This window comes from Oncorhynchus nerka, linkage group LG9b (genome assembly GCF_034236695.1).
Source record: "Oncorhynchus nerka isolate Pitt River linkage group LG9b, Oner_Uvic_2.0, whole genome shotgun sequence".
Classification (NCBI taxonomy): domain Eukaryota; kingdom Metazoa; phylum Chordata; class Actinopteri; order Salmoniformes; family Salmonidae; genus Oncorhynchus; species Oncorhynchus nerka.
This window is the reverse complement of record NC_088424.1, coordinates 45,747,845-45,892,023: the sequence shown is the minus strand read 5'-3', so window position 1 is coordinate 45,892,023 and position 144,179 is coordinate 45,747,845. Positions and strand designations below refer to the sequence as shown.

The 144,179-nt window shown below is 44.2% G+C and overlaps 3 protein-coding genes across 5 annotated transcripts in view; all 3 read right to left on the bottom strand.

Annotated features, from left to right (window-relative positions):
• Nucleotides 1–37,106, bottom strand: part of LOC115114794 (WD repeat-containing protein 48-like) — a 45,639-nt gene extending 8,533 nt beyond the window's left edge. Inside the window, exons 1-14 of one of the 3 annotated variants that reach the window (XM_029643297.2) lie at nucleotides 37,024–37,106; nucleotides 36,041–36,181; nucleotides 35,764–35,842; nucleotides 33,240–33,322; nucleotides 32,445–32,574; nucleotides 32,019–32,107; nucleotides 31,681–31,782; nucleotides 31,233–31,457; nucleotides 30,043–30,117; nucleotides 29,799–29,901; nucleotides 24,835–25,040; nucleotides 24,604–24,700; nucleotides 24,401–24,496; nucleotides 24,146–24,257 (exon numbers count right to left, since the gene is read on the bottom strand). In XM_029643297.2, coding sequence (XP_029499157.2) covers nucleotides 24,146–24,257; nucleotides 24,401–24,496; nucleotides 24,604–24,700; nucleotides 24,835–25,040; nucleotides 29,799–29,901; nucleotides 30,043–30,117; nucleotides 31,233–31,457; nucleotides 31,681–31,782; nucleotides 32,019–32,107; nucleotides 32,445–32,574; nucleotides 33,240–33,322; nucleotides 35,764–35,842; nucleotides 36,041–36,181; nucleotides 37,024–37,098 — 1,613 coding nt within the window. In that variant the 5' untranslated portion in view covers nucleotides 37,099–37,106. The remainder of the gene's footprint in view (nucleotides 1–24,145; nucleotides 24,258–24,400; nucleotides 24,497–24,603; nucleotides 24,701–24,834; nucleotides 25,041–29,798; nucleotides 29,902–30,042; nucleotides 30,118–31,232; nucleotides 31,458–31,680; nucleotides 31,783–32,018; nucleotides 32,108–32,444; nucleotides 32,575–33,239; nucleotides 33,323–35,763; nucleotides 35,843–36,040; nucleotides 36,182–37,023) is intronic. The other 2 variants (XM_029643299.2, XM_029643298.2) reach the window with 2 other exon arrangements.
• A 25,315-nt stretch (nucleotides 37,107–62,421) lies between these two features.
• On the bottom strand, nucleotides 62,422–113,690 carry LOC115114040 (sodium channel protein type 2 subunit alpha-like). The gene is made up of 18 exons (XM_029641965.2): nucleotides 113,514–113,690; nucleotides 111,625–112,017; nucleotides 111,304–111,445; nucleotides 110,265–110,503; nucleotides 105,351–105,524; nucleotides 100,837–101,193; nucleotides 92,264–92,704; nucleotides 84,348–84,465; nucleotides 79,768–79,922; nucleotides 78,943–79,116; nucleotides 72,912–73,034; nucleotides 72,313–72,585; nucleotides 72,100–72,153; nucleotides 71,853–71,994; nucleotides 70,052–70,152; nucleotides 69,422–69,574; nucleotides 65,984–66,101; nucleotides 62,422–65,802 (listed from the first exon to the last, which is right to left on the bottom strand). Exons 1-18 carry the CDS (start codon nucleotides 113,652–113,654, stop codon nucleotides 64,289–64,291), a joined length of 4,812 nt encoding a protein of 1,603 aa, XP_029497825.2. The 5' UTR covers nucleotides 113,655–113,690; the 3' UTR covers nucleotides 62,422–64,288.
• Nucleotides 113,691–113,795: 105 nt separating this feature from the next.
• Nucleotides 113,796–130,679, bottom strand: LOC135565724 (sodium channel protein type 3 subunit alpha-like). Its single transcript, XM_065013634.1, has 7 exons — nucleotides 130,557–130,679; nucleotides 127,057–127,148; nucleotides 125,842–126,084; nucleotides 125,088–125,151; nucleotides 115,951–116,092; nucleotides 115,361–115,558; nucleotides 113,796–113,807 (listed from the first exon to the last, which is right to left on the bottom strand). The coding sequence occupies exons 1-7, from the start codon at nucleotides 130,649–130,651 to the stop codon at nucleotides 113,796–113,798; spliced, it is 846 nt and encodes a 281-aa protein (XP_064869706.1). The 5' UTR covers nucleotides 130,652–130,679.
• Nucleotides 130,680–144,179: the final 13,500 nt, after the last annotated feature.

The following is a 144,179-nucleotide window of genomic DNA, read 5'->3' as shown; positions in this document are numbered from 1 at the left end:
TGTAGCTAGGACCCCTAGACAGTCAGGTTACAGACCATGTAGCTAGGACCCCTAGACAGTCAGGTTACAGACCATGTAACTAGGACCCCTAGACAGTCAGGTTACAGGCCATGTAGCTAGGACCCCTAGACAGTCAGGTTACAGGCCATGTAGCTAGGACCCCTAGACAGTCAGGTTACAGACCATGTAGCTAGGACCCCTTAGCGAGTCAGGTTACAGACCATGTAGCTAGGACCCTTAGACTTAGCGAGTCAGGTTACAGACCATGTAGCTAGGACCCCTAGACAGTCAGGTTACAGACCATGTAGCTAGGACCCCTAGACAGTCAGGTTACAGACCATGTAGCTAGGACCCCTAGACAGTCAGGTTACAGACCATGTAGCTAGGACCCCTAGACAGTCAGGTTACAGACCATGTAGCTAGGACCCCTAGACAGTCAGGTTACAGACCATGTAGCTAGGACCCCTAGACAGTCAGGTTACAGACCATGTAGCTAGGACCCTAGATATAATGAGTCAGGTTACAGACCATGTAGCTAGGACCCCTAGACAGAATGAGTCAGGTTACAGACCATGTAGCTAGGACCCCTAGACAGTCAGGTTACAGACCATGTAGCTAGGACCACTAGACATAATGAGTCAGGTTACAGACCATGTAGCTAAGACCCCTAGACAGTCAGGTTACAGACCATGTAGCTAAGACCCCTAGACAGTCAGGTTACAGACCATGTAGCTAAGACCCCTAGACAGTCAGGTTACAGACCATGTAGCTAGGAGCCCTAGACAGTCAGGTTATAGACCATGTAGCTAGGACCCCTAGACAGTCAGGTTACAGACCATGTAGCTAGGACCCCTAGACAGTCAGGTTACAGACCATGTAGCTAGGACCCCTAGACAGTCAGGTTACAGACCATGTAGCTAGGAGCCCTAGACAGTCAGGTTACAGACCATGTAGCTAGGAGCCCTAGACAGTCAGGTTACAGACCATGTAGCTAGGACCCCTAGACAGTCAGGTTACAGACCATGTAGCTAGGACCCCTAGACAGTCAGGTTACAGACCATGTAGCTAGGCCCCTAGACAGTCAGGTTACAGACCATGTAGCTAGGGCCCCTAGATATAATGAGTCAGGTTACAGACCATGTAGCTAGGACCCCTAGATATAATGAGTCAGGTTACAGACCATGTAGCTAGGGCCCCTAGATATAATGAGTCAGGTTACAGACCATGTAGCTAGGACCCCTAGATATAACGAGTCAGGTTACAGACCATGTAGCTAGGACCCCTAGACATAATGAGTCAGGTTACAGACCATGTAGCTAGGTGCCCTAGACAGTCAGGTTACAGACCATGTAGCTAGGACCCCTAGACAGTCAGGTTACAGACCATTTAGCTAGGACCCCTAGACAGTCAGGTTACAGACCATGTAGCTAGGACCCCTAGACAGTCAGGTTACAGACCATGTAGCTAGGACCCCTAGACAGTCAGGTTACAGACCATGTAGCTAGGACCCCTAGACAGTCAGGTTACAGACCATGTAGCTAGGACCCCTAGATATAATGAGTCAGGTTACAGACCATGTAGCTAGGACCCCTAGACAGAATGAGTCAGGTTACAGACCATGTAGCTAGGACCCCTAGACAGTCAGGTTACAGACCATGTAGCTAGGACCACTAGACATAATGAGTCAGGTTACAGACCATGTAGCTAAGACCCCTAGACAGTCAGGTTACAGACCATGTAGCTAAGACCCCTAGACAGTCAGGTTACAGACCATGTAGCTAAGACCCCTAGACAGTCAGGTTACAGACCATGTAGCTAGGAGCCCTAGACAGTCAGGTTATAGACCATGTAGCTAGGACCCCTAGACAGTCAGGTTACAGACCATGTAGCTAGGACCCCTAGACAGTCAGGTTACAGACCATGTAGCTAGGACCCCTAGACAGTCAGGTTACAGACCATGTAGCTAGGACCCCTAGACAGTCAGGTTACAGACCATGTAGCTAGGAGCCCTAGACAGTCAGGTTACAGACCATGTAGCTAGGAGCCCTAGACAGTCAGGTTACAGACCATGTAGCTAGGACCCCTAGACAGTCAGGTTACAGACCATGTAGCTAGGACCCCTAGACAGTCAGGTTACAGACCATGTAGCTAGGCCCCTAGACAGTCAGGTTACAGACCATGTAGCTAGGGCCCCTAGATATAATGAGTCAGGTTACAGACCATGTAGCTAGGACCCCTAGATATAATGAGTCAGGTTACAGACCATGTAGCTAGGGCCCCTAGATATAATGAGTCAGGTTACAGACCATGTAGCTAGGACCCTAGATATAATGAGTCAGGTTACAGACCATGTAGCTAGGACCCCTAGACATAATGAGTCAGGTTACAGACCATGTAGCTAGGACCCCTAGACAGTCAGGTTACAGACCATGTAGCTAGGACCCCTAGACAGTCAGGTTACAGACCATGTAGCTAGGACCCCTAGATATAATGAGTCAGGTTACAGACCCTAGGACCCCTAGATATAATGAGTCAGGTTACAGACCATGTAGCTAGGACCCCTAGACAGTCAGGTTACAGACCATGTAGCTAGGACCACTAGACATAATGAGTCAGGTTACAGACCATGTAGCTAGGACCCCTAGACAGTCAGGTTACAGACCATGTAGCTAGGACCACTAGACATAATGAGTCAGGTTACAGACCATGTAGCTAAGACCCCTAGACAGTCAGGTTACAGACCATGTAGCTAAGACCCCTAGACAGTCAGGTTACAGACCATGTAGCTAAGACCCTAGACAGTCAGGTTACAGACCATGTAGCTAGGAGCCCTAGACAGTCAGGTTATAGACCATGTAGCTAGGACCCCTAGACAGTCAGGTTACAGACCATGTAGCTAGGACCCCTAGACAGTCAGGTTACAGACCATGTAGCTAGGACCCCTAGACAGTCAGGTTACAGACCATGTAGCTAGGACCCCTAGACAGTCAGGTTACAGACCATGTAGCTAGGAGCCCTAGACAGTCAGGTTACAGACCATGTAGCTAGGAGCCCTAGACAGTCAGGTTACAGACCATGTAGCTAGGACCCCTAGACAGTCAGGTTACAGACCATGTAGCTAGGACCCCTAGACAGTCAGGTTACAGACCATGTAGCTAGGCCCCTAGACAGTCAGGTTACAGACCATGTAGCTAGGGCCCCTAGATATAATGAGTCAGGTTACAGACCATGTAGCTAGGACCCCTAGATATAATGAGTCAGGTTACAGACCATGTAGCTAGGCCCCTAGATATAATGAGTCAGGTTACAGACCATGTAGCTAGGACCCCTAGATATAATGAGTCAGGTTACAGACCATGTAGCTAGGACCCCTAGACATAATGAGTCAGGTTACAGACCATGTAGCTAGGACCCCTAGACAGTCAGGTTACAGACCATGTAGCTAGGACCCCTAGACAGTCAGGTTACAGACCATGTAGCTAGGACCCCTAGATATAATGAGTCAGGTTACAGACCATGTAGCTAGGACCCCTAGATATAATGAGTCAGGTTACAGACCATGTAGCTAGGACCCCTAGACAGTCAGGTTACAGACCATGTAGCTAGGACCACTAGACATAATGAGTCAGGTTACAGACCATGTAGCTAAGATCCCTAGACAGTCAGGTTACAGACCATGTAGCTAAGACCCCTAGACAGTCAGGTTACAGACCATGTAGCTAGGAGCCCTAGACAGTCAGGTTACAGACCATGTAGCTAGGACCCCTAGACAGTCAGGTTACAGACCATGTAGCTAGGACCCCTAGACAGTCAGGTTACAGACCATGTAGCTAGGACCCTAGACAGTCAGGTTACAGACCATGTAGCTAGGAGCCCTAGACAGTCAGGTTACAGACCATGTAGCTAGGAGCCCTAGACAGTCAGGTTACAGACCATGTAGCTAGGACCCCTAGACAGTCAGGTTACAGACCATGTAGCTAGGCCCCTAGACAGTCAGGTTACAGACCATGTAGCTAGGACCCCTAGACAGTCAGGTTACAGACCATGTAGCTAGGACCCCTAGATATAATGAGTCAGGTTACAGACCATGTAGCTAGGACCCCTAGATATAATGAGTCAGGTTACAGACCATGTAGCTAGGACCCCTAGACAGTCAGGTTACAGACCATGTAGCTAGGACCCCTAGACAGTCAGGTTACAGACCATGTAGCTAGGACCCCTAGACAGTCAGGTTACAGACCATGTAGCTAGGACCCCTAGACAGTCAGGTTACAGACCATGTAGCTAGGACCCCTAGACAGTCAGGTTACAGACCATGTAGCTAGGACCACTAGACATAATGAGTCAGGTTACAGACCATGTAGCTAAGACCCCTAGACAGTCAGGTTACAGACCATGTAGCTAAGACCCCTAGACAGTCAGGTTACAGACCATGTAGCTAAGACCCCTAGACAGTCAGGTTACAGACCATGTAGCTAGGAGCCCTAGACAGTCAGGTTATATACCATGTAGCTAGGACCCCTAGACAGTCAGGTTACAGACCATGTAGCTAGGACCCCTAGACAGTCAGGTTACAGACCATGTAGCTAGGACCCCTAGACAGTCAGGTTACAGACCATGTAGCTAGGTGCCCTAGACAGTCAGGTTACAGACCATGTAGCTAGGAGCCCTAGACAGTCAGGTTACAGACCATGTAGCTAGGACCCCTAGACAGTCAGGTTACAGACCATGTAGCTAGGACCCCTAGACAGTCAGGTTACAGACCATGTAGCTAGGCCCCTAGATAGTCAGGTTACAGACCATGTAGCTAGGGCCCCTAGATATAATGAGTCAGGTTACAGACCATGTAGCTAGGACCCCTAGATATAATGAGTCAGGTTACAGACCATGTAGCTAGGGCCCCTAGATATAACGAGTCAGGTTACAGACCATGTAGCTAGGACCCCTAGATATAACGAGTCAGGTTACAGACCATGTAGCTAGGACCCCTAGACATAATGAGTCAGGTTACAGACCATGTAGCTAGGACCCCTAGACAGTCAGGTTACAGACCATGTAGCTAGGACCCCTAGACAGTCAGGTTACAGACCATTTAGCTAGGACCCCTAGACAGTCAGGTTACAGACCATGTAGCTAGGACCCCTAGACAGTCAGGTTACAGACCATGTAGCTAGGACCCCTAGACAGTCAGGTTACAGACCATGTAGCTAGGACCCCTAGACAGTCAGGTTACAGACCATGTAGCTAGGACCCCTAGATATAATGAGTCAGGTTACAGACCATGTAGCTAGGACCCCTAGACAGAATGAATCAGGTTACAGACCATGTAGCTAGGACCCCTAGACAGTCAGGTTACAGACCATGTAGCTAGGACCACTAGACATAATGAGTCAGGTTACAGACCATGTAGCTAAGACACCTAGACAGTCAGGTTACAGACCATGTAGCTAAGACCCCTAGACAGTCAGGTTACAGACCATGTAGCTAGGAGCCCTAGACAGTCAGGTTATAGACCATGTAGCTAGGACCCCTAGACAGTCAGGTTACAGACCATGTAGCTAGGACCACTAGACATAATGAGTCAGGTTACAGACCATGTAGCTAAGACCCTAGACAGTCAGGTTACAGACCATGTAGCTAAGACCCCTAGACAGTCAGGTTACAGACCATGTAGCTAAGACCCCTAGACAGTCAGGTTATAGAACATGTAGCTAGGAGCCCTAGACAGTCAGGTTATAGACCATGTAGCTAGGACCCCTAGACAGTCAGGTTACAGACCATGTAGCTAGGACCCCTAGACAGTCAGGTTACAGACCATGTAGCTAGGACCCCTAGACAGTCAGGTTACAGACCATGTAGCTAAGACCCCTAGACAGTCAGGTTACAGACCATGTAGCTAGGACCCCTAGACAGTCAGGTTACAGACCATGTAGCTAAGACCCCTAGACAGTCAGGTTACAGACCATGTAGCTAGGACCCCTAGACAGTCAGGTTACAGACCATGTAGCTAGGACCCCTAGACAGTCAGGTTACAGACCATGTAGCTAGGACCCCTAGACAGTCAGGTTACAGACCATGTAGCTAGGACCCCTAGACAGTCAGGTTACAGACCATGTAGCTAGGCCCCTAGACAGTCAGGTTACAGACCATGTAGCTAGGACCCCTAGATATAATGAGTCAGGTTACAGACCATGTAGCTAGGACCCCTAGATATAATGAGTCAGGTTACAGACCATGTAGCTAGGACCCCTAGACAGTCAGGTTACAGACCATGTAGCTAGGACCCCTAGACAGTCAGGTTACAGGCCATGTAGCTAGGACCCCTAGACAGTCAGGTTACAGACCATGTAGCTAGGACCCCTAGACAGTCAGGTTACAGACCATGTAGCTAGGACCCCTAGACAGTCAGGTTACAGACCATGTAACTAGGACCCCTAGACAGTCAGGTTACAGGCCATGTAGCTAGGACCCCTAGACAGTCAGGTTACAGGCCATGTAGCTAGGACCCCTAGACAGTCAGGTTACAGACCATGTAGCTAGGACCCTTAGACTTAGCGAGTCAGGTTACAGACCATGTAGCTAGGACCCTTAGACTTAGCGAGTCAGGTTACAGACCATGTAGCTAGGACCCCTAGACAGTCAGGTTACAGACCATGTAGCTAGGACCCCTAGACAGTCAGGTTACAGACCATGTAGCTAGGACCCCTAGACAGTCAGGTTACAGACCATGTAGCTAGGACCCCTAGACAGTCAGGTTACAGACCATGTAGCTAGGACCCCTAGACAGTCAGGTTACAGACCATGTAGCTAGGACCCCTAGACAGTCAGGTTACAGACCATGTAGCTAGGACCCTAGATATAATGAGTCAGGTTACAGACCATGTAGCTAGGACCCCTAGACAGAATGAGTCAGGTTACAGACCATGTAGCTAGGACCCCTAGACAGTCAGGTTACAGACCATGTAGCTAGGACCACTAGACATAATGAGTCAGGTTACAGACCATGTAGCTAAGACCCCTAGACAGTCAGGTTACAGACCATGTAGCTAAGACCCCTAGACAGTCAGGTTACAGACCATGTAGCTAAGACCCCTAGACAGTCAGGTTACAGACCATGTAGCTAGGAGCCCTAGACAGTCAGGTTATATACCATGTAGCTAGGACCCCTAGACAGTCAGGTTACAGACCATGTAGCTAGGACCCCTAGACAGTCAGGTTACAGACCATGTAGCTAGGACCCCTAGACAGTCAGGTTACAGACCATGTAGCTAGGAGCCCTAGACAGTCAGGTTACAGACCATGTAGCTAGGAGCCCTAGACAGTCAGGTTACAGACCATGTAGCTAGGACCCCTAGACAGTCAGGTTACAGACCATGTAGCTAGGACCCCTAGACAGTCAGGTTACAGACCATGTAGCTAGGCCCCTAGACAGTCAGGTTACAGACCAGCTAGGGCCCCTAGATATAATGAGTCAGGTTACAGACCATGTAGCTAGGACCCCTAGATATAATGAGTCAGGTTACAGACCATGTAGCTAGGGCCCCTAGATATAATGAGTCAGGTTACAGACCATGTAGCTAGGACCCCTAGATATAACGAGTCAGGTTACAGACCATGTAGCTAGGACCCCTAGACATAATGAGTCAGGTTACAGACCATGTAGCTAGGTGCCCTAGACAGTCAGGTTACAGACCATGTAGCTAGGACCCCTAGACAGTCAGGTTACAGACCATTTAGCTAGGACCCCTAGACAGTCAGGTTACAGACCATGTAGCTAGGACCCCTAGACAGTCAGGTTACAGACCATGTAGCTAGGACCCCTAGACAGTCAGGTTACAGACCATGTAGCTAGGACCCCTAGACAGTCAGGTTACAGACCATGTAGCTAGGACCCCTAGATATAATGAGTCAGGTTACAGACCATGTAGGACCCCTAGACAGAATGAGTCAGGTTACAGACCATGTAGCTAGGACCCCTAGACAGTCAGGTTACAGACCATGTAGCTAGGACCACTAGACATAATGAGTCAGGTTACAGACCATGTAGCTAAGACCCTAGACAGTCAGGTTACAGACCATGTAGCTAAGACCCCTAGACAGTCAGGTTACAGACCATGTAGCTAAGACCCCTAGACAGTCAGGTTACAGACCATGTAGCTAGGAGCCCTAGACAGTCAGGTTATAGACCATGTAGCTAGGACCCCTAGACAGTCAGGTTACAGACCATGTAGCTAGGACCCCTAGACAGTCAGGTTACAGACCATGTAGCTAGGACCCCTAGACAGTCAGGTTACAGACCATGTAGCTAGGACCCCTAGACAGTCAGGTTACAGACCATGTAGCTAGGAGCCCTAGACAGTCAGGTTACAGACCATGTAGCTAGGAGCCCTAGACAGTCAGGTTACAGACCATGTAGCTAGGACCCCTAGACAGTCAGGTTACAGACCATGTAGCTAGGACCCCTAGACAGTCAGGTTACAGACCATGTAGCTAGGCCCCTAGACAGTCAGGTTACAGACCATGTAGCTAGGGCCCCTAGATATAATGAGTCAGGTTACAGACCATGTAGCTAGGACCCCTAGATATAATGAGTCAGGTTACAGACCATGTAGCTAGGGCCCCTAGATATAATGAGTCAGGTTACAGACCATGTAGCTAGGACCCCTAGATATAATGAGTCAGGTTACAGACCATGTAGCTAGGACCCCTAGACATAATGAGTCAGGTTACAGACCATGTAGCTAGGACCCCTAGACAGTCAGGTTACAGACCATGTAGCTAGGACCCCTAGACAGTCAGGTTACAGACCATGTAGCTAGGACCCCTAGATATAATGAGTCAGGTTACAGACCATGTAGCTAGGACCCCTAGATATAATGAGTCAGGTTACAGACCATGTAGCTAGGACCCCTAGACAGTCAGGTTACAGACCATGTAGCTAGGACCACTAGACATAATGAGTCAGGTTACAGACCATGTAGCTAGGACCCCTAGACAGTCAGGTTACAGACCATGTAGCTAGGACCACTAGACATAATGAGTCAGGTTACAGACCATGTAGCTAAGACCCCTAGACAGTCAGGTTACAGACCATGTAGCTAAGACCCCTAGACAGTCAGGTTACAGACCATGTAGCTAAGACCCCTAGACAGTCAGGTTACAGACCATGTAGCTAGGAGCCCTAGACAGTCAGGTTATAGACCATGTAGCTAGGACCCTAGACAGTCAGGTTACAGACCATGTAGCTAGGACCCCTAGACAGTCAGGTTACAGACCATGTAGCTAGGACCCCTAGACAGTCAGGTTACAGACCATGTAGCTAGGACCCCTAGACAGTCAGGTTACAGACCATGTAGCTAGGAGCCCTAGACAGTCAGGTTACAGACCATGTAGCTAGGAGCCCTAGACAGTCAGGTTACAGACCATGTAGCTAGGACCCCTAGACAGTCAGGTTACAGACCATGTAGCTAGGACCCCTAGACAGTCAGGTTACAGACCATGTAGCTAGGCCCCTAGACAGTCAGGTTACAGACCATGTAGCTAGGGCCCCTAGATATAATGAGTCAGGTTACAGACCATGTAGCTAGGACCCCTAGATATAATGAGTCAGGTTACAGACCATGTAGCTAGGGCCCCTAGATATAATGAGTCAGGTTACAGACCATGTAGCTAGGACCCCTAGATATAATGAGTCAGGTTACAGACCATGTAGCTAGGACCCCTAGACATAATGAGTCAGGTTACAGACCATGTAGCTAGGACCCCTAGACAGTCAGGTTACAGACCATGTAGCTAGGACCCCTAGACAGTCAGGTTACAGACCATGTAGCTAGGACCCCTAGATATAATGAGTCAGGTTACAGACCATGTAGCTAGGACCCCTAGATATAATGAGTCAGGTTACAGACCATGTAGCTAGGACCCCTAGACAGTCAGGTTACAGACCATGTAGCTAGGACCACTAGACATAATGAGTCAGGTTACAGACCATGTAGCTAAGATCCCTAGACAGTCAGGTTACAGACCATGTAGCTAAGACCCTAGACAGTCAGGTTACAGACCATGTAGCTAGGAGCCCTAGACAGTCAGGTTACAGACCATGTAGCTAGGACCCCTAGACAGTCAGGTTACAGACCATGTAGCTAGGACCCCTAGACAGTCAGGTTACAGACCATGTAGCTAGGACCCCTAGACAGTCAGGTTACAGACCATGTAGCTAGGAGCCCTAGACAGTCAGGTTACAGACCATGTAGCTAGGAGCCCTAGACAGTCAGGTTACAGACCATGTAGCTAGGACCCTAGACAGTCAGGTTACAGACCATGTAGCTAGGCCCCTAGACAGTCAGGTTACAGACCATGTAGCTAGGACCCCTAGACAGTCAGGTTACAGACCATGTAGCTAGGACCCTAGATATAATGAGTCAGGTTACAGACCATGTAGCTAGGACCCCTAGATATAATGAGTCAGGTTACAGACCATGTAGCTAGGACCCTAGGTTACAGACCATGTAGCTAGGACCCCTAGACAGTCAGGTTACAGACCATGTAGCTAGGACCCCTAGACAGTCAGGTTACAGACCATGTAGCTAGGACCCCTAGACAGTCAGGTTACAGACCATGTAGCTAGGACCCCTAGACAGTCAGGTTACAGACCATGTAGCTAGGACCACTAGACATAATGAGTCAGGTTACAGACCATGTAGCTAAGACCCTAGACAGTCAGGTTACAGACCATGTAGCTAAGACCCCTAGACAGTCAGGTTACAGACCATGTAGCTAAGACCCCTAGACAGTCAGGTTACAGACCATGTAGCTAGGAGCCCTAGACAGTCAGGTTATAGACCATGTAGCTAGGACCCCTAGACAGTCAGGTTACAGACCATGTAGCTAGGACCCTAGACAGTCAGGTTACAGACCATGTAGCTAGGACCCCTAGACAGTCAGGTTACAGACCATGTAGCTAGGTGCCCTAGACAGTCAGGTTACAGACCATGTAGCTAGGAGCCCCTAGACAGTCAGGTTACAGACCATGTAGCTAGGACCCCTAGACAGTCAGGTTACAGACCATGTAGCTAGGACCCCTAGACAGTCAGGTTACAGACCATGTAGCTAGGACCCCTAGACAGTCAGGTTACAGACCATGTAGCTAGGACCCCTAGACAGTCAGGTTACCCATGTAGCTAGGGCCCCTAGATATAATGAGTCAGGTTACAGACCATGTAGCTAGGACCCCTAGATATAATGAGTCAGGTTACAGACCATGTAGCTAGGGCCCCTAGATATAATGAGTCAGGTTACAGACCATGTAGCTAGGACCCCTAGATATAATGAGTCAGGTTACAGACCATGTAGCTAGGACCCCTAGACATAATGAGTCAGGTTACAGACCATGTAGCTAGGACCCCTAGACAGTCAGGTTACAGTTAGCAGGACCCCTAGACAGTCAGGTTACAGACCATGTAGCTAGGACCCCTAGATATAATGAGTCAGGTTACAGACCATGTAGCTAGGACCCCTAGATATAATGAGTCAGGTTACAGACCATGTAGCTAGGACCCCTAGACAGTCAGGTTACAGACCATGTAGCTAGGACCACTAGACATAATGAGTCAGGTTACAGACCATGTAGCTAGGACCCCTAGACAGTCAGGTTACAGACCATGTAGCTAGGACCACTAGACATAATGAGTCAGGTTACAGACCATGTAGCTAAGACCCCTAGACAGTCAGGTTACAGACCATGTAGCTAAGACCCCTAGACAGTCAGGTTACAGACCATGTAGCTAAGACCCCTAGACAGTCAGGTTACAGACCATGTAGCTAGGAGCCCTAGACAGTCAGGTTATAGACCATGTAGCTAGGACCCCTAGACAGTCAGGTTACAGACCATGTAGCTAGGACCCCTAGACAGTCAGGTTACAGACCATGTAGCTAGGACCCCTAGACAGTCAGGTTACAGACCATGTAGCTAGGACCCCTAGACAGTCAGGTTACAGACCATGTAGCTAGGAGCCCTAGACAGTCAGGTTACAGACCATGTAGCTAGGAGCCCTAGACAGTCAGGTTACAGACCATGTAGCTAGGACCCCTAGACAGTCAGGTTACAGACCATGTAGCTAGGACCCCTAGACAGTCAGGTTACAGACCATGTAGCTAGGCCCCTAGACAGTCAGGTTACAGACCATGTAGCTAGGGCCCCTAGATATAATGAGTCAGGTTACAGACCATGTAGCTAGGACCCCTAGATATAATGAGTCAGGTTACAGACCATGTAGCTAGGGCCCCTAGATATAATGAGTCAGGTTACAGACCATGTAGCTAGGACCCCTAGATATAATGAGTCAGGTTACAGACCATGTAGCTAGGACCCTAGACATAATGAGTCAGGTTACAGACCATGTAGCTAGGACCCCTAGACAGTCAGGTTACAGACCATGTAGCTAGGACCCCTAGACAGTCAGGTTACAGACCATGTAGCTAGGACCCTAGATATAATGAGTCAGGTTACAGACCATGTAGCTAGGACCCTAGATATAATGAGTCAGGTTACAGACCATGTAGCTAGGACCCCTAGACAGTCAGGTTACAGACCATGTAGCTAGGACCACTAGACATAATGAGTCAGGTTACAGACCATGTAGCTAAGATCCCTAGACAGTCAGGTTACAGACCATGTAGCTAAGACCCCTAGACAGTCAGGTTACAGACCATGTAGCTAGGAGCCCTAGACAGTCAGGTTACAGACCATGTAGCTAGGACCCCTAGACAGTCAGGTTACAGACCATGTAGCTAGGACCCCTAGACAGTCAGGTTACAGACCATGTAGCTAGGACCCCTAGACAGTCAGGTTACAGACCATGTAGCTAGGAGCCCTAGACAGTCAGGTTACAGACCATGTAGCTAGGAGCCCTAGACAGTCAGGTTACAGACCATGTAGCTAGGACCCCTAGACAGTCAGGTTACAGACCATGTAGCTAGGCCCCTAGACAGTCAGGTTACAGACCATGTAGCTAGGACCCCTAGACAGTCAGGTTACAGACCATGTAGCTAGGACCCCTAGATATAATGAGTCAGGTTACAGACCATGTAGCTAGGACCCCTAGATATAATGAGTCAGGTTACAGACCATGTAGCTAGGACCCCTAGACAGTCAGGTTACAGACCATGTAGCTAGGACCCCTAGACAGTCAGGTTACAGACCATGTAGCTAGGACCCCTAGACAGTCAGGTTACAGACCATGTAGCTAGGACCCCTAGACAGTCAGGTTACAGACCATGTAGCTAGGACCCTAGACAGTCAGGTTACAGACCATGTAGCTAGGACCACTAGACATAATGAGTCAGGTTACAGACCATGTAGCTAAGACCCTAGACAGTCAGGTTACAGACCATGTAGCTAAGACCCCTAGACAGTCAGGTTACAGACCATGTAGCTAAGACCCCTAGACAGTCAGGTTACAGACCATGTAGCTAGGAGCCCTAGACAGTCAGGTTATATACCATGTAGCTAGGACCCCTAGACAGTCAGGTTACAGACCATGTAGCTAGGACCCCTAGACAGTCAGGTTACAGACCATGTAGCTAGGACCCCTAGACAGTCAGGTTACAGACCATGTAGCTAGGTGCCCTAGACAGTCAGGTTACAGACCATGTAGCTAGGAGCCCTAGACAGTCAGGTTACAGACCATGTAGCTAGGACCCCTAGACAGTCAGGTTACAGACCATGTAGCTAGGACCCCTAGACAGTCAGGTTACAGACCATGTAGCTAGGCCCCTAGATAGTCAGGTTACAGACCATGTAGCTAGGGCCCCTAGATATAATGAGTCAGGTTACAGACCATGTAGCTAGGACCCCTAGATATAATGAGTCAGGTTACAGACCATGTAGCTAGGGCCCCTAGATATAACGAGTCAGGTTACAGACCATGTAGCTAGGACCCCTAGATATAACGAGTCAGGTTACAGACCATGTAGCTAGGACCCCTAGACATAATGAGTCAGGTTACAGACCATGTAGCTAGGACCCCTAGACAGTCAGGTTACAGACCATGTAGCTAGGACCCCTAGACAGTCAGGTTACAGACCATTTAGCTAGGACCCCTAGACAGTCAGGTTACAGACCATGTAGCTAGGACCCCTAGACAGTCAGGTTACAGACCATGTAGCTAGGACCCCTAGACAGTCAGGTTACAGACCATGTAGCTAGGACCCCTAGACAGTCAGGTTACAGACCATGTAGCTAGGACCCCTAGATATAATGAGTCAGGTTACAGACCATGTAGCTAGGACCCCTAGACAGAATGAATCAGGTTACAGACCATGTAGCTAGGACCCCTAGACAGTCAGGTTACAGACCATGTAGCTAGGACCACTAGACATAATGAGTCAGGTTACAGACCATGTAGCTAAGACACCTAGACAGTCAGGTTACAGACCATGTAGCTAAGACCCCTAGACAGTCAGGTTACAGACCATGTAGCTAGGAGCCCTAGACAGTCAGGTTATAGACCATGTAGCTAGGACCCCTAGACAGTCAGGTTACAGACCATGTAGCTAGGACCACTAGACATAATGAGTCAGGTTACAGACCATGTAGCTAAGACCCCTAGACAGTCAGGTTACAGACCATGTAGCTAAGACCCCTAGACAGTCAGGTTACAGACCATGTAGCTAAGACCCCTAGACAGTCAGGTTATAGAACATGTAGCTAGGAGCCCTAGACAGTCAGGTTATAGACCATGTAGCTAGGACCCCTAGACAGTCAGGTTACAGACCATGTAGCTAGGACCCCTAGACAGTCAGGTTACAGACCATGTAGCTAGGACCCCTAGACAGTCAGGTTACAGACCATGTAGCTAAGACCCCTAGACAGTCAGGTTACAGACCATGTAGCTAAGACCCCTAGACAGTCAGGTTACAGACCATGTAGCTAGGAGCCCTAGACAGTCAGGTTATATACCATGTAGCTAGGAGCCCTAGACAGTCAGGTTACAGACCATGTAGCTAGGACCCCTAGACAGTCAGGTTACAGACCATGTAGCTAGGACCCCTAGACAGTCAGGTTACAGACCATGTAGCTAGGAGCCCTAGACAGTCAGGTTACAGACCATGTAGCTAGGAGCCCTAGACAGTCAGGTTACAGACCATGTAGCTAGGACCCCTAGACAGTCAGGTTACAGACCATGTAGCTAGGACCCCTAGACAGTCAGGTTACAGACCATGTAGCTAGGCCCCTAGACAGTCAGGTTACAGACCATGTAGCTAGGGCCCCTAGATATAATGAGTCAGGTTACAGACCATGTAGCTAGGACCCCTAGATATAATGAGTCAGGTTACAGACCATGTAGCTAGGGCCCCTAGATATAACGAGTCAGGTTACAGACCATGTAGCTAGGACCCCTAGATATAACGAGTCAGGTTACAGACCATGTAGCTAAGACCCCTAGACAGTCAGGTTACAGACCATGTAGCTAAGACCCCTAGACAGTCAGGTTACAGACCATGTAGCTAGGAGCCCTAGACAGTCAGGTTATATACCATGTAGCTAGGAGCCCTAGACAGTCAGGTTACAGACCATGTAGCTAGGACCCCTAGACAGTCAGGTTACAGACCATGTAGCTAGGACCCCTAGACAGTCAGGTTACAGACCATGTAGCTAGGAGCCCTAGACAGTCAGGTTACAGACCATGTAGCTAGGAGCCCTAGACAGTCAGGTTACAGACCATGTAGCTAGGACCCCTAGACAGTCAGGTTACAGACCATGTAGCTAGGAACCCTAGATATAATGAGTCAGGTTACAGACCATGTAGCTAGGACCCCTAGACAGAATGAGTCAGGTTACAGACCATGTAGCTAGGACCCCTAGACAGTCAGGTTACAGACCATGTAGCTAGGACCACTAGACATAATGAGTCAGGTTACAGACCATGTAGCTAAGACACCTAGACAGTCAGGTTACAGACCATGTAGCTAAGACCCCTAGACAGTCAGGTTACAGACCATGTAGCTAGGACCCCTAGACAGTCAGGTTATAGACCATGTAGCTAGGACCCCTAGACAGTCAGGTTACAGACCATGTAGCTAGGACCACTAGACATAATGAGTCAGGTTACAGACCATGTAGCTAAGACCCCTAGACAGTCAGGTTACAGACCATGTAGCTAAGACCCCTAGACAGTCAGGTTACAGACCATGTAGCTAAGACCCCTAGACAGTCAGGTTACAGACCATGTAGCTAGGAGCCCTAGACAGTCAGGTTATAGACCATGTAGCTAGGACCCCTAGACAGTCAGGTTACAGACCATGTAGCTAGGACCCCTAGACAGTCAGGTTACAGACCATGTAGCTAGGACCCCTAGACAGTCAGGTTACAGACCATGTAGCTAAGACCCCTAGACAGTCAGGTTACAGACCATGTAGCTAAGACCCCTAGACAGTCAGGTTACAGACCATGTAGCTAGGAGCCCTAGACAGTCAGGTTATATACCATGTAGCTAGGAGCCCTAGACAGTCAGGTTACAGACCATGTAGCTAGGACCCCTAGACAGTCAGGTTACAGACCATGTAGCTAGGACCCCTAGACAGTCAGGTTACAGACCATGTAGCTAGGAGCCCTAGACAGTCAGGTTACAGACCATGTAGCTAGGAGCCCTAGACAGTCAGGTTACAGACCATGTAGCTAGGACCCCTAGACAGTCAGGTTACAGACCATGTAGCTAGGACCCCTAGACAGTCAGGTTACAGACCATGTAGCTAGGCCCCTAGACAGTCAGGTTACAGACCATGTAGCTAGGGCCCCTAGATATAATGAGTCAGGTTACAGACCATGTAGCTAGGACCCCTAGATATAATGAGTCAGGTTACAGACCATGTAGCTAGGGCCCCTAGATATAACGAGTCAGGTTACAGACCATGTAGCTAGGACCCCTAGATATAACGAGTCAGGTTACAGACCATGTAGCTAGGACCCCTAGACAGTCAGGTTACAGACCATTTAGCTAGGACCCCTAGACAGTCAGGTTACAGACCATGTAGCTAGGACCCCTAGACAGTCAGGTTACAGACCATGTAGCTAGGACCCCTAGACAGTCAGGTTACAGACCATGTAGCTAGGACCCCTAGATATAATGAGTCAGGTTACAGACCATGTAGCTAGGACCCCTAGACAGAATGAGTCAGGTTACAGACCATGTAGCTAGGACCCCTAGACAGTCAGGTTACAGACCATGTAGCTAGGACCACTAGACATAATGAGTCAGGTTACAGACCATGTAGCTAAGACCCCTAGACAGTCAGGTTACAGACCATGTAGCTAAGACCCCTAGACAGTCAGGTTACAGACCATGTAGCTAGGAGCCCTAGACAGTCAGGTTATAGACCATGTAGCTAGGACCCCTAGACAGTCAGGTTACAGACCATGTAGCTAGGACCACTAGACATAATGAGTCAGGTTACAGACCATGTAGCTAAGACCCCTAGACAGTCAGGTTACAGACCATGTAGCTAAGACCCTAGACAGTCAGGTTACAGACCATGTAGCTAAGACCCCTAGACAGTCAGGTTACAGACCATGTAGCTAGGAGCCCTAGACAGTCAGGTTATAGACCATGTAGCTAGGACCCCTAGACAGTCAGGTTACAGACCATGTAGCTAGGACCCCTAGACAGTCAGGTTACAGACCATGTAGCTAGGACCCCTAGACAGTCAGGTTACAGACCATGTAGCTAGGAGCCCTAGACAGTCAGGTTACAGACCATGTAGCTAGGAGCCCTAGACAGTCAGGTTACAGACCATGTAGCTAGGACCCCTAGACAGTCAGGTTACAGACCATGTAGCTAGGACCCCTAGACAGTCAGGTTACAGACCATGTAGCTAGGCCCCTAGACAGTCAGGTTACAGACCATGTAGCTAGGGCCCCTAGATATAATGAGTCAGGTTACAGACCATGTAGCTAGGACCCCTAGATATAATGAGTCAGGTTACAGACCATGTAGCTAGGGCCCCTAGATATAATGAGTCAGGTTACAGACCATGTAGCTAGGACCCCTAGATATAATGAGTCAGGTTACAGACCATGTAGCTAGGACCCCTAGACATAATGAGTCAGGTTACAGACCATGTAGCTAGGACCCCTAGACAGTCAGGTTACAGACCATGTAGCTAGGACCCCTAGACAGTCAGGTTACAGACCATGTAGCTAGGACCCCTAGACAGTCAGGTTACAGACCATGTAGCTAGGACCCTAGATATAATGAGTCAGGTTACAGACCATGTAGCTAGGACCCCTAGACAGAATGAGTCAGGTTACAGACCATGTAGCTAGGACCCCTAAACAGTCAGGTTACAGACCATGTAGCTAGGACCACTAGACATAATGAGTCAGGTTACAGACCATGTAGCTAAGATCCCTAGACAGTCAGGTTACAGACCATGTAGCTAAGACCCCTAGACAGTCAGGTTACAGACCATGTAGCTAGGAGCCCTAGACAGTCAGGTTACAGACCATGTAGCTAGGACCCCTAGACAGTCAGGTTACAGACCATGTAGCTAGGACCCCTAGACAGTCAGGTTACAGACCATGTAGCTAGGACCCCTAGACAGTCAGGTTACAGACCATGTAGCTAGGAGCCCTAGACAGTCAGGTTACAGACCATGTAGCTAGGACCCCTAGACAGTCAGGTTACAGACCATGTAGCTAGGCCCCTAGACAGTCAGGTTACAGACCATGTAGCTAGGACCCCTAGACAGTCAGGTTACAGACCATGTAGCTAGGACCCCTAGACAGTCAGGTTACAGACCATTTAGCTAGGACCCCTAGACAGTCAGGTTACAGACCATGTAGCTAGGACCCTAGACAGTCAGGTTACAGACCATGTAGCTAGGACCCTAGACAGTCAGGTTACAGACCATGTAGCTAGGACCCTAGACAGTCAGGTTACAGACCATGTAGCTAGGACCCCTAGACAGTCAGGTTACAGACCATGTAGCTAGGACCCTAGATATAATGAGTCAGGTTACAGACCATGTAGCTAGGACCCTAGACAGAATGAGTCAGGTTACAGACCATGTAGCTAGGACCCTAGACAGTCAGGTTACAGACCATGTAGCTAGGACCACTAGACATAATGAGTCAGGTTACAGACCATGTAGCTAAGACCCCTAGACAGTCAGGTTACAGACCATGTAGCTAAGACCCCTAGACAGTCAGGTTACAGACCATGTAGCTAGGAGCCCTAGACAGTCAGGTTATAGACCATGTAGCTAGGACCCCTAGACAGTCAGGTTACAGACCATGTAGCTAGGACCCCTAGACAGTCAGGTTACAGACCATGTAGCTAGGACCCCTAGACAGTCAGGTTACAGACCATGTAGCTAGGAGCCCTAGACAGTCAGGTTACAGACCATGTAGCTAGGAGCCCTAGACAGTCAGGTTACAGACCATGTAGCTAGGACCCCTAGACAGTCAGGTTACAGACCATGTAGCTAGGACCCCTAGACAGTCAGGTTACAGACCATGTAGCTAGGCCCCTAGACAGTCAGGTTACAGACCATGTAGCTAGGGCCCCTAGATATAATGAGTCAGGTTACAGACCATGTAGCTAGGACCCCTAGATATAATGAGTCAGGTTACAGACCATGTAGCTAGGACCCCTAGACATAATGAGTCAGGTTACAGACCATGTAGCTAGGACCCCTAGACAGTCAGGTTACAGACCATGTAGCTAGGACCCCTAGACAGTCAGGTTACAGACCATGTAGCTAGGACCCCTAGACAGTCAGGTTACAGACCATGTAGCTAGGACCCCTAGATATAATGAGTCAGGTTACAGACCATGTAGCTAGGACCCCTAGACAGAATGAGTCAGGTGACAGACCATGTAGCTAGGACCCCTAGACAGTCAGGTTACAGACCATGTAGCTAGGACCACTAGACATAATGAGTCAGGTTACAGACCATGTAGCTAAGATCCCTAGACAGTCAGGTTACAGACCATGTAGCTAAGACCCCTAGACAGTCAGGTTACAGACCAGGTAGCTAGGAGCCCTAGACAGTCAGGTTACAGACCATGTAGCTAGGACCCCTAGACAGTCAGGTTACAGACCATGTAGCTAGGACCCCTAGACAGTCAGGTTACAGACCATGTAGCTAGGACCCCTAGATAGTCAGGTTACAGACCATGTAGCTAGGACCCCTAGATATAATGAGTCAGGTTACAGACCATGTAGCTAGGACCCCTAGACAGAATGAGTCAGGTGACAGACCATGTAGCTAGGACCCCTAGACAGTCAGGTTACAGACCATGTAGCTAGGACCACTAGACATAATGAGTCAGGTTACAGACCATGTAGCTAAGATCCCTAGACAGTCAGGTTACAGACCATGTAGCTAAGACCCCTAGACAGTCAGGTTACAGACCAGGTAGCTAGGAGCCCTAGACAGTCAGGTTACAGACCATGTAGCTAGGACCCCTAGACAGTCAGGTTACAGACCATGTAGCTAGGACCCCTAGACAGTCAGGTTACAGACCATGTAGCTAGGACCCCTAGACAGTCAGGTTACAGACCATGTAGCTAGGAGCCCTAGACAGTCAGGTTACAGACCATGTAGCTAGGACCCCTAGACAGTCAGGTTACAGACCATGTAGCTAGGCCCCTAGACAGTCAGGTTACAGACCATGTAGCTAGGACCCCTAGACAGTCAGGTTACAGACCATGTAGCTAGGACCCCTAGATATAATGAGTCAGGTTACAGACCATGTAGCTAGGACCCCTAGATATAATGAGTCAGGTTACAGACCATGTAGCTAGGAGCCCTAGACAGTCAGGTTACAGACCATGTAGCTAGGAGCCCTAGACAGTCAGGTTACAGACCATGTAGCTAGGACCCCTAGACAGTCAGGTTACAGACCATGTAGCTAGGACCCCTAGACAGTCAGGTTACAGACCATGTAGCTAGGCCCCTAGACAGTCAGGTTACAGACCATGTAGCTAGGGCCCCTAGATATAATGAGTCAGGTTACAGACCATGTAGCTAGGACCCCTAGATATAATGAGTCAGGTTACAGACCATGTAGCTAGGGCCCCTAGATATAATGAGTCAGGTTACAGACCATGTAGCTAGGACCCCTAGATATAATGAGTCAGGTTACAGACCATGTAGCTAGGACCCCTAGACATAATGAGTCAGGTTACAGACCATGTAGCTAGGACCCCTAGACAGTCAGGTTACAGACCATGTAGCTAGGACCCCTAGACAGTCAGGTTACAGACCATGTAGCTAGGACCCCTAGACAGTCAGGTTACAGACCATGTAGCTAGGACCCCTAGATATAATGAGTCAGGTTACAGACCATGTAGCTAGGACCCCTAGACAGAATGAGTCAGGTTACAGACCATGTAGCTAGGACCCCTAAACAGTCAGGTTACAGACCATGTAGCTAGGACCACTAGACATAATGAGTCAGGTTACAGACCATGTAGCTAAGATCCCTAGACAGTCAGGTTACAGACCATGTAGCTAAGACCCCTAGACAGTCAGGTTACAGACCATGTAGCTAGGAGCCCTAGACAGTCAGGTTACAGACCATGTAGCTAGGACCCCTAGACAGTCAGGTTACAGACCATGTAGCTAGGACCCCTAGACAGTCAGGTTACAGACCATGTAGCTAGGACCCCTAGACAGTCAGGTTACAGACCATGTAGCTAGGAGCCCTAGACAGTCAGGTTACAGACCATGTAGCTAGGACCCCTAGACAGTCAGGTTACAGACCATGTAGCTAGGCCCCTAGACAGTCAGGTTACAGACCGTGTAGCTAGGACCCCTAGACAGTCAGGTTACAGACCATGTAGCTAGGACCCCTAGACAGTCAGGTTACAGACCATGTAGCTAGGACCCCTAGACAGTCAGGTTACAGACCATGTAGCTAGGACCCCTAGACAGTCAGGTTACAGACCATGTAGCTAGGACCCCTAGACAGTCAGGTTACAGACCATGTAGCTAGGACCCCTAGACAGTCAGGTTACAGACCATGTAGCTAGGACCCCTAGACAGTCAGGTTACAGACCATGTAGCTAGGACCCCTAGATATAATGAGTCAGGTTACAGACCATGTAGCTAGGACCCCTAGACAGAATGAGTCAGGTTACAGACCATGTAGCTAGGACCCCTAGACAGTCAGGTTACAGACCATGTAGCTAGGACCACTAGACATAATGAGTCAGGTTACAGACCATGTAGCTAAGACCCCTAGACAGTCAGGTTACAGACCATGTAGCTAAGACCCCTAGACAGTCAGGTTACAGACCATGTAGCTAGGAGCCCTAGACAGTCAGGTTATAGACCATGTAGCTAGGACCCCTAGACAGTCAGGTTACAGACCATGTAGCTAGGACCACTAGACATAATGAGTCAGGTTACAGACCATGTAGCTAAGACCCCTAGACAGTCAGGTTACAGACCATGTAGCTAAGACCCCTAGACAGTCAGGTTACAGACCATGTAGCTAAGACCCCTAGACAGTCAGGTTACAGACCATGTAGCTAGGAGCCCTAGACAGTCAGGTTATAGACCATGTAGCTAGGACCCCTAGACAGTCAGGTTACAGACCATGTAGCTAGGACCCCTAGACAGTCAGGTTACAGACCATGTAGCTAGGACCCCTAGACAGTCAGGTTACAGACCATGTAGCTAGGAGCCCTAGACAGTCAGGTTACAGACCATGTAGCTAGGAGCCCTAGACAGTCAGGTTACAGACCATGTAGCTAGGCCCCTAGACAGTCAGGTTACAGACCATGTAGCTAGGGCCCCTAGATATAATGAGTCAGGTTACAGACCATGTAGCTAGGACCCCTAGATATAATGAGTCAGGTTACAGACCATGTAGCTAGGGCCCCTAGATATAATGAGTCAGGTTACAGACCATGTAGCTAGGACCCCTAGATATAATGAGTCAGGTTACAGACCATGTAGCTAGGACCCCTAGACATAATGAGTCAGGTTACAGACCATGTAGCTAGGACCCCTAGACAGTCAGGTTACAGACCATGTAGCTAGGACCCCTAGACAGTCAGGTTACAGACCATGACAGCAGGTTACAGACCCCTAGACAGAATGAGTCAGGTTACAGACCATGTAGCTAGGACCCCTAGACAGTCAGGTTACAGTTACAGGACCATGTAGCTAGGACCACTAGACATAATGAGTCAGGTTACAGACCATGTAGCTAAGATCCCTAGACAGTCAGGTTACAGACCATGTAGCTAAGACCCCTAGACAGTCAGGTTACAGACCATGTAGCTAGGAGCCCTAGACAGTCAGGTTACAGACCATGTAGCTAGGACCCCTAGACAGTCAGGTTACAGACCATGTAGCTAGGACCCCTAGACAGTCAGGTTACAGACCATGTAGCTAGGCCCCTAGACAGTCAGGTTACAGACCATGTAGCTAGGAGCCCTAGACAGTCAGGTTACAGACCATGTAGCTAGGACCCCTAGACAGTCAGGTTACAGACCATGTAGCTAGGCCCCTAGACAGTCAGGTTACAGACCATGTAGCTAGGACCCCTAGATATAATGAGTCAGGTTACAGACCATGTAGCTAGGACCCCTAGATATAATGAGTCAGGTTACAGACCATGTAGCTAGGACCCCTAGATATAATGAGTCAGGTTACAGACCATGTAGCTAGGACCCCTAGACAGTCAGGTTACAGACCATGTAGCTAGGACCCCTAGACAGTCAGGTTACAGACCATGTAGCTAGGACCCCTAGACAGTCAGGTTACAGACCATGTAGCTAGGACCCCTAGACAGTCAGGTTACAGACCATGTAGCTAGGACCCCTAGACAGTCAGGTTACAGACCATGTAGCTAGGACCCCTAGACAGTCAGGTTACAGACCATGTAGCTAGGACCCCTAGACAGTCAGGTTACAGACCATGTAGCTAGGACCCCTAGACATAATGAATCAGGTTACATACCATGTAGCTAGGACCCCTAGACAGTCAGGTTACAGACCATGTAGCTAGGACCCCTAGATATAATGAGTCAGGTTACAGACCATGTAGCTTGGCCTAAGACCCCTAGACTTAGCGAGTCTAACAATATTAGCAGGCTAGCTATGGGTTTCGTAAAATTGAAATATGTACCGGAACAGAGTCCTCCCTCCTGCCTCTCCGAAGATGACTGGAGTGTGTGGAGGCACCTGGAAGTACCCATTCCCCTTCTGCACCCGCGTCTCCTGCTCCCCATTCACTGCTGCTGGGGTTTGGACAAGGTCAAAAGTCATTAGAATCTTATTTTTTACTGCTCCTATACATGGGATGTCTAACACTATAGCCGTCTACAGCCAATATCTCAGGTGAACACTGTTTTTGACAACAACAACAACAAGGCCCGTTTACCATGGTTGACCTCGTTCTCCTCCTCATCCATGGGGTTGATGTGCGTCCTGGGCCAGAACTCTAGCAGGGCCTGAAGTAGCAGTCCACCAAGGTTCACTATACACACACACACACACACACACATTGTAAAGCTAAAGGATAAAAAAAAAAATGCAGTATGAATAAGTTATATTAAAAATGAAAACCTAAAAAAGAAATCGTACACTTTGGGTCCGATCCATCGGAGCTTGAGAAGCCAGCATCCTTAGCAGACACCCAGGCAGCGAAGCAGTCACTCTCATCCAGCGTGATGGTCAGCATCTATCCAGCAACACACAGGAGGGAGAGAGAGAGAGAGAGAAACAACATCAACCAATCTCATCTAGCTAGCTTCACCTTTTCAAAAAACACATGAATAAGTATAGTATTACTAAGTTATAAAACGAGAAACTTACCCCTGTCTTGAGGTCGACAGAGAACCAGTTTGGGACGTAGACCTGCTTGAATCTCTTCTTGATCTCTTCATCAAACTCTACTTTCCCCAGGTCCTCTCCCTTACAGGCTTTCAGCACGTCCCAGAATGCAACATTGTTGTTGGTGTCTTTGGTGACGATGTGCCTCTTGTCGTTCAGAATGTGACACTGAATTATACTGGCCCCTCCTACAACAGCAAATATGTACAGTAGTTATCGTTTGACCACAGCAAGACTAGGTTTGGGCGGTATTAAGATTTTCATACCATTTCTGTACCATAACGGGATACACGATATTACCAAATGTGCACACAAGGGGCACTATTTTTTAAATTTTAAATACAGTGCCATTGGAAAGCTCTCAGACCCCTTGACATTATCCATGGTTTTTTAGGTTTTAATTTTTCAGAGTAAATAACTCACGGACACTAGAGAAGCTAAACCAAGTTTAATTCTTCCCAAAGGGTCGTTACAGTTGTATTCAGAGAACAAAACATTTCTCACCATCACAGGTATATATCTCCACTCTGGACACTCCTCCTCTCCAATCCTTACATCTTATGGTTCGACAGGAAGAGGGTAACAGGATACTAAATCCTTATTACTCCCTTCAGGGGATCTGACCTGCCCTCCTCCTCTCCAATCCTTACATCTTATAGTTCCACAGGAACCTTATAACTCCCTTCAGGGGATCTGACCTCAACCACCTGACCTCCTCCCCTCCTTCGCCTAATCCACAGATGTCCATCTGCCTCCCCTATAGCAATCCTTTGATCTCCTCCTGTCCACCCAGCACATTCCACAGCCACTCTTGTCTTTCTACAGATCTCACTCCTTTATATACTATGCATCTCATCTATCATGTCTTTAATATCTGAATGTTCAAAATGTAGAATCCAACAGGTTACAGCCTTATTCTAAAACAGATTAAATATTTTCAGGTTTCTCCAGATACGTTCAGTCGGGTTCAATTCCGGGCTCTGGCTGGGCCACTCAAGGATATTCAGAGACTTGTCCCGAAGCCACTCCTGCGTTGTCTTGGCTGTGTGCCTAGGGTCATTGTCCTGTTGGAAGGTGAACCTTCACCCCAGTCTCAGTCTCCTGAGCGCTCTGGAGCAGGTTTTCATCAAGGATATCTCTGTACTCAGACGAGTCTTCCAGTCCCTGCCACTGAAAAATATCCCCACAGCATGATGCCGCCGCCAACACCTCATGACGTGACGCTTGGACAAGTAATTCAATCTTGGTTTCATTAGACCAGAGATTCTTATTTCTCATGGTCGGAGTGTCTTTAGGTGCCTTTTGGCAAATTCCAAGTGGGCCGTCATGTGATGTTTACTGAGGAGTGGCTTCCGTCTGGCCACTCTACCATAAAGGCCCAATTGGACTAGTGCTGCAGAGATGGGAGAACCTTCCAGAAGGACAATTACCTCCACAGAGGAACTCTGGAGGTCTGTCAGATGACCACGAACCCGATGGTCACCTCCCTGACCAAGGTCATTCTCCCCTGATTGCTCAGTTTGGCCGTGCGGCCAGCTCTAGGAAGAGTCTTGGTGGCTCCAAACTTCTTTCATTTAAGAATGATGGAGGCCACTGTGTTCTTGGGGAGCTTCAATGCTGCAGAAATGTTTGGGTACCTTTCCCCAGATAGGATTGTGTCGAGGCACAGATCTGTCTCTTGAGCTCTACGGATAATTATTTTGACCTCATGACTTGTTTTTGCTCTGACATTCTCTGTCAACTGTGGGACCTTATAGACAGGTGTGTGCCTTTCCAAATCATGTCCAATCAATTTACCACAGGTGAACTCCAATTAAGTTGTAGAAACAAGGATAATCAATGGAAACAGGATGCACCTGAGCTCAATTTTTAGTCTCATATCAAAGGGTCTGAATACTTATGTAAATATGGTATTTGTTTTTAATATATTTGCCCATTTTTTTTGCAAATAATAATAATTTTTGCTTTGTCATTATGGGGTATCGCGTGTAGATTAATGAGGGAAAAATTATAATTTAATCAATTTTAGAATAAGGCTTTGACGTAAATTATTTTTTGTAAAGGGTCAAGTGATATTTAAGCAATAAAGCCCGAGGTGTGATATATGGCCAATATACCATGGCTAAGAGCATTTTTTATGTACGACGCAACGCGGAGTGCCTGGACACAGCCCTTAGCTGTGGTATATTGTCCATACATCAAATCCCCAAGGCGCCTTATTGCCATTATAAACTGGTTACCAAAGTAATTACAGCAGTACAAATACATGTTTTGTCATACAACTGAGCAAGAGGACAAGTACATTAAGAGTGTCTAGTTTGAGAAACAGACGCCACAAGTCCTCAACTGGCAGTTTCATTAAATAGTACCTGCAAAACACCAGTCTCAACGTCAACAGTGAAGAGGCGACTCCGGGATGCTGGCCTTCTAGGCAGAGTTCCTCTGTCCAGTGTCTGTGTTCTCTTGCCCATCTTTTCTTTTTATTGGCCAGTCTGAAACATGGCTTTTTCTTTGCAACTCTGCCTAGAAGGCCAGCATCCCGGAGTCGCCTCTTCAGTGTTGACGTTGAGACTGGTGTCAGCAGAGGGAACACCCCCTTATCCACATCGATGGAACAGTAGTGGAGAGGGTAGTAAGTTAAGTTCCTCGGTATACACATCACAGACAAACTGAATTGGTCCACCCACACAGACAGCATCGTGAAGAAGGCGCAGCAGCGCCTCTTCAACCTCAGGAGGCTGAAGAAATTCGGCTTGTCACCAAAAGCACTCACAAACTTCTACAGATGCACAATCGAGAGCATCCTGGCGGGCTGTATCACCGCCTGGTACGGCAACTGCTCCGCCCACAACCGTAAGGCTCTCCAGAGGGTAGTGAGGTCTGCACAACGCATCACCCGGGGGCAAACTACCTGCCCTCCAGGACACCTACACCACCCGATGTTACAGGAAGGCCATAAAGATCATCAAGGACAACAACCACCCGAGCCACTGCCTGTTCACCCCGCTATCATCCAGAAGGCGAGATCAGTACAGGTGCATCAAAGCTGGGACCGAGAGACTGAAAAATAGCTTCTATCTCAAGGCCATCAGACTGTTAAACAGCCACCACTAACATTGAGTGGCTGCTGCCAACACACTGACTCAAATCCAGCCACTTTAATAATAAAACGAGGACATTTCTAAGACATTTCTAAGTGACCCTTTTGAACGGAAGTGTGTGTAAATACAATTGAAGTCGGATTTTTATTTATTTATTTATTTTACCTTTATTTAACCAGGCAAGTCAGTTAAGAACAAATTCTTATTTTCAATGACAGCCTAGGAACAGTGGGTTAACTGCCTGTTCAGGGGCAGAACGACAGATTTGTACCTTGTCAGCTCGGGGATATGAACTTGCAACCTTTCGGTTACTAGTCCACTTAGGTTGGAGTCATTAAAACTCGTTATTCAACCACTCCACAAATTTCTTGTTAACAAACTATAGTTTTGGCAAGTCGGTTAGGACATCTACTGTGCGCATGACACAATTAATTTTTCCAACAATTGTTTACAGACAGATTATTTCACTGTATTACAATTCCATCATACAGCTCAGGAAGGAGACGCGTTCTGTCTCCTAGAAATGAACGTACTTTGTTGTGAAAAGTGCAAATCAATCCCAGAACAACAGCAAAGGACCTTGTGAAGATGCTGGAGGAAATGGGTACAAAAGTATCTATATCCACAGTAAAACGAGTCCTATATCGACATAACCTGAAAGGCCGCTCAGCAAGGAAGAAGCCACTGCTCCAAAACCACCATAAAAAAGGCCAGACTACGGTTTGCAACTGCACATGGGGACAAAGATTATACTTTTTGGAGAAATGTCCTCTGTTCTGATGAAACAAAAATAGAACTGTTTGGCCATAATGACCATTGTTATGTTTGGAGTGAAAAGGGGGAGGCTTGCAAGCCGAAGAATACCATCCCAACCGTGAAGCACGGGGGTGGCAGCATCATGTTGTGGGGCTGTATTGCTGCAAGAGGGACTGTTGAACTTCACAAAATAGATGGCATCACATCATGAGGACGGAAAATGATGTGGATATATTGAAGCAACATCGCAGAAGATCCTAAGTTAAAGCTTGGTAGCAAATGGTTCTTCCAAATGGACAATGACCCCAAGCATACTTCCAAAGTTGTGGCAAAATGGCTTAAGGACAACACAGTCAAGGTATTGGAGTGGCCATCACAAAGCCCTGACCTCATTCCTATAGAAAATTTGTAGGCAGAACTGAAAAAGCGTGTGCGAGCAAGTAGGCCTGCAAACCTGACTCAGTTACACCAGCTCTGTCAGGAGGAATGTGCCAAAATTCACCCAACTTATTATGGGAAGCTTGTGGAAGGCTACCTGAAACATTTGACCCAAGTTAAATCATTTAAAAGGCAATGCTACCAAATACTAATTGAGTGTATGTAAACTTCTGACCCACTGGGAATGTGATGAAAGAAATCAAAGCTGAAATAAATCATTCTCTCTACTAATATTCTTTCACATTCTTAAAATAAAGTGGTGATCCTAACTGACCTAAGACAGGATAGTTTTACTAGGATTAAATGTCAGGAATTGTGAAAAACTGAGTTTAAATGTATTTGGCTAAGGTGTATGCAGTAAACTTATATAGACACACACACTTATTTTGGGGGGGTATTGAAAATCATACCGTCGGTATTTCGAAATACCCTGCTATATACTATAAACGATATATCGCCCAAGCCTAGTTCATGGTTAGAAACTAGGGTCACGTCTGCCTCTCCTCACAACCACTGGATTCAGGAAGAGATAGTTTAAAAAACAAACCAATGAGGATCTATTTGAGTGAGGACAACAAACAGGTTGCACTATGATTCATGTGAAAACTACACCCAGTTAGGTGGATCACTGCACACCCACTAACGTAGTACCTTTGATGACCTGTTCGGGCGCTGTACACAGCGGGGTCAGGGGGGCGGTGATGTCATTGTCATAATCCCCAGACGCCCGGAAGTTGTGGATTCCCTTTAGACACTGCAACAAAAACAGAAAAAAAAAAAAAAGATGTAAACATTTTTTTTAGATAAAAACTGAATTGACCCCAACCCTGACACATAGAAAGCCCTAGAATGATCTCTGAGGGCATCGGAAGACATGGCATGCTTATTTGTTTACCCATTTGTTAACAGATGACTTGGTGGTAGAGACCCAGATAACAGGAGGAGGGTCAGCTGTCCTGTCCAGTTCCATCTGAGGAGGAGAGGGATAGCCCATGTCAGACCCAGGTTAATACACACACACCCCCACTCACATCCCCCTCTCTCCCTCACCCTCAGTAGCTCAGCACCCCCCTTCCTCACCCTCAGTAGCTCAGCACCCCCTTCCTCACCCTCAGTAGCTCAGCACCCCCCTTCCTCACCCTCAGTAGCTCAGCACCCCCCTTCCGTAGCTCAGCACCCCCCCCCCTTCCCCCCTTCCTCACCCTCAGTAGCTCAGCACCCCCCTTCCTCACCCTCAGTAGCTCAGCACCCCCCTTCCTCACCCTCAGTAGCTCAGCACCCCCCCCTTCCTCACCCTCAGTAGCTCAGCACCCCCCTTCCTCACCCTCAGTAGCTCAGCACCCCCCTTCCTCACCCTCAGTAGCTCAGCACCCCCCTTCCTCACCCTCAGTAGCTCAGCACCCCCCTTCCTCACCCTCAGTAGCTCAGCACCCCCCTTCCTCACCCTCAGTAGCTCAGCACCCCCCTTCCTCACCCTCAGTAGCTCAGCACCCCCCTTCCTCACCCTCAGTAGCTCAGCACCCCCCTTCCTCACCCTCAGTAGCTCAGCACCCCCCTTCCTCACCCTCAGTAGCTCAGCACCCCCCTTCCCCCCTCAGTAGCTCAGCACCCCCCCCTCAGTAGCTCAGCACCCCCTCAGTAGCTCAGCACCCCCTTCCTCACCCTCAGTAGCTTTGCACCCTCCCCCTCCCTCAGTAGCTCTGCACCCTCCCCCTCCCTCAGTAGCTCAGCACCCCCTCCCTCCGCCTCAGTATCTCAGCACCCCCTTCCTCACCCTCAATAGCTCAGCACCCCCCTTCCCCCCTCAGTAGCTCAGCACCCCCTCCCCCCTCAGTAGCTCTGCCCCCCCCCTTCCCCCCCCCCTCAGTAGCTCTGCACCCCCCTTCCCCCCTCAGTAGCTCTGCACCCCCTCCCTCACCCTCGGTAGGTCAGCTGGTAGTGTGGTGCTTGCAACACCAGGATACTGGGTTCAATTCCCGGGACCACCTGTATGTAGAGCCCGTATGTAGAGTATGTAGAAATGTACGCATTTAGCATCTGCTAAATGGCAGATATAATGAACCACAACCGGTCCCATGCCCTTACCTTCAGTACAGGGGCCTTCTCCTCACAGATGAGTACTCTGATATCAGGGTTCCTCAGGTCGGTGCAGAAGATCTTCTTGTCTCTGCCTCCAGAGTAGATGTGTGTGAAGGCTTCGTTCACCTGCAGGGCCCACACTCCCTCGTCGTGGACCCGATACGTAGCGATACACCTCTGCTGCCCCAGAGACCACAACCTGATGGTTCCATCTGAGCTGCCTGACAGACACTGGGAACCACAGAGAGAGGAGAGTTAGACTGATGGACAACCAAACAGAAAAGGTTCATGTAATAGAGGGTCAGATGCAATGTAGGAAAAATGCTGAGACTGAAAAGGAAAATACTCATTATTTTAGGACCAAGTTCTGGTAGAACCTCTCACTTCATTTTCTTTATAACCATTTTCTGAAAATGTATTATCTATTATTTAGCCGAATCAAGATATACCTTACCTGTGTGCCGTCCCGGTTCAGCAACAGTGACTTGACGTTGTCGGAGTGGCCTTTCAGCTTCATCAGCTTAGCACATGTCCTAGGGTCCCATACTCTCAGGACCTGATGAACCGTCAACAGATTAAAGAGACAACCACCTTTAAAACCCAACAACCGTCTACAAATATGCAGTAGAACTTGTGCTTTGGTAAATAAAGGTGACCTTTCAAAAGGCAGCCAAACAAATGCCGTCAAAAACTGTAGACATAAAATTAAATTGTATTCATTTAAATAAAAACATGAACTTTGACCTGGCAACAAAACAAAAAAAAAGGTGACTAAAAATGTTGCCCTCTAACCTTTTCAGTGGAGCCAGATACGATGACCGTCCCCATCTGGTTCATAGCCAAGCTGTAGATGGAGTCTTTGTTCCCACTGAGGGACGACGCTGTCACACACACGCACAACGGTTAAGATTCCAACGGTCGGCGCACAGGTTTGTGTTAGGTAAAAACATTATTTTAAGGGCACGTACTGCATCGGAAAACAATAGGCTTTGCGGTATGGAAGATTGATTTCTGCCTCAACAAATACCTGTTCTCCAGACACAAATTAAGTCTAGTCCTGGATCGAAAACGTCTTTCAATGGCGAATCTTCATTGAGAATGCTATTTAGACCTGGACTAGGCTTCATCTGTGTCTACGAAACCAGCCTGTGGAGATGTTTTTAAACTCAATGGGACTCAACTTGTAAATATTGTAGAAATCAATAAAATGACATTTACTGGTGACAGTGTTGTTGGAGGCAGTCAGTGCTGTTAGTGTGTTGACATCCCACAGGAAGATCTGTCTGTCTAACCCTGCTGACGCCACCAGCTCCTTGTCTTTAGCGTATGCCAATGCCTTCACATAGTCCTGCCAGGGGAAATACAATATCACTTTGTGGTCTTCACATAGTCCTGCCAGGGGGAATACAATATCACTTTGTGGTCTTCACATAGTCCTGCCAGGGGGAATACAATATCACTTTGTGGTCTTCACATAGTCCTGCCAGGGGGAATACAACATCAACATCACTTTGTGATCTTCACATAGTCCTGCCAGGGAAAAACACAACATCACTTTGTGGCCTTCACATAGTCCTGCCAGGGGAAATACAACATCAACATCACTTTGTGGTCTTCACATAGTCCTGCCAGGAGAAATACAACATCACTTTGTGGCCTTCACATAGTCCTGCCAGGGGGAAATACATCATCATTTTGTGGCCTTCACATAGTCCTGCCAGGAGAAATACAACATCACTTTGTGGCCTTCACATAGTCCTGCCAGGGGGAAATACAACATCACTTTGTGGTCTTCACATAGTCCTGCCAGGGGGAATACAACATCACTTTGTGGTCTTCACCTAGTCCTGCCAGGGGATATACAACATCACTTTTTCCTTCTTTCAAATAGGAAATCTCTATTATACTGTTTAAAAATATGCACAATTCCACAGCAGAACAGTATTCTGTAAATGGACAATATATTTCTGAACCACAAAGCCCAAATATCGAGTGTAAAAAAAGAAGAAGCACCTTGTGAGTCCGTAACGTCGACATGCAGAATCCTTTCTGTGCGTTCCACACTTTCACTGTCGTGTCTGATGAAGCAGATATCACTGGAAAGAAAGAATTTTAAACAGTGAATTATAAAAACAGAATGTTTCTAATATATTAGATAATAATACTAATACTACTGATGTTGCTCCAAACGATGTTCAATACGGTTATAGGCTTTGGGGATTTTTCTATTTATACTTTAAGGTTGGACGTCAGCACGTGGGGCGCACCGATTCCACCTCGTTAGTCCGTAGGTGTTACACCTGTGCTGGTTGAAGTGTACCTATGAAATTACAGACCTCCACATGCTTTGTAAGTAGGGAAAACATGCAAAATCGGCAGTGTATCAAATACTTGTTCTCCCCATTGTATTACCTCAACTAACCTTTACCCCTGCGCACTGACTCGGTACCGGTACCCCCTATATATAGTCTCCACATTGACTCTGTACCGGTACCCCCTATATATAGTCTCCACATTGACTCTGTACCGGTACCCCCTATATATAGTCTCCACACTGACTCTGACTCTGTACCGGTACCCCCTATATATAGTCTCCACACTGACTCTGACTCTGTACCGGTACCCCCTATATATAGTCTCCACACTGACTCTGACTCTGTACCGGTACCCCCTATATATAGTCGCCACACTGACTCTGTACCGGTACCCCCTATATATAGTCTCCACACTGACTCGGTACCAGTACCCCTGTATATAGCCTCCACACTGACTCTGTACCGGTACCCCCTGTATATAGTCTCCACACTGACTCTGTACCAGTACCCCTGTATATAGCCTCCACACTGACTCTGTACCGGTGCCCCCTGTATATAGTCTCCACACTGACTCTGTACCGGTGCCCCCTGTATATAGTCTCCACACTGACTCTGTACCAGTACCCCTGTATATAGTCTCCACACTGACTCGGTACCGGTGCCCCCTGTATATAGCCTCCACATTGACTCTGTACCGGTGCCCGCTGTATATAGCCTCCACACTGACTCGGTACCGGTGCCCGCTGTATATAGCCTCCACACTGACTCGGTACCGGTGCCCCCTGTATATAGTCTCCACACTGACTCGGTACTGGTGCCCGCTGTATATAGCCTCCACACTGACTTGGTACCGGTGCCCCCTGTATATAGTCTCCACACTGACTCGGTACCGGTGCCCGCTGTATATAGCCTCCACACTGACTTGGTACCGGTGCCCCCTGTATATAGTCTCCACACTGACTCGGTACCGGTGCCCCCTGTATATAGCCTCCACACTGACTCTGTACCGGTACCCCCTGTATATAGTCTCCACATTGACTCTGTACCGGTACCCCCTGTATATAGCCTCCACATCGACTCTGTACCGGTACCCCCTGTATATAGCCTCCACATTGACTCTGTACGGGTGCCCCCTGTATATAGCCTCCACATTGACTCTGTACCCGGTACCCCCTGTATATAGCCTCCACATTGACTCTGTACCGGTACCCCCTGCTCCTATGAGCTGTTCTGGTTCACTCTACAGAAACAGGAGATGGGCTCCTGCTCCTATGAGCTGTTCTGGTTCACTCTACAGAAACAGGAGATGGGCTCCTGCTCCTATGAGCTGTTCTGGTTCACTCTACAGAAACAGGAGATGGGCTCCTGCTCCTATGAGCTGTTCTGGTTCACTCTACAGAAACAGGAGATGGGCTCCTATGAGCTGTTCTGGTTCACTCTACAGAAACAGGAGATGGGCTCCTGTGAGCTGTTCTGGTTCACTCTACAGAAACAGGAGAATGGCTCCTATGAGCTGTTCTGGTTCACTCTACAGAAACAGGAGATGGGCTCCTATGAGCTGTTCTGGTTCACTCTACAGAAACAGGAGATGGGCTCCTGCTCCTATGAGCTGTTCTGGTTCACTCTACAGAAACAGGAGATGGGCTCCTGCTCCTATGAGCTGTTCTGGTTCACTCTACAGAAACAGGAGATGGGCTCCTATGAGCTGTTCTGGTTCACTCTACAGAAACAGGAGATGGGCTCCTGCTCCTATGAGCCTTTCTGGTTCACTCTACAGAAACAGGAGATGGGCTCCTATGAGCTGTTCTGGTTCACTCTACAGAAACAGAAGATGGGCTCCTATGAGCTGTTCTGGTTCACTCTACAGAAACAGGAGATGGGCTCCTATGAGCTGTTCTGGTTCACTCTACAGAAACAGAAGATGGGCTCCTATGAGCTGTTCTGGTTCACTCTACAGAAACAGGAGATGGGCTCCTGCTCCTATGAGCTGTTCTGGTTCACTCTACAGAAACAGGAGATGGGCTCCTGCTCCTATGAGCTGTTCTGGTTCACTCTACAGAAACAGGAGATGGGCTCCTGCTCCTATGAGCTGTTCCGGCCCGCTCATGCAAGGCTACCTACTTACTTAGAACCCCACCTGTTTTGGTTGTTAGTCTGTTAGTTCCCCCTTCTGTTTGAGTGACAATTTTTGGTTTCTTGCCGGGGAACATAACAATACTCACATGTCTTTCCATTGCAACAGAGGACGATGTCATTGACCCAGTCTGTATGGTGCTCCATGGAAGCGATGTAAGAGTCCTGCTATGGTAAAATAACATTCACTTAACATAAGTGGTGACAGGGGAGGGGGGGGGGGGGGAGTTCCCCAAACACAGATTAAGCCTAATCGTGGTCTTAAAACACATTCAATTGAGATGATACAGGAAACCAGCTCACAAAGGGTTAGGGTAGGGCTATGCTAATATTAAGATTTATCAAAGGGTGACTGGGACGCAATACCTTATGCTGGTTGACACTCCATATCCTGATGATAGAGTCTCTTCCAGCCGTGAAGAGCCGGTTCAGTGCAGGGTCCAGCTGAAGAGCATTCACCCCATTGCGATTGTGCTTCTCCGCCTCGTCTCTTATCACATAAGATACCTGCAAATAAAGATAGAGGGGGATGGTCAATAATAGCCTGAACACACCCCTTCTATAGCATTGACGCATACGTGACTAAAGCCTTGGCCAAACGTTTTTTTATTTCACCTTTATTTAACCAGGTAGGCTAGTTGAGAACATGTTTCTCATTTACAACTGCGACCTGACCAAGATAAAGCAAAGCAGTGCGACACAAACAACAGCACATAGATACACATGGAATTAACAAACACAGTCTATAACACAATAGAAAAAAATATATACAGTATGTGTTTAAGTTGGCTGAGGCTCCATGACTACATTACATTCACCTATGCATTACATTAACGTATCTATCTAGTTCACCGCATCATTTGCTAGCTAGCAAGCTACAGGTTAAGGTTTCAAGATCCTAGCTAACGTTAGCTAGCTGACACAGCTTCTTAAAAAAAAAAAACTTTATTTAACTAGGCAAGTCAGTTAAGAACAAATTTGTATTTACAAGTGGCCTTAGACCACTGCGCCACTTGGGAGTCAGCTAACATGTTAGAATAGCAATTATCAATTCAATGACAATTTACACATACCCTAAGAAATGCAACAATGGTTAAATAAAATTGTCGTACAACTCAGGTTCATTTTAAGTTACTTTGTTCGAGCAAATCATGCTTCAAATCGTGTGTTTAGCATGCTAACTAGCATGTACGTTAGCTAGCTTGAGCGGAGTTAACAGTAACGAGATGAGCATTCTTGGATTGCAATTTGCATCGTCTTTCCAAGATTATTGGTACACATTGTCACACTATTTAGAATAGTGTGCATTTTCATGTATACAGAGTTGTATTACAGAAATATCAATTGACCTGTACTTTCCTTCGCCCAGCGGCATTCTGTCTGTGGTGCGCCGCCATCTTACATGTTGACAGTCGAACCCTCATACGTCACATCCGAGAAGAAACACAGATAGAATAATGACACTGATATTTCACCGGATGTATACATGTGAAGCATCCGCTTGGCGTTTCCAATCACAAGCAAATATGGCTGGCAGTGGGAGAAGATTGAACGGGATGGATTGTGACCGACATTATGCAAACTTTTCTCATCGATTAATAATTTGATCTCAATACAGTTTTATGTATTTACAACTATAATATTTTATGAACAGAGTGGACTAAGATTTGTAGACTTTGCCAAAGTCTTAAAACATCGCGTTGTTTAGGAGTGCAAATGTGAATTTAGGTAGTGCACACATGCACTTCACAGAGTATGCGTTGACTAACCGAAACATGCAAACGTTTTCTAGAACGCGCCAATAGGATCTTGGTAGCTTGTGCTAGACTCTGCCCACCTCCTTGCCTGTTCTGCCCACTATGACTCATTTGTTTCTATCGGAAACGACAAGCAGTGATCCACCTTGGATGAGTTATAAAAACTTTGCTACACGTTCTTCTTCGTCGATGAGGCCTAACGGCAGTTGGCATCCCAAAAAATGCTGCATTCGCCATCTACTAGACTGGAGTATAACACCCTTATACATTGCTTGAAAAAAAATACCCTACCATCTAACCCTACACTCACTAAAAACCCACCACCCTACTCCACAATTTAAATCTATTTAGTCCTACCTCAGGTCTGAAAGGATGGTACACCACCACATAACACACCCTGTAACTCTTCTGACGTCAAGTCTCGCACACCCAAATACCTCTCTGCAGCTGCCACCACAACCTCAATTTTCTGTGACTTTACGTTCCATCTCTGCAGTACAGTTGATAACCATTGATATAAATGCTAAAAATCCAATCTTTCTGAAACATATATCACTTGTTGGTTTATCCCTCTATACTGGTACAAATCTACCACTCACACCACTCCTCTCAGGATCCCTCCCTCTGTACTGGTACAGATCTACTACTCCCACCACTCCTCTCAGTATCCCTCCCTCTGTACTGGTACAGATCTACTACTCACACCACTCCTCCCTCTGTACTGGTACAGATCTACTACTCCCACCACTCCTCTCAGTATCCCTCCCTCTGTACTGGTACAGATCTACTACTCACACCACTCCTCCCTCTGTACTGTTACAGATCTATTACTCACACCACTCCTCTCAGGATCCCTCCCTCTGTACTGGTACAGATCTACTACTCACACCACTCCTCTCAGGATCCCTCCCTCTGTACTGGTACAGATCTACTACTCACACCACTCCTCTCAGGATCCCTCCCTCTGTACTGGTACAGATCTACTACTCACACCACTCCTCTCAGGATCCATCCCTCTATACTGGTACAGATCTACTACTCACACCACTCCTCTCAGGATCCCTCCCTCTGTACTGGTACAGATCTACTACTCACACCACTCCTCTCAGGATCCCTTCGTCTGTACTGGTACAGATCTACTACTCACACCACTCCTCTCAGGATCTCTGAAGTCGAGGATCGGTAGGATGGTCAGTTTTACGAGGGTATGTTTTGCAGCATGAGTGAAGGGTGCTTTGATGCGAAATAGGAAGCCGATTCTAGATGTAATTTTGGATTGGAAATGCTTAATGTGAGTCTGGAAGGAGAGTTTACAGTCTAACCAGACACCTAGGTATTTCTAGTTGTCCACATATTCTAAGTCAGAACCGTCCAGAGTAGTGATGCTAGTCGGGTGGGCAGGTGCGGGCAGCGATCGGTTGAAGAGCATGCATTTAGTTTTACTTGCATTTAAGAGCAGTTGGAGGCCATGGAAGGACAGTTGTATGGCATTGAAGCTCGTCTGGAGGTTAGTTAACACAGTGTCCAAAGAAGGGCCAGAGGTATACAGAATGGTGTCGTCTGCGTAGAGGTGGATCAGAGAATCACCAGCAGCAAGAGTGACATCTTTGATGTATACAGAGAAGAGAGTCGGCCCAAGAATTTAACCCTGTGGCACCCCCATAGAGACTGCCAGAGGTCCGGACAACAGTCCCTCCGATTTGACACACTGAACTTTATCAGATAAGTAGTTGGTGAACCAGGCGAGGCAATCATTTGAGAAACCAAGGCTGTTGAGTCTGCCGATAAGAATGTGGTGATTGACAGAGTCAAAAGCCTTGGCCAGGTCGATGAAGACGGCTGCACAGTAATGTCTCTTAATGATTGCGGTTTTGATATTGTTTTGGACCTTGAGCGTGGCTAAGGTGCACCTGTGACCAGCTCGGAAACCAGATTGCATAGCAGAGAAGATACGATGTGATTCGAAATGGTCGGTAATCTGTTTGTTAACCTGGCTCTCAAAGACCTTAGAAAGGCAGGGTAGGATATATATAGTTCTGTAGCAGTTTAGGTCTAGTGTGTCTCAACCTTTGAAGAGGAGTATGACCGCAGCAGCTTTCCAATCTTTGGGAATCTCATACGATCTGAAAGAGAGGTTGAACAGGCTAGTGATAGGGGTTGCAACAATTTCGGCAGATCATTTTATAAAGAGAGGGTCCAGATTGTCTAGCCCGGCTGATTTGTAGGGGTCCAGATTTTGCAGCTCTTTCAGAACATCAGCTATCTGGATTTGGGTGAAGGAGAAATGGGGAGGCTTGGGTGAGTTGCTGTGGGGAGTGGAGGGCTGTTGATCAGGTAGGGGTAGCCAGGTGGAAAGCATGGCCAGCCGTAGAAAAATGCTTATTGAAATGCTCAATTATAGTTAGGTTAGGTTTAGAGAACTTACCCAGCAGGTTAGGATATTTAGCATTGCAGGTTAGGAGAATTAGGCTAAGGTTAGGAAAATGGTTAGGATTAGCATTAATTTGACAAAAGCTGGATCCATTCTAGTCATGATTGTGGTTTATGGGCATAGAAATTCAATTACTAGAGGGGATATGTCATAAACCCTCAAAGTTCCAAAATGGGGTGCAAAATCTTGTTCGGGGAGAAATCCAAAACCTAGTATTCTACTTCCTAATTCTATGTTTATAGGTAACTGAGTTCTCTCATATCCCCTAGTACATTACCAGCTGTTTACTTTGAACTGTCATCTATTGCCATTAATAAAGAAATAAGTGATACAGTCAAATGTATTTATCCACATTCTGTGCTGGCCTTTTCCCCTCGCCACAACACTGCCTGCTACCACTTGATCTTGCAGTGTGTCTTTCCCACGTGATGTTCACGAAGAGGGCGAAGAGGAGTTGGACTCAGTTTGACTCATGAGCCGGATCACCCTCCTCTTCTTCTCTCTCGTCCGTGGCCTCCTGATACTCCGACACCTTTTCTCCAGGCGATCGAGGTGACCTTGAATGCTCTGCAGCATCGCCAGCATTCCTTCCAGGTCAGACTGGGAGATGACCAGTTGTTCAAGTGTAGGTGGAGTCTCATTGCCCTGATGCTCTTCTTCTGGGTCTGTTTCTGTTCTCCTCCACCTCTGGTAGATCTTATAAGAAGAAACAAGAGAATGGCCTGGTAATGAATAAGCTTTGAAGGACTTTAACACAAAGGATCTCATCAATTCAAATTAAAAGTTCAAGTAGAAGTTAAAGCAAATTATACCAATTGTATTATGCCCAATTTTACCATCCAAATGCAGGCTGGAATGATGATGACCAACAAGACGAAGAGTCCACGTGATCCCATAGGAGACAGAAAAAAGCCTCTGGACTGGTTGGTGTTTGTCCAGGAGGTTGTTCTGTATCGGACATCTGGATGGTCTGGGATGGCAGGACTTCTAGACAACAAGGCCACCTTGATACACATCATAATGTAATAGACTATACTTTCTTCTTCTGTCCTCAGTGCTTCAACTTTGTGTATTCTGAGAATGTTCGAGATGGACTCCATCCATTTGTCATGAATCAAGTCTTCCCTTATGTCTGTTCTGAGTTCTATCTTCAGTGAACTGACATTACAGAACATGCTAAGAAACTCCAAGGCAACTTTTTCATTATTCCTGTACGTGAGGATATTGCTTTGAAATGCCAAGAAGAAGATGAACAAGGAGAGAAGCAGGCACTTGTAAACCATTTCCATATCTCACTTCTAATGTTGATTCCTGTCCAGACTCACTCCCTCACCATAATGCACCACTCTATAGAAAGTTGGAGCATGGACTAAAAGTCAAACAATGGAGCTAGTTTCACATTCAGTATTTCAACGTTGGATATCAGGACATGGCCTGCACTGTACCTCTGTACATTTCTCAGAGCAAACCACACCTGAGAGGTTCCCCTAATGGCCACAAAAAGGAGGTTTGCAGTGGCCGTAGTGTCTATTCACTCAGAGTTGCAGCGTCATCACAAAGTGATGTCACAAACCCCCCAAAATACGTTTTGTGTCACAATAGGTTTTTGGAAGGCTGAAAAGTTCTAGCGCTATACTGACAAACATCTGAATAAAACAGGAACTAAATACAGATTTTCAGCATTTATCTATTACATAAAATACATAAAATAATTGCTTTGCATAAATGTAAACCCAGCTCAACCCTCAGATAACTGTCTTTAGGATCACTCCCGAGTGGCACAGTGGTCTAAGACAATGCATCGCAGTGCAAGAGTCGTCACTACAGTCCCTGGTTGGAATCCAGGCCGTATCACATCCGGCTGTGATTGGGAGTCCCATAGGGTGGTGCACAATTGGCCCAGCGACGTCAGGGTTTTGTCCATCGTTGTAAACAATATTTTTTTCTTAACTGATTTGCCTCGTTAAATAAAATACATAAATAATCTGCCCCAAGTCATTTCAGCCTATTGACCACAAGTATGTATTATTGCCTGTATTAAAACTCTGTGTCCAGATGGTGACAGTACTCTTCCAGAAGACAGCAACAGTGTCTGACTTGCTGACACAGCTGGGGAAACCATGCTACAAGTAATTAGATAGTGCCTCGCCAGACCATCTGGGCACTGTTTGCCCACTATGACTAAGTAAATCCCTCCATCTCCATCTCTCTCGCTCTCTCCCCATCATCTCTCTCTCTCTCTCTCTCTCTCTCTCTCTCTCTCTCTCTCTCTCTCGCTCTCTCCCCACCTCTCTCTCTCTCTCTCTCTCTCTCTCTCTCTCTCTCTCTCTCTCGCTCTCGCTCTCCCCCATTTCTCTCTCTCTCTCTCTCTCTCTCTCTCTCTCTCTCTCTCTCTCTCTCTCCCTCTCTCCCCCATCTCTCTCTCTCACTCTCTCTCTCTCTCTCTCTCTCTCTCTCTCTCTCTCTCTCTCTCTCTCTCCCCCATCTCTCTCTCGCTCTCCCCCATCTCTCTCTCTCTCTCCCCATCTCTCCCCCATCTCTCTCTCTCTATCTCTCCCCCATCTCTCTATCTCTCTCTCTCTCTCTCAGGTTTTAGCTCTGGACTGTATAAAAGCACCATTTTCTCTCTGTTTTTTTTCAATCAAGCTCAGCCATTTTATCTAACCTTGGTGTTGAGAGAGTTACAGATATTGGGCTCAGTGACAAAAATAATTGCATTTATATCAGCTTCTGAGACTGCAATGAAAGAAAGTGTATTTTAAATTGATAATTTCTCTTCTGAAAGCTAGCAACAGCCAACACCGACACCAACAGAACAGCCAACACCGACACCAACAGAACAGCCAACACCGACATCAACAGAACAGCCAACACCGACATCAACAGAACAGCCAACACCGACACCAACAGAACAGCCAACACCGACACCAACAGAACAGCCAACACCGACACCAACAGAACAGCCAACACCGACACCAACAGAACAGCCAACACCGACACCAACAGATGGACCACAGCGACACCAACAGAACAGCCAACACCGACACCAACAGAACAGCCAACACCGACACCAACAGATGGACCACAGCGACACCAACAGAACAGCCAACACCGACACCAACAGAACAGCCAACACCGACACCAACAGATGGACCACAGCGACACCAACAGAACAGCCAACACCGACACCAACAGAACAGCCAACACCGACACCAACAGAACAGCCAACACCGACACCAACAGATGGACCACAGCGACACCAACAGAACAGCCGACACCAACAGAACAGCCAACACCGACACCAACAGAACAGCCAACACCGACACCAACAGAACAGCCAACACCGACACCAACAGAACAGCCAACACCAACAGATGGACCACAGTGAAAACACTCTTAATAGATTAAGTGTTTTCAGATTTCACAGAATTCTTTATTATTATTACAATAAAATATACTGTGTTTTCCATGAATCAGATATACTTCCCTCTCTTTACTAAACTTAGCTGTCATTTTTTTTTATTGTCAGCTGTGACACTCAGATTGTTAGCTTTTTTTATTGATTTTTTTTTTTTTTTTATAGAAGTACCACAACACCATTTGACTAGGTTTGTATCAGCAACAGATCAGAGAGGAGGTCGAGTGTTAACATGGCTGTCTGTGTGCGTGCTGTAGCCGTGACTAAAATGAAGTTTTATCTACACGATTTCGTCTCTCTCTGAAATGGGCCTAATAGCTTCAGAGTGAGTGGCTTAGCCCAGCTTCTCTCTACTTACCCATCCTGTCATGTGCCAAGAGACTGAACTCTCTCTCTCTCTCTCTCTCTCTCTCTTTCTCTTTCTCTTTCTCTCTCTCTTTCTCTCTCTCTCTCTCTCTCTCTCTCTCTCTCTCTCTCTCTCTCTCGCTCTCACACAGCTCTCCTCTCTGTTCACAAAAGGGCAAGGAGGAACCCATATAACATGTTGTTTTTTTTAAAGAAGCAGAATGTTAAATCGTATGCTGACAAGTTTTTGTCGTAAGTGGAATTCCAATGCTCTATTATTATCAGAGACCATTATTTCTTCTGCATCCAGACTGCATGACCTACCCTCGTCATCTTCTTGGTCAAATGACTTGTTTTTAGGGGTTTGTACTCTCCTATTCCCCAACGTTTTTGTGATGAACAAGTGAGTCACAGTACTTCACTGTGTCTGTCTCTACTCCCTGTATGAAAAGGAACTAGGAGGGTTTCACCAATCCCAGCGTCCCAATCAGGAGACCACTCTTCCTCCCACAGAGGGTTGGATGCTTATTTTCATCCGTTGCCGAGAGACCGCATCAGGACAACGTTGTCGCAGCAACCAGGAGAAAACAACCACCTCCCCCAGCCCCCTTGAGGTTCCAATATTCCCAGTTGTAACTGGTTTGAGTTCAGGGGGAATGAATAAGAAGCTTTGGGTAAGACTGGTAACACTGGTAACACTAGTAACACTGGTAATACTGGTAACACTAGTAACACTGGTAATACTGGTAATACTGGTAACACTGGTAACACTGGTAACACTAGTAACACTGGTAATACTGGTAACACTGGTAACACTAGTAACACTGATAACACTGGTAATACTAGTAACACTGGTAACACTAGTAACACTAGTAACACTGGTAATACTGGTAACACTGGTAACACTGGTAACAGTAGTAACACTGGTAACACTGGTAACACTAGTAACACTGGTAATACTGGTAACACTAGTAACACTGGTAACACTAGTAACACTGGTAATACTGGTAATACTGGTAACACTGGTAACGCTGGTAATACTGGTAACACTAGTAACACTGGTAATACTGGTAACACTGGTAACACTGGTAACACTGGTAATACTGTAACACTGGTAATACTGGTAACACTGGTAATATTGTAACACTGGTAATACTGGTAACGCTGGTAATACTGGTAACACTAGTAACACTGGTAATACTGGTAACACTGGTAACACTGGTAACACTGGTAATACTGTAACACTGGTAATACTGGTAACACTGGTAATATTGTAACACTGGTAATACTGGTAACACTGGTAATACTGGTAACACTGGTAACACTGGTAACACTGTAACACTAGTAACACTGGTAATACTGGTAACACTGGTAACACTAGTAACACTGATAACACTGGTAATACTAGTAACACTGGTAACACTAGTAACACTAGTAACACTGGTAATACTGATAACACTGGTAACACTGGTAACAGTAGTAACACTGGTAACACTGGTAACACTAGTAACACTGGTAATACTGGTAACACTAGTAACACTGGTAACACTAGTAACACTGGTAATACTGGTAATACTGGTAACACTGGTAACGCTGGTAATACTGGTAACACTAGTAACACTGGTAATACTGGTAACACTGGTAACACTGGTAACACTGGTAATACTGTAACACTGGTAATACTGGTAACACTGGTAATATTGTAACACTGGTAATACTGGTAACGCTGGTAATACTGGTAACACTAGTAACACTGGTAATACTGGTAACACTGGTAACACTGGTAACACTGGTAATACTGTAACACTGGTAATACTGGTAACACTGGTAATATTGTAACACTGGTAATACTGGTAACACTGGTAATACTGGTAACACTGGTAACACTGGTAACACTGTAACACTAGTGATGATGTCGTCCCCACAGGGACTGTACGTACATATCCCAACCAGAAGCCATGGATTATAGGCAACATCCGCAACGAACTAAAGGTTGAAGCTGCCGCTTTCAAGGAGCAGGACACTAATCCGGACGCTTATAAGAAATCCCGCTATGCCCTCAGACGAACCATCAAACAGGCAAAGTGTCAATACGGGACAAAGATTGAATCCTACTACACTGGCTCTGACGCTCGTCGGATGTGGCAGGGCTGCAAATTATTACGGACTACAAAGGGAAAACCTCCCGTGAGCTGCCCAGTGACATGAGCCTACCAGACGAGCTGAATGCCTTTTATGCTCGCTTTAAGGCAAGCAACACTGAAGCATGCACGAGAGCACCAGCTGTTCCCAGATCATGCTCTCCATAGCCGATGTGAGCAAGACCTTTAAATAGGTCAACATTCACAAAGCCGCAGGGTCAGACGGATTACCAGGACATGTACTCAAAGCGTGCGCGGACCAACTGGCAAGTGTCTTCACTGACATTTTCAAACTCTCCCTGACCTAGTTTGTAATACCGACATGTTTTAAGCAGACCACCATAGTCCCTGTGGCCAAGAAAGCAAAGGTAACCTGCCTAACTGATTACCTCCTCATAGCACTCACGTCGATAGCCATGAAGTGCTTTGAAAGGCTGGTCATGCCTCACATCAACACCATCATCACGGAAACTCTAGACACATTCTAATTTGCATACCGCCCCAACAGATTCACAGATGACGCCATCTCAATCGCACTCCACTCTGCCCTTTCCCACCTGGACAAAAGGAACACCTATGTGAGAATACTGTTCATTGACTACAGTTCAGCATTTAACACCATAGTACCCACGAAGCTCATCACTAAGCTAAGGACGCTGGGACTAAACACCTCCCTCTGCAACTGAATTCTGGACTTCCTCATGGGCTGCCCCCCAGGTGGTAAGAGTAGGCAACAAATCAAATCAAATCAAATGTATTTATATAGCCCTTCGTACATCAGCTGATATGTTTAAGTGCTGTACAGAAACCCAGCCTAAAACCCCAAACAGCAAGCAATGCAGGTGTAGAAGCACGGTGGCTAGGAAATACTCCCTAGAAAGGCCAAAACCTAGGAAGAAACCTAGAGAGGAACCAGGCTATGTGGGGCGGCCAGTCCTCTTCTGGCTGTGCCGGGTGAAGATTATAACAGAACATGGCCAACAACACATCTGCCATGCTGATCCTCAACACTGGGGCCCCTCAGGGTGCATGCTTAGTCCGCTCCTGTACTCCCTGTTCACCCACGACTCCTTGTGGCAAGCCGAGCACCTGCAGGCTGACTTCGGGCATCAGTACTTCAGTCCGTCGTCAGTGTTTCCTCCGACACATTGGTGCAGCTGGCTTCCAGGTTAATTAAGTGAGCGGGTGGTAAGAAGTGCGGCTTGGCGGGTCATGTGTCGGGGGGGGGGAATTACAAGAAAAACATTTAATGGAGGAACGTAATAATGATGAGGAGCCATTAAGTTTGCTTTTTCGGCCTCAGGGATTTTGCTGCCCACATAAACTCTGATGCCCCCCCCCCCACCACCACCCCACCGCCCTCCACCCCCATCATAAATCCATAGGGAACAGACACAAACCTGTTGAGCACCTAGGCCTTGTTAACCATCTCCACTGCTGTGGCAGTCGGCTACATGAGATAGTGATATCAAATATCCTTACATAATAAAGGTGCATGCGTGTACTGATAGGATGCATGGAGAGTGAGTAGCTCTTTTCTGTATCAACAAAACTGTGGTTATATGTGAAAGCCAGACAACAGAGTTCAAACTAAGCCTCTAAGATCAATAGATCAATATCTCCCCTAGCAACTGGGAGAGAGTGAGTGGTCAGTTATGTACAACATCAAACCGATCCGTTGATAAAGTGGCACATCGACACAAATCCAACAAGCCATGGCTTCCCGCAGAGGAAAAGACCAGGACTAACTTGGAAATGCAAATGAGAGTTATGAGCTAAAGGATATCCAAGAAAAATATAGCTAAAATGCTCTCAATTCTCACCAAAACAAACTAACTTCTACAATCTGTCAAAAAGTAGATTTCCTCTAAAAGACAGTCTATCGTGTCAGACGTGCACATACAAGGAGTGTGCACAAACAAGAAAACAAAATTAGCCATCTAGAAACAAATATATCAGTGGAAGTTGACGTTTGGATATTTCATAGGATTGCCGGTGAGCCCTAATCAAGCTACAGGAAACCTTCCCAGAAACCTTCCCAGATGAAGGAGGTGATACCCCCTGCTCTGAGAAGAGGTCAAAGTAGGAAATAAACAATGAGACACTTGGCTACAATGAAAAGACTATTTAAATACAGCATGTACACCACCAGTCAAAAGTTTGGACACGCCTACTCATTCCAGGGTTTTTCTTTATTTTAACTATTTTCTACATTGTAGAATAATAGGGAAGACATCAAACTATGAAATTACACATATGGAATTATGAGGTAACCAAAAAAGTGTTAAACAAATCCAAATAGATGTTATATTTGAGATTCTTCAAAGTAGCCACCCTTTGCCTTGTTGACAGTAATGCACACTCTTGGCATTCTCTCAACCAGCTTCATGAGGTAGTCACCTGGAACGTATTTCAATTAACAGGTGTGCCTTGTTAAAAGTTCATTTGTGGAATTTCTTTCCTTCTTAATGCATTTGAGCAAATCAGTTGTGTTGTGACAAGGTGCAACGGTATTCCTGTGGTGAAGTAGATGGAGGACCAAAACGCAGCGTGGTTATATTGATTCATGTTTAATAAAAAAAGATGACCACTACAAAACAATAAACGTGGAAAACCAAAAACAGCCCTATCTGGTGCGAAACACAGAGACAGGAACAATCACCCTGTCACGAGTCCGACCGAGGGTGTTTCCCCTTCCCGGGCGGGTGGCGCTCGGCGGTCGTCGTCACCGGCCTATTAGCTGCCACTGATTGTTTTTCCTCCCCCTCCTTGTATGTTTAGTGGTAGCACCTGTTCATGTTTAATTAGTTTGTCTTTATTAGACAGCCGGCCCGCCTGGTTGTTGTGCGGGATTATTTCTATGTAACCTTCGGCTCTGTTATAGAGGTACGTGTTAGTGCCGAGTCGTGATTTGTTCTATTGTACTTTTTGATTCCCTGTGGTTGGGAACGTAACTTTTTGTGAGCACCCTGTGGTGCGTTGGTGCTATTAAAAGACGCACAGCATTGAACTCTGTCTCCTGCATTTGACTCCACACCCACGACACCCGGAGCATTACACACCCACAAAACCCAACACCAAACAGGCTACCTAAATATGGTTCCCAATCAGAGACAATGACTAACACCTGCCTCTGATTGAGAACCATATCAGGCCAGACATAAAAATAGACAAACAAGACATCCAACAATGCCCACTCAGAACACACCCTGACCAAACAAAACATAGAAACAATACAAAGTAAACTATGGTCAGGGTGTGACACAAGGTAGTGGTGGTATACAGAAGATAGCCCTATTTGGTAAAATACCAAGTCTGTATTATGGCAAGAACAGCTCAAATAAGCGAAGAGAAAGGACAGTCCATCATTACTTTCAGAATGAAGGTCAGTTAATCCAGAACATTTCAAGAACTTTGAAAGTTTCTTTAATGAGGACCGCCACAGGGAAAGAAGACCCAGAATTCCCTCTGCTGCAGAGGATAAATTCATTACAATTAACCAGCCTCAGAAATTGCATCCCAAATAAATGCTTCACAGAGTTCAAGTAACAGACACATACATCTCAACATCAAATATTCAGAAGAGACTGCATGAATCAGGTCTTCATGGTCAACTTGCTGTGAAGAAACCACTACTAAAGGGCACCAATAAGAAAAAGAGACTTGCTTGGGCCAAGAAACACGAGCAATGGACAGTAGACCGGTGGAAATCAGTCCTTTGATCTGATGAGTCCAAATTTGAGATATTTGGTTCCAACCATCGTGTCTTTGTGAGACACAGAGTAGGGGAATGATCTCCGCATGTGTGGTTCCCACCATGAAACATGGAGGAGGAGGTGGGATGGTGTGGGGGTGCTTTGTTGGTGACACTGTTGGTGATTTATTTAGAATTCAAGATGATGACATGATTGACATGATGGGAACATGATTCCCTATGATTCCCTATGGGTTATTTCATAGTTTTGAATGTCTTCACTATTATTCTACAATGTAGAAAATAGTAAAAAATAAAGAAAAAACCCTTGAGTGAGTAGGTGGGTCCAAACTTTTGACTGGTATGTCAATAACTGTTCTATGAATGTGCGTATGTGTGGGAGTGTGTGTGGGAGTGTGTGTGTGTAGAGGGAGGATGAGGGATGGTGAATGTGAATACGTGTAGGAGGGAATGGATGAGTAAGTCAATGGATGGATGGATGTAAGCGTGTCTGAGAAGTCGGGAGGGAAAAGATGGGAGACTGGGACAAGCTTAGCCTGGGTGTGTAAGGGTGTGTAAGGGTGGGCAAGGATGGGAGGTAGGGACAAGCTTAGCCTGTGTGGGTAAGGGTGTGTAAGGGTGGGAGGTTGGGACAAGCTTAGCCTGTGTGGGTAAGAGTGGGCAAGGATGGGAGGTAGGGACAAGCTTAGCCTGGGTGTGTAAGGGTGGACAAGGATGGGAGGTTGGGACAAGCTTAGCCTGGGTGTGTAAGGGTGGACAATGATGGGAGGTTGGGACAAGCTTAGGCTGGGTGTGTAAGGATGGGCAAGGATGGGAGGTTGGGACAAGCTTAGCCTGTGTGGGTAAGGGTGTGTAAGGGTGGACAAGGATGGGAGGTTGGGACAAGCTTAACCTGTGTGTGTAAGGGTGTGTAAGGGTGGGCAAGGGTGGGAGGTAGGGACAAGTTTAGCCTGTGTGGGTAAGGGTGTGTAAGGGTGGACAAGGATGGGAGGTTGGGACAAGCTTAACCTGTGTGTGTAAGGGTGTGTAAGGGTGGGCAAGGGTGGGAGGTAGGGACAAGTTTAGCCTGTGTGGGTAAGGGTGTGTAAGGGTGGACAAGGATGGGAGGTTGGGACAAGCTTAACCTGTGTGTGTAAGGGTGTGTAAGGGTGGGCAAGGATGGGAGGTAGGGACAAGCTTAGCCTGTGTGTGTAAGGGTGTGTAAGGGTGGGCAAGGATGGGAGGTAGGGACAAGTTTAGCCTGTGTGTGTAAGGGTGTGTAAGGGTGGACAAGGATGGGAGGTTGGGACAAGCTTAACCTGTGTGTGTAAGGGTGTGTAAGGGTGGACAAGGATGGGAGGTAGGGACAAGCTTAGCCTGTGTGTGTAAGGGTGTGTAAGGATGGGAGGTTGGGACAAGCTTAGCCTGTGTGGGTAAGGGTGGGCAAGGATGGGAGGTTGGGACAAGCTTAGGCTGTTTGGGTAAGGGTGGGCAAGGATGGGAGGTTGGGACAAGCTTAGCTTGTGTGGGTAAGGGTGGGTAAGGGTGGGCACGGATGGGAGGTTGGGACAAGCTTAGCTTGGGTGTGTAAGGGTGTGTAAGGATGGGAGGTTGGGACAAGCTTAGCCTGGGTGTGTAAGGGTGGGCAAGGATGGGAGGTTGGGACAAGCTTAACCTGTGTGTGTAAGGGTGTGTAAGGGTGGGCAAGGATGGGAGGTAGGGACAAGTTTAGCCTGTGTGGGTAAGGGTGTGTAAGGGTGGACAAGGATGGGAGGTTGGGACAAGCTTAACCTGTGTGTGTAAGGGTGTGTAAGGGTGGGCAAGGATGGGAGGTAGGGACAAGCTTAGCCTGTGTGTGTAAGGGTGTGTAAGGGTGGGCAAGGATGGGAGGTAGGGACAAGTTTAGCCTGTGTGTGTAAGGGTGTGTAAGGGTGGACAAGGATGGGAGGTTGGGACAAGCTTAACCTGTGTGTGTAAGGGTGTGTAAGGGTGGACAAGGATGGGAGGTAGGGACAAGCTTAGCCTGTGTGTGTAAGGGTGTGTAAGGATGGGAGGTTGGGACAAGCTTAGCCTGTGTGTGTAAGGGTGGGCAAGGATGGGAGGTTGGGACAAGCTTAGCTTGTGTGGGTAAGGGTGGGCACGGATGGGAGGTTGGGACAAGCTTAGCCTGTGTGGGTAAGGGTGGGCAAGGATGGGATGTTGGGACAAGCTTAGCTTGGGTGTGTAAGGGTGTGTAAGGATGGGAGGTTGGGACAAGCTTAGCCTGGGTGTGTAAGGGTGGGCAAGGATGGGAGGTTGGGACAAGCTTAGCTTGGGTGTGTAAGGGTGGGCAAGGATGGGAGGTTGGGACAAGCTTAGCTTGGGTGTGTACGGGTGTGTAAGGATGGGAGGTAGGGACAAGCTTAGCTTGGGTGTGTAAGGATGGGCAAGGATGGGAGTTTGGAACAAGCTTAGCTTGGGTGTGTAAGGGTGGGCAAGGATGGGAGGTTGGGACAAGCTTGGCTTGGGTGTGTAAGGGTGGGCAAGGATAGGAGGTTGGGATAAGCTTGGCTTGGGTGTGTAAGGGTGGGCAAGGATAGGAGGTTGGGATAAGCTTGGCTTGGGTGTGTAAGGGTGGGCAAGGATAGGAGGTTGGGACAAGCTTGGCTTGGGTGTGTAAGGGTGGGCAAGGATAGGAGGTTGGGACAAGCTTGGCTTGGGTGTGTAAGGGTGGGCAAGGATGGGAGGTTGGGACAAGCTTAGCCTGTGTGGGTAAGGGTGTGTAAGGGTGGACAAGGATGGGAGGTTGGGACAAGCTTAGCCTGTGTGTGTAAGGGTGTGTAAGGGTGGACAAGGATGGGAGGTTGGGACAAGCTTAGCCTGTGTGTGTAAGGGTGTGTAAGGATGGAAGGTTGGGACAAGCTTAGCTTGGGTGTGTAAGGGTGGGCAAGGATAGGAGGTTGGGACAAGATTGGCTTGGGTGTGGTAAAGGTGGGAAAAAGCAGGGAAGGGGCTGTGGAGAGGGATGGGTTTGGCTTGGGAGAGAGAAGGAAGGATATACCTATACTACCATGTAACTGAATGTATTTTTGTGACTTGCAGACTTGCTGTAAAATGAATAAGAGTTCTGGACAGATTAGGGGAGGATGTCGATTCATTATTGTTCCTTGTTTGTAATCATAGATTCAATGGTGGTTGTTGGTGAGAGTGTAGAGGGGCTCTGTCCGAGGGACTTGTTTGTGTTTGGGAGGGCATCAGACACTTCTCTGAGGTGTGTCTGGAGCGTCCTTTCATCTCACTTCAGGCTCTCGGTGGACCCACTCTCCCCCACGTAGACCCCTTCCAGCTAATTAATTTAATATACGAGTTAATACAAACTGACCACAGTGCTTAAGTGGCAGTTTTTCTCTAATGTAATAAAAAAGTGTGGTTGAATTTATCCTGCCCACTGTGACATCTTAATGTCTTGGCCTTTAGGCCTTTTATACGGTGTCAAGGCATATGAACTAACAGGTCATAGAGCAAACACTGCAATTATCACAACACACTAGCACTGCTAGTGGAAGTCTGGAGGATCTTTCCTGTAAATCTTACAGGCAGAATAAACCTCTTCAGAATGGCATGGCTACCAAAGTTTGTATATTTATTCTCAATAATACCACTGATACTCAGTCATAACAGACTTTATATGAGAAAACTGATAGAATAAAAAGTCAGAGGATGGTTTTAACCTCCCAGACTTGTATCAGTTCTCCCACCCAGGGCTTTTACTTGCTACATACAGTATAGTTAAATGCACTAACGTGGAACAATGGGTACATATTGAAGATGGGTTTAACCTCCCAGACCTGTATCAGCTCTCCCACCCAGGGCTTTTACTTGCTACATACAGTATAGTTAAATGCACTAACGTGGAACAATGGGTACATATTGAAGATGGGTTTAACCTCCCAGACTTGTATCAGCTCTCCCACCCAGGGCTTTTACTTGCTACATACAGTATAGTTAAATGCACTAACGTGGAACAATGGGTACATATTGAAGATGGGTTTAACCTCCCAGACTTGTATCAGTTCTCCCACCCAGGGCTTTTACTTGCTACATACAGTATAGTTAAATGCACTAACGTGGAACAATGGGTACATATTGAAGATGCTCATTCTCATCCCCAGAATCTTTTCACTGTCTGTCTGTTTTCAAAGGATAAAGTTAAGAACATGAACAACTTCATAGTTAAGAAAACTATAACAATATAGAACACTATAACAATATAGAACACTATAACAATATGGAACACTATAACAATATAGAACACTATAACAATATAGAACACTATAACAATATAGAACACTATAACAATATGGAACACTATAACAATATAGAACACTATAACAATATAGAACACTATAACAATATGGAACACTATAACAATATAGAACACTATAACAATATGGAACACTATAACAATATAGAACACTATAACAATATAGAACACTATAACAATATAGAACACTATAACAATATGGAACACTATAACAATATGGAACACTATAACAATATGGAACACTATAACAATATGGAACACTATAACAATATAGAGCACTATAACAATATAGAACACTATAACAATATAGAACACTATAACAATATAGAACACTATAACAATATAGAGCACAAATAAGCATGCCATGTCTTCCGATGCCCTCAGAGATCATTCTAGGGCTTTCTATGTGTCAGGGTTGGGGTCAATTCAGTTTTTATCTAAAAAAAAATGTTTACATCTTTTTTTTTTTCTTCTGTTTTTGTTGCAGTGTCTAAAGGGAATCCACAACTTCCGGGCGTCTGGGGATTATGACAATGACATCATCGCCCCCCTGACCCCGCTGTGTACAGCGCCCGAACAGGTCATCAAAGGTACTACGTTAGTGGGTGTGCAGTGATTTACATTTACATTTAAGTCATTTAGCAGACGCTCTTATCCAGAGCGACTTACAAATTGGTGCGTTCACCTTAAGACATCCAGTGGAACAGCCACTTTACAATAGTGCATCTAAATCTTTTAAGGGGGGGGTGAGAAGGATTACTTTATCCTATCCTAGGTATTCCTGAAAGAGGTGGGGTTTCAGGTGTCTCCGGAAGGTGGTGATTGACTCCGCTGTCCTGGCGTCGTGAGGGAGTTTGTTCCACCATTGGGGGGCCAGAGCAGCGAACAGTTTTGACTGGGCTGCGCGGGAACTGTACTTCCTCAGTGGTAGGGAGGCAAGCAGGCCAGAGGTGGATGAACGCAGTGCCCTTGTTTGGGTGTAGGGCCTGATCAGAGCCTGGAGGTACTGAGGTGCCGTTCCCCTCACAGCTCCGTAGGCAAGCACCATGGTCTTGTAGCGGATGCGAGCTTCAACTGGAAGCCAGTGGAGAGAGCGGAGGAGCGGGGTGACGTGAGAGAACTTGGGAAGGTTGAACACCAGACGGGCTGCGGCGTTCTGGATGAGTTGTAGGGGTTTAATGGCACAGGCAGGGAGCCCAGCCAACAGCGAGTTGCAGTAATCCAGACGGGAGATGACAAGTGCCTGGATTAGGACCTGCGCTGCTTCCTGTGTGAGGCAGGGTCGTACTCTGCGGATCTTGTAGAGCATGAACCTACAAGAACGGGCCACCGCCTTGATGTTAGTTGAGAACGACAGGGTGTTGTCCAGGATCACGCCAAGGTTCTTAGCGCTCTGGGAGGAGGACACAATGGAGTTGTCAACCGTGATGGCGAGATCATGGAACGGGCAGTCCTTCCCCGGGAGGAAGAGCAGCTCCGTCTTGCCGAGGTTCAGCTTGAGGTGGTGATCCGTCATCCACACTGATATGTCTGCCAGACATGCAGAGATGCGATTCGCCACCTGGTCATCAGAAGGGGGAAAGGAGAAGATTAATTGTGTGTCGTCTGCATAGCAATGATAGGAGAGACCATGTGAGGTTATGACAGAGCCAAGTGACTTGAATGAAATGTATTCTACATGAACCAATATTTTATTTAACCAGGCAAGTCAGTTAAGAACAAATTCTTTCTGTCAACGACAGCAGGTTAACTGCCTGTTCAGGGGCAGAACGGCAGATTTGTACCTTGTCAGCTCGGGGGGTTTGAACTTGCAACCTTTCGTTTACTAGTCCAACACTCTAACCACTAGGCTACCCTGCCGCCCCAATAACACAACGCTATGGAACCATCCTTCGATAGCTTTTCAGAATTCACCAATAAATTGGTCCACATGGAAAACTAAAGGAACAGAAACCGTAATTGACTTGGTAACAGGAAATACATTTTGGACTGACCAATGTAGATATTTTCAAAATCATGCAACTTTTAAAAAAAGTTTCACATTAAGACATTCCGATTTGACATTTTTTTGGACATCAGAGCAACCTTGAGGGAATCTTATTTGAGTGAGAAAATGATGTTCATATGATAGGTGATATATACAAAACCTTGCAGAGAGTCTTCAACACCTGCAACGCTTGCTGTTTGGGCGTTTTAGGCTGGGTTTCTGTACAGCACTTTGAGATATCAGCTGATGTACGAAGGGCTTTATAAATACATTTGATTTGATTTCTAACTGACAATCTGTTAGAATAACTGATATTTGGCACAAAATTGAGGGAATGTTGGACCATAACTAACGGAATTACGAAAATGTACTCTTAATCCAATACAAACTAATGTATATAATTTATTACACTAGACAAAATGTACTCTTAATCCAATACAAACTAATGTATATCATTTATTACACTAGACAAAATGTACTCTTAATCGAATACAAACTAATGTATATCATTTATTACACTAGACAAAATGTACTCTTAATCCAATACAAACTAATGTATATCATTTATTACACTAGACAAAATGTACTCTTAATCCAATACAAACTAATGTATATCATTTATTACACTAGACAAAATGTACTCTTAATCCAATACAAACTAATGTATATCATTTATTACACTAGACAAAATGTACTCTTAATCCAATACAAACTAATGTATGTAATTTATTACACTAGACAAAATGTAAAAATTGTACAGTACAATGGTAGAGCCATGTCTAAAGTGTAAAACTAACAATGACTCGATAACCCATGCCGTCTGGGAATGTTATAATGTCCAAAAGTCTGTCTGTATATTCTGTCTGTCTGCATAATTCAGGACATGGCATATGAGGGTGCAATGAGATGCCCGATGGTTTGGATGAACATTTTCGCTTCAATCATCTTGAAAAAAACGTATACTTAAACACTAGAAATCAACCAATCCTCCATCGTTAACACAATGAAAGCTCAAATACTTTATTATGTAAATGTTGAAAGTGTGTGGGGCGACGGAGAGAAACAAAATGGTGCAGTTTGAGGCCATGTGGCAGAGAGGGATGTGGGCGCTGGGGATGAGGGATGTGGGCGCTGGGGATGAGGGATGTGGGCGCTGGGGATGAGGGGTGTGGGCGCTGGGGATGAGGGATGTGGGCGCTGGGGATGAGGGATGTGGGCGCTGGGGATGAGGGATGTGGGCGCTGGGGATGAGGGATGTGGGCACTGGAGATGAGGGATGTGGGCGCTGGGGATGAGGGATGTGGGCGCTGGAGATGAGGGATGTGGGCGCTGGGGATGAGGGATGTGGGCGCTGGAGATGAGGGGTGTGAGCAGGTGGTTCTGGGAAGGGGTAATGTTGTGGATGTGTCGCACCCTGATCTGTTTCACCTGTCTTTGTGATTATCTCCACCCCCCAGGTGTCGCCCATCTGTACTTATACCTGTGTTCTCTGTTTGTCTGTTGCCAGTTCCTTTTGTTTCATCAAGCCAAGCAGCGTTTTCCCCTCTGCCCCTGTCTCTCGATTGTTCCTGTTTCCCCAGTGTTGATCATTCTGCCTGTCCCTACGCTGAGCCTGCCTGCCTGCCTGCCAGAAGAATGCTTTCATCAGGCCTCCAAACAAGAGACCAATGGATGTTGGATGTCATGCATGACGACGGGAGTACCTCAAACAAGTTAATCATCCCTGCATGGTGTTGTCTCTGAGGCCTGATTTTAGATTAGGGCTCTTCTCTCAATACACGGCTGTGGACACTGGGCCTGTGTGCACTTCTTGTGGAGAAAATGATGCATTAGGACATCCTGAGGAGAGACAGTCTGATATATAGATATATATCTTCTGCATGTGGTTGTTTCGCTCGTGTTTAATAGTTTATATGTTTACGGCAAGGACTCCCCCCCACACACACACACCTGGGTGCAGAAATATTTCCCCCCTATTTTTACTCCATTAGCCAAATACATTTAAACTCTGTTTTTCACAATTCCTGACATTTCATCCTAGTAAAAAATCCTTGTCTAAGATCAGATAGGATCACCACTTTATTTAAAAAATGTGAAATGTCAAAATAATAGTAGAGAGAACGAGTTATTTCAGCTTTTATTTCTTTCATCACATTCCCAGTGGGTCAGAAGTTTACATACACTCAATTAGTATTTGGTTGCATTGCCTTTACATTTTTTAACCTGGGTCATACATTTTGGATAGCCTTCCACAACCTTCCCACGATAAGTTGGGTGAATTTTGGCCCATTCCTACTGAAAGAGCTGGTGGAACTGAGTCAGGTGTGTAGGCCTCCTTGCTCGCACACGCTTTTTCAGTTCTGCCCCCACATTTTCTATGGGATTGAGGTCAGGGCTTTGTGATGGCCACTCCAATACCTTGACTTTGTTGTCCTTAAGCCATTTTGCCACAACTTTGGAAGTATGCCTGAGGTCATTGTTCATTTGGAAGACCCATTTGCGACCAAGCTTTAACTTCCTGACTGATGTCTTGAGATGTTGCTTCAATATATCCACATAATTTTCCTACCTCATAATGCCATCTATTTTGTGAAGTGCACCAGTCCCTCCTGCAGCAAAGCACCCCCACAGCATGATGCTACCACCCCAGTGCTTCACGGTTGGGATGGTGTTCTTCAGCTTGCAAGCCTCCCCCTTTCCCCTCAAAACATAACGGTGGTCATTATGACCAAACGGTTCTATTTTTGTTTCATCAGACCAGAGGACATTTCTCCAAAAAGTATGATCTTTGTCCCCATGTGCAATTGCAAACCGTAGTCTGGCTTTTTTATGGCGGTTTTGGAGCAGTGGCTTCTTCCTTGCTGAGCGGCCTTTCAGGTTATGTCGATATAGGACTTGTTTTACTGTGGATAAAGATACTTTTGTACCTATTTCCTCCCGGTATGACAGCAGCGTGGTCCCATAGTGTTTACTTGCGTACAATTGTTTGTACAGATGAACGTGGTACCTTCAGGTGTTTGGAAATTGCTCCCAAGGATGAACCAGACCTGTGGAGGTCTTGGCTGATTTCCCCATGATGTCAAGCAAAGAGGCACTGAGTTTGATGGTAGGCCTTGAAATACATCCACAGGTACACCTGCAATTGACTCAAATGATGTCAATTAGCCTATCAGAAGCTTCTAAAGCCATGACATAATTTTCTGGAATTTTCCAAGCTGTTTAAAGGCACAGTCAACTTAGTGTATGTAAACTTCTGACCCACTTGGAATGTGGTACAGTGAATAATAAGTGAAATAATCTGTCTGTAAACAATTGTTGTAAAAATTACTTGTGTCATTTAAATCGTGAAACTTTTAGGGGAAAACAAAGACATTACCTTCATCGACCAAATTAAGTTTGACATTTCTATCTTAAAAAATAAGGAAACTCATACTGAACTTTTTTGACTATGTAGCGCCAATGCTAAAAACAAAAAATAAAGTCAAATTCACTCCAAATTTGGTCATTGGTCTCATCACAATAGTCCCTAAAGATTCACTAACACCCACACACTCACGCTCACTCCCACACCCACACACTCACGCTGACACCCACACACTCACGCTGACACCCACACACTCGCGCTGACACCCACACACTCACGCTGACACCCACACCCTCACGCTGACACCCACACCCTCATGCTGACACCCACACACTCACGCTAACCCCCACACACTCACGCTAACACCTACACACTCATGCTGACACCCATACACTCACACTATCCTCCGCACACTCACGCTAACACCCACACACTCACACTAACCCCCACCCCCACATACTCACACTAACACCCACACACTCACGCTGACACCCACACCCTCATGCTGACACCCACACCCACACACTAACCCCCACACACTCACGCTAACACCACACACTCACGCTAACACCCACACACTCACACTAACCCCCACACACTCACACTCACACTAACACCCACACACTCACGCTGACACCCACACCCACACACTCGCGCTGACACCCACACCCACACACTCACGCTGACACCCACACCCACACACATTTCAAACCAGGGCTATAAGAAGTGAAGCGATGGACATGGTGCCATGAAATTTGGTATGTAAACCTCATGTATATGTCCTTAGAACCTGTGTGGATATAGAGCCACTGCACCAGACCAGTTGGTGGCACTATAGATGTACCAGTGGACACCATAAGATACTAGAGCAATAAGTAGTGATCAAGTGGACTTTGTCCCGTGCAAATTAATGTTAGATTTAAATTATGAACAATGTGAAATATTGTGAAATTAATGCAGAAAATATTTCACATATTATAACATAAACCATTCGTCAAATTAACCCCATAATTGGTATAGAAATGCAATACATTGTGTAAATATATATATATTTTTTAATGATTAACCGTTGCGTTCAAAGATAACAAACCTACATCACTAGACTAAACGTAACTTGCATCAATCTTGTGGTTATGAGAGATAAACATGATAATATATATTAGTGATTGGCCCATAAAGGAAGATAGTTATACCCTGAACGTGTCCTTTTATGTCATCCTTTGCTGCTGTGTTTGTTATGGATATATTTTCCTTGAGTGAAATATTTCATAATGATTCACATTGACATTGTCACGGAGTGTTTTACCATGTGCCCAAGCTGGTGCATTTGAGTAATTAGAAAAAGTGGATTTTTAAAATCTTTTTCTCTTTTTTTTAATGTTTTCTCTCTGATTGAAATGCTTAATACCTGCCACATGTCCAAATGCTTAAATATCAGATCAATGACCAAGTCACATCCATTCAAGGCACAGCATTTTTTTTTGGTATTTCATGCACAAAAACAAAAACAAATTACATTTAAAGCATCTGTCAGTAATGAGGCTTGATGAAAATGTATGGCATGTGTGTCAGTGTGTGTGTGTGTCAGTGTGTGTGTGTCAGTGTGTGTGTGTCAGTGCATGTGTGTCAGTGCGTGTGTGTCAGTGCGTGTGTGTCAGTGCATGTGTGTCAGTTTGTGTGTGTCAGTGTGTGTGTGCATGTTTGTGTGTTTATGCATGTGTGTATTGCTAAAAGCGTCTGTGTATGTTAATGTGTGTGTGTGAGTACACGCACGTACGTCTATGTGTGTGTATGTGTGTGTGTGTGTATGTGTGTGTGTGTGTGTGTGTGTGTGTGTGTATGTTAATGTGTGTGTGTGTGTGTGTGTGTGTGTGTGTGTGTGTGTGTGAGTACACGCACGTACGTCTATGTGTGTATGTGTATGTGTATGTATGTATGTATGTATGTATGTGTGTGTGTGTGTGTGTGTGTGTGTGTGTGTGTGTGTGTGTGTGTGTGTGTGTGTGTATGTGTGTGTGTAATTAAAACAAGTGATTTTTTTTTACACACAGATTATCCCTCTCTCCCAGCTGGTCCTACTGGATTTAACCACTCCAACTCGACCACAGAGGAAATCTCTTTGGGGATAAATCCAAATTGGCTCCCCTTGTGAATATTTTTTCCAAACCCAAAAAATGTTGGAGGGTTCATATAGTAACTCGATTCCAACCTCCATATCTAAATACTGTACGTTTTACATAACACTTTATCCGGAGTGGCGCAGCAGTCTAAAGGCACTGCTTCTCAGTTGCTAGAGGCGTCACTACAGACCCTGGTTCAATTCCAAGCTGTATCACAACTGGCTGTGATTGGGAGTCCCATAGGGAGGCGCACAATTGGCCCAGCATCGTTAGGGTTTGGCCAGGGTAAGCCGTCATTGTAAAGAAGAATTTGTTCTCAACTGACTTGCCTAGTTAATAAATAAAAGACAAAAAAAAATACATCTCTGCTTTTATTAAAAGTAGGTACTAGAAGGATCATGAAAACAGTCCCAACCTTACCTAAGAGTGAATAAAACATGTCAAGTGATTCAATAGGAGTGATGGAGAAAGACCAAATAAAATATTTTTTCAGATATTTTTGGGGGAATTAAAACATCATAGCTCATTTAATTCCCTTACAGTAAGTGTGTTTGGACTCTGTTCGACGTTCATTTACTCTACAGTAGTCACGCTTCACTTCACGCTTAGCCTACATGCATTTTCCAGCAGTATCCACAAAGCATCACAGACCAAATGAACTTGTAAAAGCAGTACGTCTCTCAGCCACAGTATAATAATGGAGGGTTGCAAATGTGCACAGCTGTTGTTGTTTTTTCCCCCTTCTTTCAGACACACGGATGGGGGGCGGATTTAACTGTGACACCTGGAAACCCCTGTCCACTATTGAGGTCATTGTAGCTAACTAGTTTTCACTGTGATAAAAACAGACCGAGACCGGTCATCGGTCTTGATTTGGGACCCGAAGACACCATATAATATGGGGATTGTTCAGGTTATTCAGGTTGCTCAAAATATCGTACTGTATTTTGAGTTTGATCGTGAATGTTAGTATGCATTGACATGCCACACAAGGCCATAAAGATCATCAAGGACATCAACCACCCGAACCACTGCCTGTTCACCCCGCTATCATCCAGAAGGCGAGGTCAGTACAGGTGCATCAAAGCTGGGACCGAGAGACTGAAAAACAGCTTCTATCTCAAGGCCATCAGACTGTTAAACAGCCACCACTAACATTGAGTGGCTGCTGCCAACACACTGTCATTGACACTGACCCAACTCCAGCCACTTTAATAATGGGAATTGATGGGAAATGATGTAAATATATCACTAGCCACTTTAAACAATGCTACCTTATATAATGTTACTTACCCTACATTATTCATCTCATATGCATACGTATATACTGTACTCTACATCATCGACTGCATCCTTATGTAATACATGTATCACTAGCCACTTTAACTATGCCACTTTGTTTACTTTGTCTACATACTCATCTCATATGTATATACTGTACTCGATACCATCTACTGTATGCTGCTCTGTACCATCAGTCATTCATATATCCTTATGTACATATTCCTTATCCCCTTACACTGTGTATAAGACAGTAGTTTTGGAATTGTTAGTTAGATTACTTGTTGGTTATCACTGCATTGTCGGAACTAGAAGCACAAGCATTTCGCTACACTCGCATTAACATCTGCTAACCATGTGTATGTGACAAATAAAATTGGATTTGATTTGAATGTGTAGATGTGTCTAATAGAAAAGGCAAGAGGGATAAAACCAGTGAATTTGAAATAAATCAATTCTGATATATGAAGAAATGTTGTAATAATTATAGGCTATAACATGTAAAAAAATATTTTAAAAAATTAAAAGTCAAATAAAAATGAAATAGGACAGAAAACAATAGTGTACCATTTGTTAACTAGCTGTAACAAAATGAAAACTCCCAACTATGGAAAAATCTTTTAATATTGTTTGATATAGTGATTACCTACTTAAATGTAATACGGGGGGGGAACAAAAAGGTTTTCAAGGAAGTATCTTACCATCTTTCATGTAAAAATAATGAATACAGTTGTATACACATCATTTGATTGCTCTGGCTATGATCCCTATATATACATATGGACTGTCATTGAGATAACCTTAACATATAAATACATTATAAAATATAGATATAAATGTTTGACATGAATGCCCCCATAACGCTTTACGTAGGTCAATATAACATATGTTTGTAATGTATATTTCTACTTCCACAGGTCAAATTAAATGGTTAAAAGGGGACTAAAGTGTGCAGATGACAAGACAACCATTATCAGGCACGTTATGTTGCAGTTAGTACTATACACAACCCTTCACCATGGGTGTTTTAATATACCGATCATGCAATAAACTAAATTTAGTGCATAATATATATATATATATATAAACTATACACTTCTGATCAAATAATGTGGTCTTTACCATATTAACTCATTAGTTAGAAAAGAACAACAACATTTGTCCTGAAATATCCATTAATAAGAAAATATACTTAAATATACTTTTTTTCATAAATATATATATTTTTAGCAAATCAAGATGCAATTTTCTTTTTTGATAATAAAGAGAAGAGTTCATCATCTGTAATCAAAACGAGAACCAAGATCTAAACACTCCATATTTATCTCTATTCATTTGGTAAAACAAAACAATCCAACTTCTAAAATGTTATTCAGAGCCGATTGATTGTCATTTACACTTACTGGTTAATTAACCGTTATGACAGAATATATGAAATCACACATTTGTTTATAAGTTTTGTTTTTTTAACTCACCTTTCTTTTACTTTGGGTACAGCTTATTATACATTTTTTATAGTGGCATCGCCATCTTCAAAATGGTGCCTGGGTTTTCTAAACATTATTAATACACATATCGTATGATTGTTTGATTGACAAAGGGTCTTATATAAATAATAGAAAAGCAATATTTGCATTTTTACCAATGAAATTCCTGGGTATTTTCTGCTATAAAAATGTTATCTTGTACCGAGAGAGTTGTTCCGAGTTATGATACTGTACATGTTGTAAACAAAACAACAACAACAAAAACACGTTTCCTGAAAACAATATCTCAAAGAAATGTCTCTTCAAATGTTTGTGAGGTGCTAGGTTCCCTATATGTTTGTGAGATGCTAAGTTCCCTCTTTGTTTGTGAGGTGCTAGGTTCCCTATATGTTTGTGAGGTGCTAAGTTCCCTCTTTGTTTGTGAGGTGCTAGGTTCCCTATATGTTTGTGAGGTGCTAAGTTCCCTCTTTGTTTGTGAGGTGCTAGGTTCCCTATATGTTTGTGAGGTGCTAGGTTCCCTATATGTTTGTGAGGGGCTAGGTTCCCTGAGTTCTAACACTAAGTCTCCCGGCCTTTCTAGCCGTTCTATCTGACCAACGTCACTAGCCACCCCTGGCCGGGTCACACTGTCGTAAGATGGCGGTGAGGAGGACAGAGTCCCTTCCACGACCCCCATGACCGCCACCAGCTCCTCCTCGTCGGGCCCCTCGGGGCCGTAGTGTTCCTTTATCATGGCGGCGATGAGGCCCTCCGTCTCCGGGGCCCTCTCTATGTCCACCACTATGTGCTCCTGCAAGTTCAGGTTGGTCTGAAGGTTCCTCTGTCTGTAAAGGAATGAGGCCTGCTTCATCTGCCGTTTCAACAGGTGGCGTCTGTAACAGCGCTGGATGCTGATGGCAGACACGTCTTCCTGCTTGCGGCGTAGGGTCGTAGTGATTGGTTCGTGGGAGATCTTGGACGGGTTAGCCATCATGAACTTCTCCTCCATCTGCTGCTTGAGGGCGTCCATCTCGCCCGACTCGCCCAGCACGCGTTTGGTGAAGGCGAACAGGATGTCCAGGCAGTGGATCTTGTCCCCGCTCACCATCGGCAGGTCCATAGAGATCAGCTTGATTTTGTTAGGCTTGGCGATGCGCAGCGGCTCCGACAGGTTGTCTGCGAAATTCGACAGCTTGGAGAACTCTATGAACTGGGTGGCCTCTGCATCGAACTTCTCCCAAACCTCGTAGAACATCTCGAAGTCGTCCTCACTCAGCGGCTCTGTGCTCTCCTCGGTGGCCACGCTGAAGTTCTCCAGGATGATGGCGATGTACATGTTGACCACGATGAGGAACGATATTATGATGTAGCTGACACAGAAGGCGATTGCCACAGACGGGTTGCCGCAGTTTCCTCGGACGTTGGTGCCGGTGTTGACGACGTAGGCTTCACACTCCTCTGGGGAGTTAGACATGATGGGCTCCAGGACGTTGTCCCACCCGGCGGAAGTGCTGATCTGGAACAAGCAGATCATACTATTCCCAAAGGTCTCAAAGTTGAACATGTCATCTATCCCTTCCTTTTTTTTCACGTAAGCGAAGTTGGCCATTCCGAAGATAGCGTATATGAACATTACGAGGAAGAGCAGGAGGCCGATGTTGAACAACGCTGGCATGGACATCATTAAGGCAAACAGTAAAGTCCTTATTCCTTTGGCTCCACGTATTAGTCGAAGTACGCGTCCTATCCTTGCCAGTCTGATGACACGGAAGAGAGTCGGAGATACAAAGTACTTCTCAATGATGTCAGCCAGAACGATACCTGCAAGTGTCGAAATCAGAAATGAAGAAACAAACACCAAAAACCAAATTAAAGACAAAACATTTGATCACTTTTACCTGAAATGTACATTTAGGAAAATGTTAGTATAGATCACTTGTCAGAAATATATATACAGGTTGTTTTGAAGGTTGTTTTCACGGTTATATTTTATTCCACCCACCAACGATGGAGAGGATGATAACCACAAAGTCAAAGATGTTCCATCCCACGGTGAAGAAATAGCAACGAAGTGCCACGATCTTCATGAGGCATTCGGTGGTGAAGATGACGATGAAAATCTGTATGGATAAGGAGACAGGACACCATTGCATTATCTTCAGGAACATACAGTGCATTCGGAAAATAGTCACACCTCTTGAATTTTTCCACATTTTGTTACGTTACAGCCTCATTCTAAGATAAAATTCCTCTTCAATCTACACACCATAATGAAAATGCAAAAACAGGTTTTTAGAAATTTGTGCAAATTATTATTATTTTTTTAAATCTGACAATTTCCTCAGTACTTTGTTGAAGCATCTTAGGCAGCGATTACAGCCTTGAGTCTTCTTGGGTATGATGCCTCAAGCCTGGCACACCTGTATTTGGGGAGTTACTTCCATTCTTCTCTGCAGATCCTCTCAAGCTCTGTCAGGTTGGATGGGGGGAGCATTGCTGCACAGTTATTTTCAAGTCTCTCCAGAGATGTTAGATCGGGTTCAAGTCCGGGCACTGGCTGGGTCACTCAAGGACATTCAGAGACTTGTCCCGAAGCCACTCCTGCTTTGTCTTGGTTGTGTGCTTAGGGTCGTTGTTCTGTTGGAAGGTGAACCTTCACCCCAGTCTGAGGTCCTGAGCCCTGTAGAGCAGGTTTTCATCAAGGATCTCTGTACTTTGCTTCATTCAGCTTTCCCTCAATCTTGACTAGTCTCCCAGTTCCTGCCACTGAAAAACATCCCCACAGCATGATGCTGCCACCATCATGCTTCACCGTAGGGATGGTGCCAGGTTTCCTCCAGACGAGACGCTTGGAATTCAGGCCAAAGTGTTCAAATCTTGGTTTCATCAGACCATAAAATCTTGTCTTCCATGGTCTGAGAGTCTATAGGTGCCTTTTGGCAAACTCCAAGCGGGCTGTCTTGTGTCTTTTACTGAGGAGAGGCTTCCGTCTGGCCACTCTACCATAAAGGCCCGATTGGTGAAGTGCTGCAGAGATGGTTGTCCTTCTGGAAAGTTCTCCCATCGCCACAGAGGAACTCTAGAGCTCTGTCAGAGTGACCATCGGGTTCTTGGTCACCTCCCTGACCAAGGCCCTTCTATCCCGATTGCTCAGTTTGGCCGGGCGGCCAATTCTAGGAAGAGTCTTGGTGGTTCCAAACTTCTTCCATTTAAGAATGATGGAGGCCACTGTGTTCTTGGGGACCTTCAATGCAGCAAAATTGTTTTGGTACCCTTCCCCAGATCTCTGCCTTGACACAATCCTGTCTCAGAGATCTACGGACAAATCCTTCGACCTCATGGCTTGGTTTTTACTCTGACATGTACTGTCAACTGTGGGACCTTATACACTGCTCAAAAAAATAAAGGGAACACTTAAACAACACAATGTAACTCCAAGTCAATCACACTTCTGTGAAATCAAACTGTCCACGTAGGAAGCAACAGTGATTGACAATACATTTCACATGTTGTTGTGCAAATGGAATAGACAACAGGTGGAAATTATAGGCAATTAGCAAGACACCCCCAATAAAGGAGTGGTTCTGCAGGTGGTGACCACAGACCACTTCTCCGTTCCTATGCTTCCTGGCTGATGTTTTGGTCACTTTTGAATGCTGGAGGTGCTTTCACTCTAGTGGTAGCATGAGCATGAGAGTCTACAATCCACACAAGTGACTCAGGTAGTGCAGCTCATCCAGGATGGCATGAGATTTGCTGTGTCTGTCAGCGTAGTGTCCAGAGCATGGAGGCGCTACCAGGAGACAGGCCAGTACATCAGGAGACGTGGAGGAGGCCGTAGGAGGGCAACAACCCAGCAGGAGGACCGCTACCTCCGCCTTTGTGCAAGGAGGAGCAGGAGGAGCATTGCCAGAGCCCTGCAAAATGACCTCCAGCAGGCCACAAATGTGCATGTGTCTGCTCAAACGGTCAGAAACAGACTCCATGAGGGTGGTATGAGGGCCCGACGTCCACAGGTGGGGGTTGTGCTTACAGCCCAACACTGTGCAGGACGTTTTTCATTTGCCAGAGAACACCAAGATTGGCAAATTCGCTACTGGCGCCCTGTGCTCTTCACAGATGAAAGCAGGTTCACACTGAGCACATGTGACAGTCTGGAGACACTGTGGAGAATGTTCTGCTGCCTGCAACATCCTCCAGCATGACCGGTTTGGTGGTGGGCCAGTCATGGTGTGGGGTGGCACTTCTTTGGGGGGCCGCACAGCCCTCCATGTGCTCGCCAGAGGTAGCCTGACTGCCATTAGGTACCGAGATGAGATCCTCCGACCCCTTGTGAGACCATATGCTGGTGCGGTTGGCCCTGGGTTCCCCCTAATGCAAGACAATGCTAGACCTCATGTGGCTGGAGTGTGCCAGCAGTTCCTGCAAGAGGAAGGCATTGATGCTATGGACTGGCCTGGTGTGACTCCAAATCCAGACCTCCATGGGTTGCTAAATTTGATTTCCATTGATAATATTTGTGTGATTTTGTTGTCAGCACATTCAACTATGTAAAGAAAAAAGTATTTAGTAAGAATATTTCATTCATTCAGATCTAGGATGTGTTATTTTAGTGTTCCCTTTATTTTTTTGAGCAGTGTATATGTTTGTGCCTTTCCAAATATTTCCAAATCTTGTCCAATCAATTGAATTTACCACAGGTGGACTCCAATCAAGTTGTAGAAACATCTCAAGGATGTTCAATGGAAACAGGATGCACCTGAGCTCAACTTCCAGTCTCATAGCAAAGGGTCTGAATACTTATGTAAATAAGGTATTTCTGTTTTTTATTTGTAATACATTTGCAAACATTTCTAAAAACCTGTTTTTGCTTTGTCATTATTGGGTATTGTGTGTAGATTGATGAGGAAAAAATATAATTTAATACATTTTAGAATGAGGCTGTAACGTAACAATATGTGGAAAAAGTCAAGGGGTCTGAATACTTTCCGAATGCACTATATGTACTAGGATAAAAAAGGATAAGTTGTACAGAGGATTATAGGTATTGTAATACTTTCAGTAGTACATCATGCTACAGGAGATGTTGTACAGGGCATTATGGGTACTGTAGTACTAGTACATCATGCTATAGAACAAAGATGGTGGATAAATTAAGATAGTTCACTCAAGACATTTACCATTGGAGAAAATGGTCAGTTCCTGCAATAGCAGCTGGGTCTGGTCTACATAAATCATTGACTCCATTGAAACAGAAAAAATTAGGGAGTGTGATGTTTCACTTCCTCTTCCGTCTCTGCTACAGACCATTTTGTTGAGGATGGACTATGTGAGTATAATGGGTACAGTAGTACATCCTACACAGAGCATTATGGGTACTGTAGTACATCATACACAGATAAGTATGGGTACTGTAGTACTAGTACATCATGCTACAGACCAGGTTGATCTTGTTGAGAATGGACTCCATGCGTGCGGACTGATCGTCTGTTTCCACCATCATGGTCACCATGTTGACGATGATCAGCATCATAATGATGATGTCAAAGCCTTGCTTGGATACCAGGTCAAATAAGAAGCCTTGGAGGATATTCTGGAGAGATAGATAGATGAAAAGATGGCATGGATTCATTAACGCCATGTTGGCTATCCATAAAGTTTTCATCGTTCGAATTATCGTTCAGGTTCATTCTAAAACGCATTTATAAAACAATTTTGGAGTACACATTAGATCCACTGTCATTTTATTCATTTACCTTTATTTAACTAGGCAAGTCAGTTAAGAACAAATTCTTATTTTCAATGACGGCCTAGGAACAGTGGGTTAACTGCCTGTTCAGGGGCATAGTTCATCAAAGTTGGTATTTTACCGTAGGTCTTGGTATAGGCTTATCATAGTTGGTATTTTACCATAGGTCTTGGTATAGGCTTATCATAGTTGGTATTTTACCGTAGGTCTTGGTATAGGCTTATCATAGTTGGTATTTTACCGTAGGTCTTGGTATAGGCTTATCGTGGTTGGTATTTTACCGTAGCTCTTGGTATAGGCTTATCATAGTTGGTATTTTACCGTAGGTCTTGGTATAGGCTTTTCGGGCTTTTTAGAGCCTATTTTCTTCATGGCGTTGTAGTACTTCCTCTGCTCGTCAGTCATGAAAATGTCTTGTCCACCTAAGTATAACAAATGCATTCACCATTATTCTTCACTGTTAATGTTGCACATATACATCACAGGTGGTTGATGGCACACTAATTGCGGAGGACTGGCTCGTGGTAATGGCTGGAGCGGAATAGGTGGAATGGAATCAAAAAACATGGTTTACATTCCATCTGCTCTGTTCCAGACATTATTATGAGCTGTCCTCCCCTCAGCAGCCTCCACTGATATTTATACACACAGCTGTTAATGTTGTAGATATCCATACAGACAGCTGTTAATGTTGTATATCCATACAGACAGCTGTTAATGTTGTATATATATCCATACAGACAGCTGTTAATGTTATATATATATCCATACAGACAGCTGTTAATGTTGTATATATATCCATACAGACAGCTGTTAATGTTGTATATCCATACAGACAGCTGTTAATGTTGTATATATCCATACAGACAGCTGTTAATGTTATATATATCCATACAGACAGCTGTTAATGTTGTATATCCATACAGACAGCTGTTAATGTTGTATATATCCATACAGACAGCTGTTAATGTTATATATATCCATACAGACAGCTGTTAATGTTGTATATCCACACAGACAGCTGTTAATGTTGTATATCCATACAGACAGCTGTTAATGTTATATATATATCCATACAGACAGCTGTTAATGTTGTAGATATCCATACAGACAGCTGTTAATGTTATATATATCCATACAGACAGCTGTTAATGTTATATATATCCATACAGACAGCTGTTAATGTTGTAGATATCCATACAGACAGCTGTTAATGTTGTATATCCATACAGACAGCTGTTAATGTTGTATATCCATACAGACAGCTGTTAATGTTATATATATCCATACAGACAGCTGTTAATGTTGTAGATATCCATACAGACAGCTGTTCATGTTGTAGATATCCATACAGACAGCTGTTCATGTTGTAGATATCCATACAGCCAGCTGTTCATGTTGTAGATATCCATACAGACAGCTGTTCATGTTGTATATCCACACAGACAGCTGTTAATGTTGTAGATATCCATACAGACAGCTGTTAATGTTGTATATCCATACAGACAGCTGTTAATGTTGTATATCCATACAGACAGCTGTTAATGTTGTATATCCACACAGACAGCTGTTAATGTTGTATATCCATACAGACAGCTTTTAATGTTGTATAGATATCCACACAGACAGCTGTTAATGTTGTAGATATCCATACAGACAGCTGTTAATGTTGTATATCCATACAGACAGCTGTTAATGTTATATATATCCATACAGACAGCTGTTAATGTTATATATATATCCATACAGACAGCTGTTAATGTTGTAGATATCCATACAGACAGCTGTTAATGTTGTATATCCATACAGACAGCTGTTAATGTTATATATATCCATACAGACAGCTGTTAATGTTATATATATATCCATACAGACAGCTGTTAATGTTATATATATCCATACAGACAGCTGTTAATGTTGTGTATATCCATACAGACAGCTGTTAATGTTATATATCCATACAGACAGCTGTTAATGTTGTATATCCATACAGACAGCTGTTAATGTTGTAGATATCCATACAGACAGCTGTTAATGTTGTATATCCATACAGACAGCTGTTAATACAACAGTGTGAAATGAGTAGGTCGAGACATAAAACAATATGTTATGCCAAATATACTTATCTTTCTTTTTTGCTGGTTGAAATTATCAATGATGACGCCGATGAAGAGGTTGAGAGTGAAGAAGGATCCGAAGATGATGAAGATGACAAAGTAGAGGTACATGTAGAGGTTGATCTCCCTGATTGGCTGCTCCTCTACCTGGAAACTCACACACATTTTAGTTGAACCCGTTTTCATCTTCATAAATAAAAATGTAGTCTACTCATTGTATTTATGAGATGAGGAATTGGTCTAGATACATACCCCACGTGAATCAACAGCTGCATGCATAACTTCCATCCATCCTTTAAACGTGGCCTTCAAGGAAATTGTAGGCACACAATTATAGAGTAAATAATAAAAATGTTACGTAATTTATCAACAAACAATAAGAATAACAAATCCTTTCAACACATAAGTCACTATAAACAAAAAATGTCAACTGTAATTTTTTGTATTTTATTTTTAAAGACGGACCACTTGCAGCAGTGAGAGGTATCCTAGTCCCACGTTGTCGAAGTTGACCTTGACTTTAGTCCAATAAAACTGAGTGTCGTTCATGGCCAGGCACTCTGACTTGTTGTTGACGATGGAAGCATTGTGGATGAACCCTGTCCGGTTCACACATTTACCAAACTTCCCTGCGAACAGGTTGACTCCCATGATGCTGAAGATGAGCCAGAAGATGAGGCAGACCAGCAGGACGTTCATGATGGATGGGATGGCTCCAATCAGTGCGTTCACCACCACCTGGGGATCGAGACAAACACGGGTAGAAGTTGTCTATTACGGAGCACAGACACAGCATATCAATTATGTTTAATGATTAAGGGCTGGAGTTTTTCCTGACTAAGTGACCAACGTAATACTCCACTGTTAGAGGCTGTCTGTCACTTCAGACAGTTATGATATAGGACCGCAAGTTTTTCCTGACCACGTGACCAGCTTAGGAAAAACTCTGGTCCTTCGCTGATGATAATAACTTGTGGAATCTCCTAGAATAACTTGACATAGGCCAACTAGGAGAGAGCAGGGAAAGTAGAACATCTCTAAGACAAGGTTAAAGAACGTCTCACCCGCATTCCCTCGAATCTGGACAGGGCCCTTAGGGGCCTCAGCGCTCGGAGAGTCCTCAGTGATTTGATGGCAGCAAAGTCAGAGTAGCCCAGAGAGTTAGCTACCAGGCTCACCAACGACACCTGGAGAGGACACACAGAGACATTCAATCAGCTCAGACTTAGATGGCAGTATAAACTCCATCATCCCAACATTCAAAGGAGACCTCAGCATCACTCTTGAACGCATTTTGATAAAGATTGTGGGTTTTGCAATTTATTGTATCAAAGAACAAAATAAGTACAAAAAGTATCAAAGTACAAAATATGGGTTCCCCTGTCTGTACGACTCCACCTCACCCCCAATTCCCCACCATTATCCGCACGCAGATGCAGGACTATGTACACACACACACACACACACACACACACACACACACACACACACACACACACACACACACACACACACACACACACACACACACACACGCACACACACACGCACACACACACACACACACACACACACACACACACACACACACACACACACACACATATTCAAACCTACCACCTAAGTTGTATGATACAATATACTTTCAGTTAAGTCACTGACAACCTTTCATCAAATAAAACAAAGCTCTACAGACCTAAATCATTAATCAAATCATTTCTGGAGAGAAAAATATGCAAGAAGAGTAGCGACAGAGTAACAGACAGTGAGACAAGAATTTCAGAGCCAACACTTTAGAGACTGTAACAATGTATTATTTTGGGACATTCTACAGTTAGGAACACAATTAATTAAATTTAGAAAAATTTAGAATTTTTGGGTTTTGTGGCATATTTTTCATTACATTTTTTTTTTTTAGGGGGGGGGGGGGACTTCCACTCTATTCTACATCCAAAATGGACAAAACAGAATGGTATTCCGCTGTTGAATGGCCCGAGGGTGATAGCTGTGATTCAAAATGGCATGATGGATGGTCCATATGGATGACAGATATTACTGGTAGAATGACTGAAATGGAACAGGGACAAAACACATACAAGTATGCAATATGTACCGTCAATGCACATGCATACATACTCAGCTATATATACATAAGACCTATGTATATATGTGAAATAGAGTGAGGTTTTTATAAAGAAGTTTAACAAAATGTTCATGTCTCCTTTTATTTATTTTAACTAATGGTATTGCCAAATTTGATTGCCCAATTTGTATTCGTATGATCCAATTAAGTCCGTCATTGCAATTTAGGGCTATTACAGTCCCAGTAATTTCTTTATAAAAGTATATTTTAATGGATTTCGTCCAATATATCTAAAGAAGATACTCAGAAAATGAAATACGCTGATAAAGTATACGTCTTTGGCTCAATGAAAGTACACAACAAAACAAACATCAAAAGGCTAGAGAGTTGATATAGAAACCAGAAATAACAAATAGTGTTTAAACAATCATTGGGATCTCCTCCGTTGATCATTTCTGCAATCCAGCCACACATCTAAAACATAATATAATCCTCTCCAACTGTGCTATCCAGCTAGATACACTGTAGACAGACAGAGACAGAGACAGACGGACAGTATGAACCACCTCAGCTCCAGCTGACTACTGACCACATACAATATATTACAGCATATTGTTGAGATAGAAAAACTACAGCGCAAAACATCAGACAGCTTAGCGTTTATTGAAATTCTACCGACACTATTTTCAAAAAACGGTCTGAACAACTATTAATTCAGCCTGTCGATAACCTACGAGGAACTATAAAATACATTTAGTCCAATAACACATGTGATCTTCTCTAGATAAACCTTAGAATACATGGTAGTGTGTTTCTATATACGATATAAAAGCCAAGGTCCGTTGTGCATTTTTAACTTTCAAGTGGATGGGGTGGGGGGGTGGGGCGGGGGCGGGGGATACATATTTGCTTTGAATACATTTTCTGCTGAAAAGACAATTGTTGTTTAGATTTGAAGAGTAGACGAGACGGTGGCTTTTGATATCTCAATGTGAAGCACTTTGGAGTGAGGAAACATAGAAACTTTATTGATGCAGTAGATTTTCCAACCTGGATCCCAATACTCACCTTTCACCTCACAACTACCACTTACCCTAACAGCTGCTATAGACACGTCTGTGCCGATCTGTGAACCAGCGGGTGAAATCAGAGGAAGCAAGGTAAGGTAAGGGAGGTATAACCCCTAGCCCCTATGGCACTGTGGAGTAAGGTAAGGGAGATATAGCCCCTAGAATATTAAGATAAGGGAGATATAGACTCTAGAATATTAAGATAAGGGAGATATAGACCCTAGAATATTAAGATAAGGGAGATATAGACCCTAGAATATTAAGATAAGGGAGATATAGACTCTAGAATATTAAGATAAGGGAGATATAGACCCTAGAATATTATGATAAGGGAGATATAGACCCTAGAAGATTAAGATAAGGGAGATATAACCCCTAGCCCCTATGGCACTGTGGAGTAAGGTAAGGGAGATTTAACCCCTAGAATATTAAGATAAGGGAGATATAGCCCCTAGAATATTAAGATAATGGAGATGTAGCCCCTAGAATATTAAGATAAGGGAGATATAGACCCTAGAATATTAAGATAAGGGAGATATAACCCCTAGCCCCTATGGCACTGTGGAGTAAGGTAAGGGAGATTTAACCCCTAGAATATTAAGATAAGGGAGATATAGCCCCTAGAATATTAAGATAATGGAGATGTAGCCCCTAGAATATTAAGATAAGGGAGATATAGACCCTAGAATATTAAGATAAGGGATATATAGACCCTAGAATATTAAGATAAGGGAGATATAACCCCTAGCCCCTATGGCACTGTGGAGTAAGGTAAGGGAGATTTAACCCCTAGAATATTAAGATAAGGGAGATATAGCCCCTAGAATATTAAGATAATGGAGATGTAGCCCCTAGAATATTAAGATAAGGGAGATATAGACCCTAGAATATTAAGATAAGGGATATATAGACCCTAGAATATTAAGATAAGGGAGATATAACCCCTAGCCCCTATGGCACTGTGGAGTAAGGTAAGGGAGATTTAACCCCTAGAATATTAAGATAAGGGAGATATAGCCCATAGAATATTAAGATAAGGGAGATATAGCCCCTAGAATATTAAGATAAGGGAGATATAGCCCCTAGAATATTAAGGTAAACTGTGGAGATATAGCCCCTAGAATATTAAGATAAGGGAGATGCAGTTGAAGTCGGAAGTTTACATACACCTTAGCCAAATACATTTAAACTCAGTTTTTCACAATTCCTGACATTTCATCCTATAAAAATTCCCTGTCTTAGGTCAGTTAGGATCACCACTTTATTTTAAGAATGTGAAATGTCAGAATAATAGTAGAGAGAATGATTTATTTAAGCTTTTATTTCTTTCATCACATTCCCAGTGGGTCAGAAGTTTACATACACTCAATTAGTATTTGGTAGCATTGCCTTTAAATTGTTTAACTTGGGTCTAACTTTTTGGGTAGCCTTCCACAAGCTTCCCACAATAAGTTGGTGAATTTTGGTCCATTCCTCCTGACAAAGCTGGTGTAACTGAGTCAGGTTGTAGGCCTCCTTGCTCGCACACAAGTTTTCAGTTCTGCCCACACATTTTCTATGTGATTGAGGTCAGGGCTTTGTGATGGCCACTCCAATAGCTTGACTTTGTTGTCCTTAAGCTATTTTGGCACAACTTTGGAAGTATGCTTGAGGTCATTGTCCATTTGGAAGACCCTTTTGCGACCAAGCTTTAACTTCATGACTGATGTCCTGAGATGTTGCTTCAATATATCCACGCCATTTTCTGTCCTCATGATGCCATCTATCTTGTGAAGTGCACCACTCCCTCCTGCAGCAAAGCACCCCCACAGCATGATGCTGCCACCCCCGTGCTTCACGTTTGGGATGGTGTTCTTCGGCTTGCAAGCTTCCCCCTTTTTCCTCCAAACATAACAATGGTCATTATGGCCAAACAATTTGACTTTTGTTTCATCAGACCAGTGGACATTTCTCCAAAAAGTACGATCTTTGTCCCTATGTGCAGTTGCAAACTGTAGTCTGGCTTTTTCATGGCAGTTTTGTAGCAGTGGCTTCTTCCTTGCTGAGCGCCCTTTCAGGTTATGTCGATATAGAACTTGTTTTACTGTGGATATAGATACTTTTGTTGTTCTGGGATTGATTTGCACTTTTCGCACCAAAGTACGTTCTTCTCTAGGAGTCGGAACGCGTCTCCTTCCTGAGCGGTATGACGGTTGTGAAGTCCCATTGTGTTTATACATGCGTACTATTGTTTGTACAGATGAACGTGGTACCTTCAGGCATTTGGAAATTGCTCCCAAGGATGAACCAGACTTGTGGCAGTCTACAATTTTTTTTCAGAGGACTTGGCTGATTTATTTAGATTTTCCCATAATGTCAAGCAAAGAGGCACTGAGTTTGAAGATATGCCTTGAAATACATCCACAGGTACACCTCCAATTGACTCAAATTATGTCAATTCGCCTATCAGAAGTTTCTAAAGCCATGACATCATTTTCTGGAATTTTCCAAGCTGTTTAAAGGCACAGCCAACTTAGTGTATGTAAACGTCTGACCCACTGGAATTTTGATAAAGTGAGTTATAAGGGAAATAATCTATCTGTAAACAATTGTTGAAAAAATTACTTGTGTCATGCACAAAGTAGATGTCCTAACCAACTTCCCACAAATTTCCTGTTAACAGACTATAGTTTTGGCGTGGTTGAAAAACAAGTTTTAATGACTCCAACCTAAGTGTATGTAAACTTCCGACTTCAACTGTACAGCCCCTAGAATATTAAGGTAAGGGAGATATAGACCCTAGAATATTAAGACAAGGCAGATATAGACCCGAGAATATTAAGATAAGGGAGAATTAGCCACTAGAATATTAAGGTAAACTGTGGAGATATAGACCCTAGAATATTAAGATAAGGGAGAATTAGCCACTAGAATATTAAGATAAGGGCGAATTAGCCACTAGAATATTAAGGTAAACTGTGTGGAGATATGGACCCTAGAATATTAAGATAAGGGAGGATTAGCCACTAGAATATTAAGGTAAACTGTGTGGATATATGGACCCTAGAATATTAAGATAAGGGAGAATTAGCCACTAGAATATTAAGATAAGGGCGAATTAGCCACTAGAATATTAAGGTAAACTGTGTGGAGATATGGACCCTAGAATATTAAGAGAAGGCAGATATAGACCCGAGAATATTAAGATAAGGGAGAATTAGCCACTAGCATATTAAGGTAAACTGTGGAGATATAGACCCTAGAATATTAAGATAAGGGAGAATTAGCCACTAGAATATTAAGGTAAACTGTGGAGATATAGACCCTAGAATATTAAGATAAGGGTGAATTAGCCACTAGAATATTAAGGTAAACTGTGGAGATATAGACCCTAGAATATTAAGATAAGGGAGAATTAGCCACTAGAATATTAAGGTAAACTGTGTGGAAATATGGACCCTCTGGCGCTATCAAGATTATACTCTGTTAAAAATGTGTACTCTGTACATGCATAGAAACAGTATACTATTTCTCCCGGTATACTGTTATAATGGCCACAAAAACTCACGTCCACAGGTAGGTACCACGCTGTATAAATTAATTACCTTAATTTAAGTGGTACCAACTTGCAGTTAATCAGTGACCACAAGTCCTACACAACATAACATATCTGGTGGTAGCCTGCTTATAAGCGAGCCCACACCAAGCTGGAAATAAGCAGTGTTTATGTCCAATGTCAACAAGTCAACCTTAATGAACCAAACTCACTGGAAAATAAGATGAGAGATTACACCTCGGGTCGGGGCGATAGTTTGAAAAAATATAAGTCTGTACATAACATACAACAGCTCCCACAACCAGTCTGAAAACCACCCAAACTTTTGTTATATGCATTTAGCTACCTGCACATCTATTCTCACTGTGAACATAAACTGGGCACAACGTACGAAGTTTAACACTTACATCGACAATGAGGAAGTCCAGCCAACACCAAGCGTTGGTGAAGTACTTCTTGAAGCCGTAGGCAATCCATTTGAGGAACATCTCTAGGACGAATATGTAGGAGAAGACCTTATCAGCGTACTCCAAGATTACCTTCACCACTTTCCTTTTCTCAATGTAGATGTCCTCAAATGCCTAGAGCAGTGCAGGAGTGACAAGAGAGAAACCACAGATTATAACCTCTCAAGCGTTATATAAAAACCAATATATTCAGCTATTGTGCTGTAAGAATAGGAATGAGCTGTTTAGTGAAATTGTAAAAAAAATAAAAAAAATAAAAAGTTAAGTAAAGATTACATAATAGAAAGATCTAGAAAGAGACATTGCATGGTTTATGCCTTTTTTTATACACTTGCTTTTGAAGACACTTGGTATTAAATTAGCACTGTAAATGTGGCCCTATGAGCTGACTCTTAAAGAGGTCAGAGGTGAAGGTTGAGAGGTCAGGTAAGACTGGGGTAAGAGGTGATTGGTCTCACCAGAGCACAGCTGCTCAGCAGGATCATGAAGATGATAAAAGAGGTCAGAGGTGAAGGTTGAGAGGTCAGGTAAGACTGGGGTAAGAGGTGATTGGTCTCACCAGAGCACAGCTGCTCAGCAGGATCATGAAGATGATAAAAGAGGTCAGAGGTGAAGGTTGAGAGGTCAGGTAAGACTAAGGGGTAAAAGGTGGTTGGTCTCACCAGAGCACCACTGCTCAGCAGGATCATGAAGATAATAAAAGAGGTCAGAGGTGAAGGTTGAGAGGTCAGGTAAGACTAAGGGGTAAAAGGTGGTTGGTCTCACCAGAGCACCACTGCTCAGCAGGATCATGAAGATAATAAAAGTCTCGAACCAGCTGTGTTCAACAATCTGGTAACAGGTCTTCCTCAGTCTCCACCAGGCCTGACCCAGGCCCCGTGTCGTGTTGATCTCACAGCACTTACAGTGGCGAACACAGACTGAGACACAGAGACAAACAGAAGATGGCGCTGTAGAGATGGATAACTGTCGTCTTACAGGATCCTGACCAATTCTGTTATTTTGTGTTGGTTTTTTGTTGTTGTTTATTTTACGCTGATCTTTTTTTGTACATAGTATTTCTGCCATCAATTTCCTATGACTGAAAACTGCTTTTGGACATCAGAACAGCGATCACTAACCTCGATTTGGATGAAGATTTTTACTTCAACGAGTCGGCAGCTGTGGATGTACTGCACATCCCGTAACCAGGCCCTAATCCCCAGGACTCGAGAGGAAGAGACGGCGTAACAGTGGCAAACGAGTGGGTTCCCTGATGAAACTACGTGGACGAGGAAATAAACCGTCTCTACATTCCATTCTATTGCCGAACGTACAATCGCTAAAGAACAAACTGTACATGCTCTGTTTGAGACTATCCCATCAACGGGACCTAAAGAAGTGTAATATCCTATGTTTCTCGGCATCAAGGCTGAACAAGGACATGGATAAAATACTCTAGCTGTTTTCTCTATGAATCATCAAGACCGAACGGAAGCTTCGAGTAACATTAAGGGGGAGGTGTGTGTCGCTTTGTTAACAACAGCTGGTGCGCGATCTCTAATGTTAAGGTAGAGTACCTCATGATAAGCTGTAGACCACGATCTCTAATATTAAGGTGTTCTCAAGGTTTTGCTCGCCTGAGGTAGAGTACCTCATGATAAGCTGTAGACCACGATCCCTAATATTAAGGTGGTCTCAAGGTTTTGCTCGCCTGAGGTAGAGTACCTCATGATAAGCTGTAGACAATGATCTCTAATATTAAGGTGGTCTCAAGGTTTTGCTGGCCTGAGGTAGAGTACCTCATGATAAGCTGTAGACCACGATCTCTAATATTAAGGTGGTCTCAAGGTTTTGCAAAGCTCTCCCTCGCCTTCCATTTGGCAACTCTGACCATAACTATATCCTCCTGATTCCTGCTTACAAGAAAAAAACTAAATCAGGAAGTACCAGTGATGCACTCAACACAGAAGTGGTCAGATGTAGCAGATGCTAAGTTACAGGACTGTTTAGCTAGCACAGACTGGAAGTGCATCGACGACATCATTCCCACAGTGAACGTATATACATGTCCCAACCAGAAGCCATGGATAACAGGCAACATCCGCACAGAAATAAAGGCTAGAGCTACCACTTTCAAGGAGCGGGACACTAATGCGGACATTTATATGAAAGCCCGCTACAACCTCCAACGAGCCATCAAACAGTCAAAACATCAATATGGGACTAAAATCAAATCCTACTCCGCCAGCTCTGACGCTCATCAGATGTGGTAAGGCTTGCAAACTATCACGGATTACAAAGGGAAACCCAGCCACGAGCTGTCCAGTGATGATAGCCTACCAGACAAGCTACATTCCTTCAATGCTCACTTCGAGGCAAGCAACACTGAACCATGCATGAGAGCACCAGCTATTCCGGATGACTGTGTGATCTCGCTCTCCGTAGCCAATGTGAGTAAGACCTATAAACAGGTTAACATTCACAAGGCCGCCGGGCCAGATGGATTACCAGGATGCGTACTCAGAGCATGCTCTGACCAGCTGGCAAGTGTCTTCACTGATATTTTCAACCTCTTCCTGACCGAGTCTGTAATATCTACATGTTTGAAGCAGACCACCATAGTCCCTTCACCCAAGAATGCCAAGGTAACTTGTCTAAATGACTAGCACTCACATCTGTAGCCATGAAATGTTTTGAAAGGCTGGTCATGGCTCACAAACAGATCCACAGATGACACAATCTCAATCGCACTCCACACTGCCCTTTCCCACCTGGACAAGAGGAACACCTACGTGGGAATGCTGTTCATTGACTACAGCTCAGCGTTCAACACCATTGTGCACTCAAAGCTCATCACTAAGCTAAGGACCCTGGTATTGAACACCTCCTGAACACCTCCAACTGGATCCGGGACTTCCTGATGAGTTGCCCTCAAGTGGTGGGGGCCCATCAGCTGAATCTCAACGATGCTTAGTCCCCTCCTGTACTCCCTGTTCCCCTACGACTGTGTGGCAGCGCATTACTTTAGGCTTGCCATAACAAATGGGTTGACATTTCAGCTTTTCATTTTTTATTAATTTGTAGAAATTTAGAAAAACAATTATACCACTTTGACAATATGGGGTAAGTGTGTATGTGTAGGCCAAATATTTATACATTTTAAATTCAGGCTGTAAAAATATAAGGGGTGTGAATCCTTTCTGAAGGCACTGTATGAACAGTGCATATCTACCCCCTGCACATCAATACTGGTACCTGTGTATATAGCCAAGTTTTTGCTACTCATAGTTAAGTAATTTAGCAGATGCTCTTATCCAAATTGACTTACTAGCGCAATTAGGGTTAAGTGTGTTGCTCAAGGGCACATCAACAGATTTGTCAACTCAGGGATTCGAACCAACAACCTTTCGGGTATTGGCATAACGCTTTTAACCGCTAGGCTACCCTGCCCCCCCCTTATTGTTTTTCTATGATTTCTCTTTTATTCTCTCTGTTGGGAATGGCTTCCCCATCCCAGGAAGCAATTCACTGTTAGTCTACAGTCGTGGCCAAACGTTTTGAGAATGACACAAATATACATTTTCAGAAAGTTTGCTGCTTCAGTGTCTTTAGATATTTTTGTCAGATGTTACTATGGAATTCTGAAGTATAATTACAAGCATTTCATAAGTGCCAAAGGCTTTTTATTGACAATCACATGAAGTTGATGCAAAGAGTCAATATTTGCAGTGTTGACCCTTCTTTTTCAAGACCTCTGCAATCCGCCCTGGAATGCTGTCAATTAACTTCTGGGCCACATCCTAAATGATGGCAGCCCATTCTTGCATATTCAATGCTTGGAGTTTGACATAATTTGTGGGGTTCTGTTTGTCTACCCGCCTCTTGAGGATTGACCACAAGTTCTCAATGGGATTAAGGTCTGGGGAGTTTTCTGGCCATGGACCCAAAATATCGACGTTTTGTTCCCCGAGCCACTTAGTTATCACTTTTGCCTTATGGAAAGGTGCTCCATTATGCTGGAAAAGGCATTGTTTGTCACCAAACTTTTCCTGGATGGTTGGGAGAAGTTGCTCTCGGAGGATGTGTTGGTACCATTCTTCATTCATGGCTGTGTTCTTAAGCAAAATTGTGAGTGAGCCCACTCCCTTGGCTGAGAAGCAACCCCACACATGAATGGTCACAGGATGCTTTTTACTGTTGGCATGACACAGGACTGACGGTAGCGCTCACCTTGTCTTCTCCCTGGACAAGCTTTTATCCGGATGCCACAAACAATCGGAGAGGGGATTCCTCAGAAAAAATGACTTTACCCCAGTCCTCAGCAGAATATCAGTCTGTCCCTGATGTTTTTCCTGGAGAGAAGTGGCTTCTTTGCTGCCCTTCTTGACACCAGGCCATCCTCCAAAAGTCTTTGCCTCACTGTGCGTGCAGATGTACTCACACCTGCCTGCTGCCATTCCTGAGCAAGCTCTGTACTGGTGGTGCCCCAATCCCACAGCTGAATCAACTTTAGGAGACGGTCCTGGCACTTGCTGGACTTTCTTGGGCGCCCCGAAGCCTTCTTCACAACAATTGAACCGCTCTCCTTGAAGTTCTTGATGATCCGATAAATGGGTGATTTAGGTACAATCTTACTGGCAGCAATATCTTTGCCTGTGAAGCCCTTTTTGTGCAAAGCAATGATGATGGCACGTGTTTCCTTGCAGGTCACTATGGTTGACAGAGGAAGAACAATGATACCAAGCACCACCCTCCTTTTGAAGCTTCCAGTCTGTTATTTAAAACTCAATCAGCATGACAGAGTGATCTCCAGCCTTGTCCTCATCAACACTCACACCTGTGTTAACGAGAGAATCACTGACATGACGTCAGCTGGTCCTTTTGTGGCAGGGCTGAAATGCATGTCAAAGAGGGACTTTGCAATTAATTGCAATTCATCTGATCACTCTTCATAACATTCTGGAATATATGCAAATTGCCATCATTCAAACTGTGGCAGCAGACTTTGTGAAAATTAATATTTGTGTAATTCTCAAAACTTTTGTCCACAACTGTACACCTGTTGTTTACCAAGCATGTGTCAAATACAAATAGATTTGATACTTTAAAAGATTAAATGTCTTTAAAAATATATTTTTGCTTGGGTGCTGCAACACAGACTGAGGCAGAGAGAAACAGATATACTTTAATAAATCTAATAATTAAATAAATTTAATAACTCAGATAGATAGACAGACAGACAGACAGACAGACAGACAGACAGACAGACAGACAGACAGACAGACAGACAGACAGACAGACAGGCAGACAGGCAGACAGACAGACAGCTAATCATGAGGATCTTGCATACAGTAGCTACGTACATTCAGGGAAACATTCATCTGGCTCCATAACATCGTCAGCCGTCTCAGAGAAGTCATCCTCTTCCTCCCCTGGCTTCCGCAAGTCCACCGTGCTGCCTTCTGATAGGCTCACTTTTTCCTGCAACACGGGAACAAGGAAGTCTCACCAGGATGTCACGTCACACCATATTCATTCCTGTTTGTCCATCTCCATAGAAAGACATATTCAGACTCGAGATACTTCTCGGCACACTAAGAAACGTAAACACACCCAATCTCTCGACTGCATTAGTGAGTACTGTTTATAAAACAGCCCATTCATATAGGCCTGTTTGAACGATGTATTAATAACATTAATCTGTGACATTTCTGTGACATAAAGTGCACACATCAATCATTGAGTCGACACATACATTTCAACCGTTAAATGGTCAGAGTTGACTTCCTGAACAGCGTAATTCTATGTCTTCGATCTGTCATCCAGACCTAGGTTCAAGTATCATTCCAAATACTTCATCTGGGCTTGATTGAGTTTGATTGGCTTAATAGACAAACATAATAGTCCCAAAATGTCAAACCCCGCCCATCTGGCACTCCGGACAGGGCTAAAATAAACGCTGGAAGTATTTGAAAGTTAGGGTTCAGAGTTCAGGCTGTGCTGGGCTGTAATCTAATGCTACATTAAGGGTTCAGAGTTCAGGCTGTGCTGGGCTGTAATCTAATGCTACATTAAGGGTTCAGAGTTCAGGCTGTGCTGGGCTGTAATCTAATGCTACATTAAGGGTTCAGAGTTCAGGCTGTGCTGGGCTGTAATCTAATGCTACAGTAAGGGTTCAGAGTTCAGGCTGGGCTGTAATCTAATGCTACAGTAAGGGTTCAGAGTTCAGGCTGTGCTGTAATCTAATGCTACATTAAGGGGTCAGAGTTCAGGCTGTTCTGTAATCTAATGCTACAGTAAGGGTTCAGAGTTCAGGCTGTGCTGTAATCTAATGCTACATTAAGGGTTCAGAGTTCAGGCTGTGCTGTAATCTAATGCTACAGTAAGGGTTCAGAGTTCAGGCTGTGCTGGGCTGTAATCTAATGCTACATTAAGGTTTCAGAGTTCAGGCTGTGCTGTAATCTAATGCTACATTAAGGGTTCAGAGTTCAGGCTGTGCTGGGCTGTAATCTAATGCTACAGTAAGGGTTCAGAGTTCAGGCTGTGCTGTAATCTACTGCTACATTAAGGTTTCGGGGATCAGGTTGTGCCGTGACCTCTGCCTTCCTATCACCAGGAAGTCTTAGTCCAGGTTTGATGAGATTTCACTGTGTAGTAATGGAAACATATTTCACACGCGTTACTGGGATTATTGGGACAGAGGTGCTGCTGCAATCCAATAAAACGAGAGTGTAATCCAGCATTAAAGAATGTGTGTGTGTGTGTGTGTGTGTGTGTGTGTGTGTGTGTGTGTGTGTGTGTGTGTGTGTGTGTGTGTGTGTGTGTGTGTGTGTGTGTGTGTGAGAACTGGAGACACAGGATTATTGTCGGTATCATTCTTAGGGCTGAAAGAGGAACAGAGAGAATCTGCTCTGGCAGCATTTAGATAGAATCAGTGTTATACTATGGTCAATAGTAAAGGATCAGAGATGATCACTTCACCAACATCAGTGCGCGCACACACACACACACACACACACACACACACACACACACACACACACACACACACACACACACACACACACACACACACACACACACACACACACACACACACACACACACACGCACACACACGCTAAGTGTGAAAAAAAAAATATATATATAAATAAAACCATTTGTTTCTAACTACAGACTTGCTGCTTAAAATCAAACTGCTGTTCATTTTTTGGTGTGTTTTAAAGTCCTTCACGTGTGAAGCACATCCTTTCTTTTACTACAGAGTGCACTGCTGATAAACTACTGATGTCAGATAACTACTGATGTCAGATAAACTACTGATGTCAGATAAACTACTGATGTCAGATAAACGACTGATAAACTACTGATGTCAGATACCTACTGATGTCAGATAAACTACTGATGTCAGATAAACTACTGATGTCAGATAAACGACTGATAAACTACTGATGTCAGATAAACTACTGATGTCAGATAAACTGCTGATGTCAGATAAACTGCTGATGTCAGATAAACTACTGATGTCAGATAAACTACTGATGTCAGATAACTACTGAAGTCAGATAAACGACTGATGTCAGATAAACTGCTGATGTCAGATAACTGCTGATGTCAGATAAACTACTGATGTCAGATAAACTACTGATGTCAGATAACTACTGAAGTCAGATAAACTACTGATGTCAGATAAACTACTGATGTCAGATAACTACTGATGTCAGATAAACTACTGATGTCAGATAAACTACTGATGTCAGATAAACTACTGATGTCAGATACCTACTGATGTCAGATAAACTACTGATGTCAGATAAACTACTGATGTCAGATAACTACTGAAGTCAGATAAACTACTGATGTCAGATAAACTACTGATGTCAGATAACTACTGATGTCAGATAAACTACTGATGTCAGATACCTACTGATGTCAGATAAACTACTGATGTCAGATAAACTGCTGATGTCAGATAACTGCTGAAGTCAGATAACTGCTGAAGTCAGATAACTGCTGAAGTCAGATAAACTGCTGATGTCAGATAACTGCTGATGTCAGATAACCGCTGATGTCAGATAACCGCTGAAGTCAGATACTGCTGAAGTCAGATAACTGCTGAAGTCAGATAAACTACTGATGTCAGATAACTGCTGATGTCAGATAACTGCTGATGTCAGATAAACTGCTGAAGTCAGATAACTGCTGATGTCAGATAACTGCTGATGTCAGATAAACTGCCACATAAACTGCTGATGTCAGATAACTACTGATGTCAGATAAACGACTGATGTCAGATAAACTACTGATGTCAGATAAACTACTGATGTCAGATACCTACTGATGTCAGATAAACTACTGATGTCAGATAAACTGCTGATGTCAGATAACTGCTGAAGTCAGATAACTGCTGAAGTCAGATAACTGCTGAAGTCAGATAAACTGCTGATGTCAGATAACTGCTGATGTCAGATAACCGCTGATGTCAGATAACCGCTGAAGTCAGATACTGCTGAAGTCAGATAACTGCTGAAGTCAGATAAACTGCTGATGTCAGATAAACTGCTGAAGTCAGATAACTGCTGAAGTCAGATAACTGCTGAAGTCAGATAAACTACTGATGTCAGATAAACTGCTGATGTCAGATAACTGCTGATGTCAGATAACTGCTGATTTCAGATAACTGCTGATGTCAGATAACTGCCAGATAAACTGCTGATGTCAGATAAACTGCCAGATAAACTGCTGATGTCAGATAACTGCTGATGTCAGATAAACTGCCAGATAAACTGCTGATGTCAGATAACTGCTGATGTCAGATAAACTGCCACATAAACTGCTGATGTCAGATAAACTGCTGATGTCAGATAAACTGCTGATGTCAGATAAACTGCCAGATAAACTGCCGATGTCAGATAAACTGCCAGATAAACTACTGATGTCAGATAAACTACTGATGTCAGATAACTGCTGATGTCAGATAAACTGCCAGATAAACCACTGATGTCAGATAAACTGCTGATGTCAGATAAACTAATGATGTCAGATAAACTGCCAGATAAACTACTGATGGCAGATTAACTGCCAGATAAACTGCTAGATGCCAGATAAGATGCCAGATAAGCTGCTGATGTCAGATAAACTGCCAGATAAACTGCTAGATGCCAGATAGGATGCCAGATAAGCTGCTGATGTCAGATAAACTGCTGATGTCAGATAAAGTGCTGATGTCAGATAAACTGCTAGATGCCAGATAAACTGCTAGATGCCAGATAAACTGCTAGATGCCAGATAAGATGCCAGATAAGCTGCCAGAGAAACTGCTAGATGCCAGACAGGCTGCTAGATGCCAGATAAACTGCTAGATGCCAGATAAACTGCTAGATGCCAGATAAACTGCTAGATGCCAGATAGGCTGCTAGATGCCAGATAAACTGCTAGATGCCAGATAGGCTGCTAGATGGCTTTTTTTTCTTCTAATTTCCATTTTGCCAAGAAGCCTCTAATTCTGGAGAGGAGAGGGCAGGGAGCAGGGCACGCCCGGGAAAAAGGGCACGAGGAGAAGGCCAGACTGCTACCCGGCCGCCACGGCAACCACCCCTGCCCACCCCGCTCTGGCGTCCAGCCCACCCCACCGCACCATGCCCAGCTCCCCCCGCCCCAGCCTGCCGTGCCAACCCCGCTCTGCTCTGTCCACTCTGACTATTTAATCTGCAGGGCCTGAGCAGCACTACCACTACAGTTCTATAGCTCTACAATTTAACATCTGCCCCACTGCAGACTGATGCTGCCTGCCAACCCTGCATCAGGGATTTAAAGAAAGAGAGGGATGAGGGAGAGAAAGAGATATAGAGAGCGAAAGAGATAGAGAGAGAGAGAGACAGACAGGCAGAGAGACAGACACGATTGACTCAATGAGGGGCTTAAGGCTTAATGCCGAGGGAAATACACACTGTAGTAGGTGACATTGTGTTAATTACCTAATAGAATTCAATCTAAGAGAAGCAAAAAGCCACTTTCAGTAATTTAATGTGAGACCGTTTTCTTTGCAGCCCAGCGCTGTGCTTTCTGAGAAGATGTTTTCAGGCTCAATCACATCTGAAGGCCCTGGCAGACTGTCTGTCTGTCTGTCTGTCTGTCTGTCTGTCTGTCTGTCTGTCTGTCTGTCTGTCTGTCTGTCTGTCTGTCTGTCTGTCTGTCTGTCTGTCTGTCTGTCTGTCTGTCCGTCTGTGAACGCCAACTAGTATCAACTCGCAACACAAACCACAGAGACCAGATACAGACATTTAAATTTACATTTAAGTCATTTAGCAGACGCTCTTATCCAGAGCGACTTACAAATTGGTGCATTCACCTTATGACATCCAGTGGAACAGTAGTGCATCTAAATCTTTTAAGGGGGGGGGGGGTGAGAGGGATTACTTTATCCTTTATCCTATTCAGACAGTATCAAAGCAGCATTCCACTAGTTTCTACATTATTCACTTGGCGATAATGTTTATCTCCATGATAGAGTCTGCCAGTGTAGAGAGTGAAAATACTCTAGTTCCATCAGATTTTTATCATCATTCAACTTGTGTCTCATCATTCAGCTACAATCCATTTCTAGCACACACACACACATGCTTTTCTTTCTCACTATTCACCCTCTGGTCTTTGGACGTCAGGGGGCTAAAGAATTTGGCTTAGCACCTAAAACCCTCACAATCTTTTTTTACAAATGCACAATTGAGAGCGATCCTGTCGGGCTGTATCACCGCCTGGTACGGCAACTGCACCGCCCACAACCTTAAAGCTCTCCGGAAGGTGGTGCGGTCTGCACAACGAATCACCGGGGGCAAACTTCCCGCCTTCCTGGACACCTACAGCACCCGATGCCATAGGAAGGCCAAAAGAATCATCAAGGACATCAACCACCCGAGCCACTGCCTGTTCGCTCCTGCTATCATCCATCCAAAAGGCAAGGTCAGTACAGGTGCATCAAAGCCGGGACCGAGAAACTGAAAAACAGCTTTTATCTCAAGGCCATCAGACTGCTAAACAGCCATCACTAGCACATCAGAGGCTGCTGCCTATAGACATAGATTAGGAATAACTGGCCACATTCAGGAATGGATCACTAGCCACTTTAATAATGTCTGCGTATCTTGCATTACTCATCTCATATGTATATACTGTGTCGTATTCTATACCACACCACTGACTGTTACAACAGCCATCTCCAGCTCATCAGAGGCTGCTGCCTACAGACATAGATTAGAAATCACAGGCCACTTTAATAATGTCTCCGTATCTTGCATTACTCATCTCATATGTATAAACTGTACTCTACACTATTCAACAGTATCTTAGTCACCTTAGTTGTGTGTAAATATTGTATCACCCATCTCATATAGAGACAGTCAATCCCCTCCTGGATCAAGATCCCTTATGCCTAAAATGTTTTGGTACAGAAAACATTGGTACAGAAACGGTATGAACAATTGAATACAGCCCAACCATATTGGTGTATAGCGTTGCGTAGTGATTATGTAACTAAATCTGTGTCCTGTCTCCAGGGATCACCTTGTATGCCAAGCTCACAGATTTACCGGATTATATATCCGGAATGCCGCCATTCTCTGCTCCGCATCCATCTATTCTACAGTACTACCCACTTCCTGCAATCTACCATATGACCCGCCCTCTGCAGCTCATTGATCCCTGTCCTCACGCTCACTTTTGAGTGACATGAGCAGCTGCCAATCTGGTACAGTACACCATGGCACTGATGTGTAAGTGTATCTGAGATTACTAGTGGGACTCGGGATTGGCAAGGTTTAGGACTGGGGAGGCTCGAGACTGGGGAGGCTCTGGACTGGGGAGGCTCGGGACTGGAGACGCTCGGGACTGGGGAGGCTCGGGACTGGGGAGGTTTAGGACTGGGGACACCCGGGACTGGGGAGGCTCGGGACTGGAGACGCTCGGGACTGGGGAGGCTCTGGACTGGGGAGGCTCGGGACTGGGGAGGCTCGGGACTGGGGAGGCTCGGGATTGGGAAGGCTCGGGACTGGGGAGGCTCGGGACTGGGGACGCTCGGGACTGGAGACGCTCGGGACTGGGGAGGCTCGGGACTGGGGAGGCTCGGGACTGGGGAGGCTCAGGACTGCGGAGATTCGGGACTGGGGAGGCTCGGGACTGGGGACGCTCGGGACTGGGGAGGCTCGGGACTGGGGATGCTCGGGATTGTGTGTTTCACCATAAAAGTCCTATGATCAAGTTCAAGTTAGTATAGTTATACACACAGTGGGGTCAGATATGACTGACAGCCTTGATGAAGATGAGCAATAATACAATTGTTCAGAGAAAGACATTTTGTTTAACAAGTAATAGTTTTTTTCCAGAAAAAACAAGGTAGGGGTCAAAATGATTGATAGCTCTAAAGAAGTATGCAATATTCCTAGAATGCTAATCTCTACATCAAGCTTGGGACTGGATGCATTTTGCAGTTCGTTTTGGTTGCGTTTCAGATTATTTTGACATGCTAACCTCCCCTGTTATTGGTAATGGTGAGAGGTTAGCATGTCAAAATAACCTGAAACACAACCAAAACGAACTGTAAAATGCATCCAGTCCCAAACTTGATGTAGAGATTAGCATGTCTTGGGGGGGGGTTATGATCTTTGACCCTCTGTAAGTTTCTCAGTCATCATTATTTACAATTCATTCCGGATGATCTGTATTCCTGGTAGCAGCCACATGAATGTCGAAGTGTTTAGAAACGTATTCTATGTCTTATTGACAATGAAAGTGATTCCAAAATGACACAATACATTATTTATCATTCATTTCTATTGGGCATAAAATGATCTGAAACACAACCAAAGCAAACAGCAAATGCATCCAACAAGTTTGTAGAGTCACAAGCTAAACGTTTGACTCCTTTATTTATAAGAATCTTTAGATATATATTTCTCCAAGCAATTGTATTAGCATAAAATAATATAATTTCCTCTATAGCACAGTATTTTAATTATTTATTTTACACTGTCGTTATTGCTCATCTTTATCAAGGGTGTCAATAATTTCGGACCCCACTGTATATTTAGTAAGAAAAAATGTCAAACAAAATGTACACATTTTGTGCTTTTGAATGCACAAAAAAAAACTTTACTTTATAATAAAAAAAACTTTACTTTGGAATTTAAAAAAACTTTACTTTAGAAAAAAAAATCCTTTACTTTAGAATAAAAACACGTGCTTCCTTATTAGTGTGTTGTATAATTTGTGCAAAAAGGTTTACCGCTTTGTTGTCCTCGTCCTCTGACGACTCCGTCTCCTCCTCCACCTCTCCTTCCTCAGGGAACTCCACGTCCGACTCCCCTGGAGCGATGGGCACACTGATGGTCAGGTTGGGGTTGGTCATGTAGCTGTCGTCGTCCGGGACCTTCTCTCCGTAGCGTCCGATCACCCCCACCACCCCGACCCCCACCCCACCGTTACTCTCCACGTGATTCGCTACGGGTGTCAGCTTCACAGAAATCTGAACGTCTTTAGTCATGAGACGTCTCTTCTTCAGGTTTCCGTTGAATAAGTCGGTGACATTCCTCATCAGCCAGGCAAACCCCGTGTGGATGCGCGCCACGGCGATCTGGATGTTGTTCATCTCTCCGTCCTCGTCGGGAGCTGACAGGTTGTCTGAGCTGAACGAGCTGAGCAGCAGGGCCAAGAACAGGTTCAGCACCTGGGATGGAAGAGGAAAAGGAGACCAGTATAATGGAACCACACAAAATGGGAAAAATTGGTGTATTTTGATCGTGTTCAAATTATATAGAAGCAGATCAGAGGTTGAGGCCTTCTTTAAGACCCTTTGACCCAAGACAATGGTTTCGTCATCAGAATCAAATCCTATAGACAGAGGATTAACCCATCGTTCAAACGCCTACATGTTTAACACGGATACGGATCCAAGCAGCATCCCATCTGATCTCCAGTAATCTGCCTGCTCAGAGAGCACTCGAGCTACTTGTCATCTAGGCTCCAGATACCTCTGCATTGTGTGTGGGACATAACCAGTTGGTGTGGGATTATCTGCTCATTGAGATGGTGAGGGGGGGGGCATGAACATGATCTGAGCAGATTCTTGTTGATGGGTGCTCTTTGACCTCCTTGCACCTAAGCAATTTGTTGCTTGTGAACCCTAGAGATCAGCCGGGATACACAGCCATATGATTCATGTGTTTAGAGAGAGGGAGGATTTCTGTCAGTCTGACCATGTACTGCCCAGAGGAGAGCTGGAGGAATCTGGTGGTCAAGCTCGTCATATATAGCACCCTTTATAACTAGCTTCATAACATCGTATACTGTTGTCCATAATGCAAAAAAAATAAAAATAAAAATGCAGCCGTTATTTTAACATCAAAATAATTCCTGGGTAACAATTGAGTACTTTACTGTAATAGATTTCCATTAAAATGGACAAAAAATGAACCAAAACATCCTTTTAGCAACAACAAAACAACTAATTATAATGCTACAATGTTGCTAGGACTGTCTGTGAGTGGTCTGAGTGGGGAAGGGACCTCTCTTCGTTGTCTGATCTATTCATTTACTGCCTGGTGACGTCACCTGGCAACCCGAGCACTCCACTCATGCAAAAATCTGCCAATTAAAAAGTCCTGTGGAGATTGTATGTTTAACCAGCAACTAATCACAGATTTGTTTCTGAGCATGTGGATAGGATTCATTAAGAAGTTGGCCTTTAATGACGTCGGGAAAGTAAAGGCCAACGGAACAAGTGTTTGACTTGTGTCCAACAGGATTTGACTTTCTTAAAGCTATGCTCTCTTAAAGCCTGACATGGTTTTAAAACAGTTAACTGATCACGGGTAGGTCAATCCTGTATATTGGGGGCATTAGACTGTTTAACTATAAAATAGAGTTATTTGGCTGAGCCCACCTGTGGTGGGTTTGACGTCTGAATGAAAAACCATTAGGCCGAAAAGAACCCATACCTACTGTAAAATATGGTGGTGGATCTTTGATGCTATCAGGCCATTATCTGCTTCCACTGGTCTTCCACATTAACTTTACCCAGTACCAAGCCATTTCTTTTTGCCCAAAAACCTGGTTGCCTCTCACCAGGAGACTGAAACTTGACCGCAAGTGGATCTTCCAGCAAGATAATAACCACAAGCACAAGTCAAAATCAACAAAGAAATAGTTAAAACCTCTTAGGGAAGTTCAGAATTCAAGCAGATTTTCGCAGCTTTTTGTTAAAAATCGTGCAACATTTCAGCGCCCTGCTATTCATGCCAGGAATATAGTATATGCATATGATTAGTGTGTGTGGATAGGAAACACTCAGACGTTTATAAAACTGGTTAAATCACGCCTGTGCCATTTACAGAACGTGCGTTTCGTCGAATAGTGCATGAAAATCTGTTCACTGAAAATGGAAAAATATATTCTTCTGCGACTACAGGCAACTGTTAAAAGCGAACAGAATTACATAGAGCCGAGTTTTCATTGGCTACAGCTTCCCCAGGTTGTCTAGAGTCACGTCATTTGTTGCGCAATTGATTCTTGGTCTAACCGAAACAAGGGAACTCCTTTCCTACTGTCCCCGCCCAGATTTTGGTTCGACCTTTTGAAGACAGCATTTCCTCCACAGACAAGCTAATAATTTCACATCACCTCCTGAGGATTTTTATCGCTTATTAACGTGTACTAATACCTACAGTTGCATTACAAAAGTATTTCGAAGTGTTTTGTGAAAGTTTATTGTCGACTTTTTGAATTTAAAAAAATTACGTTACGTTATGAAACGCTGTTTTTTTTCCGTTTATCACACAGTCTACATAGAACGATATCTAGGCTATATATGGACCGATTTAATCGAAAAAAGACCCTAAATGATGTTTATGGGACATCTAGGAGTGCCAAGAAAGAAGCTTGTCAAAGGTAATGAATGTTTTATATTTTATTTCAGCGTTTTCGTTTGCGACGGCTAACGCAAAATCTGTCGTTTTAAGTGGCGTTGCAGTATTTTGGGGGTGCATGCTATCAGATAATAGCTTCTCATGCTTTCGCCGAAAAGCATTTTACAAATCTGACTTGGTGGATAGATTCACAACGAGTGTAGCTTTAATTCAGTATATTGTATGTCAATTTTAATGAAAGTTTGAGGTTTATCAACCTCTATGGTGGCGCTCTTGAGCATTTCTGCTGATTGTGGTCCCCACCTCGGTACCACGTCCTCTTGACCACAAAAATCAGTCTCTGGGTCTTGAAACCCGTTGAAAACCGGTGTTTTGAATTGAAGTGGGGAAGTCCATAAGAACAGACAAAAGATATCAAGGACCTGGAAATATGGAGGAATGAACTGAGATCTCTCCCAATGTGTTCTCCAATCTCATGAAACATTTTAGAAAAGGAGAGGTATTCCCCCTTTTTGAGAGGAAAAAACACATTACTTCTTCAACTAAATCTCCTTCTCTGAGCAATTGTATTAGTATGATATAATATAATTTCCTTTTTATTTTTTTCAAACATTTTATACAATAGCTCAGTATTTGAAGTATTTGTTTTATACAGTCATTTGTGTTCATCTTTATCAATAAATTTGGTCACTGCATGTGGTTTGGAAATGACATGCAAAAGCAAGAGCCAAAACCCAGTGAATCTGTGTAAGAACCCAGTGAGTCTGTGTGAAAACGTGTGAAAACCCAGTGAGTCTGTGTGAAAACCCAGTGAGTCTGTGTGAAAACCCAGTGAGTCTGTGTGAAAACGTGTGAAAACCCAGTGAATCTGTGTGAAAACCCAGTGAGTCTGTGTGAAAACCCAGTGAGTCTGTGTAAGAACCCAGTGAGTCTGTGTGAAAACGTGTGAAAACCCAGTGAATCTGTGTGAAAACCCAGTGAGTCTGTGTGAAAACCCAGTTAGTCTGTGTGAAAACCCAGTTAATCTGTGTGAAAACCCAGTGAGTCTGTGTGAAAACCCAGTGAGTCTGTGTGAAAACCCAGTGAGTCTGTGTGAAAACCCGTCTGTGTGAAAACCCAGTGAGTCTGTGTGAAAACACAGTGAATCTGTGTGAAAACCCAGTGAGTCTGTGTGAAAACCCAGTGAGTCTGTGTGAAAACCCAGTGAGTCTGTGTGAAAACAGTGAATCTGTGTGAAAACCCAGTGAGTGAAAACCCAGTGAGTCTGTGTGAAATCCCAGTGAGTCTGTGTGAAAACCCAGTAAATCTGTGTGAAAACCCAGTGAGTCTGTGTGAAAACCCAGTGAGTCTGTGTGAAAACCCAGTGAGTCTGTGTGAAAACCCAGTTAGTCTGTGTGAAAACCCAGTTAATCTGTGTGAAAACCCAGTGAGTCTGTGTGAAAACCCAGTGAGTCTGTGTGAAAACACAGTGAATCTGTGTGAAAACCCAGTGAGTCTGTGTGAAAACCCAGTAAATCTGTGTGAAAACCCAGTGAGTCTGTGTGAAAGCCCAGTGAGTCTGTGTGAAAACCCAGTGAATCTGTGTGAAAACATGTGAAAACCCAGTGAGTCTGTGTGAAAACCCAGTGAGTCTGTGTGAAAACGTGTGAAAACCCAGTGAATCTGTGTGAAAACGTGTGAAAACCCAGTGAATCTGTGTGAAAACCCAGTGAGTCTGTGTGAAAACGTGTGAAAACCCAGTGAGTCTGTGTGAAAACCCAGTGAGTCTGTGTGAAAGCCCAGTGAGTCTGTGTGAAAACCCAGTGAGTCTGTGTGAAAACCCAGTGAGTCTGTGTGAAAACCCAGTGAGTCTGTGTGAAAACCCAGTGAATCTGTGTGAAAACATGTGAAAACCCAGTGAGTCTGTGTGAAAACCCAGTGAATCTGTGTGAAAACCCAGTGAATCTGTGTGAAAACGTGTGAAAACCCAGTGAATCTGTGTGAAAACCCAGTGAATCTGTGTGAAAACGTGTGAAAACCCAGTGAATCTGTGTGAAAACGTGTGAAAACCCAGTGAATCTGTGTGAAAACCCAGTGAATCTGTGCCGGTCACTCGTTCTCCTGTGGATTTAGCCTGCCTGTGTCCTGGATTACACAAAATGGTTCCCTCCGACTTTACTACAGTCCACTAACGGCAGAAAATGGTACTCAACTTGTTGTACTCGCTCGTAACATGTTTTATTTTTTAAGTGACGTTTATTTATTTTTTTAAATTTAAAATCTTAATTTAATTAAATAATGAAATGAAAGAAAAAAGAATTAACAATATCTCAGGGGGAAAAAACATGAGAAAATGTTGAATGAAAAAAAAAATACTATGTTTCAAAATGACCCCAGTGATATGGAAAATAGTTGAGGTATGGGACTGGAGAAATGTAACCACTCTTCATTGACAGAGCTATGGATGCTGAGACTGATCATCAATGATGTTAAATGTATAGTTCTAACCATGTTATGAGGCTATACAACGTTTATTTACAAACATTGGAGCAAAACAAGTTTATTTGTTGAGTTCTGATGGGATACGACAGTTGAACTAAGCTCTTGAAGCATTTACAAGTTCTATTCTTCAAGGATAAATTGGTATATATCCTTAATTTATAAATCCACAAATGAATGTAGCAACATGCGGATTGTCCCTTTAAAGACTTAATTTAGCTCTGTCAGGTACTCCATCCAGCAGCACATCAAGCTGAAGCTCTGTCATGTACTCTATCTAGCAGCACATCAAGCTGAAGCTCTGTCAGGTACTCCATCCAGCAGCACATCAAGCTGAAGCTCTGTCATGTACTCTATCCAGCAGCACATCAAGCTGAAGCTCTGTCATGTACTCTATCCAGCAGCACATCAAGCTGAAGCTCTGTCAGGTACTCCATCCAGCAGCACATCAAGCTGAAGCTCTGTCAGGTACTCCATCCAGCAGCACATCAAGCTGAATCTCTGTCAGGTACTCCATCCAGCAGCACATCAAGCTGAAGCTCTATCATGTGAACTGTCTCCATCCAGCAGCACATCAAGCTGAAGCTCTGTCATGTACTCCATCCAGCAGCACATCAAGCTGAAGCTCTATCATGTACTCTATCCAGCAGCACATCAAGCTGAAGCTCTGTCATGTACTCCATCCAGCAGCACATCAAGCTGAAGCTCTGTCAGGTACTCTATCCAGCAGCACATCAAGCTGAAGCTCTGTCAGGTACTCCATCCAGCAGCACATCAAGCTGAAGCTCTGTCAGGTACTCCATCCAGCAGCACATCAAGCTGAAGCTCTATCATGTACTCTATCCAGCAGCACATCAAGCTGAAGCTCTGTCAGGTACTCCATCCAGCAGCACATCAAGCTGAAGCTCTGTCAGGTATTCCATCCAGCAGCACATCAAGCTGAAGCTCTGTCAGGTATTCCATCCAGCAGCACATCAAGCTGAAGGTATGCTAAATGAACATGGATGAATGAATGAGAGAAATGCTGCTAGCCGTCTGGCCGGCCGGCCGAACAGCCCACTGGTTGTCTGGAGTTCTGAGAAAAAAGGTTTTGATCTCTTCTCATTAAATGATAGTTTCCAGGACACAGATGGATAACAAAGCAACATCTGGGTGGCTCAACCAAAACTGCGTTGCTGTGGCGCCAAGTGACAGCAGTTGTGTACAAACAGCCCGTTACTTGGATTAAATGTTTGTTGTTTTTTATAAACAGTTCCAATTCTGTGCCCTTGCATTACGAAGGCTTTTTGTTTCATACTACAAAACTAAACTGTCAATACTTGCCGAGCCCGGATAGTATACAGTACTGTAGCTAGCTACCACGCCGTGCTGTAACGTTCCAACGCCACCTCATCTGATCAACACATGTTCAACCCATTAAAAGACCTCATTTATTACCACTGGATAAAACATTTAAGCCTCAAGTGGACGTTCTGCCGTTATAAATTCTACAAACGCCACTCCAGTGTGGATATACTTGTTGGCACTGGACACGCGGGGTTTGATACTGTCATATATGTTTGTATGTACTTTGTAGAGGATAACAGATGGTTAAATATGTTGTCCAGACTGAATCTGTTTTGAAGTTCGCTTATAGTAATCTGCATGTCAAACCGGTTACTATGACAACGTAGCCGCCATTTTCAGAGATATGATTGGGTTTTGGGATGGCCCACAGGGACACTGTACATGGAATCATTGTCGTAACATGGTGACCATAACGGACAATGCAAACCATTTTTAGTTATTTCCTAGATCAATCCTCTCACAGATCAATCCTCTCAAAGCACAGCTTTCTCAGAGTACGTCTATACTATTGACTCTTAAATAATCCCTTGTGGAAAACCTCTCCCTCCTTATCTCTCCTACCCAATAGAAACCCTTACAGAAACCCTCTGTCCCTCCTTCTCTCTCCTACCCAATAGAAACCCTTACAGAAACCCTCTGTCCCTCCTCCCCAATAGAAACCCTTACAGAAACCCTCTGTCCCTCCTTCTCTCTCCTACCCAATAGAAACCCTTACAGAAACCCTCTGTCCCTCCTACCAATAGAAACCCTTACAGAAACCCTCTGTCCCTCCTACCCAATAGAAACCCTTACAGAAACCCTCTGTCCCTCCTTCTCTCTCCTACCCAATAGAAACCCTTACAGAAACCCTCTGTCCCTCCTACCCAATAGAAACCCTTACAGAAACCCTCTGTCCCTCCTACCCAATAGAAACCCTTACAGAAACCCTCTGTCCCTCCTACCCAATAGAAACCCTTACAGAAATCCTCTGTCCCTCCTACCCAATAGAAACCCTTACAGAAACCCTCTGTCCCTCCTACCCAATAGAAACCCTTACAGAAACCCTATGTCCCTCCTTCTCTCTCCTACCCAATAGAAACCCTTACAGAAACCCTCTGTCCCTCCTACCCAATAGAAACCCTTACAGAAACCCTCTGTCCCTCCTCCCCAATAGAAACCCTTACAGAAACCCTCTGTCCCTCCTAACCAATAGAAACCCTTACAGAAACCCTCTCTCCCTCCTTCTCTCTCCTCCCTAATAGAAACCCTTACAGAAACCCTCTGTCCCTCCTACCCAATAGAAACCCTTACAGAAACCCTATGTCCCTCCTTCTCTCTCCTCCCCAATAGAAACCCTTACAGAAACCCTATGTCCCTCCTACCCAATAGAAACCCTTAAAGAAACCATCTGTCCCTCCTTCTCTCTCCTACCCAATAGAAACCCTTACAGAAACCCTCTGTCCCTCCTTCTCTCTCCTACCCAATAGAAACCCTTACAGAAACCCTATGTCCCTCCTTCTCTCTCCTCCCCAATAGAAACCCTTACAGAAACCCTCTGTCCCTCTTACCCAATAGAAACCCTTAAAGAAACCCTCTGTCCCTCCTTCTCTCTCCTACCCAATATAAACCCTTACAGAAACCCTCTGTCCCTCCTTCTCTCTCCTACCCAATAGAAACCCTTACAGAAACCCTATGTCCCTCCTTCTCTCTCCTCCCCAATAGAAACCCTCTGTCCCTCCTACCCAATAGAAACCCACATCCATCTCATAATTTGGACCAAACGACAAATCAGACCAGATCTTGCTATTGTTTGTTTCCATAAAACTCTGTAGCTCTCGTTTCTCCAGTGCATTGTAATACTCCTGTTCTATCAATGCCCTTTTCAGATCCCATTTCTCAATCAGAAGGTTGCGCAACAGCACAACTAATTGTATCCATAATACAACATCCATCACATCATTTATGCCAAACAACAATCTTGCTGATATTTCTGTTTGAAAAAAACCCCTCTAAACTCATTCCAATGCATAATGATCCTGTTCTATTAGCTTGTGTGTGTCTTTTGTCCGACCTTCTCTCTTTGTGTTAAAACTGATCTCTACATTTCAGGTTTCTCAACGGATCTACTCACCACCAGGTTTCCTATGACCATGACCAGCATGAAGACTAGGATGCAGAGAGGCTGCCCTGCCACCTCCATACAATCCCACATGGTCTCGATCCACTCGCCACACAGCACCCGGAACACGATGAGGAACGAGTGGAAGAAGTCCTTCATGTGCCAGCGGGGTAACATACAATCCTTAGAGATCTTACAAACGCAGTCCTGGTAGTTCTTGCCGAACAGTTGCATGCCCACCACGGCGAAGATGAAGACGATAATGGCCAGTACCAGGGTCAGGTTTCCCAGAGCTCCCACGGAGTTACCGATGATCTTGATCAATGTGTTCAGGGTGGGCCATGACTTCGCTAGCTTGAACACTCGCAACTGACCGACACACAAAAAAAGAGACAAATCAATTAGCAAAATTAAATGATCAAATTATGTTAATTATGTTACATTACATAATGCTTAAAAATATAATATTTTTTACATTATGTGAATAAAGGACTACAGTGTAGTAAAGGATACTAAAGGACTACAATGTAGTCCCCTGCAGTAAAGGAATGGCACATGACGTTATCATTGGATTGCTGTGTGAGTATGGCTTGTACCCAAGTAAACAGTGTCTCAGCATCTAGATCAGAGTCCTTGTGTTTGACACGTCTCAACATCTAGATCAGAGTCCTTGTGTTTGACACATCTCAACATCTAGATCAGAGTCCTTGTGTTTGACACGTCTCAACATCTAGATCAGAGTCCTTGTGTTTGACACGTCTCAGCATCTAGATCAGAGTCCTTGTGTTTGGCACGTCTCAACATCTAGATCAGAGTCCTTGTGTTTGACACGTCTCAACATCTAGATCAGAGTCCTTGTGTTTGGCACGTCTCAACATCTAGATCAGAGTCCTTGTGTTTGGCACGTCTCAACATCTAGATCAGAGTCCTTGTGTTTGACACGTCTCAACATCTAGATCAGTCCTTGTGTTTGACACCTCTCAACATCTAGATCAGTCCTTGTGTTTGACACGTCTCAACATCTAGATCAGAGTCCTTGTGTTTGACACGTCTCAACATCTAGATCAGAGTCCTTGTGTTTGGCACGTCTCAGCATCTAGATCAGAGTCCTTGTGTTTGACACGTCTCAACATCTAGATCAGAGTCCTTGTGTTTGGCACGTCTCAACATCTAGATCAGAGTCCTTGTGTTTGACACGTCTCAACATCTAGATCAGAGTCCTTGTGTTTGACACGTCTCAACATCTAGATCAGTCCTTGTGTTTGACACGTCTCAACATCTAGATCAGAGTCCTTGTGTTTGGCACGTCTCAGCATCTAGATCAGAGTCCTTGTGTTTGACACGTCTCAACATCTAGATCAGAGTCCTTGTGTTTGGCACGTCTCAGCATCTAGATCAGAGTCCTTGTGTTTGGCACGTCTCAACATCTAGATCAGAGTCCTTGTGTTTGACACGTCTCAGCATCTAGATCAGAGTCCTTGTGTTTGGCACGTCTCAACATCTAGATCAGAGTCCTTGTGTTTGGCACGTCTCAGCATCTAGATCAGAGTCCTTGTGTTTGACACATCTCAACATCTAGATCAGAGTCCTTGTGTTTGACACGTCTCAACATCTAGATCAGAGTCCTTGTGTTTGACACGTCTCAACATCTAGATCAGAGTCCTTGTGTTTGACACGTCTCAACATCTAGATCAGTCCTTGTGTTTGACACGTCTCAACATCTAGATCAGTCCTTGTGTTTGACACGTCTCAACATCTAGATCAGAGTCCTTGTGTTTGACACATCTCAACATCTAGATCAGAGTCCTTGTGTTTGGCACGTCTCAGCATCTAGATCAGAGTCCTTGTGTTTGACACGTCTCAACATCTAGATCAGAGTCCTTGTGTTTGGCACGTCTCAACATCTAGATCAGAGTCCTTGTGTTTGGCACGTCTCAACATCTAGATCAGAGTCCTTGTGTTTGACACGTCTCAACATCTAGATCAGAGTCCTTGTGTTTGACACGTCTCAACATCTAGATCAGAGTCCTTGTGTTTGACACGTCTCAACATCTAGATCAGTCCTTGTGTTTGACACGTCTCAACATCTAGATCAGAGTCCTTGTGTTTGGCACGTCTCAGCATCTAGATCAGAGTCCTTGTGTTTGACACATCTCAACATCTAGATCAGAGTCCTTGTGTTTGACACGTCTCAACATCTAGATCAGAGTCCTTGTGTTTGACACGTCTCAACATCTAGATCAGAGTCCTTGTGTTTGACACGTCTCAACATCTAGATCAGTCCTTGTGTTTGACACGTCTCAACATCTAGATCAGTCCTTGTGTTTGACACGTCTCAACATCTAGATCAGAGTCCTTGTGTTTGACACATCTCAACATCTAGATCAGAGTCCTTGTGTTTGGCACGTCTCAGCATCTAGATCAGAGTCCTTGTGTTTGACACGTCTCAACATCTAGATCAGAGTCCTTGTGTTTGGCACGTCTCAACATCTAGATCAGAGTCCTTGTGTTTGGCACGTCTCAACATCTAGATCAGAGTCCTTGTGTTTGACACGTCTCAACATCTAGATCAGAGTCCTTGTGTTTGACACGTCTCAACATCTAGATCAGAGTCCTTGTGTTTGACACGTCTCAACATCTAGATCAGTCCTTGTGTTTGACACGTCTCAACATCTAGATCAGAGTCCTTGTGTTTGGCACGTCTCAGCATCTAGATCAGAGTCCTTGTGTTTGACACGTCTCAACATCTAGATCAGAGTCCTTGTGTTTGGCACGTCTCAGCATCTAGATCAGAGTCCTTGTGTTTGGCACGTCTCAACATCTAGATCAGAGTCCTTGTGTTTGACACGTCTAAGCATCTAGATCAGAGTCCTTGTGTTTGGCACGTCTCAACATCTAGATCAGAGTCCTTGTGTTTGGCACGTCTCAGCATCTAGATCAGAGTCCTTGTGTTTGGCACGTCTCAACATCTAGATCAGAGTCCTTGTGTTTGACACGTCTCAACATCTAGATCAGAGTCCTTGTGTTTGACACATCTCAACATCTAGATCAGTCCTTGTGTTTGACACGTCTCAACATCTAGATCAGTCCTTGTGTTTGGCACGTCTCAACATCTAGATCAGAGTCCTTGTGTTTGACACGTCTCAACATCTAGATCAGTCCTTGTGTTTGACACGTCTCAACATCTAGATCAGCGTCCTGTGTTTGACGCGTCTCAACATCTAGATCAGAGTCCTTGTGTTTGACACGTCTCAACATCTAGATCAGAGTCCTTGTGTTTGACACGTCTCAACATCTAGATCAGTCCTTGTGTTTGACACGTCTCAACATCTAGATCAGAGTCCTTGTGTTTGACACGTCTCAACATCTAGATCAGTCCTTGTGTTTGACACGTCTCAACATCTAGATCAGAGTCCTTGTGTTTGGCACGTCTCAGCATCTAGATCAGAGTCCTTGTGTTTGGCACGTCTCAACATCTAGATCAGAGTCCTTGTGTTTGGCACGTCTCAGCATCTAGATCAGAGTCCTTGTGTTTGACACATCTCAACATCTAGATCAGAGTCCTTGTGTTTGACACGTCTCAGCATCTAGATCAGAGTCCTTGTGTTTGGCACGTCTCAGCATCTAGACAGAGTCCTCAGCATCTAGATCAGAGTCCTTGTGTTTGGTCTCAACACGTCTCAGCATCTAGATCAGAGTCCTTGTGTTTGGCACGTCTCAACATCTAGATCAGAGTCCTTGTGTTTGGCACGTCTCAGCATCTAGATCAGAGTCCTTGTGTTTGACACGTCTCAACATCTAGATCAGAGTCCTTGTGTTTGGCACGTCTCAGCATCTAGATCAGAGTCCTTGTGTTTGACACGTCTCAACATCTAGATCAGAGTCCTTGTGTTTGGCACGTCTCAACATCTAGATCAGAGTCCTTGTGTTTGGCACGTCTCAGCATCTAGATCAGAGTCCTTGTGTTTGGCACGTCTCAACATCTAGATCAGAGTCCTTGTGTTTGGCACGTCTCAGCATCTAGATCAGAGTCCTTGTGTTTGACACGTCTCAACATCTAGATCAGAGTCCTTGTGTTTGGCACGTCTCAGCATCTAGATCAGAGTCCTTGTGTTTGTCACGTCTCAGCATCTAGATCAGAGTCCTTGTGTTTGGCACGTCTCAGATCCATTTTCATATTGCTCGTAATTGAAGTGATTCCACTAAAATGTGTCCCCCCCCACTCTCGAAATCTCATTGATACTGTGACTCAATCATTGTAATGCTCAACAGATTACGCCACTGTGTGTGTGTGTGTGGGGGGGGGGCATACTAAGCTTGAAGTTTCTCACCATCAAACATATCATCAAAAGGGAATAATTATTTCGATGGAGCATTTTTATTTTATTTTATTGATTGGGTTAAATCATTTATACGGTTATTTAAACCAATCATAACCAATCAAACAAATCAAATATATAATCAAATAAATACATAAATAAAATGTTATCAAATGAAATTAAATGTCTTTGTGACAGTGCCATTACCAGTCTGAAGGAGCGCAGGACGGACAGTCCCTCTACGTTGGACAGGCCCAGCTCCATGAGGCTGAGACAGACGATGATGCCGTCAAACATGTTCCAGCCCTGCTGGAAGTAAAAGTATGGATCCATGGCTATCAGCTTGAACACCATCTCTGCTGTGAAGATCACCGTGAACACCTGGCAGAGCACACAGATAATTCACAACCAATACACAACCATTACCCAAACATCACATCACACAACCATTACCCAAACATCACATCACACAACCATTACCCAACCATCACACAACCATTACACAACCATCACATTACACAACCATTACCCAACCATCACATTACACAACCATTACATTACCCAACCATCACACAACCATTACCCAACCATCACATTACACAACCAATACACAACCATCAGACAACCATTACCCAACCATCACATTACACAACCATCACACAACCATTACCCAACCATCACATTACACAACCAATACACAACCATCAGACAACCATCACATTGCACAACCATCACATTACACAACCACCACACAACCAATACACAACCATCACATTACATAACCATCCCACAACCATTACACAACCATCACACAACCATTACCCAACCACCACACAACCAATACACAACCATCACATTACACAACCATCACATTACACAACCATTACCCAACCATCACATTACACAACCATCACATTACACAACCATTACCCAACTATCACATTACACAACCATCACATTACACAACCATTACCCAACCATCACATTACACAACCATTACCCAACCATCACATTACACAACCATCACATTACACAACCATTACCCAACCATCACATTACATAACCATCACACAACCATCACATTACACCACCATCACACAACCACCACACAACCATCACAATACACAACCACCACACAACCATTACCCAACCATCACATTACACAACCGTTTGCCTCTCCTGTGGTCTAAAGGGCTTCAGATTAACAGCCAGGGGGAGTATTAGAAGGTTATCCTCCTCCCTACCTTCCAACCTTTGGAACTTTTTGATCTGGATTGAATAGACTGGTGTTGGATTGAATAGACTGGTGTTGATCTGGATTGAATAGACTAGTGTTGATCTGGATTGAATAGACTGGTGTTGATCTGGATTGAATAGACTGGTGTTGATCTGGATTGAATAGACTGGTGTTGGATTGAATAGACTGGTGTTGATCTGGATTGAATAGACTGGTGTTGATCTGGATTGAATAGACTGGTGTTGATCTGGATTGAATAGACTGGTGATGATCTGGATTGAATAGACTGGTGATGATCTGGATTGAATAGACTGGTGTTGATCTGGATTGAATAGACTGGTGATGATCTGGATTGAATAGACTGGTGTTGATCTGGATTGAATAGACTGGTGTTGGATTGAATAGACTGGTGTTGATCTGGATTGAATAGACTGGTGTTGGATTGAATAGACTAGTGTTGATCTGGATTGAATAGACTGGTGTTGATCTGGATTGAATAGACTAGTGTTGATCTGGATTGAATAGACTGGTGTTGATCTGGATTGAATAGACTAGTGTTGATCTGGATTGAATAGACTGGTGTTGATCTGGATTGAATAGACTGGTGTTGGATTGAATAGACTGGTGTTGATCTGGATTGAATAGACTGGTGTTGATCTGGATTGAATAGACTGGTGTTGGATTGAATAGACTGGTGTTGATCTGGATTGAATAGACTGGTGTTGATCTGGATTGAATAGACTGGTGTTGATCTGGATTGAATAGACTGGTGTTGATCTGGATTGAATAGACTGGTGTTGATCTGGATTGAATAGACTGGTGATGATCTGGATTGAATAGACTGGTGTTGATCTGGATTGAATAGACTGGTGTTGGATTGAATAGACTGGTGTTGATCTGGATTGAATAGACTGGTGATGATCTGGATTGAATAGACTGGTGTTGATCTGGATTGAATAGACTGGTGTTGGATTGAATAGACTGGTGTTGATCTGGATTGAATAGACTGGTGTTGATCTGGATTGAATAGACTGGTGTTGGATTGAATAGACTGGTGTTGATCTGGATTGAATAGACTAGTGTTGATCTGGATTGAATAGACTGGTGTTGATCTGGATTGAATAGACTAGTGTTGATCTGGATTGAATATACTGGTGTTGATCTGGTTGAATAGACTGGTGATGATCTGGATTGAATAGAATGGTGGTGATCTGGATTGAATAGACTGGTGTTGGATTGAATAGACTGGTGTTGATCTGGATTGAATAGACTGGTGTTGATCTGGATTGAATAGACTGGTGTTGATCTGGATTGAATAGACTGGTGTTGATCTGGATTGAATAGACTGGTGATGATCTGGTTTGAATAGACTGGTGTTGATCTGGATTGAATAGACTGGTGTTGGATTGAATAGACTGGTGTTGATCTGGATTGAATAGACTGGTGATGATCTGGATTGAATAGACTGGTGATGATCTGGATTGAATAGACTGGTGTTGATCTGGATTGAATAGACTGGTGTTGGATTGAATAGACTGGTGTTGATCTGGATTGAATAGACTGGTGATGATCTGGATTGAATAGAATGGTGGTGATCTGGATTGAATAGACTGGTGTTGATCTGGATTGAACAGACTGGTGTTGATCTGGATTGACTAGTGTTGATATGGATTGAATAGACTAGTGTTGATCTGGATTGACTAGTGTTGATATGGATTGAACAGACTGGTGTTGATCTGGATTGAATAGACTAGTGTTGATCTGGATTGAATAGACTAGTGTTGATCTGGATTGAACAGACTGGTGATCTGGTTGAATAGACTGGTGTTTATCTGGATTCAATATACTGAGGTTAATCTGGTTTGATTAGACTGGTGATCTGGTTGAATAGACTGGTGTTGATCTGGCATGAATAGACTGGTGATCTGGTTGAATAGACTGGTGTTTATCTGGATTCAATATACTGAGGTTAATCTGGATTGAATAGACTGGTGTTTATCTGGATTCAATATACTGAGGTTAATCTGGATTGAATAGACTGGTGTTTATCTGGATTCAATATACTGAGGTTAATCTGGATTGAATAGACTGGTGTTTATCTGGATTCAATATACTGAGGTTAATCTGGATTGAATAGACTGGTGTTTATCTGGATTCAATAGACAGGTTCATCTGGATTGAATAGACTGGTGTTGATCTGGATTCAATAGACAGGTTCATCTGGATCGAATAGACTGGTGTTGATCTGGATTCAATAGACAGGTTAATCTGGATTGAATAGACTGGTGTTGATCTGGATTCAATAGACAGGTTAATCTGGATTGAATAGACTGGTGTTGATCTGGCTTGAATAGACTGGTGTTGCCAATTTGAGGGAAATATATGTGCTAAAGTTTCATTTTTTTTTCAGAAATCCCTGTTGAAAGATGTATTCCTTGTTTATTCCCTTTTGATTCTGGGATTGTACAACCCTAGTTTCCATTGTGTCTGATTGTACAACCCCTAGTTTCCATTGTGTGATTGTACAACCCTAGTTTCCATTGTGTGATTGTACAACCCTAGTTTCCATTGTGTGATTGTACAACCCTAGTTTCCATTGTGTGATTGTACAACCCCTAGTTTCCATAGTGTCTGATTTTACAACCCCTAGTTTCCATTGTGTGATTGTACAACCCTAGTTTCCATAGTGTGATTGTACAACCCTAGTTTCCATTGTGTGATTGTACAACCCTAGTTTCCATTGTGTGATTGTACAACCCCTAGTTTCCATAGTGTCTGATTTTACAACCCTAGTTTCCATTGTGTGATTGTACAACCCTAGTTTCCATTGTGTGATTGTACAACCCTAGTTTCCATAGTGTCTGATTGTACAACCCTAGTTTCCATTGTGTCTGATTTTACAACCCTAGTTTCCATTGTGTGATTGTACAACCCCTAGTTTCCATTGTGTGATTGTACAACCCTAGTTTCCATAGTGTCTGATTGTACAACCCTAGTTTCCATTGTGTGATTGTACAACCCTAGTTTCCATTGTGTGACTGTACAACCCTAGTTTCCATAGTGTCTGATTGTACAACCCTAGTTTCCATTGTGTCTGATTTTACAACCCTAGTTTCCATTGTGTGATTGTACAACCCCTAGTTTCCATTGTGTGATTGTACAACCCTAGTTTCCATAGTGTCTGATTGTACAACCCTAGTTTCCATTGTGTGATTGTACAACCCTAGTTTCCATTGTGTGACTGTACAACCCTAGTTTCCATTGTGTGATTGTACAACCCTAGTTTCCATTGTGTGACTGTACAACCCTAGTTTCCATTGTGTGACTGTACAACCCTAGTTTCCATTGTGTGACTGTACAACCCTAGTTTCCATTGTGTGATTGTACAACCCTAGTTTCCATTGTGTGATTGTACAACCCTAGTTTCCATTGTGTGATTGTACAACCCTAGTTTCCATTGTGTGATTGTACAAACCCTAGTTTCCATTGTGTGATTGTACAACCCTAGTTTCCATTGTGTGATTGTACAACCCTAGTTTCCATTGTGTGATTGTACAACCCTAGTTTCCATTGTGTGATTGTACAAACCCTAGTTTCCATTTTGTCTTGCAGGTTATGTGATTACTATTTCCGTAACTGTTATGTGATTGTGGATAGATGGTAAGTAGTTTATTCATTGTAATAATACATTATTGTTTTAAAACGTCTTATCAGATGTAATGTGATACCTATACTTATTTACTGTTTATATGAATCTTTCATAAAAATTACAAATAAATCACAAAAATAGCCTTACCATGTTGAGTGAATATTGTGATCGTTGTGTGATAGATTGTAAGTGTTGTTAATAATTGTAAAAGTCATATAATTCTGGAAATCATTACCAGATTGCCAACAGAGAGCACATTGTTGAACTCGTCGGTCATGGGGTAGTGTTCCAGGGCCATGAAGAGGGTGTTGAGGACGATACAGATGGTTATTGCCAGGTCTAGGAAGGGATCCATCACAATCATCTTCACATACTCCTTTACCTTCAGCCACCACGGGCACCTGTCCCAGATCAGGTACGCCTTGGCAAAAGTGTACCAGCACGGGGGACACTTCTGACGAGACTCCTCCAGCTCTGGGTGGCAGAGACCAGACACAGGGGTTAGGTTGGAATGGTTTTAGGGCTGTGTAAAATTCCACAAACTTTCCCACGGTTCCTTGGGTTTTTCAAGAAACTTGGTTGAAGGATTATCTCCTTGCTCATGCCCTCCTAATTCCGGGAAATTAAGATTTCGGAAAAACCGGAGAACTTTTGGGAACGATTGTGGAAACCCAAGCAGTTTTTAAAGGTAACACTTTTATATTTATAAATAATTTATAAAGGATTTGTAAAGGGTTTATAAACTTTTAATAAGTAGTTTATAGATATTTTATAAATCTGTCATAATTTATTAACTGCAAAGATACTACAAAGCACATTGTGTGCTTTTCTTTTAGCTCCTTGCCAAAGACTATACTGGTAATAATAACAGTTCTGGTTTTAAAATGATTGATGGGATTACCTTTTACATCCTGATTGGCTTGTTGAGAGCTTAACCAGTCCAGTCAGCTAGCCATCAGTTAGTTATGACTTAGTTATACGTTAGTTTTGAGCTAGTTGTAGATTAAACTTGTAAATGATAAATTAGATATAAGTTAGTTATACATTTATAATGATGTCCTAATGAGTTAGTTATACATTTATAATGATGTCATAATGAGATAGTTATACATTTATAATGATGTCATAATGAGTTAGTTATACATTTATAATGATGTCATAATGAGTTAGTTATACATTTATAATGATGTCATAATGAGTTACTTCGACATTTATAATGAAGTTATAATGAGTTAGTTGGGCGTTAAAAGAGCCTCTGTAAATTGACCTCTGACCTCTGAAGGTACCCTCACCATCCATGGCATCGCTGAGGAAGCTAATGGAGCTCAGACCGCGCTTCCTACGGAGGGGAGGCTCTGCAGTCTCGGGGGAGAGCTGGGCTGGCTTGGCACTGGACTCTTCTATACAGGTGGGCTCCTGGAAGAACGGGGAAAACAAAGTTTGACAAACACTGGCCAATCAAACAATCAATTAATTCAATCAATGACATTATATTTACTTTTTTTTTTATTACAAAAATATTTGTCACCACAGACTCCAATACTACAACAGGGCTCACTTGAAAAAAAAAACCTGGTTTTAAAAAGTTCACAAACTTGATCTTCTTTGACCTTCTCCATGCTGCAGGCGGGTAGGGAGGTGGGGGTGTGCAGGCCGACAGTGGTGACGCCGTTCTGGTCCAGGGAGATGTTGAGACGTCCGTTGATGTTGAGACTGGGGGTGAAGACCTGAGAGCAATGGCTCCTCACGCTGCCTGTCCTTTTGTGCTTGTGTTGCCAGTTGGGGCCGATGGTGGAGCCTGCCCTGCTCCTCCCCATGATGTCCCCGTGGACACTGTACTCGTCATCCCCGAAGTCGGCATCAGAGGTGGTACAGGGTCTGAAGGAGAAGAGACTGGCCTGGCTGCCACGGCGAGTGCTGAGAGGGTGGGACGACATTGCAGCAAGGAGAGGGTGGACGGGCATGGGAGACGTGGGAGGCAGGGGGGACTGGAGGGAGGATAAGGAGAGAGAGAGAGAGAGAGAGAGAGAGGGTGTGAGAGAGAGAGTTAGTTGTAGAAGACAAAAAATAATGAGACATTCATTATTTTTTTAATGTTAACCTTTGTTTAATAAGGCAAATCAGTGAAGAACAAATTCTTATTTACAATGACGGCCATACTGTCGGCCTAACCCGGACGACGCTGGGTCTCCCAATGACGGCCATACTGTCGGCCTACCCCGGCCTAACCCGGACGACGCCGGGTCTCCCAATGACGGCCATACTGTCGGCCTACCCCGGCCTAACCGGGACGACGCCGGGTCTCCCAATGACGGCCATACTGTCGGCCTACCCCGGCCTAACCCGGACGACGCCGGGTCTCCCAATGACGGCCATACTGTCGGCCTACCCCGGCCTAACCCGGACGACGCCGGGTCTCCCAATGACGGCCATACTGTCGGCCTACCCCGGCCTAACCGGAACGACGCCGGGTCTCCCAATGACGGCCATACTGTCGGCCTACCCCGGCCTAACCGGGACGACGCCGGGTCTCCCAATGACGGCCATACTGTCGGCCTACCCCGGCCTAACCCGGACGACGCTGGGTCTCCCAATGACGGCCATACTGTCGGCCTACCCCGGCCAAACCCGGACGACGCTGGGTCTCCCAATGACGGCCATACTGTCGGCCTACCCCGGCCTAACCCGGACGACGCTGGGTCTCCCAATGACGGCCATACTGTCGGCCTACCCCGGCCTAACCCGGACGACGCTGGGTCTCCCAATGACGGCCATACTGTCGGCCTACCCCGGCCTAACCGGGACGACGCTGGGTCTCCCAATGACGGCCATACTGTCGGCCTACCCCGGCCTAACCCGGACGACGCTGGGTCTCCCAATGACGGCCATACTGTCGGCCTACCCCGGCCAAACCCGGACGACGCTGGGTCTCCCAATGATGGCCATACTGTCGGCCTACCCCGGCCTAACCCGGACGACGCTGGGTCTCCCAATGACGGCCATACTGTCGGCCCACCCCGGACGACGCTGGGACAATTGTGCGCTGCCCTATGGGTCTCCCAATCACGGCCAGATGTGATGCAGTCTGGAATCGAACCAGGGCACTGCAGTGACACCTCTTGCACTGAGATGCAGTGTCTTAGACCGCTGCGCCACTCAGGACCCCCAAGTGGTGCAGCAGGCCTTGATAGGTGCTACACATTGGTAGTGAATAAGGTGAATTTGCCTTATAGTGATTGTTAAAAGGCTAATCGGGAACATGATGATGCTAAACAAGGTCCTAATCAACATTCAAACTTTCCAAGACCGACACGTTTCCAACTACAAATCCCTCTGAAAGTTCAGTAAGGTGTGATATGTGCTCGTCTTACCAAGCTACTTAAAAATGAATACGCTACACTGTAAGTCGCTCTGGATAAGAGCGTCTGTTAAAAAAGACCACAATGCAATGCAATGTAATGTAAAAAGAAAGTGTCTGTCGTACCACCCGCTCATCCAGTGGATCAAACTTCTCGTCTGATTCGTCCTCTGGATCCTCGGACAGCATCCTGCGAGATCTTCTACTGGCTGTCCGTTTCAAACTACTGCTCACTTTGAGTTGAAACGGGGACAGCTCTGGAGACATGACCGAGTCTGTCTCCTGCTGGATTCTTCTCTCGGCCATCTTCCCCACCAGTAGAGAAACGAGTTCAGTTTACACGGTCAAAATAATAACGGATAATATAATCACCATCAATCTGTGCTTTACCATTGACTTTAAAGGAATTTAACACATATTCTAGACAGAGGTTAATTAGTAGGAATTATTACAATATTCCTAAAATGTAATACATACTTTAATTTCCTGAATTGGCAAAAGAAAAACAAAAAGAAAAACAAAATAAGTAACAGGATGTTTTAAAATAAACTTTAAACCATAGCCATACATTATAGAGAGAATATATTACAACATACTGTACTATACTGTACTGTACTATACTATACTGTACTATACTGTACTGTACTATACTATACTGTACTATACTGTACTGTACTATACTGTACTATACTATACTATACTGTACTATACTATACTGTACTGTACTGTACTGTACTGTACTATACTGTACTGTACTGTACTATACTGTACTATACTGTACTATACTGTACATGGTTCTAATGTAAACCAGGGTTGGGGCCAATTTGAATTGAAGACAGTCAATTCAGGAAGTAAACTGAAATATGAATTCAATAATTAATTAATTCAACTGAAAGGGAAATGTATTTATTTTCAGCGAATTCAATTTGAATGAACCCCAGCCCAGATGTGGCCAAGCTACCCTCTGTTCTCTGTATAGGTGCTGTACAATGCTAATAAAGTTGCAAATCAAATTGCCCTATGTTGGGACAATACAGCTTTCTGAACTTGAATCTGGTTAGAAAATGTCTGCCTTCCGAAAACCTAAAACCCACCGTCTGAATAAAAACCCACCGTCTGAATAAAAACCTATCGTCTGAATACCAACCTATCGTCTGAATACCAACCTATCGTCTGAATACCAACCTATCGTCTGAATACAAACATATTGTCTGAATACCAACCTATCGTCTGAATACAAACCTATCGTCTGAATACCAACCTATCGTCTGAATACCAACCTATCGTCTGAATACCAACCTATCGTCTGAATAAGAACCTATCGTCTGAATACAAACCTATCGTCTGAATACAAACCTATTGTCACACCCTGACCTTAGATATCTCTGTTTTTATATATATTTTGGTTAGGTCAGCATGTGACTAGGGTGGGTACTCTAGTTTTTGTATGTTTAGGGTTTTTGTATATCATGGGGGTTTTGTATGTCTACGTTGGCCTGATGTTCCCAATCAGAGACAGCTATTTATCGTTGTCTCTGATTGGGGATCATATTTAGGTAGCCATTTTCCTCATTTGTGTGGTAGGATAATGTCTACATTTAGTTGCCTGAGTGCACAACAGTAGCTTCACGTTTCATTTGGTTGTTTGTTATTTTTGTTCAGTGAGTTTCGATTTATTAAAATTATGTGGAACTCTACTCACGCTGCGCCTTGGTCTCATCATTACGACGATCTCATCATTACGACGATTACACCTATCATCTGAATACGAACCTATCATCTGAAAACGAACCTATCGTCTGAATACGAACCTATCGTCTGAATACGAACCTACCATCTGAATACGAACCTACCATCTGAATACCAACCTATCGTCTGAATAAGAACCTATCGTCTGAATACCAACCTATCGTCAGAATACAAACCTATCGTCTGAATACAAACCTATCGTCTGAATAGTAAATCCAACCTACCCTCTGTTCTCTGCGTACATGTTCCATGGCCAGCTGGAACTCCCTCTCCTTCATCCAGGCCTCCTGGATGGTGGCCTGGTTCTGTTCCTCGTAGGCCATGGCCACCACAGCCAGGATCAGGTTGACCAGGTAGAAGGAACCCAGAAAGATGACCAGCACAAAGAAGACCATGTAGGTTTTCCCTGCTGAACGCAGAGTCTGAGGAGGGACAGAGATACAGCAGGTTAACACACACACACGCAAACACACACACACACACACACACGCAAACACACACACACACACACGCAAACACACACACACACACACACACACACACACACGCACGCAAACACACACACACACACACACACACACGCACGCAAACACACACACACACGCAAACACACACACACACACGCAAACACACACGCAAACACACACACACACACACACACACACACACACACACGCAAACACACACACACACACACACACACACACACACACACACACACACACACACACACACACACACACACACACACACACACACACACAGGAAGCGCCCGGCTCATAAGAGTGTATACAGAGTATTGTAAGTTGTGTACCTGATGATAGAGGTTCTCCCAGTAGTCCTGGGTCATCAGCCGGAAGAGCGCCAGGAAAGCCCAGCCAAAGCTGTCGAAGCTGGTATAACCATAGTTAGGGTTCCTTCCTATTCTCAGACAGTCAAATCCCTCAGGACACTTCCTGCAACACACAGCATCATGCTAGGGTTAAACACATGACACAGCAGTATTCTAGGGTTAAACACATGACACAGCAGTATTCTAGGATTAAACACATGACACTGCAGTATTCTAGGGTTAAACACAAGACACAGCAGTATTCTAGGGTTAACACATGACACAGCAGTATTCTAGGGTTAAACACATGACACAGCAGTATTCTAGGGTTAACACATGACACAGCAGTATTCTAGGGTTAAACACATGACACAGCAGTATTCTAGGGTTAACACATGACACAGCAGTATTCTAGGGTTAAACACATGACACAGCAGTATTCTAGGGTTAAACACATGACACAGCAGTATTCTAGGGTTAACACATGACACAGCAGTATTCTAGGGTTAACACATGACACAGCAGTATTCTAGGGTTAACACATGACACAGCAGTATTCTAGGGTTAACACATGACACAGCAGTATTCTAGGGTTAACACATGACACAGCAGTATTCTAGGGTTAAACACATGACACAGCAGTATTCTAGGGTTAACACATGACACAGCAGTATTCTAGGGTTAAACACATGACACAGCAGTATTCTAGGGTTAAACACATGACACAGCAGTATTCTAGGGTTAACACATGACACAGCAGTATTCTAGGGTTAACACATGACAGCAGTATTCTACCCAGTGGGGGTAGGGGGGGCGTAGTTTTCATTTCTTTCAGATACAGTACCTCCTATGTGTGCATGTACTACAATTACATTACATTATTCGTATTATTCGACCTTTTAATGTGGCAATAACATAACCAATTATTATGTTTTCATCTGGTTGTCAAACAATCACTTCAGTAGGATCCTGTAAACCTGGCTGCCAGCACACATACGTGATATGTGCTATGTTTCATACGTGTGATATTTTACATACGTGTGATATGTTTCATGATATGTTTCATATGTGTGATATGTTACATACGTGTGATATGTTTCATACGTGTGATATGTTTCATGGTGTGATATGTTACATACTTGTGATATGTTACATACGTGTGATATGTTTCATGGTGTGATATGTTACATACGTGTGATATGCTTCATACGTGTGATATGTTTCATACGTGTGATATGTTACATACGTGTGATATGTTACATACGTGTGATATGTTTCATGGTGTGATATGTTTCATGGTGTGTTATGTTACATACGTGTGATATGTTACATACGTGTGATATGTTTCATGGTGTGATATGTTTCATGGTGTGATATGTTACATACGTGTGATATGTTTCATGGTGTGATATGTTTCATGGTGTGATATGTTACATACGTGTGATATGTTTCATGGTGTGATATGTTACATACGTGTGATATGTTTCATACGTGTGATATGTTTCATGGTGTGATATGTTACATACGTGTGATATGCTTCATACATGTGATATGTTTCATACGTGTGATATGTTTCATACGTGTGATATGTTACATACGTGTGATATGTTTCATGGTGTGATATGTTACATACGTGTGATATGTTACATACGTGTGATATGTTTCATGGTGTGATATGTTACATACTTGTGATATGTTACACACGTGTGATATGTTTCATGGTGTGATATGTTACATACTTGTGATATGTTACATACGTGTGATATGTTACATGGTGTGATATGTTACATACTTGTGATATGTTACATACGTGTGATATGTTTCATGGTGTGATATGTTACATACTTGTGATATGTTACATACGTGTGATATGTTTCATACGTGTGATATGTTTCATGGTGTGATATGTTACATACTTGTGATATGTTACATACGTGTGATATGTTACATACGTGTGATATGTTTCATGGTGTGATATGTTACATACTTGTGATATGTTACATACGTGTGATATGTTTCATGGTGTGATATGTTACATACTTGTGATATGTTACATACGTGTGATATGTTACATGGTGTGATATGTTACATACTTGTGATATGTTACATACGTGTGATATGTTTCATGGTGTGATATGTTACATACTTGTGATATGTTACATACGTGTGATATGTTTCATACGTGTGATATGTTTCATGGTGTGATATGTTACATACTTGTGATATGTTACATACGTGTGATATGTTACATACTTGTGATATGTTACATACTTGTGATATGTTTCATGGTGTGATATGTTACATACTTGTGATATGTTACATACTTGTGATATGTTTCATACGTGTGATATGTTTCATGGTGTGATATGTTTCATACGTGTGATATGTTTCATGGTGTGATATGTTACATACTTGTGATATGTTTCATACGTGTGATATGTTACATACTTGTGATATGTTTCATACGTGTGATATGTTACATACGTGTGATATGTTACATACGTGTGATATGTTACATACTTGTGATATGTTACATACGTGTGATATGTTACATACGTGTGATATGTTTCATGGTGTGATATGTTACATACTTGTGATATGTTACATACGTGTGATATGTTACATACGTGTGATATGTTACATACGGGTGATATGCAGTAATTACAAATAGTAGTGTAATAGTGGGTTTTCTTGTTTTCTTTGAGTGTAATTATTGTGATAGGCTCATGTTCAACCGGTACGGCGTACCCCTACCATTTATTTCGCTGAGGGGGACGCCGTACCGGCCAGTGGCAGCTTACTTTCATCGTTGATTTTACAACCCAAAACAGAGTAAAGGTGGTAATGGACAGCTAAGAGCTAACACTGATGACGGTTAAACCAAGTCTGTACAGTAAACAAATAAACGTGTTAATTTAGAGTTGAATTCAACACTGTTTCAGATAACATTTGGTCCCAGTCTGCATAGTGTTAAAGTTACTCTACAGGTAGTGTCACATTTTCAGAGTTAATTAGTGGAGACAGTGGTGGAGAAGGTGGAACATTTTATGTTCCTCGGCATACACATCATGGACAAACTGAAATGGTCCACCCACACAGCCTCAGGAGGCTGAAAAAAATTGGCTTGTCACCAAAAACACTCAGAAACTTTTACAGATGCACAATCGAGAGCATCCTGTCGGGCTGTATCACCACCTGGTACGGCAACTGCTCCGCCCACAACCGTAAGGCTCTCCAGAGGGTAGTGAGGTCTGCACAACATATCACCGGGGGCAAACTACCTGCCCTCCAGGACACCTACACCACCCGATGTCACAGGAAGGCCAAAAAGATCATCGAGGACAACCACCCGAGCCATTGCCTGTTCACCCCGCTATAATTCAGAAGGCGAGGACAGTACAGGTGCATCAAAGCTGGGACCGAGAGACTGAAAAACAGGTTATACCTCAAGGCCATCAGACTGTTAAACAGCCATCACTAACATTGAGTGGCTGCTGCCAACATACTGACTCAAATCCAGCCACTTTAATAATTACAACTTGGATGTAATAAATGTATCACTAGTCACTTTAAACAATGCCACTTTATATAATGTTTATATACCCTACATTACTCATCTCATATGTGTATACTGTACTCTATACCATCTACTGCATCTTGCCTATGCCTTTTGGCCATCGCTCATCCATATATTTATATGTACATATTCTTATTCATTCCATTGTTGATGTGAAATTGTTAGGTTACTTGTTAGATATTACTGGACGGTCGGAACTAGAAGCACAAGCATTTCGCTACACTCGCATTAACATCTGCTAAACATGTGTATGTGACCAATACAATTTGATTTGATTTGACTCAAAATGGTTTTAAAATTCACACAAACATTTTTCAGTTGAATTTGAGTTTGAGTTGAATTTACACTGCAATGACTGCAAAATGTAACACTGATTTAATTCCGACACTAGAGCTCATTGACTCCGCATAAGGTTGAAAATAGAGAGTGAAATGGGGGAGCGAGAGAAAGAGAGATAGATTGAGAGAGAAAGAGCTGAGAGAGTAGAACTGTAGAAAATTCATTTGAAATGTAGATTTTGTTGTCTCCGCCGTCAAGATAGGGGGCCACAAAAAAAAAAGGCTAGAGCCGACCCTGGGCACATTAAATGTAATCATGAAGCGAGAGAGAGAGCGAGAGAGAGAGAGAGAGAGAGAGAGAGAGAGAGAGAAAGAGAGAAAGAGAGAGAGAGAGAAAGAGAGAAAGATAGAGAGAGAGAGAGAGAGATAGAAAGAGAGAGATAGAAAGAGAGAGAGATAGAAAGAGAGAGAGAGAGAGGAGAGGAGAGGAGAGGAGAGGAGAGGAGAGGAGAGAGAGAGAGAGAGAGAGAGAGAGAGAGAGAGAGAGAGAGAGAGAGAGAGACAGAGAGGGGGACAGAGAGGTTCCTGTAACACCTCACCTGGTGTACACAGCTGCTTCCTGGAGTTATTCACCCATGATTTATTCCAGAAAAATCACAGGTGCAAAATGTAGCACAGGGGGCAAGTTACACTGATATAACACTATATACGGTTGAGCGGCCTTATGGTGTTCTGTCCTGGTCCAATGTACTGAAAGAGTTGTTTCATTACCCAAGCAGGTCCTAACATATTCAGGATGTATAAACTATGGAGGAGGAGTCAGATGTAATCTCACAACCTTGTTATTGATCAATGTGACCTTACTAACACCATGCCCAAACCGGATAGATTCGTGCGCCATCGTGCGCAAATTGATTTCGTCCCCCCACACCAAACACGATCACGACACGCAGGATGAAATATCTTAACAAACTCTGAACTAATTATATTAATTTGGGGACAGGTCGAAAAGCATTAAACATGTAGTGCAATTTAGTTAGCTAGCTTGCAGTTGCTAGCTAATTTGTCCTATTTAGCTAGCTTGCTGTTGCTAGCTAATTTGTCCTATTTAGCTAGCTTGCTGTTGCTAGCTAATTTGTCCTATTTAGCTAGCTTGCTGTTGCTAGCTAACTTGTCCTGGAATATAATCATTGGGTTGTTATTTTACCTGAAATGCACAAGGTCCTATACTCCACCAATTAATCCACACATAAAACAGTCCACCGAATTATTTCTAGTCATCTCTCCTCCTTCCAGGCTTTTCTTCTTTGGACTATATAGCCTCCACATTGACTCTGTACCGTAACACCCTGTATATAGTCTCCACATTGACTCTGTACCAGTACCCCCTGTATATAGTCTCCACATTGACTCTGTACCGGTACCCCCTGTATATTGTCTCCACATTGACTCTGTACCGGTACCCCCTGTATATAGCCTCCACATTGACTCTGTACCAGTACCCCCTGTATATAGCCTCCACATTGACTCTGTACCGGTACCCCCTGTATATAGCCTCCACATTGACTCTGTACCAGTACCCCCTGTATATAGCCTCCACATTGACTCTGTACCAGTACCCCCTGTATATAGCCTCCACATTGACTCTGTACCGGTACCCCCTGTATACATATATACTATATAGAGCCTCGCTACTGTTATTTTCACATTTTACTTTTTTAAACCTTTTTTTCATTACTTATCTATTGTTCACCTAATACCTATTTTTTACTTAAAAATTGCACTGTTGGTTAGGGCTTGTAAGTAAGCATTTCAATGTAAGGTCTACACCTGTTGTATTCAGCATTTCAATGTAAGGTCTACACCTGTATTCTGCGTACATGACAAATACACTTTGATTTGAATACATGTTAATCAATCAAATCAAATCAACATGTATGTACATGTATTACGCGACACGTCTGGTTGCGTGTGGGGATAAAAGTGTCGTTTCGTCTTTCTCCCCCTCCCCACTCTTTCTCTCCCCCTCCCCACTCTTTCTCTCCCCCTCCCCACTCTTTCTCTCCCCCTCCCCACTCTCTCTCTCCCCCTCCCCACTCTCCCCCTCCCCACTCTCTCTCTCCCCCTCCCCACTCTTTCTCTCCCCCTCCCCACTCTTTCCTCTCCCCCCTCCCCACTCCCCTCCCCCCTCCCCACTCTCTCTCTCCCCCTCCCCACTCTTTCTCTCCCCCTCCCCACTCTCCCCCCTCCCCACTCTCTCTCTCCCCCTCCCCACTCTTTCAATTCAATTCAAAGCAGTATGTTTAGAGTCTCAGTGTGGGGGTAAAGCAGTATGTTTAGAGTCTCAGCTTGGGAGTATAACAGTATGTTTAGAGTCTCAGCGTGGGGATAAAGCAGTATGTTTAGAGTCTCAGCGTGGGGATAAAGCAGTATGTTTAGAGTCTCAGCGTGGGGATAAAGCAGTATGTTTAGAGTCTCAGCGTGGGGGTAAAGCAGTATGTTTAGAGTCTCAGCGTGGGGGTAAAGCAGTATGTTTAGAGTCTTAGCGTGGGGGTAAAGCAGTATGTTTAGAGTCTTAGCGTGGGGATAAAGCAGTATGTTTAGAGTCTCAGCGTGGGGGTAAAGCAGTATGTTTAGAGTCTTAGCGTGGGGGTAAAGCAGTATGTTTAGAGTCTTAGCTTGGGGGTAAAGAAGTATGTTTAGAGTCTCAGCGTGGGGGTAAAGAAAACAACCAGATGTAGCTAAACATACATCTACCTGTCTGTTTCGAAACAGCAGAAATCATAAAATCCATTGGTCACTCCATTGGAGTCCATTGGTCACTCTTACAGAGGTAGCTAAAAGTAGCTAAACATAGTCAAAAATCCAAATTATAGAGACAAAATGTGTGTGTGTGTGTGTGTGTGTGTGTGTGTGTGTGTGTGTGTGTGTGTGTGTGTGTGTGTGTGTGTGTGTGTGTGTGTGTGTGTCATCATAATGTATTTGAATCTTTAATTTGGAAACCTAGTCAGGGATTACTTGTTGGAATACACTCAAAAGATTAAACTTCCTCTATGTTTTATGTCCTCACTGCTTTTGACCTACTTACAGTAATGTGTCGCCTACATGGATAACCTCACTAAAGGTTCAGCTCAAATGTAACAAAAGTCTCCAAAACAGTTATTTCTTCATGATTCTCTTCCGAGGGTAGACCATTGTCACTTCCCAGACAAGGCATCTTCAATGAACATGTACTGTATCCGCCCGTCTGATAAAAAGAACAAAGAAACTGAAAAAATGTGGTTTCTGACCTCTCTCTCTCTCTCTCCTCTCCTCTCTCTCTCTCTCCTCTCCCCTCTCTCTCTCCTCTCCTCTCCTCTCCTCTCTCTCTCTGTCTCTATCTCACCCCCCCCAAACTCAAAATAATTGTGAGAGATTAGATCTGCGTTTTGAGTTTCTGCAAACAGCATAGCACTGGCCTCTGTCTCTCTGTGTGTGAGCATCAACAAGGACTCTCTCGTAAAATATATTTTTCCTCAATAAAACAACCCAGAATGAATAAAGGTTAAGTACAATTCAAGTTTCCAACCAGGTCAATCTTGTTCATCTCATTGTCAATCACACATATATGAATTTTCCGGAAAATCCAACCTTCAAAATGTGCTCATTGCCAACAAAGGTCTATCTGAACGAAAAACTTAGACAAAGTCAAATATAATATAACACATCCGTTCCTTAAATATGGAATATTGGATAGCCAAATATAACTCTAAATTCTATTTTCTGTCGTCTTCTCAGAAGCGATTAACAAAAACACCTAATGGATAAGCTATTTGTTGAAAAACCCTGGGATTTCAGATTTACCCAGATGGGTATTTAGTTCAATATAACCCCTGGAACAGCCATGTCATGGCCAGAGTCATCCCTCCCTCCCTCCCTCCTTCCCTCCCTCTCTCCCTCCCTCCCTCCCTCTCTCCCTCTCTCCCTCTCTCCCTCCCTCCCTCCCTCCCTCTCTCCCTTTCTCCCTCCCTCCCTCTCTCCCTACCTCTCGTTGTGATATGTTTCAAAATGCTTTGGATTTAAGGGATTAAAGATAGCGTGGGCTGAGTAGCCATATTTGTTAGGTTTCAAACTACAGACTTTGATTGGGAACAGAACAGGACCCATCTAACCTGACAGAACAGGACCCATCTAACCTGACAGAACAGGAACCATTTAACCTGACAGAACAGGGACCATCTAACCTGACAGAACAGGACCCATCTAACCTGACAGAACAGGACCCATCTAACCTGACAGAACAGGAACCATCTAACCTGACAGAACAGGACCCATCTAACCTGACAGAACAGGGACCATCTAACCTGACAGAACAGGAACCATCTAACCTGACAGAACAGGGACCATCTAACCTGACAGAACAGGACCCATCTAACCTGACAGAACAGGCCCCATCTAACCTGGCAGAACAGGGCCCATCTAACCTGACAGAACAGGACCCATCTAACCTGACAGAACAGGACCCATCTAACCTGACAGAACAGGACCCATACAACCTGACAGAACAGGACCCATCTAACCTGACAGAACAATAAACATCTAACCTGACAGAACAGGGACCATCTAACCTGACAGAACAGGAACCATCTAACCTGGCAGAACAGGGCCCATCTAACCTGACAGAACAGGACCCATCTAACCTGACAGAACAGGACCCATCTAACTTGACAGAACAATAACCATCTAACCTGACAGAACAGGGACCATCTAACCTGACAGAACAGGCCCCATCTAACCTGACAGAACAATAACCATCTAACCTGACAGAACAGGAACCATACAACCTGACAGAACAGGACCCATCTAACCTGACAGAACAATAACCATCTAACCTGACAGAACAGGACCCATCTAACCTGACAGAACAGGACCCATACAACCTGACAGAACAGGACCCATCTAACCTGGCAGAACAGGACCCATCTAACCTGACAGAACAGGACCCATCTAACCTGACAGAACAGGACCCATCTAACTTGACAGAACAATAACCATCTAACCTGACAGAACAGGAACCATACAACCTGACAGAACAGGACCCATCTAACCTGACAGAACAATAACCATCTAACCTGACAGAACAGGACCCATCTAACCTGACAGAACAGGACCCATACAACCTGACAGAACAGGACCCATCTAACCTGACAGAACAGGACCCATCTAACCTGACAGAACCTGACAGAACAAAAATGATGCAATAGCCAGTACAGCAGCTGACTTACCCTGCATCTTGTCCATATCCACAAATTAAGGCATCCTTTGCTCCTTCAACTTTGTAGAAATTATCTGAAAAGCAGATTAGGAACATGATTTATACACAATACATACAACTAAGGTAATAAAAACAATACATTCTTGAGGCCTGCTTTAAATGGTCCAACCGATTGAGAGTTCCTGAGCTGGTCGTTCCAGCGGCCAGTAACCTAACCGTAATTTTATTTTTATTTAACCCTTATTTAACTAAGCAAGTCAGTTAAGAAAAAAAAAACTTATTTACAGTGGGCTCACTGCCTTGTTCAGGGGAAGAATTACAGATGTTTACCATGTCAGCACGGGGATTTTGAACTAGCAACCTTTTGAGTTACTGGCCCAACGCTCCAACCACTAGGCTATCTGCCGCCCCAGTAATACACACTACAGCTTTGACCCATCATCACTGTGCACCCGCCCGCCTACCTTATACATGCCATTTAGCAGACGATTTTATCTAAAGCAACTTTCAGTCTAAGAGTGTTGGGTTAAATGCAGAAGACATATGACTCCGGGAATTGAACCCACAATTCTGGCTTTGCAAGCACCATCCTCTACCAACTGACCAATTACAGTACTGAGTGTAATTTTATATTGCAGCATACCAATTCATATTTAGTGTGTCATATCCCTTGCACTCGTATTGGCCTTAACAAAGGCTTCCAAACTGGCCGTGCCTACAGCGCAGAACAGACCGAAAGGTCATGACCCCCCCACAACCAAAACCTTCATTGGTGACAAAGTCGTTCATGGAGCTCCAGGTCCTGTTGTTGCAGGTGAAGGTGTCGTTGACGTTGTATGACGAGTTGACGCAGTGTGCCGCGCTACGGACGCACTTCTGCCGCAGGATGCCCATGAAGAGCTGCAGGCCGATGAGGGCGAACACGCTCAGGCAGAACACAGTCAGGACCATCACGTCCGCAAGCTTCTTCACTGACTGGATCAGAGCACCAACGATGGTCTTCAGGCCTGAGGGAGACACACAATAGATTATACAATGTCCCCAATAGACTTGACAGTTAAACAGTGTCCCTACCCTGGTCTTCAGGCCTGAGGGAGACACACAATAGATTATACAATGTCCCCAATAGACTTGACAGTTAAACAGTGTCTTAGATTTCCAGTAGACAAGAGATGAGTTAGAGATTGTCCTGTGATTGTCTTTGACCTACAGGTTATATTTATCAGCTTTACAATGTCCTGCAAGGCTTCACACCTATCAAGCTAGCATTACAGTACAATGTCCTGCAAGGCTTCACACCTATCAGCTAGCCTTACAGTACAATGTCCTGCAAGGCTTCACACCTATCAGCTAGCCTTACAGTACAATGTCCTGCAAGGCTTCACACCTATCAGCTAGCATTACAGTACAATGTCCTGCAAGGCTTCACACCTATCAGCTAGCCTTACAGTACAATGTCCTGCAAGGCTTCACACCTATCAGCTAGCCTTACAGTACAATGTCCTGCAAGGCTTCACACCTATCAGCTAGCCTTACAGTACAATGTCCTGCAAGGCTTCACACCTATCAGCTAGCCTTACAGTACAATGTCCTGCAAGGCTTCACACCTATCAGCTAGCCTTACAGTACAATGTCCTGCAAGGCTTCACACCTATCAGCTAGCCTTACAGTACAATGTCCTGCAAGGCTTCACACCTATCAAGCTAGCCTTACAGTACAATGTCCTGCAAGGCTTCACACCTATCAGCTAGCCTTACAGTACAATGTCCTGCAAGGCTTCACACCTATCAGCTAGCCTTACAGTACAATGTCCTGCAAGGCTTCACACCTATCAGCTAGCATTACAGTACAATGTCCTGCAAGGCTTCACACCTATCAGCTAGCCTTACAGTACAATGTCCTGCAAGGCTTCACACCTATAAGCTAGCATTTACAGTAAAATGTCCACAGACAGAACAGAAGAAAATAGTTTCTCTCACCTGGAATGACAGAGATGGTTTTCAGCGCTCGGAGGACCCTGAATGTTCTCAACGCAGACACATTTCCCAGATCCACAAACTCCGTGAGATATCTGCAACATGATGAAAGACATGAGGACAATGCTGTCCCATAAATGCAGCACCGGCTGGCTAATCAGACTGATTCAGAGTGGACAGAACGGGGGTTTTAAAGACAGAAGAGAACTGGACATGTGCAGCACTAAGGGTATAAATCAATCTATAAAGAGAGAGAATTTTAACAGGGCATTGCCCTTCAATGATCGCTGTGACTTGATCAAGAAACTCATCTCTACTCAGTTGGCTTGTAGGTGGTCAACTACAGTACAACAAACAAACAAAAAAAACACTTCAGGAGTCCTAGGATAAGAAATGTTTTGGGTATTATCAAGTCCCTTAGTCGAACACCTGATTCCCTTCTTGTTGATGGTGATGATGATAGTGATGGTAGTGATGATGATGGTAGTGATGATGATGATGGTATTGATGATGATGGTAGTGATGATGGTGATGGTATTGATGATGATGGTAGTGATGATGATAGTGATGGTAGTGATGATGATGGTGATGGTATTGATGATGATGGTAGTGATGATGATAGTGATGGTAGTGATGATGATGGTAGTGATGATGGTGATGGTATTGATGATGATGGTAGTGATGATGATAGTGATGGTAGTGATGATGATGGTAGTGATGATGGTGATGGTATTGATGATGATGGTAGTGATGATGATAGTGATGGTAGTGATGATGATGATGGTAGTGATGATGATAGTGATGATGATGGTAGTGATGATGGTGATGATGGTAGTGATGATGATAGTGATGATGATGATAGTGATGATGATGGTAGTGATGATGATAGTGATGATGATGGTAGTGATGATGGTGATGATGGTAGTGATGATGATAGTGATGATGATGGTAGTGATGATGGTGATGATGGTAGTGATGATGATGGTGATGATGATGGTAGTGATGATGGTGATGATGATAGTGATGGTAGTGATGATGATGGTAGTGATGATGGTGATGGTAATGACGGTAGTGATGATGATAGTGATGGTAGTGATGATGGTGATGATGATGGTGATGGTAGTGATGATGATGGTAGTGATGATGATGGTGATGGTAGTGATGATGATGGTAGTGATGATGATAGTGATGATGATAGTGATGATGATGGTAGTGATGATGGTGATGGTAATGACGGTAGTGATGATGATAGTGATGGTAGTGATGATGGTGATGGTAGTGATGATGATGGTAGTGATGATGGTGATGGTAATGATGGTAGTGATGATCGTATTGGTGATGATGGTGATGATGGTGATGATGGTGATGATGATGGTAGTGATGCTGATGGTGATGATGATGGTAGTGATGATGATAGTGATGATGTTGATGGTGATGATGGTAGTGATGATGATAGTGATGTTAGTGATGATGATGGTTGTGATGATGGTGATGATGGTGAAGGTAGTGATGATGGTGATGGTGATGATGGTTGTGATGATGGTGATGGTATTGATGATGGTGATGATGATGATAGTGATGATGGTGATGATGATGGTTGTGAGGATGGTGATGTGATGATGATGGTTGTGATGATGGTGATGGTGGTGTTGATGATGGTGGTGCTGGTGATGATGATGGTTGTGATGATGGTGATGGTATTGATGATGGTTATGATGATGGTTGTGATGATGGTATTGATGGTGGTGATGATGATGGTAGTGATGATGGTAGTGATGATGGTTGTGATGATGGTGGTGATGATGGTTGTGATGATGGTGATGGTATTGATGATGGTGATGATGATGGTAGTGATGATGGTGATGATGATGGTGATGATGATGGTAGTGATGATGGTGATGATGATGGTAGTGATGATGGTGATGGTTGTGATGATGGTGATGATGACGGTAGTGATGATGGTGATGATGATGGTTGTGATGATGGTGATGGTATTGATGATGGTGATGGTGATGGTATTGATGATGGTGAGGAACAGGTGCATCACTGTAACTGAGCATCATTTAGAGAGCTGAGGCTTAGTGAACATGGCCCTAGCTGTGTCCTCTCTCTCTGTCTCTCTCCTATATATAGCCTAAAGCCCTAAACGGTTGAGCGGCCTTATGGTGTTCTGTCCTGGTCCAGTGTACTGAAAGAGTTGTTTCATTACCCAAGCAGGTCCTAACATATTCAGGATGTATAAACTATGGAGGAGGAGTCAGATGTAATCTCACAACCTTGTTATTGTCATAATAAATGCGACCTTATGTGTGTATCATGTGATGGGATGTGATATTGCGTGTGGGGATAAAGGTGCTTAAAACTCCTATAGTAATGGTCCCTAGGCACTGTTGCCGTTAGAGACTCTCTCTGGATCTCTCAGCTCTCCAGAGTCCTGTTTCCTCCACAGCTGTATCCTCTACAGCTGTATCCTCTACAGCTGTATCCTCTATAGCTGTATCATCTCTAGCTGTATCCTCTACAGCTGTATCCTCTACAGCTGTATCCTCTATAGCTGTATCCTCTCTAGCTGTATCCTCTACAGCTGTATCCTCTACAGCTGTATCCTCTATCTCTACAGCTGTATCCTCTCTAGCTGTCTCCTCTCTAGCTGTATCCTCTATAGCTGTATCCTCTCTAGCTGTATCCTCTACAGCTGTATCCTCTATAGCTGTATCCTCTCTAGCTGTATCATCTACAGCTGTATCCTCTATAGCTGTATCCTCTATCTCTATAGCTATATCCTCTCTAGCTGTATCCTCTCTAGCTGTATCCTCTCTAGCTGTATCCTCTATAGCTGTATCCTCTCTAGCTGTATCCTCTCTAGCTGTATCCTCTATAGCTGTATCCTCTCTAGCTGTATCCTCTATAGCGGTTTCCTCTCTAGCTGTATCCTCTCTAGCTGTATCCTCTATAGCTATATCCTCTATAGCTATATCCTCTCTAGCTGTCTCCTCTCTAGCTGTATCCTCTCTAGCTGTATCCTCTCTAGCTGTATCCTCTATAGCTATATCCTCTCTAGCTGTATCCTCTCTAGCTGTATCCTCTATAGCTGTATCCTCTCTAGCTGTATCCTCTCTAGCTGTATCCTCTATAGCTGTATCCTCTCTAGCTGTATCATCTATAGCTGTATCCTCTATAGCTGTATCACCACGGACGGGTTACTAGACCATCCTCCCTCCATTATCCTCTCTGACATTGTTTAGTTCGCTCTCAGAAGTCCATTCACAATGCAACCCTTTAAGTACCCGGTAAGTCCCAAAGTCAAGTGATGTTTTCATTTTAAATAATGAATATTAAATCCACATGTCATCCACCTAAATGACATCTATGTCTCTCTCTCTCTCTCTCTCTCTCTCTTTGGGATGTATCAAAAGCCCCTGGATGGCAAATACCTAGCAATTGAACAGGACGTGGCTAGGGGTGAAGGAGTAGAAATACCAGACTAAAGGAGTGGTACTCACGCCATAGAGATTACACTAAAATCTAGCCAGTTCCATGGGTCTCTCAGGAAGGTGAACGGCCCGACACAGAATCCTCTCGCAAATATCTTTATCATGGACTCAAAGGTGTAGATACCGGTGAACGTGTACCTGGAAAATACAATTTAGTGGATTCAAAACGACACAGTATTAGGCAATAGCACTGGATGGAATGAAGAGAGATCGTTCGTTAAGGTATAAAATAAGTGTTTCAACTCATTTAGCATGCTCTCAATCAACCCGTTGAAAGTCAATGTAAATGCCAAAAAAGCCGAATGTAAAAATATGGTGTATACAAGCAAGGTATTGTTAGCTAGCAAGGGTGAGTGTGTGTCATGTCATGCATTCCCAGAATACTTTGTGTCAGAGGCTAGTTTTACCTCAGGTATAAACATTCAGTAACGGCATTGGAAGTTTAGCATTCATCACATTCCAATTGTAAAAGATATTTAATAAGCCAAAACCTGATTGAAAAGTGTTGGTGGCGAAGTGTGGGGCATTATACACCAACGCCAAGAATTCATTCTCATGTGACATTCCAAGTGCAGTGAGTGAGCCGACCGTATCACATGCTTGATGTAGGATACTTACATTTGAAATACAGTAACTCGCCGATCAGGATTCACACACTGTTACTGTTACTGTAGCAACACACCGTGGCAACGCTCAATATTGGGACAAAAATAAAATAAAATAGGGGGGGGGGGGGACAGAGGAAGTTCCTATCACAGGGGAAACAGTGTATTCACCATCAAAGGAAGTGTACTAAGGAGGGAGGAAGTGTAGACGTATTACTCACTCCAGGTACTTGGTCCAAGGGGCAGGGTCCGACATGGCCATGAAGCAACAGTTGGTCAGAATAGTACACATAATGAACAAGCTGAATAATGTGAAGAAAGGGTTAAAGTAAATGCACATATGTTTGTCAAATGTATCACATACTGTACTTACCACACCTTCGCTCTAAATTAAGTTACTTTTTTTTGCGTGAAAATGTTTCTATTAGTGATGTAATTCTGGGAACTAGACATCCTTTCAATGGAAAATAATCCTTTGAAATATGACCATGAGGGTAAATAAACTGACTAAGTTTGTCCTTGTTAGCAAGGTCCTCCTCACGACTACCCTGTTCATTTTATATACAGTAAATGTTTGCATGATAGCTTGTTCCGGCTCCCATGACCAGTTGGGTTGTCGTTAAGGTAGTTCATACATTATAGCTCACCCTTAGCTTTCAGGTCATAGCTTGAGACTGGGGATGTGTTTTTCTCCACGTCTCTAATACTGGGCGTACACTACACGACTTTCCCAAAAAAAATCCTAAAATCTGAGCTGAGCCTCTCACATTAAAACAATTGTCTTTCCTGTAGTTGTTTTGTGTTGCCAGTAAATTATGTGACATCAGAATGGTGTCACATCACATCAGAATGGTGTCACATCACATCAGAATGGTGTCACATCACATAGGAATGGTGTCACATCACATCAGAATGGTGTCACATCACATCGGAATGGTGTCACATCACATCGGAATGGTGTCACATCGCATCGGAATGGTGTCACATCACATCAGAATGGTGTCACATCACATCAGAATGGTGTCACATCACATCGGAATGGTGTCACATCACATCGGAATGGTGTCACATCACATCAGAATGGTGCCACACCACATCGGAATGGTGTCACATCACATCGGGATGGTGTCACATCACATCGGAATGGTGTCACATCACATCAGAATGGTGTGAAGATGTGATTAGATTGTTAACGTAACTAGAACGAGCTGTGGCTCAAACTAGCCCATTAAACCTTTGCAGTCAGTCATTCACGCTTGTTATACAGAGTTGAAATATAAATAAAAAAAACATTGCTTGTGAATAACAATTTGACACTTTTGCTTTTAATGAAAGTAAAAATGCATACTGGCTAGCTGGTATTAGTTATGGCTCCTGCTGGAGAGTCTACACATTCTGGGTGATGTGAAACAACAACATCATGTCGCTAAGCTTCTTCTCTGGCGAACTCTCATTGGCTATTGCCGATCACCGTTCTCAAAACTCTGTCGTAGCACATCTCACACTACAAGAGCGTTGCAGATTTTCAGCTGATATTTGAAAATATCGGGATGTCTGGGACGGCTCAAAGAGACAGAATCGGTAGACCTCAGATTGAAGTCTCTGACCCGCTCGTATTAAACGAGCGTCTGTGACGGCTGCGTGCCTCGACTAGGCAACGACATGGGGATTTTGTCTCCGATCTCAAAAACTTGTTTGGGACAGCTAAATCGTGTCGTGTACACCTGGCTTAAGATGTCTCTCTTTTATGATTTGTTTCCAGAATTCTGTAGTGAATATTTCTAACAAAGTGGACTCTTACTAAAAAAATAAGAAGGAAATGAAGATGTTATCTAGCATTTCACCCACAAACATAGATCTACATCTTGACATTAACAGCATATTTGCTAACACAGTAAGTGTGAACCATTGCAATTGTTAGGGATAGATTTTTAAACCGCGATAGTATAGTACAGAACAACAGAATATATATACTGTAGCACAGTTAAGAACGAGAGGATGGATGGATTCAGAAGAGAACAAGAGGATGGATTCAGTAGAGAACAAGAGGATGGATTCGGCAGAGAACGAGAGGATGGATTCAGTAGAGAACGAGAGGATGGATTCAGTAGAGAACGAGAGGATGGATTCAGCAGAGAACGAGAGGATGGATTCAGCAGAGAACGAGAGGATGGATTCAGTAGAGAACGAGAGGATGGATTGATTTAGTAGAGAAAGAGAGGATGGATGGATTTAGTAGAGAATGAGAGGATGAATGGATTTAGAAGAGAAGGAGAGGATGGGTGGATTTAGTAGAGAATAAGAGTATGGATGTATTTAGCAGAGAACGAGACGATGGATGGATTTAGTAGGGAACGAGAGGAGAACGAGAGGATGGGTGGATTTTGTAGAGAATGAGAGGATGGATGGATTCAGTAGAGAAAGAGGGGGTGGATGATTTAGTAGAGAAAGAGAGGATGGATGGATTCAGTAGAGAAAGAGAAGATGAATGGATTCAGTAGAGAAAGAGAGGATGGATGAATTCAGGAGAGAAAGAAGGATGGATGGATTCAGGAGAGAAAGAGAGGGTGTATGAATTCAGTAGAGAAAGAGAGGATGGATGGATTCAGCAGAGAACAAGAGGATGGATTCAGTAGAGAACGAGAGGATGGGTTTAGTAGAGAACGAGTGGATGGATTGATTTAGTAGAGAAAGAGAGGATGGATGGATTTAGTAGAGAATGAGAGGAGAACGAGAGGATGGATGGATTTAGCAGAGAACGAGAGAATGGATGTATTTAGTAGGGAACGAGAGGAGAACGAGAGGATGGATGGATTTAGTAGAGAATGAGAGGATGGATGGATTCAGTAGAGAAAGAAGGATGGATGGATTCAGGAGAGAAAGAGAGGGTGGATGAATTCAGTAGAAAAAGAGAGGATGGGTGGATTCAGTAGAGGAAGAGATGATGGATGGATTAGTATAGAAGGAGAGGATGGGTGGATTCAGTAGAGAAAGAGAGGGTGGATGAATTCAAGAGAGAAAGAGGGTATGGATGGATTCAGTACAGAAAGAGAGAATGGATGGATTCAGTAGAGAAAGAGAGGATGGATGGATGGATTCAGTAGAGAAAGAGAGGATGGATGGAGGGATTCAGTAGAGAAAGAGAGGGTGGATGAATTCAGTAGAGAAAGAGATGATGGATGTATGAGAGAAAGAGAGGATGGATGGATTCAGTAGAGAGAGGATGGATGGATTCAGTAGAGGAAGAGAGGTTGGATAGATTCAGTGGAGAAAGAGAGGGTGGATGAATTCAATAGAGAAAGAGGGTATGGATGGATTCAGTACAGAAAGAGAGGATGGATGGATTCAATAGAGAAAGAGAGTATGGATGGATTCAGTAGAGAAAGAGAGGATGGATGGATTCAGTAGAGAAAGAGAGGGTGGATGTATTAGAGAAAGAGGTAATGGGTGAATTCAGTAGAGAAAGAGAGGATGGATGGATTCAGTAGAAAAAAGAGGATGGGTGGATTCAGTAGAGAAAGAGGGTATGGATGGATTCAGTACAGAAAGAGAGAATGGATGGATTCAGTAGAGAAAGAGATGATGGATGTATGAGAGAAAGAGAGGATGGATGGATTCAGTAGAGAGAGGATGGATGGATTCAGTAGAGGAAGAGAGGTTGGATGGATTCAGTAGAGAAAGAGGATGGGTGGATTCAGTAGAGAAAGAGGATGGGTGGATTCAATAGAGAAAGAGGGTATGGATGGATTCAGTACAGAAAGAGAGGGTGGATGAATTCAATAGAGAAAGAGGTCATAGATGGATACAGTAGAGAAAGAGAGGATGGAGGGAGGGATTCAGTAGAGAAAGAGAGGATGGATGGATTCAGTAGAGAAAGAGAGGATGGGTGGATTCAGTAGAGGAAGAGAGGTTGGATAGATTCAGTAGAGAAAGAGAGGGTGGATGAATTCAATAGAGAAAGAGGGTATGGATGGATTCAGTACAGAAAGAGAGGATGGATGGATTCAATAGAGAAAGAGAGTATGGATGGATTCAGTAGAGAAAGAGAGGATGGATGGATTCAGTAGAGAAAGAGAGGGTGGATGTATTAGAGAAAGAGGTAATGGGTGGATTCAGTAGAGAAAGAGAGGATGGATGGAGGGATTCAGTAGAGAAAGAGAGGATGGATGGATTCAGTAGAGAAAGAGAGGATGGATGAATTCAATAGAGAAAGAGAGGATGGATGGATTCAGTACAGAAAGAGAGGGTGGATGAATTCAGAAAGAGAATGGATGGTCATGGATGGATTCAGTAGAGAAAGAGAGGATGGATGGATTCAGTAGAGAAAGAGAGGATGGATGGATTCAGTAGAGAAAGAGAGGATGGATGGATTCAGTAGAGAAAGAGAGGATGGATGGATTCAGTAGAGGAAGAGAGGATGGATGGATTCAATAGAGAAAGAGGTCATGGATGGATTCAGTAGAGAAAGAGAGGATGGATGGAGGGATTCAGTAGAGAAAGAGAGGATGGATGGATTCAGTAGAGAAAGAGAGGATGGGTGGATTCAGTAGAGAAAGGGAGGATGGATGGATTCAGTAGAGAAAGAGAGGATGGGAGGAGTCAGTAGAGGAAGAGAGGATGGATGGATTCAGTAGAAAAAGAGAGGATGGTGGAGTTGGTAGAGAAAGAGAGGATGGATGGATTCAGTAGAGAAAGAGAGGATGGATGGATTCAGTAGAGAAATAGAGGATGGAAGGATTCAGTAAGGGAAGAGAGGATGGATGGATTCGTAGAGAAAGAGAGGATGGATGGATTCAGTAGAAAAATAGAGGATGGATGGATTCATTTACATTTACATTACATTTAATTCAGTAGAGATTCAGTAGAGAAAGAGGATGGATGGATGGATTCAGTAGAGGAAGAGAGGATGGATGGATTCATTTACATTTACCTTACATTTAATTCAGTAGAGATTCAGTAGAGAAAGAGGATGGATGGATGGATTCAGTAGAGGAAGAGAGGATGGATGTATTCGTAGAGAAAGAGAGGATGGGTGGATTATTAGAGAAGAGAGAATGGATGTATTCAGTAGAGAAAGAGAGGATGGATGGATTCAGTAAGGGAAGAGAGGATGGATGGATTCGTAGAGAAAGAGAGGATGGATGGATTCAGTAGAGAAAGAGAGGATGGATGGATTCAGTAGAGAAATAGAGGATGGAAGGATTCAGTAAGGGAAGAGAGGATGGATGGATTCGTAGAGAAAGAGAGGATGGATGGATTCAGTAGAAAAGGAGAGGATGGATGGATTCAGTAGAGAAAGAGGATGGATGGATGGATTCAGTAGAGGAAGAGAGGATGGAAGGATTCAGTAAGGGAAGAGAGGATGGATGGATTCGTAGAGAAAGAGAGGATGGATGGATTCAGTAGAAAAATAGAGGATGGATGGATTCATTTACATTTACATTACATTTAATTCAGTAGAGATTCAGTAGAGAAAGAGGATGGATGGATGGATTCAGTAGAGGAAGAGAGGATGGATGGATTCATTTACATTTACATTTACATTTAATTCAGTAGAGAAAGAGGATGGAGATTCAGTAGAGAAAGAGGATGGATGGATGGATTCAGTAGAGGAAGAGAGGATGGATGTATTCGTAGAGAAAGAGAGGATGGGTGGATTATTAGAGAAGAGAGAATGGATGTATTCAGTAGAGAAAGAGAGGATGGAGGGATTCGGTAGAGAAAGAGAGGATGGATGGATTCAGTAGAGAAAGAGAAGGTGGATGGATTCAGTGGAGAAAGAGAGGATTGATGGCTGGATTCAGTAGCGAAAGAGAAGATGGATGGATTCAGTGGAGAAAGAGAGGATTGATGGCTGGATTCAGTAGCGAAAGAGAAGATGGATGGATTCAGTAGAGAAAGAGAGGATGGATGGATTCAGTAGAGAAAGAGAGGATGGGCGGATTCAGTAGAGAAAGAGAGGATGGGTGGATTCCGTAGAGGAGGAGAGAATGGATGGATTCAGTAGAGAAAGAGAGGATGGATGGATTCAGTAGAGAAAGAGAAGGTGGATGGATTCAGTGGAGAAAGAGAAGATTGATGGCTGGATTCAGTAGCGAAAGAGAAGATGGATGAATTCAGTAGAGAAAGAGAGGATGGATGGATTCAGTAGAGAAAGAGAGGATGGGCGGATTCAGTAGAGAAAGAGAGGATGGGTGGATTCCGTAGAGGAGGAGAGAATGGAAGGATTCAGTAGAGAAAGAGAGGAAAGATGGATTCAGTTGAGAAGGAGAGGGTGGATGTATTAGAGAAAGAGGAAATGGATGGATTCAGTAGAGAAAGAGAGGATGGATGGATGGATTCAGTAGAGAAAGAGAGGATGGATGGAGGGATTCAGTAGAGAAAGAGGGTATGGATGGATTCAGTACAGAAAGAGAGGGTGGATGAATTCAATAGAGAAAGAGGTAATGGATGGATTCAGTAGAGAAAGAGAGGATGGATGGAGGGATTCAGTAGAGAAAGAGAGGATGGATGGATTCAGTAGAGAAAGGGAGGATGGATGGATTCAGTAGAGAAAGAGAGGATGGGAGGAGTCAGTAGAGGAAGAGAGGATGGATGGATTCAATAGAGAAAGAGGTCATGGATGGATTCAGTAGAGAAAGAGAGGATGGATGGAGGGATTCAGTAGAGAAAGAGAGGATGGATGGATTCAGTAGAGAAAGGGAGGATGGATGGATTCAGTAGAGAAAGAGAGGATGGGAGGTCAGTAGAGGAAGAGAGGATGGTGGAGTCGGTAGAGAAAGAGAGGATGGATGGATTCAGTAGAGAAAGAGAGGATGGATGGATTCAGTAGAGAAATAGAGGATGGAAGGATGGATTCAGTAGAGGAAGAGAGGATGGAAGGATTCAGTAAGGGAAGAGAGGATGGATGGATTCGTAGAGAAAGAGAGGATGGATGGATTCAGTAGAAAAATAGAGGATGGATGGATTCATTTACATTTACATTACATTTAATTCAGTAGAGATTCAGTAGAGAAAGAGGATGGATGGATGGATTCAGTAGAGGAAGAGAGGATGGATGGATTCAGGAGAAAAATAGAGGATGGATGGATTCATTTACATTTACATTACATTTAATTCAGTAGAGATTCAGTAGAGAAAGAGGATGGATGGATGGATTCAGTAGAGGAAGAGAGGATGGATGGATTCATTTACATTTACATTACATTTAATTCCGTAGAGATTCAGTAGAGAAAGAGGATGGATGGATGGATTCAGTAGAGGAAGAGAGGATGGATGTATTCGTAGAGAAAGAGAGGATGGGTGGATTATTAGAGAAGAGAGAATGGATGTATTCAGTAGAGAAAGAGAGGATGGATGGATTCGTAGAGAAAGAGAGGATGGATGGATTCAGTAGAGAAAGAGAGGATGGATGGATTCAGTAGAGAAATAGAGGATGGAAGGATGGATTCAGTAGAGGAAGAGAGGATGGAAGGATTCAGTAAGGGAAGAGAGGATGGATGGATTCGTAGAGAAAGAGAGGATGGATGGATTCAGGAGAAAAATAGAGGATGGATGGATTCATTTACATTTACATTACATTTAATTCAGTAGAGATTCAGTAGAGAAAGAGGATGGATGGATGGATTCAGTAGAGGAAGAGAGGATGGATGTATTCGTAGAGAAAGAGAGGATGGGTGGATTATTAGAGAAGAGAGAATGGATGTATTCAGTAGAGAAAGAGAGGATGGAGGGATTCGGTAGAGAAAGAGAGGATGGATGGATTCAGTAGAGAAAGAGAAGGTGGATGGATTCAGTGGAGAAAGAGAGGATTGATGGCTAGATTCAGTAGCGAAAGAGAAGATGGATGGATTCAGTAGAGAAAGAGAGGATGGATGGATTAAGTAGAGAAAGAGAGGATGGGCGGATTCAGTAGAGAAAGAGAGGATGGGTGGATTCCGTAGAGGAGGAGAGAATGGATGGATTCAGTAGAGAAAGAGAGGAAAGATGGATTCAGTTGAGAAGGAGAGGGTGGATGTATTAGAGAAAGAGGAAATGGATGGATTCAGTAGAGAAAGAGAGGATGGATGGATGGATTCAGTAGAGAAAGAGAGGATGGATGGAGGGATTCAGTAGAGAAAGAGAGGATGGATGGAGGGATTCAGTACAGAAAGAGAGGGTGGATGCATTCAATAGAGAAAGAGGTCATGGATGGATTCAGTAGAGAAAGAGAGGATGGATGGAGGGATTCAGTAGAGAAAGAGAGGATGGATGGATTCAGTAGAGAAAGGGAGGATGGATGGATTCAGTAGAGGAAGAGAGGATGGAAGGATTCAGTAAGGGAAGAGAGGATGGATGGATTCGTAGAGAAAGAGAGGATGGATGGATTCAGTAGAGAAATAGAGGATGGAAGGATTCAGTAAGGGAAGAGAGGATGGATGGATTCGTAGAGAAAGAGAGGATGGATGGATTCAGTAGAGAAAGAGAGGATGGATGGATTCAGTAGAGAAATAGAGGATGGAAGGATTCAGTAAGGGAAGAGAGGATGGATGGATTCGTAGAGAAAGAGAGGATGGATGGATTCAGTAGAAAAGGAGAGGATGGATGGATTCAGTAGAGAAAGAGGATGGATGGATGGATTCAGTAGAGGAAGAGAGGATGGAAGGATTCAGTAAGGGAAGAGAGGATGGATGGATTCAGTACAGAAAGAGATAATGGGTGGATTCAGTAGAGAAAGAGAGGATGGGTGGATGGATTCAGTAGAGGAAGAGAGGATGGATGTATTCGTAGAGAAAGAGAGGATGGGTGGATTATTAGAGAAGAGAGAATGGATGTATTCAGTAGAGAAAGAGAGGATGGATGGATTCAGTAGAGAAATAGAGGATGGATGGATTCAGTAGAGAAATAGAGGATGGAAGGATTCAGTAAGGGAAGAGAGGATGGATGGATTCGTAGAGAAAGAGAGGATGGATGGATTCAGTAGAAAAGGAGAGGATGGATGGATTCAGTAGAGAAAGAGGATGGATGGATGGATTCAGTAGAGAAAGAGAGGATGGATGGATTCAGTAGAAAAATAGAGGATGGATGGATTCATTTACATTTACATTACATTTAATTCAGTAGAGATTCAGTAGAGAAAGAGGATGGATGGATGTATTCAGTAGAGGAAGAGAGGATGGATGGATTCATTTACATTTACATTACATTTAATTCAGTAGAGATTCAGTAGAGAAAGAGGATGGATGGATGGATTCAGTAGAGGAAGAGAGGATGGATGTATTCGTAGAGAAAGAGAGGATGGGTGGATTATTAGAGAAGAGAGAATGGATGTATTCAGTAGAGAAAGAGAGGATGGAGGGATTCGGTAGAGAAAGAGAGGATGGGTGGATTATTAGAGGAGAGAATGGATGTATTCAGTAGAGAAAGAGAGGATGGAGGGATTCGGTAGAGAAAGAGAGGATGGATGGATTCAGTAGAGAAAGAGAAGGTGGATGGATTCAGTGGAGAAAGAGAGGATTGATGGCTGGATTCAGTAGCGAAAGAGAAGATGGATGGATTCAGTGGAGAAAGAGAGGATTGATGGCTGGATTCAGTAGCGAAAGAGAAGATGGATGGATTCAGTAGAGAAAGAGAGGATGGATGGATTCAGTAGAGAAAGAGAGGATGGGCGGATTCAGTAGAGAAAGAGAGGATGGGTGGATTCCGTAGAGGAGGAGAGAATGGATGGATTCAGTAGAGAAAGAGAGGATGGATGGATTCAGTAGAGAAAGAGAAGGTGGATGGATTCAGTGGAGAAAGAGAAGATTGATGGCTGGATTCAGTAGCGAAAGAGAAGATGGATGAATTCAGTAGAGAAAGAGAGGATGGATGGATTCAGTAGAGAAAGAGAGGATGGGCGGATTCAGTAGAGAAAGAGAGGATGGGTGGATTCCGTAGAGGAGGAGAGAATGGAAGGATTCAGTAGAGAAAGAGAGGAAAGATGGATTCAGTTGAGAAGGAGAGGGTGGATGTATTAGAGAAAGAGGAAATGGATGGATTCAGTAGAGAAAGAGAGGATGGATGGATGGATTCAGTAGAGAAAGAGAGGATGGATGGAGGGATTCAGTAGAGAAAGAGGGTATGGATGGATTCAGTACAGAAAGAGAGGGTGGATGAATTCAATAGAGAAAGAGGTCATGGATGGATTCAGTAGAGAAAGAGAGGATGGATGGAGGGATTCAGTAGAGAAACAGAGGATGGATGGATTCAGTAGAGAAAGGGAGGATGGATGGATTCAGTAGAGAAAGAGAGGATGGGAGGAGTCAGTAGAGGAAGAGAGGATGGGTGGATTCAATAGAGAAAGAGGTCATGGATGGATTCAGTAGAGAAAGAGAGGATGGATGGAGGGATTCAGTAGAGAAAGAGAGGATGGATGGATTCAGTAGAGAAAGGGAGGATGGATGGATTCAGTAGAGAAAGAGAGGATGGGAGGAGTCAGTAGAGGAAGAGAGGATGGATGGATTCAATAGAGAAAGAGGTCATGGATGGATTCAGTAGAGAAAGAGAGGATGGATGGATTCAGTAGAGAAAGAGAGGATGGATGGATTCAGTAGAGAAAGAGAGGATGGGTGGATTCAGTAGAGAAAGGGAGGATGGATGGATTCAGTAGAGAAAGAGAGGATGGGAGGAGTCAGTAGAGGAAGAGAGGATGGATGGATTCAGTAGAAAAAGAGAGGATGGTGGAGTTGGTAGAGAAAGAGAGGATGGATGGATTCAGTAGAGAAAGAGAGGATGGATGGATTCAGTAGAGAAGGATGGAAGGATTCAGTAAGGAAAGAGAGGATGGATGGATTCAGTAGAGAAAGAGAGGATGGATGGATTCAGTAGAAAAATAGAGGATGGATGGATTCATTTACATTTACATTACATTTAATTCAGTAGAGATTCAGTAGAGAAAGAGGATGGATGGATGGATTCAGTAGAGAAGAGAGGATGGATGGGTAGAGATTCAGTAGAGAAAGAGGATGGATGGATGGATTCAGTGGATGGATTCAGTAGAGAAAGAGAGGATGGGTGGATTATTAGAGAAGAGAGATGGATGTATTCAGTAGAGAAAGAGAGGATGGATGGATTCAGTAGAGAAATAGAGGATGGAAGGATTCAGAGAAGAGAGGATGGATGGATTCAGTAGAGAAAGAGAGGATGGATGGATTCAGTAGAGAAAGAGAGGATGGATGGATTCAGTAGAGAAATAGAGGATGGAAGGATTCAGTAAGGGAAGAGAGGATGGATGGATTCGTAGAGAAAGAGAGGATGGATGGATTCAGTAGAAAAGGAGAGGATGGATGGATTCAGTAGAGAAAGAGGATGGATGGATGGATTCAGTAGAGGAAGAGAGGATGGAAGGATTCAGTAAGGGAAGAGAGGATGGATGGATTCAGTAGAGAAAGAGAGGATGGATGGATTCAGTAGAAAATAGAGGATGGATGGATTCATTTACATTTACATTACATTTAATTCAGTAGAGATTCAGTAGAGAAAGAGGATGGATGGATGGATTCAGTAGAGGAAGAGAGGATGGATGGATTCATTTACATTTACATTACATTTAATTCAGTAGAGATTCAGTAGAGAAAGAGGATGGATGGATGGATTCAGTAGAGGAAGAGAGGATGGATGTATTCGTAGAGAAAGAGAGGATGGGTGGATTATTAGAGAAGAGAGAATGGATGTATTCAGTAGAGAAAGAGAGGATGGAGGGATTCGGTAGAGAAAGAGAGGATGGGTGGATTATTAGAGGAGAGAATGGATGTATTCAGTAGAGAAAGAGAGGATGGAGGGATTCGGTAGAGAAAGAGAGGATGGATGGATTCAGTAGAGAAAGAGAAGGTGGATGGATTCAGTGGAGAAAGAGAGGATTGATGGCTGGATTCAGTAGCGAAAGAGAAGATGGATGGATTCAGTGGAGAAAGAGAGGATTGATGGCTGGATTCAGTAGCGAAAGAGAAGATGGATGGATTCAGTAGAGAAAGAGAGGATGGATGGATTCAGTAGAGAAAGAGAGGATGGGCGGATTCAGTAGAGAAAGAGAGGATGGGTGGATTCCGTAGAGGAGGAGAGAATGGATGGATTCAGTAGAGAAAGAGAGGATGGATGGATTCAGTAGAGAAAGAGAAGGTGGATGGATTCAGTGGAGAAAGAGAAGATTGATGGCTGGATTCAGTAGCGAAAGAGAAGATGGATGAATTCAGTAGAGAAAGAGAGGATGGATGGATTCAGTAGAGAAAGAGAGGATGGGCGGATTCAGTAGAGAAAGAGAGGATGGGTGGATTCCGTAGAGGAGGAGAGAATGGAAGGATTCAGTAGAGAAAGAGAGGAAAGATGGATTCAGTTGAGAAGGAGAGGGTGGATGTATTAGAGAAAGAGGAAATGGATGGATTCAGTAGAGAAAGAGAGGATGGATGGATGGATTCAGTAGAGAAAGAGAGGATGGATGGAGGGATTCAGTAGAGAAAGAGGGTATGGATGGATTCAGTACAGAAAGAGAGGGTGGATGAATTCAATAGAGAAAGAGGTCATGGATGGATTCAGTAGAGAAAGAGAGGATGGATGGAGGGATTCAGTAGAGAAAGAGAGGATGGATGGATTCAGTAGAGAAAGGGAGGATGGATGGATTCAGTAGAGAAAGAGAGGATGGGAGGAGTCAGTAGAGGAAGAGAGGATGGATGGATTCAGTAGAGAAAGAGGATTGATGGATGGATTCAGTAGAGGAAGAGAGGATGGAGGGATTCAGTAGAGAAAGAGAGGATGGATGGATTCAGTAGAGAAAGAGAGGATGGATGGATTCAGTAGAGAAAGAGAGGATGGGAGGAGTCAGTAGAGGAAGAGAGGATGGATGGATTCAGTAGAGAAAGAGAGGATGGATGGATTCAGTAGAGAAAGAGAGGATGGATGGATTCAGTAGAGAAAGAGAGGATGGATGGATTCAGTAGAGAAAGAGAGGATGGATGGATTCAGTAGAGAAAGAGAGGATGGATGGATTCAGTAGAGAAAGAGAGGATGGATGGAT

Excerpts from the sequence above, each read along its gene's own strand:
- LOC135565724 (XM_065013634.1), bottom strand. The coding sequence starts at position 130,651 with ATGATAAAGATATTTGCGAGAGGATTCTGTGTCGGGCCGTTCACCTTC. Across the intron at positions 125,152-125,841 it reads CGACTTTGTCACCAATGAAG|ATAATTTCTACAAAGTTGAA; the intron begins GTTTTGGTTGTG and ends TCTGCTTTTCAG. Across the intron at positions 116,093-125,087 it reads GGATATGGACAAGATGCAGG|GAAGTGTCCTGAGGGATTTG; the intron begins GTAAGTCAGCTG and ends TGTGTGTTGCAG.
- LOC115114040 (XM_029641965.2), bottom strand. The coding sequence starts at position 113,654 with ATGTCTCCAGAGCTGTCCCCGTTTCAACTCAAAGTGAGCAGTAGTTTG. Across the intron at positions 79,923-84,347 it reads AGATGAATGTTTCCCTGAAT|TCTGTGTTCGCCACTGTAAG; the intron begins GTACGTAGCTAC and ends TCTGTGTCTCAG. Across the intron at positions 72,154-72,312 it reads ACCTCTCACTGCTGCAAGTG|GCCACGTTTAAAGGATGGAT; the intron begins GTCCGTCTTTAA and ends ATTTCCTTGAAG.